The 144179-nt window shown below is 41.9% G+C and overlaps 2 protein-coding genes, 1 long non-coding RNA gene and 1 pseudogene across 32 annotated transcripts; 1 reads left to right on the top strand and 3 right to left on the bottom strand.

Moving 5' to 3' along the window:
* Positions 1-17595, bottom strand: part of LOC100447190 (MHC class I polypeptide-related sequence B-like) — a 23415-nt pseudogene extending 5820 nt beyond the window's left edge.
* Positions 17596-68306: 50711 nt separating this feature from the next.
* On the bottom strand, positions 68307-70391 carry RPP21 (ribonuclease P/MRP subunit p21). 4 transcript variants are annotated; one of them, XM_009241615.4, is made up of 5 exons: positions 69930-70391; positions 69760-69860; positions 69585-69667; positions 68600-68732; positions 68307-68451 (listed from the first exon to the last, which is right to left on the bottom strand). In XM_009241615.4, exons 1-5 carry the CDS (start codon positions 69984-69986, stop codon positions 68391-68393), a joined length of 435 nt encoding a protein of 144 aa, XP_009239890.3. In that variant the 5' UTR covers positions 69987-70391; the 3' UTR covers positions 68307-68390. The 4 variants fall into 4 exon arrangements, with proteins under 4 accessions (XP_009239890.3, XP_009239887.3, XP_063581242.1 ...); XM_009241612.4 differs by having other exon boundaries at positions 68607-68732; positions 69930-70088; XM_063725172.1 differs by having other exon boundaries at positions 69760-70039.
* Positions 70392-71430: 1039 nt separating this feature from the next.
* TRIM39 (tripartite motif containing 39) lies at positions 71431-88817 on the bottom strand. Of its 16 annotated transcripts, none has more exons than XM_054556736.2 (10): positions 88227-88365; positions 87527-87576; positions 86167-86320; positions 85445-85904; positions 84329-84424; positions 79194-79424; positions 75233-75255; positions 74804-74893; positions 74545-74660; positions 71431-73451 (listed from the first exon to the last, which is right to left on the bottom strand). In XM_054556736.2, the coding sequence occupies exons 4-10, from the start codon at positions 85895-85897 to the stop codon at positions 72904-72906; spliced, it is 1557 nt and encodes a 518-aa protein (XP_054412711.2). In that variant the 5' UTR covers positions 85898-85904; positions 86167-86320; positions 87527-87576; positions 88227-88365; the 3' UTR covers positions 71431-72903.
* Positions 86855-143196, top strand: LOC112133794 (uncharacterized). Of its 12 annotated transcripts, none has more exons than XR_010140468.1 (5): positions 88329-88871; positions 100747-100960; positions 124406-124511; positions 125682-129093; positions 131117-143196. It is a non-coding gene; the product is annotated as an uncharacterized LOC112133794 (long non-coding RNA). The 12 variants fall into 12 exon arrangements; XR_002915402.3 differs by lacking the exon at positions 131117-143196 and adding an exon at positions 124089-124253 and having other exon boundaries at positions 88733-88871; positions 125682-129081; XR_008526705.2 differs by lacking the exons at positions 88329-88871; positions 131117-143196 and adding exons at positions 88942-89074; positions 124089-124253 and having other exon boundaries at positions 125682-129081.
* The last annotated feature ends 983 nt before the right edge of the window (positions 143197-144179 follow it).

Below are 144179 nucleotides of genomic sequence, written 5' to 3'. Positions count from 1 at the left end.
CTCTGCCAGGTTTTGGTATCAGGATGATGATGGCCTCATAGAATGAGTTGGGGAGGAGTTCCTCCCTTTCAATTTTTTGGAATAGTTTCAGTAGGAATGGTACCAGCTCTTCTTCACCCATCTGGTAGAATTCAGCTGTGAATCCATCAGGTTGAGGGCTTTTTTTGTTGGTAGGCTATGTATTACAGATTTAATTTTAGAGCTCATTATTAGTCCTTTCAAGGAATCAATTTCTTCCTGGTTCAGTCTTGGGAGGGTGTATGTTTCCAGGAATTTATCTATCTCTTCTAGGTTTTCTAGTTTGTGTGCATACAGGTGTTCATAGTAGCTTTTGATAGTTATTTTTACTTCTGCAGAGTCAGTGGTGACATCTGTTTTGTCATTTCTAATTATGCTTATTGGGATCACCTCTCTTTTCTTCCTTATTAGTCTAGCTATCAGCCTATCTATCCTATTAATTTTTTCAAAAAATCATCTCCTGAATTTGTTGATCTATTGAATTTTTTTTGTGTCTTGATTTCCTTCAGAACTTAACTCATTCTTAACATTTCACAGCCCATCTTCAGTTAATAATGTACTAGTTCACATAAATATAGAAATCTTGCAACCATTTATCCTCTATACAATGTCCATCTTTTATGCTATAGATATTATATGTAATATATCTACATACGTTATAAGCCCCATCAGAAAGCCTTCTTATTTTACCTTTAAACAATTCTATGTATATAAAGTAAGATTAAAGCGAGGGGAGGGAGCAAGATAGCCTTTCACACTTAATATTTACCACTTCTCACAATCTTCATCTTTTCTGATAATCTCATTTTCCACCTGGTATCATTTGCTTTTAGCTTGAAATATTTTCTTTACCAATTTTTATTGTACAGATCTGCTGGTGACAAATTCTCTTAATTTTCTTTTACCTGAAATATCTCCTTATTTTGCCTTTATCTTGAAGGACATGTGTACTGGATATAGAATTCTTCGTTGACCTTTTTTTCTTCCAGAACTTTAAAGATGTTATTCTAATTTATTTTGTTTCTCTGGTTTCTGATGAGAAATCATTGGTCAGGAAAAGAGGAACAGAGGAAGAAAAACTGAGAAAATAACATGACAGACCTAAAATCTATTATATCAATAATGACAAAAACCTATATAAATCAACACTTCAATTAAGGGCAGAGATTCTGTGACTGGATTAAAAAAACAACCCAACCATATGCTCTTTTCAAGACATGAACTTTATTTTTTTTAATTTAACTTTTATTTTTAGTTCAGGGTACATGTGCAGGTTTTTGTGTAGGTAAATTTGTACCATGAGAGTTTGTCATATGTAGGGTCCAGCCCTACAGGGCCTGTGGGTTTTTCTCTTTGTGTGTGGAGATGAGAGATCGTAGAAATAAAGACAAAAGACAAAGAGATAGAAGAAAAGACAGTTGGTCCCGGGGGACCACTACCACGAAGGCACGGAGACTGGTAGTGGCCCCGAATGCCAGGCTGCGCTGTTATTCATTGGATACAAGACAAGGGGGCAGGGTAAGGAGTGTGAGCCATCTCCAATGATAGGTAAGGTCACGTGAGTCACGTGTCTACCAGACAGGGGGCCCTTCCCTGTTTGGTAGCCGAGGCGGAGAGAGAGAGGGGACAGTTTACGTCATTATTTCTTCTATGTATTTCAAAGACTTTAGTACTTTCATTAATTTTGCTACTGCTATTTAGAAGGCTGAGCCAGGTGTACAGGGTGGAAAATGAAAGTGAAACAGGAGCGTGACCACTGAAGCACAGTGTCATAGGGAGATGTTTAGGCCTCCAGATGGCTGTGGGCGGGCTTGACTGATGTCGGGCCTTCCACAAGAGGTGGTGGAGCAGAGGCTTCTCTAACTCCCCCGGGCAAAGGGAGACTCCCTTTCCGGATCTGCTAAGTAATGGGTGCCTTCTCAGGCACTGGCGTTACCGCTAGACCAAGGAGCCCTCTAGTGGCCCTGTCCGGGCATGACAGAGGGCTCACACTTGTCTTCTGGTCACTTCTCACGGTGTCCCTTCAGCTCCTATCTCTCTGTATGGCCTGGTTTTTTCTAGGTTATAATTGTAGAACAAAGATTATTATAATATTGGAATAAAGAGTAATGTTATAAAATAATGATTAGTAATATTTATACATAATCATATCTATATTTTATGTCTAATATAACTATTTTTATTTTAAGTATTTTCTTTATTATACTGGAAGAGCTTGTGCCTTCAGTCTCTTGCCTCGGCACCTGGGTGGCTTGCTGCCCACAGTCATATAGTTTCTGTACCTATTAGTACCCACCCAGGTATTAAGCCTAGCACCCATTCATTATTTTTCTTGATCCTCTCCCTCCTTCCACCCTTCACCTTCAAGTAGGCCCCGGTGTGTGTTGTTCGCTTCTATATGTCCATATGTTCTCATCGTTTAGCTCCCACTCATAAGTGAGAACATGTGACAATTGGTTTTCTTTTCCTGCATTAGTTAGCAAAGGATAATGGCCTCTAGCTCCATCCATGTTCCTGTAAAGTACATGATCTCGTTCTTTTTTATGGCTGCATAATATTCCATGGTGCATATGTGCCACATTTTCTTTATCCAGTTCACCATTGATGGGCATTTAGGTTGATTCCATGTCTTTGCTATTGTGACAAGTGCTGCAATAAACATACATCTGCATGTAAAACATGCAATTTCAATATGAAGGCACACATAAATAAAAATTGATGAAAAAAGCAATGCCATACAAACAGTAAGCACAGGGAATTGAAATGGTTATGTTACTGCCAGTAAAAGATTTTCAAATAATATATATTACCAGAGAGAAAAAGAGGCGCTTCATAATAATAAAAGGGTAAATTCAACAGAAAGGCGTGCAACCAGAAATGGATCCAATAGCAAGTCTTCAGAGTTCGTGAAGAAAAATTGACAAAATTACAGAAAGAAGTAGAGAATTCTACAAACATCGTTAGACATTTTAAAGCTTTCTTTCAGCTATTAATACAAAAACTAAGAAAAATTTAGCAAAGATATAGAAAATTGAAAAGCATTATCAAGCACCCAGGCTTAATTTATTTATATGCATATGCACATCAATGAAAAATACAAATTATATCAAGTATGAATGATACATTTACCAGGAGAAACCATATTTCAGGCCATAAAACAATAAATTTCAAAACATTGAAATCATACAGAATATATTTTCTGGCCATAATGGAAATACATTAGAAATCTGTAACAATAAGATGATCCCGTGGGACTGAATGTTTTTGTCATCCTTAAACTCATAATTGAAACCTAATCTCTAACGTGATGGTGTTTGGAGGTGGTGCCATTAGAAAGTGATCATGCAATGAAGGCAAAATCCTCATTAATAAAATGAATGCCCTTATAAAAGGGACTCCAGATTGCTTGCCCCTTCCACCATGTGAGGACACCAAGAAAAGGTAACATCCATGAATCAGGAAGCAGCCCTCACCATACACTGACTCTTCCCAGGCCTTGATCTTTGACTTGTCAGCCTCCAGAACTGTGAGAAATAGATTTCTGTTGTATGCAAGCCACATAGACTGTGGAATTCTTTTATAACTGCCCAGATTGACTAAGACGGACGATCATGAAAATACCAAGGATTGGAAATTAAACATCAAAATTCTGAATGACAACTTATTCAAAGAGGAAATCACAAGAGAAATTAGAAAGTCTTCTGTTGTCTGAAGGATACTGAAACACAACATATCAAATATATGGGATGCAGTTGAAGTAGTGTTAGATATAAAAAGAGTTCCTCTTCAAAGGGTTAACTTGCTCAGCATCCTGGCTCTTTGTTCCCTGCTTTCAAGGCCAGACTTCCTTACTCTCTGTACCCCCTGCCCTGGTAAACAAACTTCCCGCCAGTCCTTATCTATGGAGACCACATCCCACATCTGCTACTCACTCTATAGATTAACCCTCCTGTTGCAACAGCTCCTCCCGCCAAGACTGCACTCACCGCTGGCATAACCACATTCCTGCACTTTTCAAGTTAGCCAACCGGGTTCAGCTTATATTGTGCAGTCCAACTCCAGCCAATGGAGACAAGACACAATTACAGGGACAAGCTGTGTTGAGAGATTATAAAAAACCCCTGCTCTCCTTTGTTCAGGTGTGCGCTCGCCATTGCTCCATCATGCACCCTTTCTGCAGAAGTCAATTGCCTTGCTGAGAGATCCTTTGTCTCAATGCTGATCTTTCTTTACAACACTGAGCATTTGTTCCCAACAAGTAGTACTGAAGAAAAAACTGAAATCCTTAAATGCCTATATTAAGAAAGAAGGTAGGTCTCAAATTAGTAAATTAGTTTCTCCTGTAAGAAACAAAGAAGAACAAATTAAACAAAAGCATGCAGAAGGAAGGCAATAATAATAAAATAAAAAACTGAAGCAGAAAATTAATGAATCCAAATACTGGTTCTATAGGGAAAAATCAGTACACTCTATAAATTTCTAGCCAGACTGATCAAGACAAAAACATACACATTAACAATGTCAGGAATAAAAGAGAGAACATCAGTACACACTCTAGATCTCAAAAAGAAATATTGATAATCTCATGTCAATAAGTTTGACAAGCAAATGAACTGAACAATTTCCTTGAGAGGGAAAACTTATGAAAACTGACCAGAGAAGAGATAGAAAATGTGGTCAGCCATATATTGATTGTAGAAATTGAATTTGTAATCAAAATCCTTCTCATATAGGAAACTCCATGTCCAGAAGGTTTCACTGATGAATTGTATCAAACATATAATTTAGAAATTACATCAATTTTACACATACATTTTAGAAATTAAAGGAGGCAGTTTTTTTCAATTCAATCTATGAAGCCAGCTGTATTAGTCCGTTTTCACACTGCCAATAAAGACATACTCAAGACTGGGAAGAAAAAGAAGTTTAATTGGACTTATAATTCCACATGGCTGGGATGGCCTCAGAATCATGGCAGGAGGTGATTTTTTTTACATGGCAGTGGCAAGAGAAAATGAGTAAGATACAAAAGCGGAAACCCCTGATAAAATCATCAGGTCTTGTGAGCCTTATTCAATACCACAAGAACAGTATGGGGGAAACTGCCTCCATGATTCAAATTATCTCCCACTGGGTCCCTCCTACAACATGTAAGAATTATGGGAGTATAATTCAAGATGAGATTTGGGTGGGGACACAGAGCCAAACCATATCATTCTGCCACTGGCCCCTCCAAATCTCATGTCCTCACATTTCAAAACCAATCATGCCTTCCCAACAATCCCCCAAAGTCTTTCCTCATTTCAGCATTAACCCAGAAATCCACAGTCCAAAGTCTCATCTGAGACAAGGCAAGTCCCTTCCACCTATTAGCCTGTAAAATCAAAACCAAGCTAGTTACTTACTAGATACAATGGGGGTATGGGTATTGGGTAAATACAGCCATTCCAAATGGGAGAAATTGGCCAAAATGAAGGAGTTACAGGGCCCATGCAAGTCCTAAATCCAGTGGGGCAGTCAAATTCTAAAGCACCAAGATAATCTCCTTTGACTCCATGTCTCACATCCAGGTCATGCTGATGCAAGAGGTAAGTCCCCATATCTTGGGCAGCTCTGCCCCTGTGGCTTTGCAGGGCGTATGTTCCATCCTGGCTGCTTTCACAGTCTGGTGTTGAGTGTCTGTGGCTTTTCCAGATGCACAGTGCAAGCTGTTGGTGGATCTACCATTTTGGGGTCTGGAACACAGTGGCCCTCTTCTCACAGCTCCACTAGGCAGTGCTCCAGTAGGGACTCTGTGTGGGGGCTCCAGCCCCACGTTTCCCTTCCACACTGCCCTAGCAGAGGTTCTCCATGAGGGCCCTGCCCCTGCAGCAAACTTTTGCCTGGGCATCCTAGCATTTCCATACATCTTCTGAAATCTAGGTGGAGGTTCCCAAACCTCCATTCTTGACTTCTGTGCACCTGCAGGCTCAAAACCACGTGGAGGCTGTCAAGTCTTAAAGCTTGCACCCTCTGGAGCCATGGGCCAAGCTGTACCTTGGCCCCTTTTAGCAACAGTGGGAGCATCTGGGATGCAGGGCACCAAGTCCCTAGGCTGTACATAGCATGGGGACCCTGGGCCCAGCCCATGAAACCATTTTTTCCTCCTATGCTTCTGGGTCTGTGATGGGAGGGGCTGCCATGAAGACCTATGGCATGCCCTGGAGATATTTTACCCCTTGTCTTGGGGATCAACACTTGGCTTGTTGTTACTTATGCAAATTTCTGCAGCCAGCTTGAGTTTCTCCTCAAAAAATGGGTTTTTCTTTTCTACTGCATGGTCAGGCTGTAAATTTTCTGAACTTTTATATTCTGTTTCCCTTTTAAAATGGAATGCTTTTAAGAGCACCCAAGTCACTCTTTGAATGCTTTGCTGCTTAGAAATTTTATCTGCCAGATACCCTAAATCATTTTAAGGAAAGGCTAGGATGGGGAAGAAGAAGAGAGAAGAGAAGAGCTCCCTGCTTCTAGTGAGCAAAGGCTGCCACCCAAGCTTCTCAGCCCTTCATATTTATTGGGTAATAAGAGCAAGGAGGAGGAAGTAACGATTGGTCAGCTGCTTAATTGGTCACAGGTTCATATTGTTACTGGCAGGCTTCAATTGTGGCAAATCATAAGAAACATTCGTGCGGCCTCCAACATCTACTCCTTTTTGTTTTAAAATTAATTGAGCAAGGCAATTGCAGGCTGTGCAGCTCTTAATTGCCGGTTGGTGATCCAGCTTCATTTTTCTTAGCCCTTATTCAAAATGGAGTCGCTGTGGTTTGAATGCTTCTTACATATTTCCCCCTTCCCTTTTTATAAGAGGACCCTTAATCCTAAGGGTTGCAGAATGATGAAGGTCTGTCTTCTGCAACTTCTTCATGCTGAATAAGGGCAATGATATTCCTGCCTAACTATTAGGGTCTCTTGTATTCAGGGTAGAGAGGAGCTGAGTCAGAAAGCATTGGTCCATTAAACATCGATTGTACTTCTGAGTTCCAGCAAAAGGTGACACCCTGGCACTCCAGCAGTTTCTCAGCTTCCTGTGTGGTTTTCTTGATCAGTCCCCATGTTATGGGGGTTGATGTCAGCATGACTCCGGTCAGTCGTCGTTCCACCTTCGCATTCAGATTCAACTGGCTCATGGCTTGTACTGGGGGAACCAGGTCCAGGGTTGGGATCCATGGGTCTCTCCAGTCTCCCATTCCAAGATGCACCTTGGAAAAAGAGACAAAAATCACTGGCATCTGTGGCCTACACTTTTTCCCAAAAGGGATTTTTTTTTTTTTAAAGTATTTATTGATCATTCTTGGGTGTTTCTCGGAGAGGGGGATATGGCAGGGTCATAGGATAATAGTGGAGAGAAGGTCAGTAGATAAACACATGAACAAAGGTCTCTGGTTTTCCTAGGCAGAGGTCCCTGTGGCCTTCCGCAGTGTTTGTGTCCCTAGGTACTTGAGATTAGGGAGTGGTGATGACTCTTAACGAGCATGCTGCCTTCAAGCATCTGTTTAACAAAGCACATCTTGCACCGCCCTTAATCCATTTAACCCTGAGTTGACACAGCACATGTTTCAGAGAGCACGGGGCTGGCGGCAAGGCCATAGATCAACAGCATCCCAAGGCAGAAGAATTTCTCCTCCCAGACGGGGCGGCCAGGCAGAGGCGCTCCTCACTTCCTCCCAGACGGGGTGGCGGCCGGGCAGAGGCGCTCCTCGCTTCCTCCCAGACGGGGTGGCGGCCGGGCAGAGGTGCTCCTCACCTCCTAGATGGGGCGGCCGGGCAGAGGCACTCCTCACTTCCCAGACGAGGCGGCCAGGTAGAGGTGCTCCTCACTTCCCAGACGGGGCGGCCGGGTAGAGGCGCTCCTCACTTCCCAGAAGGGGCGGCTGGGCAGAGGCGCTCCTCACTTCCTCCCAGACGGGGTGGCAGCCGGGTAGAGGCGCTCCTCACCTCCCAGTCGGGGCAGCCGGCAGAGGCGCTCCTCACTTCCCAGACGGGGCGGCCGGGTGGAGGTGCTCCTCACTTCCCAGACGGGGCGGCCGGGCAGAGGCGCTCCTCACTTCCCAGACGGGGCGGCCAGGTAGAGGCGCTCCTCACTTCCTCCCAGACGGGGTGGCTGGGCCTAGGCGCTCCTCACTTTCCAGACGGGGCGGCCGGGCAGAGGCACTCCTCACATCCCAGACGATAGGCGGCCGGGCAGAGACGCTCCTCACTTCTTATACGGGATGGCGGCCGGGCAGAGGTGCTCCTCACTTCCCAGACGGGGCGGCCGGGCAGAGGGGCTCCTCACATCCCAGACGATGGGCAGCCAGGCAGAGACGCTCCTCACTTCCTAGACGGGGTGGCGGCAGGGCAGAGGCTGTAATCTTAGCACTTTGGGAGGCCAAGGCAGGCAGCTGGGAGGTGGAGGTTGTAGCAAGCCGAGATCACGCCGCTGCACTCCAGCCTGGGCAACATTGAGCATTGAGTGAGCAAGACACCATCTGCAATCCCAGCACCTCGGGAGGCCGAGGCGGGCAGATCACTCGAGGCCAGGAGCTGGAGACCAGCCCGGTCAACACGGCGAAACCCAGGGAGGCCACCTGGGGAGATATGTGGTCCTCTATCTTTGCAGGTATTTGTTTAGGAACAAAAGAAAGGCAATTTTTCCATGACTCAGTTCCCAAACTTAACTTTTCTCTTTGGTATTGTGAGTTTGGGGTCCCAAGATTTTATCTTTGTTTCACACTCAGTATTGCAGTTTATTATTGTCATAGCTTAAATCAGTGGTAATCATAGCTTACCTCAACCTATTTGGCACCAAGGACTGGTTTCATGGAATAAAATTTTTCCACTGACCAGGGCAGGTGGCACAGGTGGGCGGGGATTGGTTTCGGGATGAAACTGTTCCACCTCAGATGATCAGGCATTAGAGTCTTATAAAGGAGCGTGCAGCCTAGATCCCTCGCATGCAGTTTACAATAGGGTTCGTGCTCCCATGAGAATCTAATGCCACCACTGATCTGACCAGAGGCGGAGCTCAGGCGGTCATGCTCATGCTTTCTCGCCCACCCCTCACCTCCTGCTGTGTGGTCTGGTTCCTAACAGGCCACAAACCTGTACCGGTCCACGGCAGGGGAGTTAGGGACCCCTGGTTTAAATTATGCCACTATAACAGAACACCTGAGGCTGGATAACTAACAATGAACACAAATTTAATTGGCTCGTGGTTGTCGAGGATGGGAATTCCAAAATCAAGGGACTGTATCTGGCAGAAGGGAGAAGCGCAAGAGAGGGTGAGAGCTAGAGGGAGTAAGAGGTCGAACTCACAGGCTCAGGTCCTTTATGATCAGCATTAATGAGGGCAACCTTAATCAGGTTATTAATGAAGGCAGAGCTCTGATAGTCCAATCACCTCTCAAAGGTCCCATCTCTTAACATTGTTGCACTGGGGATTAAGTTTCCAACAGATGCTTTTCTGGGGAAACATTCAAACAATAGCAGTTATAAAGGATACAAATGAGCAGCCAGATGAAGTGCAGGAGACGACGTCTGGAAGCACTCTGAGCACAGGACCCTCTGTCCCCATGGAGATGGGGTGCACCATCATTGTCAAGAGACAATATCATCTCTTGCTTATACCTCTTTTTTTTAGGAGTTCATGTAACATTGGATTTTCCTTATTACACAACCCATTTATTCATTCATTTACCCTCAGCTACTATTCCTCCTTCTCTTCATTTATACCAAACATTAATAGTTTTGGAAGAAACATTAAGTTCTGCTACAGTGCTGGCCTAGACTGAAGGGAGCAATACTGTTCTAGCAAGTGTCTCTCGTTGGTCCATTCCAGTTCATAGAGGGTAGGGTTATGCAGGTAGAGAACTAGTTGGCTATCTGACCCCAGGCAATACAGCAGCATTCAGTGTTAGCCCCAACTTTGCCAGATGCAGTGAAGGCACAACCTACTTCTCCAGGCCCTTAGGAATTCTTGCATAATGGTTTTAAAATATATTTACAGTTTCTTGCTTAGGAATAATTCCTGTTTTGGCACTTTTATATGCATTCCTTGTCCTAAGACCACTGAATCAGGTATGAGAAAGGTGAGTTGAGGTGAAGTCTAGTCATCATTCCAGTGTCCTCTTGTCATGGAAAAAATCGTATGTAGAGTCATACCAGCACCCTTCCCTGATCCAGCAGGAAAAAAGAGGACACTCTCTAGTGGGGACACTCCTTTGTCCACACTCATGTCAGGTGTGAGCACACTCATGAACGTGTGTAAGCCCGCCCTTCATGCTTATGTCTCCCCACTCCTGCTTTATACAAGTAATGTGTCATTTGACTATTTTTATTCTCTATGAAACTATTCCTCTGAGCAAAATATTTTTCTGAACATTGTTGGACATTTTGGGCAAATGTGTTTCCTGGTGTGAAGAAATGTGACTCAGTGATGCAAATGGTTGCAATATCTCCCGTCCAGGTTCTATTATAGTACTCTAAGCATTTGCATCTGAGATGAAGTAGGGATTTCTCTTAGAAGCCTGCCAGACCTCCCTAACATGGAAATAAAAGAAAATGTTGAGTTCCTTCAAGAGAAATTCCAGGCACCTAGCCAACCTTGAAAAGCAAGTGAGTGATCTTATAAGCAAGCAGGTAAAAATAGCTTAAAACAATAGCCAAGGAAGTTAGAGTCCCAAGATGTTTGATTCTCTATAGAAACTAAAGAGAACGTCTTAACGTATGTCCTTGAGTAGTTTTTCAGGAACCCAGACTCTCACCAAACAGAGCCACTGATAGGGAGACCTCAGATAAGGGGAAAATGAGGACTCAATGCTGACTGTGATTCTTTGTTCTAAATTTTTTCCTGAGGGGCCTGGAAAGAGTCACATCCACAGACCAGACCTGAACATTCCTCCCTACTGCCCCCAAGTGTGTAGACAAAGCTTTGGCTCCTTATCCAATCACAAATCAGAGAATCTTTCAATCCACCTATGACCTGTACGATCCCTCATCAGGATGTCCCACCTTTTTAGGCCAAACCAGTGTGTAATTTCTATGCATTGATTTTTGATGTTGCCTGCAACTCTGCTTTGCTGAAATTTACTCCTGCCTTAAAAACTCTTGCTTGTAAGCCATTGGGGAGGTTAGGTCTTAAGTGTGAGCTTCCCGATTCTCCTTGCTTGGTACCTTGCAAATAAATGCCTTCCTTTTTCTCCCACTACAAAACCTCAGTGTGGATGTTTGCCCTTATTGCACCAGGTGAGTGGACCCCAGTTCAGTTTGATAACACATCTACCACCAGCTAAGCAATGCTCACTCCAGGGTCAGTATCTATTCCTGCCAAGACCCATTTGCTGTCTCCTAGGGATACTGGTATCAGTCTAATTTGCCAGCTATCTATTTTCAAGGCCTTCCCATGAGAGAATCTGCCACATAGCCATATGCTGTCTCTGTCTCTTCTTAAACAGAACAGTCCTTATGGGTATTTCGTGCCTGTGAGGTGGAGGATGTAAAAGAAATATATCTTGATTTAGCCCATCTCTGCACTGCTGCAGCCCTCAGTGTCTACTTATCTCATGGGCCCAGGTGATCACCACAAGCAAACGCGGATTTTTTTGAGATGTGGTATTGATATTTTCCCCTGGACTCAAAAGTTGCTCAGGCAAAACTAAAACTCCTGGGCTCAAGAGATCCTTCTGCCTCAGCTCTTCTTGTAGCTGGAATTACAGGTACACCTGGAAAGCACTTAGAAATAAATGCTTGTTGATTTCAATCACCTTCCAAACCTGGAGGAGAGTTATTCTGAGGGGCATTGAACTAATTGAACTATGCTGAGGGGACGGTACTAAACGATTCATGAGAAGCTACCCCCATGATCAACTCACCTCCCTCTAGGCCTCACCTCCAACACTGGGGATTATATCTCAACATGAAATTTGGGTGGGGACAACACCCAATTTATATCAGACATCAACATATCTTACATTAATGCACCCCTCAAATTACCATAGTGATTTCCATAGGACTGTGTCCTATATGGGTATTCTTTTCATAGGCCAGTTTTTCATTGCTCTCTTAATTATATGGCCAGGCCATCAGTCACTGCCCATAAGTCAGTAAAAACTAAAACATAGGCACTTTTGTCATTGTTCAATTCTTTCATCACTTCTCAGAAAACATCATGCAATTCAACCAAAAAAAAAAAAAAACTGTCCTGTTTTTAACTTCTTTGATCAAAGGGGTAGACTTCCAAACAGGATGTTGTCCACTCATCTTGCAAATGCTGCACACAAACCAACCAGCTCTTTGTGGGTCAGTTGGCTGATATTGCAGTTCAAATCCCAGGACGTCTGCTGCAGAATTCTATCTTGTTTGGGGAGGGTTACATTATAAAGGTCAATCTACTTTACTCAAAGCCTAGCAATTATCGGGTTCAAGCAATTCTCTTGCCTTAGTCTCCTGAGTAGCTGGGATTACAGGCACCTGTCATCACACCCAGCTAATTTTTTTTGTATTTTTAGTAGAGATGAGGTTTCACCATGTTGGCCAGGCTGGTCTTGAACTCCTGACCTCAGGGTGACCTGCCCATCTCGGCCTCCCAAGGTGCTGGGATTACAGGCATGAGCCACCGCGCCTGGCCACTCTTCATTATATAAAATATAAGACACGCTGTCCTCCATGTCTGTGTGTTCCACATCTGTGAATTCAACTACCTGAGGATTGGAAATGTTATGTTGCTGCTGATGTATACTATGTAGTTAGGCCTACTGACAGTGGTTACATCTGTACTGAAGATGTACAGACATTTTCTTGTTGTTATTTCCTAAACAATATAGTATAACTACTGTTTACAATCATGTACATTGCACTAGGTATTGTAAGTAATCTAGAGATGATTTAAAGTATATGGGATGATGTACATAGGTAGTAGGAAAATAGTAGGCCATTTTATACTTGGGACCAGAGCATCCATAGATTTTGGTATCCACAGGGGTCCTAGAACCCATCCCAAAAGGATACCAAGGAATGACTATATAAAACTGACATTCCTTTTTTAAGTTTTTGAAAGAATTGACAGGGAAAGAAATGTGGTCAAGAAGTTTTTTTGGTGGGAAGGAATTTAATTAGAATTCAATTTCTTAATGGATAGAGGACTATTTATATTTTCTATTTAGTTTTCTGTTGGCTTTGTTCAACTGTGTTTTTCAAGAACTCATTTCATTGCACCTAAATTTTAAAAGGTATTGTCATGAAGTTGTGTCTAATATTCTCTTATTTTCGTTTTAATAAAATCTGTGGTTTTATAAGTTGTCCCTTCTCACAGTGTTCATTCGTGTTTTCTCTCTTTTTATGATTGATCTTTCTGGAGATTGTGAAATAGTTTGCCCATCATTTCCTCTATTATCCTTAACATATTAATCATAAATATTTTGAAGAATGTCCTTGCTCGCTGGCTTCAGTATCCAGATCGTCTGAGTCAGCTTCTGTTGATAATTTTATCTCCACTTGTTGCATTTTTTCTGCTGCTTGGCATGCCACATATTCTGGGTGATGTGTTTCAGAGGTTCTGGATTTTGCTATCTTCCTCCTAAGACTGCTAACTGCTTGACAGTTCATTAATTATCATAAAAATCAGACCCACTTTGATTCTGCTTAGGCTTGATTTTATCCTTTGTAAACATGAGTCTAGTTCAGGGTGGTCCTTACTCCAAGGCAAAGGTCCTCACTCATAGTGCTTCACCACCCTGTTGGCTCAACCCAGGTTTGGCTGGGCTAAAATTCCAGTATCTCCTCATACTCTGAAGCCTTTGGCATTTCTACTTAGCATGCAATCTCCAAGCAGCTGTTCTCTGGTGGGCTCCTTAGAGTATCACCTGAAGCATATGCAGCTTAGGAGTGCAGATTTTGGGGGTTTCTTCTCTGTAGTGACATTGTAGGTGACATTGTACATCATAGTACAATGCATTAATGATATGTTTGTGGTGATGCTGGTGTAAACAAACCTACTGCACTGTCAATCCTATAAAAGTCCAGCACATACAGTTATGTACAATATATAATCCTTGATAGTGATAATAAATGACTGTTACTTGTTTATGTATTTACTATACTTTTTATTGTTATTTTAGCGTGTGCTACTTCTAATTATTAAAAAAAGTTGAAACAGCCTCAGCCAGGTCCTTTAGGAGGTATTCCAGAAGAAGGCATTGTTATCACAGGAGATGGCAGCTCCATGCATGTTATTACACCTGAAAATCTTCCAGTGGGACAAGATGTGAGGGCTAAAGATAGTGATATTGTTGATCCTGACCCTGTGTCAGCCTAGGCTAATGTATGTCTTTGTTTTTAACAGAAAAGATTTAAAAGTAAAAAAAATTAAGTAGAAATAAGTTTCTAGAATGAAAATATAAGGAACAATATTTTTGTACAGCTTTGTAACATGTTGGTCTTTTAAGCTAAGTGCTATTACAAAAGCTGAAAAGTTTTAAAAATTAAAGTTTATAAAGTTTAAAAAGTTACATTAAGCTAAGGTTAATTTATTATTAAAGAAAGAAAATTATTTTTTAAAATCAATTTAGTGTAGCCTAAGTGTACAGCATTTATAAAATCTACAGTAGTGCACAGTAACGGCCTAGGCCTTCAGTTCACTCAACACTCACTTGCTGACTCACCCAGAGCAACTTCCAGTCCTGTAATCTCCATTCATGGTGAGTAACCTATATAGGTGTGCCATTTTAAAAATCTTTTTACCACATTTTTACTGAATTTTTTCTGTTTACATATGTTTAGATCCACAAATACCTACCATTGTGTTACAGTTCCCTACAGTACTCAGTACAGTAATGTGCTATCCAAGTTTGTAGCCTAGGAGCAATAGGCTTTATGATATAGCATAGGTGTGCAGTAGGCTATACCGTCTAGCTTTGTGTATGGACACTCTATGATGTTCATGTAAGACCAAATCGCCTAAGGACACATTTCTCAGAACCTATCTCATCATTAAGAAAGAATGATTATATATGTAATGTAAGTCCTTTGAAGTTTAAGCATTTTCAATTTCATATATTTGTCTCATTTAAGAAATATTTTCCATTCAAGCAGGTGTAGCTAAAAAGAAAGAAAGAAAGAAAGAAAAGTTTTCTTACTCAAATGATTTAAGGATATCCTCCTAATAATGCTGGTAGTAGTTTTATTTTTTCATATTTGTCTTTACTGCTTATATAATCTTTTGTTTATCTCAAGGTGTAGAGATATAATTTAATCATGGGGTGTTTAGTAGAATATCAATGCTGGGAAAGGGCTTAGGAGATAATAATGAATCAAAACACAGCATAGAGGCCAGGTACTGTGGCTCACTCCTGTAATCCCAGCACTTTGGGAGGCCGAGGAGGGTGAACCACTTGAGCCCAGAGGTTTTAGACCAGCCTGGGAAACATACTGAGACCTTGTCTCTACAAACACGTCAATCAATGCAGCATAATAGAGAATCTGGAAATAAATCCATATATTTACAGCCAACTGATTCTTGACAAAGGTGCCAAGGACATACATTTGGGGAAAGGACACCCTCTTCAATAAATGGTGCTGGGGAAATTGGATATTCATATGCAGAAGAATGAAATTAGATCCCTATCTCTCACCCTATATAAATATCAACTCAAGATGGATTAAATACTTAGATGTAAGACCCAAAACTATAAAACAACTGGAAGAAAACATATGAGAAACATTCTAGGACATTGGTCTGGGTAAAGATTTTATGGCTAAGACTTCAAAAGCACAGACAACCCAAATAAAATTGACAAATGGGACTATAATAAACTAAAACGCTTCTGCACAGCAAAGAAAACCACCAAAAGAGTAGAGAGACAACCTGTTGAATGGGAGAAAATATTTTCAAACAATTTATCTGACAAGAGACTAATATCCAGAATATGTAAGGAACTCAAGAGCTAAAAAAAAAACCCAAAAAATTCTATTAAAAAGTGGACAAATGACATGAATAGACATTTCTCAAAAGAAGACATACAAATGGCCAACAGGTACATGAAAAATGCTCAACATCACTAATCATCAGGGAAATGCAAATCAAAACCACAATGAGATATCATCTTACCCCAGACAGAATGGGTACAACTAAAAAGAAAGAAAAATAACAGATGTTTGTGAGGATGTGGAGAAAAGGGCACTCTTACACACAGTGTGTAAAGTTAGTACAGCAACTATAGAAAACAGTATAGAGAGTTTTCAAAACACTGAAAATAGAATCACTATTTTATCTAGCAATTTGGGAGTGGGGCTGCAGGGTCCTGGAGTTCAGGTTGGCAGAGAGCAGGGCCTGGAAGTTCTTGGGTAGCCAGAGGAGAAGGAAAGAGGCAGATGCCTAGGTCCCAGGGTATCGAAGTGGGGAGTGTCTGGGGCAGGAGGTAAATGGGCGAGTTCTTGAGATCCATTGGGAATCCATGGTCAGCCCTTGAGATCCAAAGAAAGGGGTCAGAAGCTTGGGCCAGGCTCACTGCTGAGCTCTTTGTAACCCATGACCACCTTCAGACTCGCAGCTAAGTAAGTCTTTGACGCACCCTGCAAGAACAACATCTCCTTGGCTGCCAGCAGAGGGACCTGCTCTCTGCCCATGACCCCAGGACCCCTGGGCATGGCATGGCAGCTCCTGCTGTCAAAGGCAAAGAAGAGGCAGCCGTCCAGCTAGCCCAGTGCTATGACTGCAGGCTTCCTGGGGTGGACTCTGATAGGGCCTTAAGATCCTAGCTCAGAAAGTGGGACCCTGAAACTCCCAGGGCTGGGCCCCTTGGCACCTGGATAGCAGCTCTCTTTTCCTCAGAACCCTAGAAACTCTCTCCTGCTCTACACACACCTGCACACACACACATCAACACACACACACACATTCCTAACAGGATGTTTTCCATTTTTCTCTCCTCCCTGGCTCCTTTCACTCTCTTCCTTCCCTCTGCCCCCTTCTCTTATGATCCATTTCTTCTCTCTTCTGCTCTCTGGAGGCTCCCTCCTTCCTGGACCGAGGCACTAGGAGCTGCTGTCCCCGGACTCCAGGGTTGGAGGCTCACAGGCTGATTCCTGGGATGAGCAGCCTCTACCTGCAGGAAGAGCAGCAGGAACAAAGGAGGGGACAGGAAGCCAAGGCCCCATCTGGAGGCTGAGGGACTGGGTCATGTGGCAGCAAGGGTTTGGGGGTGAGTCATCCCCAGATCTGATCCCACTGTTTTGCCCTGGAGGCCTCTCTCTGCTCTGAGGCAAAAGCCCAGTCACTCACTGGTGAGAGGAAATGTCATTGTCAGCATGGATTTTGGGAAGCTGAATGGACTCAGGGCCTGACTTGAGACCCGGAGGCCCCTTGAGTGCAGAGCCCTGTCCAAGTGCTGGGAGCAGAGGGAGAGCCTTGGAGGTCCTGGCTGGTGAGAAAGGGGAGAGGGGTCCTCTGTCCTCGGCCCTGTGACCACACGGGGGCGCCGCCGGGCTGCTCTCGGATTCTGATTGAGCGCTCTCGGGCACTGGGTGAGGGCTGAGTGGGGCAGAAGGGGCGGAGCCTGAGGTCATCCACGCGCGAATGGAAGTTCCTCCTAAGCAGCCCTGGAATCTACAGACTCAGGATAGATTTGCTTGTCTTGCAACGTGAGGCAATTGTGGAGCAGCAAGATCTGGCTCTAGAATTCTCACCGCGAATACGGTTCTCATAGAATCCAACCTGAATGAGAGTCCAGGGCCTAGTTGACTGCCCTGGGCACACCTGGCTTTGACGGGGTTGCCAAAATGTAACTGGCACTTACAGAAATTTCAATGATTGCTAAAAAGTCCATATAATTATATACAATTTCATTTCTAATGTCTCTGGCTGTGCCTTTGAAAGGGCAGAAAAGCCATGGAAAGAGGCTGAAAGGCTCCTCTGGGAATTTTGAAATCCCTTTTCATAGCAGTAACTCGGACTAGCTCAGTGCTATGACTGCAGGCTTCCTGGACTCTGATAGGGCCTTAAGGTCCTAACTAAGAAAGTGGGACCCTGGAACTCTCAGGGCTGGGCCCTGAAGAACACAGGGAGAAGGATCTGGAGGCGCAGCCCTCCCTTCTGATCAGCACGGGCACGGCTGTCTGAGTGTGTTTCCCCTCTGTGTTCAGCAGGATCGACTTTGCAGTGAGGCGCAGCCCCTGTCTCCCTGGGGGCCTCAGGTCCACACATCCTTCCACTGCCCCATGTCAGAAGCATCTGTTTCCCTTCTTTTGTTTTCCACAGACTTCTTTCTTTTTTCTGTCCTTGACCACTAATACAACACAGGCAAGATCCTATAAGACCAGGCAAAAGATGTTACTGATAATAGTGAAGGCATGATTGTGAAGGGACAATGGCAGATACAGACAGAGCCAGAGACAAAACAGAAAGGCAGAACAGAGATAGAAACACACACAGAAAGTGAACATCCATCCATCCACCCATCCATCCATCTATCCATCCATCCATCCATCCATCCATGCATTCATCCATGCATGCATCTGTCTGCTCTCTACCTTTCTATCTCCTTACAAGGGAGGTACATCAACACTTTTACATTCATCCCCCAACAAAAATCACAAGATTTTCCTTGTCAGCTCACACCTGCCCTCCTTCATCCAGCCAACTGATGTGTTTGCTGAGATCTTGCCACGTGCCACACTGGGTGCTGAGCTTTGGGGTCTGAACAGTAACAGACCTCTGTGATGCACTCACATGGGGCCCTTTACTGTCCCTTCCCTGGCTATGAGACATCCTCATGTCCCTGAAGCTCTTCTTTCTGCTTCTTGGATAAAGTCCCTGGCCACCTCCCTACTGACACCTAGGAGACTCTGACATCCTGGAACACCAGTATCTTTCATCAAACACTGACTTACAGCATTTATCCTGTGTCCATCACTCATTAAATACCTTTTTGATGATTTTCTCATTTAGAAATTGTTTAAAAAGGATGTGATTATCCTTTTTTTATTACAGACAAGTGTAATAGAATCGTAAAAATAAGGAACTCTGTGAAAAGGGCTTTTTCTGCTTTCTCCCAGAACATCTCATTTGCATCTGTGTTTGGCTGGATGAAAAGTGGCTTCCATATCTCCTGACATAATGCAACAAGCAGAAACATGTGCTCAGTAAACAAGTACTTCGGAAAATGCAGGGTCTTGAACACTGCCCTCAGGGCTCCACACATCAGAAGGACATATGTATCTTTCCTTCAACCCCAGAGATGCCCAGGGGCTGCATGTTGGCTCCTCACTGGCCTTACTCATGTCCTACTGGAAGAGGATGGTGCTTCCCTGGAAATGTCAGAGTGGTGTGGGACAGCCAGTTCCTCTGTGTGCCCTGCAGGAAAACAGACAATTCAGCTTTTCAATCCCACTCAGTATCTGAAAATAAACTGGGTTTTCAATGTACTCCCCTCCAGAGAGTAAATTGCAGAGGAAACATGTTCAAATGCACGCTTAATTATTTTCCGAGTCAAGAATGTAAGTGTGAGGCCCTTTAAGACGAGTTAAGAGAAGTTCCTGACCTCAAATTTCAAGTGGAAGTTGTAAGATGGAGCTGGCAGCATCTGTCCTTACCTCTGGGTATACAGTTGGGACCCCGCGGGAGGCAGTCAGCCACAGTTAGGGCACCAAGAAAACCCTCAGGAAGGACTTGGTCCACGCAGGAGCCTCCCTAAGCAGCTTCTCCCTGAAGAAACCCTGAAATCTTAGACATACACAAAGAACAAAGATATTCATGTCTCTGATAAAGAATATGAAATGCCAGCAATCCAGCACCAAGAAGGGAAGCTACGAGACCACATTTTCTGCATGTGGAGAAGACATGTCTAATGGAGAAGTGGGAACTTGTCTCAAAAGTGTTGGGCCGCAGTGAGAGGGTGTGGTCGTCACTGCCACCACCCGCTGCTCACTGAGTGGCCTCTCCCCATTGTAACTGACGGGACAGTGAAGAGAAACACTTTTCACCTTCCTCTACTGCAATAAGGCTATTAAAATAAATCATCTCCTCTGGCTGATTTTTCACTTAGGGAAAAAATAACTGGGGTAATGTGTGCCTGTAGACCAGGTTGTAAAGAAGTTCTCAGAAAACCCTGAGACAGACTCCAGAAGGCTGACCCAGCGGGAACAAGGCCTTGCACTTCTGCCATCCTGTGTGTCACCGTGATGGAGTTTGCCCAGCTAGGAGTGGCGAGAGGCCAAGTCATCACAGGTGATCTGCAGGCCTGGTGAGGAAGGACAATGACAGACGGGAAGGAGGAAATGCACACACACGACCAGACTTCCTGCCATTCCTTTGTCCATCGGTCTTGCTCTGTCTCCATTCTCTGAAATTTCATTGTCATGAGTCTTGGTGTGGGTCCGTTTCCATCTCCTGTATTAAGAACTTTGTTGTAGCCATTCACACTATAAATTTTTGTCAGTAGCCTTCAAAACATTTTCTTGAATTACTTTAATTACATTCTATGGTTTTTGGAGCTTATATTATGAGACTGCTGGAATTCCTTAATTGATAGTATAATATTCTTAAAGTTCTATTGTGCTTGGCATCACGTTTTTATTTTGTACTACCTTGCAGCACACAACTTTCATTCCAGTTCATTTTTAAAATTCTTTATTTCAATGATCATATTTTAAAATTCCAGAGCTCTTTCTAGTTCTCTGCATGAAATTGTTTATAAATTTGTTCAAATCTCATAAATGTTGTTTTCTTACATCTTCCACACATAATTGGTAATAGTGGTAGAGACCCATTAGGTCTCCTTGTTACCTGCTTTCATGATATCACAAACTTTTCCCTTATAGCTCATTAGCAATTTCACAATCTTGGGGTAATTTTTGCTAAATATTTATCTTCTTTACAATATTGCAAGCTCCCCATCTCCAAGATTTTACTCTTGCTCTTTATTACATCCTCAAGTGCTTAGTAGATCTCCTGATCACTGGAAATACACTCTGAATGAACAGACTTCTGTGTGAATTTGGCAGTTAAGTCATTGCCCTTCTTGTCTTCTTGAGCTCTGAGCCAGTGGCCTCCTGTCCATAGAACATTCTGGGACATTGAAACAGTTCACTTGTGTGAGGTGCAGATGAAGAGAGAATCAATGGAAGACAAGTCAACAAAGCCTCTGAGAGGAAATCTCCAGGGTTCAACCCTAGCCCCACCACCTTCTTTACCTCTCTCCTTCTCTGTCTGTACAAAGGATCACATATTGAGTTCCCCATGGGTTTGCATTGAGGATTAAATCTGACTCTCTATGTAAAGCCATGGCATTATTTTCTGAGTAGTACTAAATGCTCCATTATTCATGACTATCATCACTATATTGATTACAATCCTTGGGTTATTTCCATTATTTTGCTTTTATAAACCACAATTCAAGGAACATTCTTATAGATGCATTTTTTTTTTTTTTTTTGAGACAGAGTCTCGACCTGTCACCCAGGCTGAAGTGCAGTGACATGATCGCGACTCACTGCAACCTCCACCTCCCGGGTTCAAGCGATTCTTCTGCCTCAGCCTCCCGAGTAGCCGGAACCACAGGTGCCTGCCATCACGCTCGGCTAATTTTTGTAGTTTTTAGTAGAGACGGGGTTTCGCCATGTTGGTCAGGCTGATCTTGAACTCCTGACCTCGTGATCCACCCACCTCGGCCTCCCAAAGTGCTGGGATTACAGGCATGAGCCACCGCGCCCGGCCTATATATGCATTTTTAGAAAGATACGTAATTATTTCCTTAGGATAAATTCCTAAAAGAGAAATTTTCATGTCAAAATGTCAGAACATTTAGGCTGGGCACAGTCCCTCACCCCTGTAATCCCAGCACTTTGGGAGACCAAGGCAGGTGGATCACTTGAGGTCAGGGATTCGAGACGAGCCTGGCCAACATGGTGAAACCCCATCTCTACTAAAATTACAAAAATTAGCTGGGCATGGTGGCACGCACCTGTAGTCCCAGCTACTTGGGAGGCTGAGGCAGGAGAATCGCTTGAACCCAGGAGGTGGAGGCTTCAATAAGTCAAGATCGTGCCACTGCACTCCAGCCTGGGCAACAGAGCAAGACTCCATCTCAAAAAAAAAAAAAAAAAGTCAGAACATTTAAATTGCTGAGACATTTTGCAAAAATGCCTTTTAGAAGTTTTGTACACTTTTCAATGCCATCAATCTTCATGACAGTCCATTTTCCCTGTACTCTGATCAATACTACCATCATTTACTTTTGTCTTGGCTAAGCTGATTCATTTTAATTCTAGTTCCCATTTTGTAGTCTAGATTCTATTTTTCACGTATATTTATTAGTAATATAACTATCTGACATTTCTTAATCATCTCTCAAATGTAATGCAGATATTTTTAAATATTGAATTTAATCAAGAAAAAGCAGCCCCTAATATCTGGGAACTCGTCTGGCACAGCTGGGCATCAGTGTTGCCAGAAGCAGGTCTGGTCTTCACTACTGGGCCATGTTAGTCCCTCTGGGACATAAATTATATTACAAAACACCAACACCACACTGGGTCACTCTCAGCCCATGATAAAGTGAGGCAAAACAAAAGTACTTCATAATTTTGTCTAAACCCTCTCCCGGCTAACATGAGTGGCTGATGCTTCTCTACGGATTAAGCTTTATCTGCACTCTAGTCCACCCTCCCTAAAGGTAAGATTTATTGAAATACCCAATTATAGAATCGCCCCTGCTTACTGACAGTACTCAATCTAGAGCAATAAAATAAAATAGAATTCCTCAACTGTATTATCTGTATTTTCTTTTTTTCCTTATTCTCATGCTCTGGCATCTGAATCCTCACTGATTGTGGGGATACTGTCCCTCCCAGGACTAGCCTATTCCTACAGATACTAAAGGGCTTGACCGCAAATGCGTCTTTCTTATGCAAACTAACCAAACCAGAGCCCAAACTCAGAAGGAGCTCTTTTTTCTGGCTCTCACATGGCCCCAATACTCCCAGTCAATATTCTCCTGTCTTAATCATCTGAGAAACGGGTATCAGACAACTAGAGACAATCCCTATGCCCCAGAGCCGCCAAGATTATTCAGACTCATCAATCCTGAACATGTCTACACTGCTTACCCTGCCTTGCGATTCATTCCCCTGAAAACCATATTAGAGGCTCTCGCCCATGCCTTCCCCTCCCATTGCCACTTGACCAGCCTTGGTGCTGCCTGTTGTGTTGTGCTTCCTATGTCGGTGGGTAATAAATTCTTTTTTCAGTGGCATTGACCTCCCTGTGTCATCATTCAGTCATAACTATTAATTAATTAAATCCCAGGGACACTTGAAACACCAACTGAAGGCCAAATATTATAATAGGCTCTTTCTAACAGGCACTTACCAAGATACTTGGTAGTTGTCCAAGGTGTGCATTCTCCCTCCCACTGCAGTGAGTAATAAACCCAACTTCTTCACCCACAGATGTGCTCCAGGTGGCCTTGGGCTGAAGGGTATTAACACATTATTACTATTTTGTCTATCAACTGTTTACATGTCTTGGAGGTTGATTATGGGAAAGTGTTTGTACATTTCTGTGTTTGTGGATGCCAAAGAGATTTTTTTAAATTTTTAAGTAGTCAAAATGATTATCATCATTCTTCATCACTTTTCACATTTTGGTCATGCTTAGAACATCAGCACTCCAGAGTTGTAAAAACTTCATACATATTTGACCTAGGAAGAGACAATGAGGAAAGGGGTCTGAGAGTTGAAGGACATAGAATTGTTTCAAGTTGTGGAAAAGTAAAGATTACTAATGCGATGGGATTGTAAGATTTAATTATCTTATTTTATAATTTTAGAAATGTGTCTACTGGGTCTGTAGGGTACTTAATATATGTGGTATCCAATAAATACAACTTAGGATGAGTACTCAAGACTTATTTGCCTTCTTACGTTCACCAAAGTAAAGAAAATATTATGCCAGATTTCCAATAAAATATAGACATGGATTGGCAACAGTGATGTGCATTTATGAAGACTTGATACTATGAACTGATAATTCATATTTTGGTTGATGTCTATACACTGTAGTTGTTCAAATACACATTAATTAAACTTTCTTGGGCATGCTATATTTTAATGATATGTCTGAGACCCATATAGACAAATTCATGGCTTCCATATGAACTTTGATATATTCAATCTATGAGTCACACAGTATACTTTTGGGGAGATTAAAAACTAAGATACTTTGGTATGCACTGTCAAATTTCATTGGAGATGTGGTTACTTGAGCTGCGGTGGCTACACTTGTGATGTAGAGGAAGAAGAGCTCTGGTATGTAAGGACCGGGATCTGCATTGTCGTGTTCCATTCTGCCTTGATAACAAAATGTACCACACATACCCTGCCCCCCACCACACACACAGACACACACACACACACACCACAAACACTCGTGCTTATCCAGTCACAGTCCCTGTTTGCTAAACTTTAGCACTTGTGAAAATAAAGGACCAGTCATCATCTTGATAATTCTAGAGATGGGGACCCAATTCCCAGAAGTCATAGGTCAGAGGGGAAAGACTGCTGAAGACAGACCTCCCATCATCCAAGAGGGAAGATGGTCCAGCCCCTGCACATCTCCTGTTCTTGTTTTCCTGATCCTGCCCTGGGTATGGTTATAGAGTCGAATAGATAAATTGAACTCCATCAAACCAAAACTTTTGCACATCAAAGAACACTATCAATACAGCGAAAAGACAACTCATACAATGGCAGAAAATATTTGCCTATTACATATCTCATATGGGTCAAGTATTCAGATACATAAAGAACTCTTTATACATCAATAACAAAGGACAAATAATCCCATTACAAAATGGGTAAAGGAATTGAATAAACGTTTCTTCAAAGAAGGTACATAAACAGCCAATATACACAGGAAAAGATACTCAACATCATTAGCCATTAAAGAAATGCAAATTAAACCACAGTAATATGGATATAATAATACTTTTTTAAAAAAATGAAAATAAATGTTGGCAAAGATAAACAGAAATTAGAACCCTCATACCACTACATTTTATGGAAATATAAAATGGTCAGCTGAGGTTCTTATTTGGTGGAAGCATTTCTCTCCTGGGAAATCCACTAAGCCTAAGGTTGCAGGGATGTGAAGCAGAAATTTTAAAAGTAATTAATAGGTGTAATTGTACAAGCATATTTATTAACATAATACATTATCTCAGCTTTTTTAGTCAAAATAATTCCTATAACTTTGTTCATCTTTTTAAAAATTCCTTAAGCTGTACTGACTATGATAACATGCCTATAGTCTCAGCTACTCAAAAGACTGAGATGGGAGGACATCTTGAGCCCAGGAGTTCAAGGCTAACCTGGACAACACAGCAAAATCTGTCTTAAAAAAATGAAAAATTAGCTGCACATGGTAGTGCATGACTGTAGTCTCAGCTACCGGGGGGCTGAGGTGGATGGATCCCTTGAGCCCAGAAGTTAGAGGCCAACCTGGGGCAATATAGGAAGACTCTTTCTCTAAAATTTTTAAAAAATAAATTGCATGAGTTATTCTAGATCTTTTATGTTTTCATATAAATTTGTAAATCAGCTCATAAATTTCTATCGAAAAGCCTCCTAGAATTTTGTCAGTTTTTTTAAATCTCTGAATCAATTTGGGGAGTGTTGCATTTTAACAATGTTAAATCTTGCTCCCCATGAACCGGGGATATATTTATTTAGGTCTTCTATGTGTTCTTTCCACAGTGTCTCTTGATTTCTAATGTCTTGGATTTCAGAGATCTTAAATGTTTTTTTGTATGATTTATTTATTTTCTTTGTTGTTGTTTTGTTGTTGTTGTTTTTGTTGTTGTTTGCCCTATGAAGTTTTATTTTATTTCAATAGTTTTTGGGGTACCGGTGGGTTTTGGTTTAATGGATGAGTTCTTTAGTGGTGAATTCTGAGATTTTAGTGCACCTGTCACCCAAGCAATATATACTGTACCCACTCAATATGTAGTCTTTTATCTCTCACTCGCCTCTCAGCCTGCCCCTTGGGTCCCCAAAGTCCATTATATCACTCTATATGTCTTTGCATCCTCATAGCTTAGCTCCCACTTATAAGTGAGAACATACAGTATTTGGTTTTCCATTCCTGAGTTACCTCACTTAGAATAATGGCCTCCATCTCCATCCAAGTTGTTGCAAAAGACATTATTTTGTTCCTTGTTATGGCTAAGTAATACTCCATGGTGTACACATACCACATTTTCTTTGTCCACTTGTTGGTCGATGGACACTTACTTTGGTTTCATGTCATTGCAATCGTGAAGTGTGCTGCTGTAAACATGCACGTGCATGTGTCGTTTTCATATAATGACTTCTTTTCCTTTGGGTAGATATCCAGCAGTGGGATTGCTGGATTGAATGGTAGATCTACTTTTAGCTCTTTAAAGAATGTCCATACGGCTTTCCAAAGTGGTTTTACTAATTTACATTCCCACCAGCGGTGCAAAAGTGTCCCCTTTTCACCACATTCACACCAACATCTACTGTGTTTTTTTTTTTTTTAATTATGGCAATGTTTGCAGGAGTAAAGTGGTATCTTGTACTTATAATTTGTGTTTCCCTGATGATTAGTTATCTTGAGCAATTTTTCCTGATTGTTGGCTGTTTGTATATCCTCTTTTGAGAACTGCCAATTCATGTCATTTGCCCACTTTTTGATGGGATTATTTGTTTTTTCTCCCTGATTTCTTTGCATTCCTTGTAGATTCTGGATATTAGTCCTTTGTTGGATGTACAGTCTGTGAATATTTTCCCCTACTGTGTGGGTTGTCTGTTTATTCTGCTGATTATTTCTTTTGCCACACAGAAGCTTTATCGTTCAACCAGGTCTCATTTATTTATTTTTATTTTTGTTGTGTTTGTTTTCGGGGTCTTAGTCATGAATTCTTTGTCTAAGTCAATGTCCAGAAGAGTTTTTTAATGTTATCTTCTAGGATTTTTATGGTTTTAGGTCTTAGGTTTAAGTCTTTGATCCATTTTGAGTTGACACTTACACAAAGTGAGAGATGGAGATACAGTTTCATTCTACATGTGGCTTGCCAGTTTTCCCAGAACCATCTATTGAATAGGATGTGTTTTTCCCAATTTATGTTTTTGTATGCTTTGTCAAAGATCTGTTAGCTGTTAGCATCTGGCTTTATTTCTGGATTGTCTATTCCATTCCATTGGTCTAAGTGCCTATTTTTTATTTTATTTTATTTTATTTTGAGATGGAGTTTCACTCTTGTTGCCCAAACTGGAGTGCAATGGCATGATCTCAGCTCACTGCAACCTCTGCCTCCCAGGTTCAAGTGATTCTCCTGCCTCAGCCTCCCGGATAGCTGGGATTACAGGCACCCACCACCACACCCAGCTAATTTTTTGTATTTTTAGTAGAGATGGTGTTTCATCATGTTGGCCAGGCTAGTCTCGAACTCTTGACCTCAGGAGATTTGTCCGCCTCTACCTCTCAAAGTGCTGGGATTACAGGTGTGAGCCACCGTGCCCAGTTGAAGTGCCTACTTTATACCAGTATGATGCTGTTTTGGTAATGATAGCCTTGTAGTGTAACTCGAAGTCCGTTAATGTGACGCTTCCAGATTTGTTATTTTCGCTTAGTATTGCTTTGGATACGTGGGCTTTTTTGGTTCCAAATGAATTTTGGGGTTGTTTGTTCCAGTTCTGTGAAGAATGACGGTGGTATTTTGATGAAAATTGCACTGAATCTATAGATTGCTTTGGCCAGTATGGTCATTTTCACAATTGATTCTATTCATCTATGAGCATGGGATGTGTTTCCATGTGTTTGTGTCATCTATGATTTCTTTCAGCAGTGTTTTTTAGTTTTCCTTGTAGGGATCTTTCACCTCCTTGGTTAAGTATATTCCTAGGTTTTGGGGGATGTTGTTTTTTTGGAGGTTTTGTTGTTGTTATTGTTGTTTGTTTTTGCAGCTGTTGTAAAAGGGATTGAGTTCTTGACTTGATTCTCACTTGGTTGTTGGTGTATAGCAATGCTCCTGATTTGTGTACATTGATTTTGTAACCTGAGACTTTACTAAATTTGTTTATCAGATCTAGGGGCCTTTTGGATGAGTCTTAGTATTTTCTAGGTATACGATCATGTCATCAGTGAACAGGGACAGTTTGACTTCCTCTTTTCTAATTTGGATGCCCATTATTTCTTTCTCTTGCCTGATTGTTCTGGCTAGGACTTTCAATACTATGTTGAATAGAAGTGGTGCACGTGGGCATCCTTGCCTTGTTTCAGTCTTCGGAGAAATGCTTTCAACTTTTCCCCACTCACTATGATGTTGGCTGTGAGTTAGTCATATATGACTTTCATGACTTTGAGGTAAGTCCCTTTTACGCCTATTTTGTTGAAGGTTTTTTATCATAAAGCAATGCTGGATTTTATCAAATGCTTTTTCTGCATCTATTGAGATAATCATATGATTTTTGTTTTTAATTCTGTTTATGTGGTGTATAAAATTTATTGACTTGCATATGTTAAACCATCCCTGCATCCCTGGGATGAAACCCACTTCATCATGGTGTATTATTTTTTTTGATAGGCTACTGGATTTGGTTAGCTAGTATTTTGTTGAACATTTTTGCATGTATGTTCACTGGGGATATTGGTCTGTATTTTTCTTTTTTTGTTATGTCCTTTCCTACTTTTGGTATTAGGGTGATACTGGCTTCATAGAATGATTTAGGGAGGATTCTCTTTTTCTCTATCTTTTGGAATAGTTTCAGTAGGATTGGTACCTTTTTTTTAATGTGTAATGGAATTTGTCTGGGAACCCATCTGGTTCTAGGCTTTTTTTTTGTTGACAATTTTTTTTATTACTGTTTCAGTCTCACTGCTTGTTATTGGTCTGTTCATGATTTCTATTTCTTCCTGATTTAGTCTAGGAGGGTTGTATGTTTCCAGGAATTTATCAATTTTTAGATTTTCTAGCTGGTGTGTGTAAAGGTGTTCATAGTAGCCTTGAATTAACTTTTGTGTTTCTGTGGTATTAGTTGTAATATCTCCAGTTTCTTTTCTAATTGAGCTTATTTGGATCTTCTCTCCTTTTCTTGGTTAACCTCACCAATGGTCTATCAATTTTGTTTACATTTTCAAAGACCCAGCTTTTTGTTTCACTTATCTCTTGTATTATTTTTGTTTCAGTTTTATTTAGTTCTGCTCTGATATTTGTTATTTCTTTTTTATGCTGGCTTTGGGTTTCATTTGTTCTTATTTCTCCAGTTCCTTGAGGTGTGACATTAGGTTTTCAATTTGTGCTCATTCAGATTTTTTTTTTTTTTTTCTAGATGAAGTCTCGCTCTGTTGTCCAGGCTGGAGTGCAGTGGCGCAATCTTGGCTCACTGCAACCTCCGCCTCCCGGATTCAAGCGATTCTCTTGCCTCAGCCTCCTGAGTAGCTGGGATTAAAGGCACGTGCCACCACGCTGGGCTAATTTTTGTATTTTTAGTAGAGACAAGGTTTCACCATGTTGGTCAGGCTGGTCTCGAACCCCTGACCTTAAGTGATCCACCTGCCTCAGCCTTCCAAAGTGCTGGGATTACAGGCATAAGTCACCATGCCCGGCCTCTTTCAGGCTTTTTATGTCAGCACTTATTGCTATGAACTTTCTTATTTTCACTGCTTTGGCTATATCCCAGAGATTTTGATTACTTGTGCCACTATTATCGTTCATTTCAGAGAATTTTTAAATTTCCATCTTGATTTCATTGCTAACTGAAAAATCATCCAAGAATAGATTATTTAATTTCCATGTACTCATATAGTTTTTTAAGTTTCCTTTTGGTATTGATTTCCAGTTTTATTCCACTCTGGTCTGTGAAGATACTTGATAGGATTTCAGTTTTCTTAAATTTATCGAGACTTGTGTTGAGGCCTATCATATGGTCTATTTTGGAGACTGTTCCATGTGCTGATGAGAAGAATGTATATTCTACAGTTATTGGGAAGAAATGTTCTGTAAATATCTGTTAAGTCCATTTGTTATAGGATATGGTTTAAGATCATTGTTTCTTTGTTGACTTTGTGTCTTGATGATCTGTCTAGAGCTATCAGTGGAGTATTGATGTCCCCTGCTATTATTGTCTTGCTGTCTATCTCATTTCTTAAGTCTAGTAGTAACTGTTTTATAAAGCTGGGAGCTCCACTGTTAGGGGCATATAAACTTAGGACTGTGATATCTTCTTGTTGGAATGATCATTCTATCATTATATAATGTCCTTCTTTGCCTTTTTTTTTTTTTTTTTACTGTTGTTGCTTTAAAGTCTGTTTTTGTTTTGTATAAGAATAGCTACTCCTGCTCTCTTTTAAGAAAATGTAGTGCATATACATCATGGAATACTATGTGGCCATAAAAAAGAAGGAGATCGTGTCCTTTGCAGGAACATGGATGGAGCTGGAGGCCATTATCCTTAGCAAATTAATGCAGGAAGAGAAAACCAAATACCACATGTTCTCACTTATAAGTGGGAGCTAAATGATGAGAACACATGGACACATAGAGGGGAACTGCACACACTGGGGTCTACCAGAGAGTGGAGGCTGGGAGGAGGCAGAGGATCAGGAAAAGTAACTAATAGGTACTAGGCTTAATGCCTGGGTAACAAAATAATCTGTACAGCAAACCCCATGATACAAGTTTACCTGTATAATAAACCTGCACATGTATGCCTGAACTCAAAATATAAGTTAAATCAATTAAAAATTATTTTAAAATGATCGGTGGTCCCACCTGCCCAAAGGCTATGCTGGGAGCTTTCTGGTCCCACCAGGCACTGGCACCCTGCACCACGCCACATGCAGCAGGGCTAGCGACACACCCTCAGGCCAGGCCAAGGCCATGGCCACTCTACCTGTAATTTTCTATGTGGGTATTCTGCTTTGATGAGTGTCTTACATCTGTAAGCTAAAATTCTTCATCAAATTTGGGAATCTTTCAGCCACAGATTTTTTGAATATTTTTTTCTGATCCTGTGTCTTCTTTTGGGACTCCAATTGTTCACCTGTTTACCTGCTTTATATTTTCTGAGGGTTTGTGAAGTTTTCTTCATTTTTCTTTAATCTTATTTCACTCTTTGTTATTTTTAGATTAGATAATTTCTATTGATTTACATTCAAGGACACTGACTGATTCTTTATTCTGCCATCTCAAAACTTCTGTTGACCTCATCCAGGGCACTGCCATTATTTTTCTATCCAGTTTGAGAATTTCCACTTAGTACCTTCTATAGATTTCATTTCTCTGCTGCAAATACCTCTCTTCACTCTTTAGAAATGATGTTTCCTTCAAAATATTTCCTTCATTTCATTCCATATATTTTTCAAAGCTGTCTTAAAGAGTTTGCTGATAATTTCAATATCTGGGCCCATTGAAACCCATTTATTTTTAATTTCATCCTTATTATAGTCACACATTTCTTTCTTTTTTTTCTATGTCTGATCCTATTTGACTAAGTGGACATTATATGTTTTGTTTTAGAGAGTCTGGAATCTACAACAATCTCTCTAAAGATGGCAATTCTCCCACCACCACCACCCCTGCCCCTCAGTGAACGCGGTTAACTTTCCCGGCACCGGTAACTGTGAAATATGTTACCCCTGCAGTTGGCTACAGCTGATGTCTCTGCTCTGTTTACCGATATCCAGTTGCTGCATTTTCAGCAGGGGGCTCTGGGTGTCTACTCTGCCTCTGTGTAATTTGGTGGTTGGCTGACATGGTTTGGATATTTGTCCCTGCCAAATCTCATGTTGAAATGTAATCCCCAATGCTGCAGGTGGGGCCAAGTGGCAGCTGTTTGGGTCATGGGGGTAGATCCCTCATGAATGGCTTGGTGCCCTCCCCACAGTCATGAGTAAGTTCTCGCTTTATTATTATTATTATTATTATTTTGTGATGGAGTCTCGCTCTGTTGCCCAGGCTGGAGTGCAGTGGCGCGATCTTCGCTCACTGCAACCTCCACCTCCTGGGTTCAAGTTATTCTTCTGCCTCAGCTTCCTGAGTAGCTGGGACTACAGGCACATGCCACAATGCCCAGCTAATTTTTGTATTTTTAGTAAGGATGGGGTTTCACCATATTGGCCAGGCTGGTCTTGAACTCCTGACCTCATGATCCACCCTCGGCCTCCCAAAGTGCTGGGATTACAGGCTTGAGCCATCACATCCCTGCTCTATTATTTTGAAGGAGAGTTGGTTGTTTAGAAGAAGCTGGCTCCTCCTGCCCTGTTCCTCTTTTGCCATGTGACATGCCTGGTCCACCTTCCCCTTCCACCAGGAGTAAAAGGCTCCTGAGGTCTCACCAGAAGCTGAAGAGATGCTGGTGCCATGTTTGTACAACCTATATAGCCATGAGCCAAATAAACCTCTTTTCTTTATAAATTACCCACTCTCAGGTATTTATAGCAACACAACATGGACTAACAAGTATTGGGGCTATTTCTGCTAAGATTTTGGAATTCAGCTTCCCTGTGTTTTCTTTGTCTCTGGAATCCCCTCTAAATTGCCCTACATCCTGCCTTTTCACTCCTCAGTCCAGTAAGATTTTTGCTTTCTTCTGCCTGTGTTGTATACAGGTTGACAAATGCAAGCAGCCCATGTTACTGCAGACTTTCAGATCTTGCCAGGATTATTTCACTCTTTCAAGGGTAGACCGCACTCTGGGTTCTTTTTGATTTTTCCCCAGGTTCCCCTGAGTGTCCCACACCCATGGGGAGTTTAGTGTTCGACCAGGGATGTGAGCATAGTTTGTATTCAGATTTTGAATCTGAATTCTTCAGCAGATCTCTTTCAAAATTGCCTTTTACATTTTTAGCTTATTTGGGCTTTTAACTCTATAAAATGCCCTGTTGAGCTGTTAGGGCTGCAGTTACCTGCTGGGAGTTTGGAGCAAACTCATAGGTAAGGAGGAAAGGCCACCAACTTGGAGCTTTTACCCAATAAAGCAGTCTCTCAAGATCAAAGCGCTATTATATTTCTGCTTCTTGCCTATTTGTTTTCCAGTGACTTCAAATATTTATTTTTAGTATTTTGTCCAGTTTTCATATTGCTGTTTAGAGGAAGACTTGCTGATCTATCTCTTCATGTTGCCATTACCAGATGTTCTGTCCTAAAAGAGACTTTTGGGAGAAAATGTCACAGCTCACAATTCAATTTTGTGAGACAAATAAGGATCCAGGCACCAGAGATTCCTTGTTCAGGTTTTTCAAATTGAAGTAAGTTGAGGCCTTGTGTTTGTAACCCCAAATTTCTAAAAGAATTGCTGACTTTGTATGACCTCCAATGATAAAGAAGGACACTCTACGTACATTGGCCTCACTACTATTTAAGATAGCACATTCCATACCTGAGAAATTTCTGACTCTGTAAATCACGTTACCAACACTGCAGTGAAATTTGAATGGAGGCCAAGGAAGTAGTTCAGTTAAGTGTGAAACAAGCTCTGCCCATGTCCCCTACCCTCTCTTAAAACCATGCAATCACATGTGTCTTCATTCAATCCTACAGCAGATTGGAAGCTGCTGGAAATGAGACTCCCCCATTATTCAGGCCCTGGGCTTTTCAACTCAAGGAATTCCTCCAAGATTGGAGTACAAGCTCTTTGAAAAATAACTGCACTGGTGTTATTAAACGTTAATGAAGATAAATAATTTCAACAAAGAAAAAATGTGATTTCTTATCTTGTGAGGGGATTTCTCTGGACCAAAATCCGGTAAGTTAGTACAAGTGCAAAATGTTCCATAAGAAATGGAAATGTCATTCTCATCCAGGCAGGCATCAAACATATCTGCCATTTGGCCTAAATGCTTCCTTGGATATTTGTGTGTGTGTGTGTGTGTGTGTGTGAAACAGGCATAGGAGCTCACTGCTCAAGTTCCAGGGCTTTGAAGAAAAGCTTTATTATTTATTCTTCCACTAAATAACAGTTCCTGGCTTGCTACTGGGCCCTGGTAGATTCTGAATGCCATGATCATGATACAGCAAGTGACCAAGTGACTTGAGGTGTCCATCATGACCTGGATTTTATTTATTCACTTATGGTCACCAGCACTCAGTCATCAAGAGGAAGTGGATATATATACTGTATATACATACAGTATCAGACCTGAGCTGGTCCTTAGCAAGGCCAGCTAGGTTGCCTCATAATGTGTACTATATTCCTAGTATTCTTATTGCCACTGGTAAATCCACTCTTCCTTGTCTCATCCTTTGGGTCTTGAGGAGTTCCCTAAGGACTGTTGACTATAGAAGAAGAAATTTGAATATGCTTTGAATACCCAAAAGTGTACTTTGCAGCATTACAGCACTTTTCAGGAATTGTCATAAAAAAGAGTGGGAAGGAAAGTACCTCCAGCAGGGAGATTTTCAATCAGACCATCTGAAAGTTCATTTTGCCTAAAGAAATATCTTATTGTTAGATCCTTATCAATGCATGGGTATTGACTAATAGTTTGCTCAGGTATTCAATGACTTCAAAGGAACAAGATGGGAAGGTTTGTGATAAGGAGCTTTAAGGATAAGGTGTGAACCACTAATGTGGCATATTAGGTATCCACACCTACTGTCATGCTAACAGAAAATGGGTTATCAAAAGATAAAATACATCATAAAAGCACTGAGACGCTTTCACGTCAGTGAAAACTGTCTAATAAATATCAGAGAGCTCTGAATCTACTTTTGTTCTGAGCTCATTTGCTCGATGTAGACAAGTTAAGCTTTAGTTTCCATGGCCTCATAAGGTATTTGGAATAGGAGGCAAAGCTCAAGTAGCGCTGAAAGTGGGAAATCTCCTAGGATGATCTCCTCCATTTTGCTGGGACCCCTAAGGTCAGTTCCTCGGTGTAAGGAAAATGCCCCATGCTCAAAGGACTGCAGGGACAGCTGCCTTGGTGCTGAGTGGAACTGGGAGTAAACACAATGGCCCCATACATGTATTTGCAGCCCAAGTTCTCACTACCTGGATTGTCTGACAATCATCACGTTGTGAATTCAGTTTATAGTGGGCCAGGCTCCAAGGAACCCGTCAAAAAACAAGCACAAATAACACGCAAAACAAACACAAATCCTCTCTGGAGGAAGATGCCATCATCCACGCTTTTAAAATTTCCTAAAATTATTCCATAAGCAAAATGAGCACTTACTAGGAAAACAACAACAAAACTGCTCACAAGATACAAATCACCATGAAAGATCAAGCAGAGACACCATACAGCAGAATAATAATAGGATATAAAATAGCCCTGCTTACTGTGATTAAAAAACAGGCTTTAAAAGACTTCCAGTTAATCAGAAACTACAAATAATGTTCAGGAAAATTTGAAAAGACAAATATACAACATTTAGAAATGAAATATATAATAATATAAAAATCAAGTCTCAATGGATTTTTTCCAAACAAAGACAATTTGACACAAACACGCCTTTACTGAAGGGAGTTCTAAAGAATATGCTTCAGGCAAAAGGTGAAATCCTGGTTGGAAGATACAAGATAAAAGAAAACATAAATACAAAATAAACAAAAAACAAAAATGAAAGTAAATGTGTGGTTAAATTTAAATTAAGGTGAGGTTGAAAAGGACAGCATATGAGTTTTGAGGGAATATATAGTTAGTTAAAATCTATATCCATTCTCTCTTGTCCATACAATAATGCTGGATTTCTTTTCTTTACATTCTGATCTAAAATTTCAAGATAAACTTCTAAATCATAATGTCTAATTTGATTTTGCTTTGTACATTTTAGTATAGGGCATATAAAGGGAATATTCTGTGGGCCTTTCTGTGTCATCTTTCCAACGATTGCTGAATCCTTTAAGTGATGCATGTACAAAGTCATACGTAGAGTTTTCACTAGTGCAGTTTTCCACAGTAAGAATGCCATTTGTGAAGGTGGTGGGACCTGCTAGTTTGTCTTTCAGAACCATGGACAGTTCTACACGTCCTGGGACGTAGGGAGCCAGATCCTCTTTCACCTGGATACCATGAAACATCAGGGAGAAAAGTTTAAGAGAAACCTTAATAGTCATGAAATTGTGATTTTAAATATAGTCAGTAACCATAGTCTCAAATATTGCATTCTTCTCGCCCTTCTTCCTACCCCTAATACTTTATTAGCCATGTATTTCATGGTCATTGCCATAGAAGGGCCTGTTTGAACAGAAGACACGACTTTAGGCCAGTCTTGGCATGACACTATAGTGGCTGAAGAGCAATAGATCTAGAACAAAACTGGCTGGAACTGAATTCTGGCCTCAAATCTTCATAATTGTGTTACCCTGGGCAAGTTACTTAACCTTTCTGAACCTAATTTTCTTGAGCAAGTTACCTATACTTTCTAGACTTTCTTTCTTCTTTGTCTTTCTTTTCTTTTCTTTTCTTTCTTTCTTTCTTTCTTTCTTTCTTTCTCTCTTTCTTTCTTTCTTTCTTTCTTCTTTCTTTCTTTCTTTTTCTTTCTTTCTTTCTTTCCTTCTCTCTCTCTCTCTCTTTCTTTCTTTCTTTCTTTGTTTCCTTTCTTTCTTGTTTCTTTCAGAGTTTTGCTCTTTTTGCCCAGAATGGAGTGCAATGGCACGATCTCAGCTCACCGCAACCTCCACCTCCCGGGTTCCAGTGATTCTCCCGCCTCAGCCTCCCGAGTAGCTGGAATTACAGGTGTGTGCTACCACGCCTGCCTAATTTTGTATTTTTAGTAGAGACGGGGTTTCACCATGTTGGCCAGGCTTGTCTCGAACTCCTGACCTCAGGTGATCTGCCCTTCTCAACCTCCCAAAGTGCTGGGATTACATGTGTGAGCCACCACACCTGGCCTAAACTTCATTTCTTTATTGTGGATAAGAACATTCTTTTCATACGGTTGTGATAAATACTGAACAAAATAACCTATGTAGGTACTTAAGCCAATGCCTGGAATATAGCAAGTGCCCTTTAAATGCAGCCACTATTATTATTATAGTTGTTGCTATTGTTATTTTCCATGTAATACATTGAGGAGTTTCTTTTTCATAGGTTCCCATGAAGGCTCTCCAAGGACTTGTTGAATGAGCAAGATTTGTTAAGATCGTGAAAATTCTCTAGGCATAGCCTTACTAAAATTTTTCAGAAGTTCCCAATATCTTATCCACAGGTTTCCTTTGATGATGTCAGAATATTAGTTTTGGTTAGGGGCATCTTCTGGAGTTTTAGTGTAGTCCTGGTATTTTGGGAAAAGAATTATTTCAATAATAATAAGGCTCAATAATGTTAAAACTGAGAGTTTCAAAATGTTTAATCTCTGAAGCAAGGGTAGAGCAGATACTTCCTCAATGGGAAGAGGAGAATGTGCCAATTGCAAGGCAGCTAAAGAAATATGTGTTTGCTTATTGTCAGTGTTAATAACAGTGCTTTTATTAGTCAAATGCCTCAAGTAGTACATTCTTCCCAATAAATATCTTTAAAGGCCTATGCAAGAAAGGATCTCTGGCCAGCACCATTCTCCAAGTCAAATGGGAAGAATCAATTAAGCAGAGGATACACCAATCAGTTCATGAAAAGTTCAAGCCTCAAGTTTTACAGAATTAAGTCCAATAATGAGAAGCGAATTGGACATAGAATTCAGCATATATCTTGAACATAGAAGGTGACATTTTAGCTTTATAGGTCCCTGAGAATGTTTTACACTTTGCTTCGATGAGATGTGGTGAGCACACATTTGATGCGTTAGGTACTTTCGCAAAAGTATCTCATAGATATCTTTTCATAGGTACTCTGAGATTTCCTTCAATAAAGATAAGTTATAAACTCATTTTCTAGAAGTCTAAGTTCAAAATTTAGTGGCATAAGCAAGTAAACATTTCAAAGAAATACTGGCTACCTTTTGCCATCCAGTGGAAAGATTGGACAACTGCACTGGGGTAGCCTCGATTTTTTGCCCTGAATGGAATCCTTAGAACTCATCATACTCAGATATGCTCATTTTAAAATGAAATGAAAAACAAATAACTCAAACTTTGTGACATCCTGCACTAATATTTTTCAATATATATTTCTACCATTTGTTATTTCAAAATGTGGTTTCTAATTTTACATACAGTCTATTGCAATTACGTTTGATATATAATATTCATGGTGCTTTATACACATGAACACACTTGTTCCTTACAATCCTGTACACTTGTCAGAGAGTAATTATTCTATTTTTGCTAATAAATAAATAAAGCCTAAAAATATTAAATAAAACCCCAAAGGTGAGAGCTGTGAGTTCCTGCACATACCAATCCCTTGACTTTCCAAACTGTTCTCCTTCCTCTCCTTTAAAAATATGGGGGAAAAATCAGATTGATGGTATCTTCTTATCCTAATAATTAATTGAATGAACAGAAAGATAGACTGAAACAATGCGGTGGATAACAATATCAGAATTTTAAAACTTTATTCTGTCTCCCTGATGCAGTGGTTTTTTTATACATAGAAGAATATGAAAGACAATGTTTGGGGAAATTGAATCGTACCACCTAATACAATTCCTGCAATTAGTAAGCTGTAAATACTTTTTAAATAAATGTATATACGAAGGTTAAAATTTGGAAGGGATGGAAGGAATCATAAGTAAGAACATAAATACAAAGCTTCTTTATCCCTTAGACGAAATGATAAAAGGTCCATAAGTGAGGGGAGACCAGCGGGGCTAAGAACGTGGAGGAATGTTTGGGAAAACTGCCAGAACGTAGTGCCTGACCTCTCACAGAGAAGAGGGTTGGAAGCAAGGTAGCTCGCAGATTAACTGGCTGAAGAGAGCAGAAGCTAGGAGGACTGGAATGTGGTATTGTGGACACCAACCCCAGATCCATTGACTAGTTGCCCACAATCCCCCAAGAATTTTTAAAAGAGTGAGGTGTTCTGCTTCTGGAGATTGATTTCGTAGGCCTAGGAGGGGGCCAAAAATAGTTCCTAATAAAAGGTTCTCCATGGGATTTGGCATGACTCTGCATTCTAGACTTTAGAGTGTAATATCCAGGCCAACTTGGGGACCACAAAAAGGAGGATTCTACCTATAGAATGCCCTAGAGAGGTTGAAGGCAATAAGATTAAGGAAAGCCCACTCTGTTGCAACTAGAGGTGGCTGCTGATGCTTGAGAATTGACAAGGTCAGAATGAGCAAATGTGCAGAAGCAAAGACAACGATGGATAATCATTGGGCAGTGAGGAGATTGGCCTGGCAGGAGCATGTTCTCAAAATGGGAGGGACTTTGGAGCTGTAGGGTCAGAGGTGGCCAAGTGAGAGGCTTGGCATTTATAAGTAAGCTTGTTAAATTAAATATTTGAATAGGACTGAGGTATGAAAAGAGCTATGATGTGCTCAGTGGCTAAATGACTAAAGTCAAGATGTTTTCAACTCAACCTCACTGAGCTACATGGAAAATTTGATAACTAGATATGAAGGGAATGGAGATAAATCCCTTACGTACCTTCTCCAGATGATATTTACTTTTTTTTTTTTTTTCCTGATGGAGTTTCACTCTTATCGCCCAGGCTGGAGTGCAATGGCACGGTCTCGGCTCACTGCAATCTCTGCTTCCCGGGTTCAAGCGATTCTCCTGCCTCAGCCTCCTGAGTAGCTGGGATTACAGGCACCCGCCACCACGTCTGGCTAATTTTTTTTTTTTTTTTTTTTTTTTTTTTTTTAGTAGAGCCGGGGTTTCACCATGTTGACCAGGCTGATTTCGAACTGCTGACTTGTGATCCACCTGCCTCAGCCTCCCAAAGTTCTGGGATTACAGGCATGAGCCACTGCACCCAGCCTCAGATGATACTTTCTACCAGTTTGCAAGTGGTAGAGCCAGGACTGTCAGGCTAGAATAGCTCTTGGGCTGGAGTACAAGGGTGGTTTCAGGGACAGAGAAATTTAGAGGCAGAGAGGGAACCTATCAGACTGGGAAAGACTAAGTATGGCTGTGCCTGGAGAAGCTGAGTTCCAAATGTAGTTACTGACTTTATACACAGCAGCAACGGGGTTGTCAGTCAGTCAGTCAGTCAGTCTGCTTGGTTAGTCAGTCAGATCATCAGATTAACCACTATCATCTAGTGCTATGGGAAATCAGAAAACTTTGGGATGGCTGTAAGGATGTGTGTGTAAAGATGTCTGTGCATTGGACATTCAGTGTAGTGACAAAGGAAATCACCTAAATACTTACACTAGAGAAGCAGTTGTACACAAAATACTATGGAATAGGATTTAAAATGATGAGTTCAAGCTTTTTCTATGAAATTGATGAGATGTTCACAATATAAATAAAAACTTCAAGTAACAGGGCATTATACATAGATTAATTGAATTTTTTGCTACAATGAACAAGAAAATAAAGGAAAACTCATCTGAATTGAAAAGAAAGAAATAAAACTACCTTCATTGCAGATGATATGATCTTATACATAGAAATCCAAAAGAATTTACTTTAAAAAAAAGCATTACAACTAAAGAATCTTATCACATTGGCAGGACACAAGATCAAAATATAAAAATTAATTGTGTTTCTATAGAATATCAATGAAAGAAAAATTTTATTTAAAAAGTCAAATTTATAATATCATCAAAAAGAATAAAACTGAGAGTCTAGTAATACCCTTCACATTTATGGTCAATTAATTTTTGAAAATGTTGCTAACCCAATTCAAAGGGGGAAAAGAATAGCTTTCTCATCAAATGGTGCTAGGACAACTGGATATCCACAGGCAAAAAAAAAAAAAAAAAAAAAGAATTTGGACCCCTACTTCACACTGTATATAAAAAGTGGCTCAAAAAGTATCAAAGACATAAGTGTAAGAGTTAACACTAGAAAACGCTTAGAAGAAAACAGGCCAGGCACAATGGCTCATGCCTGTAATCCCAGCATTTTGGGAGGCTGAGGTGGGTGGATCGCTTGGGCCCAGGAGTTCATAGACCAACCTGGGCAGCATGGCAAAACCCTGTCTCTTCAAAAAATACAAAAATTAGCTGGGCATGGTGGCATGCGCCTGTAGTTTCACCTACTTAGGAGGCTGAGGTGGGAGGATCACTTGAGCCTGAGTAAGTTGAGGCTGCAATGAGCCATGATTGCACCATTGCACTCCAGCCTGGGTGACAAAGTGAGACCCTGTCTCAAGAAAAAAAGGAAAGGAAGGAAGGAAGGAAGGAAGGAAGGAAGAGAGAGGGAGGGAAAGAGAAACAAAGAAAGAGAAAAAAGAAAGAAGGAAAGAAAGAAAGAAGAAAGAAAAAGAAAGAAAGAAGGAAGAAAAAAAGAAAGAAAGAAAAAAGAAAGAAAGAAAGAAAATAAAACATAGGCATACATCTTCATGGCTTTGGATTAAGTAAAGACACATAATCTTAAATGTGACACCAAAAGCATAAGCAAAAAAAGGAGAAAAAGAGACACTGGATATCATCACATTTAAAAACTTTTGTGTGTTTACAGATGCCATCAAGAAAGTGAAAAAAAAAAAACCCACAGAATGGGAGAAAATTTTTGCAAATCATACATATGGTAAAAGAGAAACTTCTGTCTATAATATATAAAACTGGTTATAACTCAATAATAAAAAGGCAAATAATCAAATTTTAAAATAAAGGATTTGGATTTACAGTTCTCCAATGAAGATATACAAAAGGCCAATAAGCACATGGAAACATGTTCAACATCATTAACCATCAGGGAAATGCAAAGCAACCCTACAATGAGATAGTATTTCACACTGTGAGACAAAGAAGTAAATGTCAGAAGCTGATTTTTACTTGCTGGCATAATTTCACAAAGTCCCTGACTGTGAGGATGTGCAACTCTCTGGAAAGATGCTTTGAGGACAAAACAGGATAGAGCACACAGCCCCCAACGCCTCTTGCCTAAGCCACTATATATTCCTTAAAAGATGAATGCCTTGCCTTTCCCTGCACATAAGATAATGTCTGATGGGCATAGTGATCATGCTTCTGTAATCTACACTGGATGCATTCCTGCTTCCAGACTTTGATGTGATTCTGCCTTAATCTAACTTCTCACCAAGTGTGATGTGATGTTGCAATACAGAACACCTATAATAAAAGCAGTGGGCTGAAATACTGAGCTGGTACAGTCTGATAGAGCCTCTCTAAAGGGCTGCTCTTGGGTCGTAGGCCTCAGCCTGTAGTCCTCAGTAAGATTTCCAAATAAAACTAAGTTAATTCTTTAAAGTTTGATTTTTTTCCTTAATTGTAACCACCCACTAGAATGGCTACAATAAAAAGATAATAATGAACACTGGTGAGGGTGCAGAGAAACTGGAACCTTCATACACTGCTGGTGGGAATATAAAGAGGTGTAGTCCCTTTAGAAAACAGGCCAGCAGTTCCTCAAAATGTCAAACACTAAGTTAGCATATGACCCAGCAATCCCCTCCTAGGTGTACAGCATACCCAAGAGAAACAAAAACATCTGTCCACACAAACACCTATATACAAATGCTTACAGCTGCATTATTAATAATAGTACAAAATAGAAAGAACCCAAATGTCCATCAACTAATAAATGAATAGGCAAATTGTGATATATCCATACAATGAAATATTATTCAGTAATAAAAAAGACGCAAAGTACTGCCACATGCTACGACCCAGATGAACCTTGAAAATGTTACGGTAAGTGAAAGAAGCCAGACACAAAAGTTGACAAATTGTATAATTTCACTTACATGAAATTTCCAGAATAGGCAAATCTGTAGATATGGAACACAGGTTAGTGGCTGCCTAGGGCTGGGGGAGTTGAGAGGAAATGAGGAGTGACTGCCAACGGGTATGGGGTTTTTTGTGGGGTGATGAAAATGTTCTGGGATTGATTATGGTAATGCTGGCACAACTCTGTGAATATACTAAAAACCACTGACTTGTATATAATGAATATGTGAATTTTATGGTATGTAAATTATATCTCAAGTTGTTGTCAAATGACTAAACTACAAATAAAATTTGAGGACTTTCGCTAAAAAAAAGCTACAAGGTAAAAACACTCAACACTCAATATAGGTGCCTATGTTTGTATGAAAATGGAGAAAGTAGACACATAGAGAGTAGATTGATAACATAAATTACCTTAGTAAAGTGGGCATAGATTTAGAGATAGAAGGTATTTTAAAATATATTTATACATATTGTGATGATTTCATTTCCAACTCTGAGCATGTATTATTTTTACACTAAAATTTTAAAAATAGAAAGTTAAGAATCTTGAAAGCTCTTCAGCCAAATAAAAAATAGTAACAAACAAACAAGCAATAAAGAGCCATCTGGAATTTCTTCTTGGAGAATTGGCTTAAGCATACACAAGGTAAAAAGAGGACAATGGCTGAAGAATCAAGGCGGGACTACAGCAGTAGGTGAGAAGAAAATGTAAGCGCGGAGCTATAAGACAAGGTAGAGAGAAGATGACAGAGCCAAGAAGTGGACATGAATCCTATAAAAAAACTTTTGGAGACTCAGAAATGACTGGGTTTATGTAGGAGAGAAACTGCAGCCTAGAGTCCAAGATGGCCAGACACCAGGGACAGGGCATGGAATCAGAAGTGCTTTCCAGTCATTTCTTTTTGTCTCCCTCCATCACCCCTGCAAAGTTGTTGCTTAAATTACAGCCATTGCATCTTGAGATGGTGGTACCATTTGGAGACTTTAAGATAATAGAAAGGTAGGCCGGGCGCGGTGGCTCACGCCTGTAATCCCAGCACTTTAGGAGGCCGAGGCAGGCGGATCACGAGGTCAGGAGATGGAGACCATCCTGGCTAACACGGTGAAACCCCGTCTCTACCAAAAATACAAAAAAGAAAAAAAAAAAATTATCCAGGCGTGGTGGCGGGCGCCTGTAGTCCCAGCTACTCGGGAGGCTGAGGCAGGAGAATGGAGTGAACCCAGGAGGTGGAGCTCACAGTGACCCGAGATCGCGCCGCTGCACTCCAGCCTGGGCAACAGAGCGAGACTCCGTCTAAAAAAAAAAAAAGATAATAGAAAGGTAAGTTTTGAGCTCTTCTGAGGTAAGGAACTGTGTTAGTGTAGCTTTTTCCAGGAAAACCACCATACTCTAGTATAATATTTTAGGAATAACGTGTTCAATATAGGAATTAAAGCCTATACTAATGTTTCGAAATCTAGGAGAGCAAATATTGGTGAAGTCATGTTGTAGGCAAAATAAAGGTCTCCCAAGATATCTATGTCCTAACCCCTGGAACCTGTGAAAATGTCACCTAATATGACAAAAGGAAGTTTTCAGATGTGATTAAGTTGAGGCTCATGAGATGGGAAGATTATCCTGGATTATTCGGGCAGGTCCAATACAATCACAATGGTCCTTATAAGTGAAAGAGGTAGCAGCAGAGTGAGAATTAGAGAGGGAGATGTGATAACAGAATCAGAGGTCAAAGTGATGGGACTGCTGACTTTAGAAAATGCAGGAAGGAACCACGAGCCGAAGAATGCAGGCAGCCTTAAGAAGTGGAGAAGGGGAGGAAACAGATTTTCCCTCAGAGCTGCCATAGGAATGCAGCCCTGATGACCCCTTATTTTAGGCCAGAGAGACCCATATCAGACTTCTGACCTCCAGAACTGTAAGATAATAAATTTGTGTTGTTTTAAGCCACTTCATAGTGGTAATTTGTTACAGCAGAAACAGAATACTAATACTAGTCACCACTGTAGCTCTTGGAAGCTGCAGCTGGGAGGTCAGGGAAGCATGTGCTGAAGACCTCAGCCTGAAGCACAGGTGGGAGGTTCCCAGAACCCTGCTGGGAGATTGCTGTCATTCTCCAGAACCTCTGAGAAAGCTCCCACCATTCATCTCGGTCCGCACAGGCAAAGCAGATGGGTCTTCGGCCTAGCACAGAAGCCACTGAGAACGTCATGTCTGCCTACTCCTCTGCCTGCAGCCACGACTGATGGGTAGAGGCCTGCCTCTTGGTCTCTTCTAGGCACCATATCTCATGCAAGTTTCTCTGATTGGAAAATGTGAACCGGAGCTATACAGGGAAGGGGATTCTAGGAGACATACTCCTTGCTTCTCTGTAGAAAAGGAGGCTGCTGATTTGATAAGACACAATCCTGCACATTAGTTAATGATGGCAAGTGTAGATGGGCTGTTTGACCCCTGATTGACAAAGCAAAGATTCCACAGCTGATGTAAACTAGTGATGTATTTAAGAGACTTGTTTAAACTCAACAAATATTAAGTATGATGTGTCATGGATTATAAAGAGTAAACTCATGGTTGTGCTATTTACTTCAGTATTAGTGAAGAAGGATCCTCGAAGCCCACTGATCCAGCTAGAACTTTGTTTTTTTAACTTTTGTTGTAAGTTCAGGGGTCCATGTGCAGGTTTGTTATATAGGTAAACTTGTATCATGGGGATTTATTGTATACATTATTTCATCACTCAGGTATTAAGCCTAGTACCCATTAGTTATTTTTCCTAATCCTTGCCCTCCTCCCAGTCTCCAACAGGCCCCAATGTCTGTTGTTCCCCTCTTTGTGTCCATGTGTTCTCATAATCTAACTTCCACTTATAAGTGAGAATATGTGGTATTTGGTTTTCTATTCTTGCCTTAGTTTTCTAAGGATAATGACCTCCAGCTCCATTCATGTTCCTGCAAAGGACATGATCTTGTTCTTTTTTATGGCTGCATAATATTCCATGATGTATATGTACCACATTTTCCTTATCTAGTTTACCATTGATGGGCATTTAGGTTGATTCCATGTCTTTGCTGTTGTGAATACTGCTGCAATGAACATACACAAGTATGTGTCTTTATAACAGAATGCTTTATACTCCTTTGGGTATATACCCAATAATGGGATTGCTGGGCTGAATGGTATTTCTGTTTTTAGGTCTTTGAGGAATTGCCACACTGTTTTCCACAATGGTTGAACTAATTTACACTCCCACCAACAGTGTATAAGTGTTCCTTTTTCTCAGCAACCTGGCCAGCACCTGTTATTTTTTTGACTTTTTATAATAGCCATTATGACTAGTGTGAGATGGTATTTCATTGTGGTTTTGATTTGCATTTCTATAAGAATCAGTCATGTTGAGCTTTTTTCATATGATTGTTGGTTGTATGTATTTCTTCTTTTGAGAAGTGTCTGTTCATTTCCTTTGCCCACTTGTTAATAGGGTTGTTTCTTGTAAATTTCTTTAAGTTCCTTATAGATGCTGGATATTAGATCTCTGTCAGATGCATAGTTTGTAAAACTTTTCTCCCATTGTGTAGGTTATCTATTTACTCTGTTGCTAGTTTTCTTTGCTGTGCAGAAGCTCTTTAGATTAACTAGATCTCACTTGTCAATTTTTGCTTTTGTTGTAATTGCTTTTGGTGTCTTCATCATGAAATCTTTTCCCATTCCTATGTCCTGAATGGTATTGCCTACATTGTCTTCTAGGGTTTTTATAGTTTTGGATTTTACATTTAAGGCTTTAATCTATCTTGAGTTAATTTTTGTATATGGTGTAAGGATGGGGGCCCTGTGTCAGTCTTTTGCATATGACTAGCCAGTTATCCCAGCACCATTTATTGAATAAGGAATCCTTTCCCCATTGCTTGTTTTTGTCAAGTTTGTCAAACATCAGATAGCTGTAGGTGTGCAGCCTCATTTCTGAGTTCTCTCTTCTGTTCCATTGGTCTATATGTCGGTTTATGTACCAGTACCATGCTGTTTTGGTTATTGTAGCCCTGCAGTATAGTTTGAAGTCAGATAGCATAATTCCTCCAGCTTTGTTCTTTTTGCTTAGGATGGCCTTAGCTATTCAGGCTCTTTTTTGGTTCCATATGAATTTTAAAATAGTTTTTTTCTTTTTATTTATTATTATTATTATTATTATTTTAGATGGAGTCTTGCTCTGTCACCAGGCTGGAGTGCAGTGGCACGATCTGGGCTTACTGTAAACTCTGCCTCCCAGGTTCAAGCAATTCCTATGCCTCAGCCTCCCAAGTAGCTGAGGTTACAGGCATGTGCCACCACACCTGGCTAGTTTTATTTTTATTTTTTGTATTTTTAGTAGAGACGGGGTTTCACCATGTTGGCCAGGCTGGTCTTGACCTCCTGACCTCAAGTGATCTGCCTGTCTTGGCCTCCCAAAGTGTTGGGATTACAGACATGAGCCACCAAGCCTGACCTTAAAATAGTTTTTTCTAGAACTACATATTTAAATTGGAAAAGACGTGTTGTATTCTCTGAATCCTAGTGGCTCATATGAGCTGTCTAGAATAGCCTGACTATAGCAATTCCTAGTTAAGCCAGAAGTTTGAAATGAGTTCAAAATGTAGGGATAAAATTCCAGTGACAGGCAGAAAACTGGAAAGTTAATGCTTTTCCATGTTAATCAAGCAAGTCCATAAATTGTTTATATGTGTTGCTTTCTCTCTTAATTTGAATAATTTCTTAGAGATGAGTATGACTATGAAGTGTGGGGTGGCTATGAAAGTATAAGATTGCTTCTAGCAACTCACATAGTCACCCATGGATGCTCAGCCCAAGACCCTGATAGCCACTGTTCCACTCCAAGGGAAAAGAGGCCATCTGAAGAGCAAACAGAACTCTATCACAAGATGAGTGCAGAAAACACCCCAAACACAGTCCCTAAGGTCGATGCAGAAACAGCATAAGAAGAAAGTGTCCAGATATCCAGAATCCTATGAGGTAGGGATTCGGAACTCTCAAAGGCCACCCTCTTACATCTGTCAATAGGTCAAGGTTTCTGTGGATGTGTGTGGCTGTGGCTGACGGGGACCCCAGTGATCCCTATGAGGTTAGACATAGCTTGAGAGAGTAAGGGGCGTGCATGTGCACGCACGTGCACACACACACACACACACACACACACACACACACACACACAGAGTCAAGGGCAGTCCTTCAAAGCTTCCCATCATCATCCTCTGTCCATATTTAATTCTCCATCAACTCCCTTTCCATTTTTTCCTTTTTAAGCAATAACAAATTAGTTATATGATGCTGGCTGGCATGGTGACTTACATTTGTAATCCTAGCATTTTGGAAGGCAGAGGTATGGAAATGGCTTAAGCCCGAGAGTTTGACAGCTGTGTGATTCTGGACAGAGTCCTTCACTTCTCTGTGTCTCCATTTTCTCAACCATTTTATGTGAATCACTATTTCAACAAACAGGGATCAAACGTAGACTGTTTGAGGGAAAAGTAAGTAAGCCAGTGTAGCTGTCCTCATTGATCCTGGTGTCCAGTAGGGGAGATGGACACCTTTGTTAGTGTCATACCTAATGTTACACATTTTATAAGTAAATTTTTCTTTTAATTTTTATGGGTTGTCTCTTGAACTCCCACTATGGAGAGACACTCTCAGTGTGCATTGTCACTGTAAGAATCCCTATTTTTCATCTATCCAACAAACACAGCTTGAAGGCCCAGAATATGCCAGCTTCTGTGCTCCTCCTTGAAAATAGAACAGTGAGGAGCATAAACGCAGGCATTTAGGTTCTGAAGTTACAGTGTAGTGAGAAAGAAATACACGAGCCAGGTGAATAGAAGCTACTACAATAAGTGCTTTGAGAAGGAAGGAAAGGATCTGTGAGAAAAGAAAGGAGGAAGAGCAAAGCCAGTTTCAGGAAAGCAGGCTAAACTTCCAACAGGAGTCCAAGTATAATAATAAAAAAAAAATGAGCAGGAATTAGGCAGACCCAAGCAAACGGAACACCTAGTCCAGACCAAAAAAGAAAGGCTTTGCAGCATGTTTGTGAAACTGTAAGTAGAATCACTGGCTAGCGCAAGAGGAGAGAGAGAAAATTGGAAAAGTGTGCAAGGTCCTGTTCATACAGGGTTGCGAAAATTGGTTAAGAATTTTGGTGTTATCCTAAGGTTAATAGTGAATCATTAAAATATTTTAAGTAGGAAAGAAGCAAAAGTGGATTTTTGTTTCAGCAGGATTCCTGCAATTGTAGGGCTCTGACCCAAGCAAGACTTGGGTCAGAGCAAGACTGGAGGCAATAAAATGAGTTGGGAGATTTTGAAGAACTCTGAACAACAGAAAGAGTGACAAGATCTAGGGCTGTGGAGACTACGCTGGGATCCAGGAGGACAGGCACTAGAGATGGTGCAGCTACGAAGGCTCAGGGGCAGGGTCGGGAAAGCCTGAGGCTCCCACTTGTGGAGCAGAGGAGAGGTCTAACATCTGCACACCCCAGTGAAGGGGCAGAATGGGAGTGAACAAGGGAGCCCCTGGGCTGGGATTTTCCATGTTTCTGGCACTAGGACGGGGTGGGCAACACAGTGTGGAGCCCAGAGTAGAGTAGAATTGCAGGTTGTCACTCAACAAGATGTGCAGCAGCTAAAGGTTGTGGGAGTTATGTGGGGGAAGGTAAATCCAAAGTAGCTAAAAGATGCACAAGAAGATAACCCGTGGCTCAGAACCTCTGCACACTTGAAGGCATTTGGTCTACTCTGTAATTGATTTGCCATTGGGAACCTGCTAGCTCCCCCACTCCTTTCTCATGATCCTTTCTATGATCTGGCTCTTTGGTCCTCCTGTTGAACTGCCCCCCTATGCACAGCTCCTGGATGACGTCTCTTGGTGCCTCCATAATTGCTCACTAATGTGTGGTGCCCTTTCATTCCCAGGCCAGAAGGGCCTAAATATGAAAAAAAAAAATCCTGAAGAGACCACGCTCATTTCTTCCATCCCTTCTCCTTAGGAAAGCAGGAGGAGATGAGACACTTCAAAATCCTGGAGGTACAACCACTGGGACATGTGATGTGATCCCAGAAACTTGAGAGAAAGGAAGGGGTCTCAGGACGGGGTGTGTGTGTATGTGTGTATGTGAGTGTGATACTAGAGTGTTTGGGACAGGACTATGTCCTCTGTGCAGAAACAGCTGAAAACCTGGAGTTGAGAATTTCTACTGAAGGTCCCAGAAACAGCCTGAGAAGAACAGGAAAATGGGAAGAGACAATCATAGTGACTGGCAAGTGAAGGATAAATAGCCAGGAGACCTTTTTTTAGGTTTCCATAATTTAGTCTACAAAATCATTGATAATGCATCACTGATAGATCCAAAAATATTTATTTAATTTCCCCTAGAGACAGTGATAGACTGTGACAATATAATGCTCAAAGAGACTTGATTTAATTATAATCCAATTCTAATTGGGATTGTGACCACAGAGAGCCTGGAAGCAGTCTGTACTGGACCACATATACTGATTTATAATTCAGCTTTATGCTGGTTTCCACAGTCCTCACCGCAGCTGCCATTGTGTTCCTCAATACTGAAGGGCATGTCCTGGCCAGGTTTTTCTGGCATTGAACAGGTACTGGCTACTTCTGGGTTCCCCTCACTTGCCTGCCATCTCCTGGTCTCCCTGAGTCACTGACAACTATGCCCTGTAGATGCCACTCTGTGGAGCCCAAGATCAAAAAACACTGTGAAGACTACAAAAGGGAAAAGGCCAGCACTATGGGAGGGTGAGGAAGGCAGATCACGAGGTCAGGAGATCGAGACCATCCTGGCCAGCATGGTGAAACCCCATCTCTACTAAAAATACAAAATTAGCTGGGCTACTCAAGAGGCTGAGGCAGGAGAATCACTTGAACCTGGGAGGTGGAGGTTGCAGTGAGCCAAGATCGCGCCACTGCACTCCAGCCTGGCAACAGAGCAAGACTCCACCTAAAAAAAAAAAAAAAAAAAAAAAAGAGAGAGAGAGAGAGAAAAGCAAGCTCATGTTGCCTGAACTAGCTCCATCCAGCAGTGCAAGGGAAAGGGAAAGATACCATGTTGACCAAATTGGGCTGCTGATTTTCTGAATCTTGAGTGAGGATGGATCCACAGTGGAGTCACAGTGGATTCTTCCTATCACCCAAACCAAAAGAGAAAATGACTTCATGATCAGTTACTTCAGTAAACGCAGACCCTGGAAAGTCATGGTTTCTCATACACCATCATTTCTTTGTAGCAACTTCACATCTGGTTCTATCAAGAGGAATTCTTGCGGGTTAGGTGTCTTTGGAAAGATCTTTGTGTACTTCAGAGGATGGGAAATCTATTTTAAAGTACACTTCAAAGTCCTGACTTTATAAGGTTCTTAAGTATTGGTGGTTCCCAAACATTGCCAGTTGATACATAGAAATCTAGATATTAGATTCAGCTTTATACTCTGGATATAATATGACAATTGTTAAAACTTTTCTCGCATCCAACAATGATGCATAAAATGATGACGTACCAAAGCAAAGCCTTGAGCAATCCTGAGAGGATCCCAGGGGCATATTTTACTCTGTTGAACATGTAGTCTGACATTGAGGGACCAATGTTGAGTGCCGTTCAAGAAAGTTTGGTGGGGATCCATCCGTTTCCTTAGTGAGCTATGTTTCCTCAGTTGAACGTGATCAGTTTTCCTATGTAGAAACTAGAGAACATTACCTAATCCCTGGTTTCCATAACAACCATTGAGCACCAACAGCACTGGGGGTGACACTGACAGGTCCTCACAGGACAAGTACTGTTGCCCCAAGTAAGGGCCTGCAGTGGAAGGGATGCAGAGCTTTAGCAGCAGGAACCTGAAACCTGAAACCTCACCACCAGGCACAGCATATAATCTGCCACTTCATGAGAAGTTTAACTTAATCATTGATCCACAATTGTGATACACTTTAAACCAAAGCCTAAAGGGAAATGAAGGCCTCATTACAGGTTCAACACAGTTTACAAACATCAGCCACAAAGACTCAGACTTATCTTAGGGATTGCTTTTGGCCTGGCGGGATTGGAGATGGGGATGCATTGGAGCTCTGCAGAGAACAACATGATCCTCTGTCACCCTGGAGGAAACAGAAGTTCCAGACCAGGCATCACAGAATCTGATTTTGTCCACACATACTGCAGGCTCCTGAAGGAGAAGGTTCTCACCGGTACAAACTCTAAAAGTTAGTTTTCAGAAACAAATAGATCTGTTTACTACAGTGAAATTTTTGAATCAAAAAGCAAATTTATAATGTCTAATAACAACATAAGTGGGTAGCAGGATCTTTGGAAGTTTTGGAATACTGTAGCACAGCAATGTTTCTGTTTTTTAAAAACAAAGTTATTTAATTTGCATAATGTTTCACAAATACTAAAAATAATACAAAATTACATTTTGAGCTTTGCATTGTCAACATATGGTGATGCAGATAGAACACAATTTATACTTTTAGATACAAATAATTGACTTTGCATTCAAGGAACTTGTTTGAATCAAGTACTTCTTTGGCATTTAATGAGATTCTTGCAAACAGGTATCAACTTTTAAATTTGAGATACATAATTTTGCCTTACAACCATCCAATTAATTGCTTTTTAAACATTAGATTGTGATAGTTGTATTAGTTTCCTGTGGTTGCTGCAACAAATTGCCACAAACTTGATGGTTTAAAACAACAGAAATCTATCTTCTCACAACCTTGGAGGCCAGGAGCCCCAAATCAAGATCTCAGTAGGGCTATGCTCTTTCCAGAGGATCTAGGGGAGAATCAGTTCCTTGCATCTGTCAGATTCTGGTGGCTGCAGGCATTCCTTGGCTTGTGGCTGCATCACTCCAATCTCTGCCTCTGTCTTCACATCACCTTCTCCTCTGTGTGTCTGTGAACCTCAAACTCCCTATGGGTACTGGGCTTAATACTTGGGTGATGAAATAATTTGTACAACAAACCCCTGTGACACAGGTTCACCTATGTAACAAACCTTCAACGTGTACCCTCAAACCTAAAATAAATGTATTTAAAAACTCCCTCTGCTTGTCTTTTATAAAAATATATGTCATTGCATTTAGGGCTCACCCAGATACTCCAGGCTAGCTCATCCTCTCAATATTCTTAAATTAATCATATCTTTTGCCATACAAAGTAATATTCACTCTTTTGTCATATAAAGTAATAGTTACATGTTCCAAGGATTTGACATGGATATCCTTGGAAGGGCTGTCTTCCAGACTACCAAAGTAGTATATTAGTTTCCTTTGGCTGTTATAACAAATTACCACAAATTTGGTGACTTAATATAAAACATATGTATTCACTTACCACTCTTGAAATCAGCAAATTAAAATAATTTTGAGTGGACTTCAGTTCACTCAAAATTACTTTCAGTGGACTAAAATCAAGATGTCAGATGGGCCGGTTCCTTCTGTAGGCTCTAGGGGAGAATATTCCCTAATCCTGTCCAGCTTCTAAGACTGTTTATGTTAGTTGGCTTGTAAGCCCTTCCTCCACCTTCAAAATGAATCACTTCAGTCTCTCCTGGCATCATCACATCCCCTTCTCCTCTGACTCTGACACTTCCTGCCTCGTCTGATAAGGACCACTGTGATTATATTGGGCCCACCCAGCAAATCCAAGATAATCTCTCTCAAGATTCTTAATCACATTTACAAAGTCCTTTTTCCCAAATAAGGCAACACTCATAGTTTCTGGGGATTAGGATGAGATTAGGCACCATTAAGGAGATTACTCAGGTAGTAATTTGTGAGTAAAATTATTATAGAGAGGCAAATTATTTATATCTTATAGTTTGCAGAGCAATGTTGTTTACTGTGACTTTGGCAGGTATTTTTAGCAATTAAAATGCTTTAAGGATTTATACCACATATTGATGGCTTTTGATTCTTTTGTATTCAAGACTATGCACATTTGGGGCTGTGTTTTCTAGAAACGTACACAGTAACAGAGTATCTGAGCAGAACTTAGAAATACAGTATTACTATGAGAAAGTACATTTTGTTACTCTAACACACATTATGATTTATATTTGGCTCACAAGTTGATATGCCTTCTCAGATTTTTTCAGCTGTTTCCTTCTTTCTCTTTCTAAGTTGGTGCTCTACCTGGACTGCGTCAACTTGCCTCTTTAAGACTAGAAGAAACACCATGTTGCAAGGCATGGTATAGAAATACAACTGACTGCTACATGTAGATTTTGTATCCTTCAACTTTGCTGAATTTGTTTATTAGCGCTCTCGCTCTCTCTCTCTCTCTCTCTCTGTGTGTGTGTGTGTGTAATCCTTAGGGTTTTCTGCATATATGATCATGCTGTCTGCTAACAAAGATAATTCTACTTCTTCCTTTCCATTTTGGATGTTTTACTTTATTTTCCTTGCCTAGTTACTCTGACTAGAACTTCCAATACTAAGTTGAACAGATGTGGTGAGTAGGTATATTTGTCTTGTTTCTGATGGTAGAGAAAAAGCCTTCCTCATTCTTTCTCCTTGAATATTATGTTAGTGATGGGCTTCTTATATATGGCCTTTATTGTGTTGAGGTAGTTTCCTTCTATTCCCAGGTTGTTGAATGTTTTTATCAGAAAGGGTATTGGATTCTGTTAAATGCTTTTCTGTGTCAATCGAGATGATTATGTGGACCATGAAAGTTTTGAAGTAGGGGAGAGACAGATGACATTTTCCTTTACAAAGATCTCTCCGGTTGCAGGCAGTCTTCGGAGGAGAACAAGATTGAAGGCAAATAAATGTGTTGGGAAATTTTGGCAGAAATCCCAGGGACAGGCAATGATGATCTGAGCTAGGGAAGTGGCCACACACTGTGATTCGCACCCCAGACCAGAGCAGAAGCCTGAGATGGAGTAGCTCCATAGGCCTAGGTGGGAGAGAAGGCTGAACCAGAGACCAGGCGGGCGCTGAGCTGAGTACTAAGCCCACTGCTGCAGGTCAGTTAGAGGTCCAGAGGGAAAGGAATGTGGGTCTCCCAGCTTGGGGCACTGTCACGCAAACTAGGTTTGCAGGGATTAAGCTCTAAGTATTCGTGCACTTGGAAGGAGTGACAGCAGATGGGGAGCGCTGAGCGAGGACAGGGATGTGCAGTCTGCAGAGAGAACAGGAGCCGCCCTGCCCTCAGTCGGCTAGAGGACTGCAGTGCAGTGCCAAAGGAGGGACTCTGGGAGAGCAAAGCTGAGATCTGCGGTGAAAGTGACAGCAGAAGAACTTGAGGAAAAATACATTCCTCTGCTTTTTCGACTGTACTTGGTCTCTGTTTTCTAGCACTGGAGCCCATCTTCCTCTCTTCTTCCTTCTGGCCCTTTCTTCAATTGGACTGTGTTTTCCTCCTATTAAAAAAACCCTCCTATTGTGATGCTGCAAACCTCCAATAAATTGCCAGTACTGTCCCTTGAGTCTCCAGAGTGTCCCACTCTTTCCAGACACGCTGGTGGTTATTCATCTGCTTCATCTGCCTCCTTCCTGAGATATGGCTCCAGGTGGAAGTGGTCAGCCTTCCTACATAGAACCTAGACACACATTACCCAATCCATGGCCCACAGCAAACTTCCAGAGCTCAGCAGCAGCAGCTGGGTAGGAGGCCCCCCCCCAACACCCAGCACCAGCAGCCCCCACTAGAGTTTTACTGCACCATATAAAGGACATGGAGTGAGAAGAGTAAACAACATCTTGCAATAGGTAACTGAAACCTCACAGATTACCCACAATGTGTAGCCCCTGCTCCACAAGAGCCACGATGAACTGAAAGTAGAGAATCCTGAATTTGGGGCACAGTTGCAGAATTCCGATATTCTCTCAGCCTTGACACACTTTAGTGGATTTCACTGCCCTTAGCCACAGGAGCCTTTAAGCTCATCTTAGGGTTTACTTCTGGTCAGAGATTAGGTGGGAGTGAGGGGTGGATTGGGAAGCAGTGAAGGCTCTGCAGGGTGACGTATCTAGGTACGCAATTGCCAAAAGCATAAGTCTCTCATCAGGCACCACAGAAACAGTTTTTTCAGCCAATGCTACAGACTCCTGCTAGACAGGGTGAATCCACATCACCTACAAAATTCACGAGTCAGTTTTGCACACTGGGCCGTTGAACTCTGAAGCAAACTAGGAAGTTTTAAAAGCAATAGGAATTGGGGTTACTTAGTAATTAAGATATAGCAACTTATTCCTGGAAAAAAAGTATTTTCTATAATAGTTCTTAAATCATTAAAATGTCTGCTAAATTTTGAGTTTTGATACATTCCGTGCTTAAAGCGAACAAAATAAATTCTAAACTGAAGTGCAGTAAGTGGGGTTTTTGTTTTGTTGTATGGTGAGAAGAAATACTGTTTTACTCGAGGTGGTTGTTTCAATGATGCACTTCTCTCCTGCATTAATTAAAAAAAAACTACAAACAAATCTCAAACTTCACATAAGGATAAATAGGGTTTCTTCTACAACTCTCCAGTTTGTTTTTAAATATAATATTTTAAGTATGTAATTTATCAGAGTAAAATTTATTAGAATAATTCATTAGAAGCCAGTTGTTTAGCTCCATATTTGTTCAGCAATGTTGCATATTGGGACATTGGAATATTTTTTGTGTAAGCAAAAATCCTTTATATTTATACCTGTATCGACAGCTTCCGCTTTATTTGTGTACTACATAGCATGTGTTTTTGTGACTCTGCTTTGTAGAAAAACACATTTCAACAGAATATCTCCCGCTGATTTTACAGTTTCTTACAGCATTTTTGAAAAATATCACTCTGCAAACCTCCTGCCTCGGTACTATCCTTGAAAACAGTCGAAAATCTTAATTTGGTTTTTTTTTTTCAATTATACTGAAAACTCGCATTGTATTATGTCTCAGCACTCCCAGATTTACTCAGTGTTTGCTGAAGGAGGTTTGCATCCTGCTGGGAAGACGCATTTGGCAAGGCTTTTCCTCTTGTTCAGGAGATCGGCTAAGATGCAGTTTGATTTGCAATTCGGTACTATTGCTTTCACGGAAAGTGTCACGCAAGCTTCATTTCCTTTTATGGCCTATATATATGCAGAACTGCGCTGAGTGTATCAGTTGTTCTCCTTACATGGATAGTAAATAAATTTTAAATTGGAAAAGATAAAGGTTGAGACTGGAATAGCGCTTGATAAGCTTTGGCACACCCTGTGGGGGCGGTCAACTTTGGGGATCCCAGGACACGTAGCACTGAGGACCGCTCCAAGCGACAGAGGGGCGTCCAGCCGTCGGGGGCGGGCGGAAAGGAAGGCACAGCGGAGTGGAACAGCGGAGTGGAACCGCGCAGCGCACGCCACAAGCACCAGGATTTCATTTCACTGGGGCGGCGCGTGGGGTCCCGACGGGAGGGATGCGGGGTCAGCGATTCTGCCTAGATATGCGACGCGGGGACCTCGGGGAGACAGGTCTGTGATAACTCGACCCTGGACCACACCCTATGGCGGATTTGGTAGGTAGCCTCGGTGAAGGGCGGAGTCTTCCAAAGAATGAATGGAGGAGCGGCAGAACAGAGAGGAAGGCGGAGGGGCGAGGAGGAGGTTTCTTTCTGGGGCTCTATTTGGCAGGTTGATTGGTTTTCTCTGGGCTGCAGCCCCCTCTAGCGTTTCTTATGCGTTGGGACTTCTGCCTTCTTTCATAGGTCAGTAAGGGTTTTTTTCTATTTCTAATATTTGTGGAAATTTTTCACCACTGGACTCATCCTTCTTTACAATTTGGATTTCAGTTCCGCTAATAACGTTTTAACAATATCGTAAGAGGCAAGGAGGAAAGATTTTGTGCCCCGTTGGCCACCCTGAAGCCAGAGGCGTCCGTCATGGTCTTTTTCTCTTTTTTCTTGAGAAAGGGTCTCGCTCTGCCACCCAGGCTGTAGTGCAGTGGCGCCATCTCGGCTCACTGCAACCTCTGCCTCCCGGGTTCAAGCGATTCTCCCACCTCAGCCTCTCAGGTAACTGGGACTACAGGTATGAGCCACCACGCCCGGCTGATTTTTGTGTTTTTAGTAGAGACGGGGTTTCATCATGTTGGCCAGGCAGTCTTGAACTCCTGACCTCAAGTGATCCGCCCTCCTTGGCCTTCCAAAGTGCTGGGATTACAGGCGCAAACCACCGCACCCGGCCACTCATAGTCTTTTAGTAGGAGTATATTTAAGGGGCAGTCTTTGCATAATAATAGGAGAATTGAACTTTTAAAGTCAGATAAGTTGTGTGAGAGTCTCAACTAGTCCGCTGTCCAGTCATGAGATCTTGGACACGTCATGTAAATTATCTAAGCATTAATTAACTTATGTATAAAATGGATGTAATCATGTTGCCATCCACACTGGGGTTTTAGGAAGGACCGATGTAATAAAGGGAGGGCTTTATTAATAACCTTCTTTTTATCTCACCAATCATTGCTAATTTCTGCTGTTTCCTAGGTGTCTCAAAACTAAACTCATGCCTCTGGCAGTCATTTATGGAGCAAATATTATGTGCCAGGCAATGTTCAAGTGCTGAGAAAAATATAAGGCATAAAACACATAGTTACAAAACATAGCTATCAGACAGAGCCCCCGCTTTCCAGGAACCCACAATTGTAAAGAGGAGACGATAAATGCAATGACCTTGCAGTGTGATAGGAGCTAACACAGCAATTTATGCAGGTGTTGTGGGTATTACAGGGGAGGAAGCCTGCCTGGAGCATCAGGCTCAGAGGATCTGGGTAGAGCAGGGATTCTCAACCTCAGCATTATAGTGAGTACTTGATGTTTCAGGCCAGATAACTCTTTATTGTGGAGGTTGTCCTGTAAATTGTAGGATGTTTAGCAACATTCCTAGCCTCTACCCACAAGATGCCTGTAACACCAACACCTTCCTGATTGTGACAACCCCAAAATATATCCAGACATTGCCACATGTCCTGAGGGAAGGGGGTTCACTTGAGAACTGATGTGTAGAAGATAGCTGAGACATCACTCAGAGTTGGATTTCCCAGAGGCATCTTTATTTGGCAGAATGACAGATTAGTTTTTCTTATTTTTAAAGACAGGATTTCACTCTGTTGCCCAGGCTGGAGTGCAGTGGCGAGATCATAGCTCACTGTAACGTGGAACTCCTGGGCTCAAGTGATCCTCCTGCCTCAGCCTCCCAAGCAGCTGGGACTATGCACGTCACCAGGCCCGGCCGATTTTTTTTTTTTAAATTTTTATAGAGATAACACCTCAATATGTTGCCCAGATTGGTTCTAAACTCCTGGCCTCAAGCGATTCTTTTGCCTCAGCCCCCCAAAGTGCTAGGATTATAGACACACATGGCCCAAGTTAGTTTTTAATTTAGTTTTTTGTTTATATTAATATGTAATTGGTTCCTTAGTTATTTTAATGTATTAGAAAAATACTAGTTTTAAATTGAAAGTAGAAATACAATTCTTTTCTTTAAATATATTTGGGCAAAAGTGATAGTGCAGAAAATAGTGAATGAAAGAAAATAAAAACAATAGCGTCCAACCACATACAAGTCCTAACAATTTTGTAACTATCATGCTGTTTCACTCTCCACTGCAAACTCAGCCTCCTGTTGTACTTGTTTGGATTAGGACCTGGAGAGTGCAGAGTTTGGGGCAAGGTGCAGGCAGAGCAGTTCGAGGCAAACCTCCCCTCCAGGGCAGGGCCCCCTACTCCTGCTTAGAAATACCCAGCATTCCAAAGAGAATGTTCCCCTTCTTCTCCCTAGGCCTTGATCTCTCCTTGGGTTTCAGGAGAGATGAGGATTTCAAGACTGAGGAATTCTTACAAGTTTTCCTTAGGCTGCACTGCCCCTGAGTTCCGAAGTAAAATTACCTTTGATGCCCAAGAACATAGGAGGTCAGAGTGAAGGGAAGAGGTGGGTGCAGCTGCTTTTACCAGAGAGTTGGCAGTGTTAAAAGCCTGAGCTGGGGAGCTCGCTGCCATCTCTGCCTAGGAGTCCTCTGTCTCAGGAGCTTTAATCTTCCTAAAACATGCTTGCCTCACTCACTGCACACATTTTCAGTCCATCTGTCCCCGATCCACACCCTTGCCTAGGGTCCCCTTGAAGCACAGCAAGGACAATTTGGGTCAGAGAAGTTAAGCCTCGTTTATTTTAGGAAATGAAAAAATAGACATATCAGGATGGGTCAATCCATTTGTTAAGTAGAGATGGGACAGTTTGGGATACAATACCCATAAATCACATTTGTGCAGTTCTTGATTTTTTTTTTTTTTTTTTACGTTAGGCTGGAATAAGACTACAAAATTTCTCTATTTTTTTATAAAGGTGTTTCCCACCCACTGGAGCCTGACCACCTGAAAGAGTTACTTCTGTACACATTTACACAAATCATTATTAGGGCCCTATAACAGAAACACACACACACACACACACACACACAGAAACTGTTATTTATCAGGTGATCAAAACCCAAAGATTTGATGACGCCTTATTGTGCTGGTGAAGGTAAGGTAATCAAACACTATTTTGTGTCTTGTTTTGTATGGGGAGCAAATTGATGTAATTTCTGTGAAAGGCAACTGGTATTTTCCATCAAAATTTAACTGCAAAAGTATTTGATCTGGCAACTTAACCTTTAGAAATTTATCATGTGGATACAGACCCAGGTATAAAATAAAATGTGAGTAAAAATATTAAGCATAGTACTCTTTTCACTTCACTTTAAAGTTGTTTTTATCGTGAACAATAACATGACATAAATGCAAAAAAGTATAGCTAAATGAAGTATACATGCAATGTACCTACTATCTTGAGAAATTAAACGTTGCTGGCAGCCCAGGTGCCTCTATTCCAGCAATCACATCCCCTCCCAGTTGGCTACTACCCTGAATTTTCAGGCGATGTTTTCTTGCTTTATTTTCAAAGTTTTCCCACCTAAGAAGAGATCCCTAAATAGTAAATTGTATGTCTGTATGTATATTCATATTTTATTGTTTTTGAACAGTACATAAATGGAATCACATAATATGTGTTCTTCTGTATTTGGAGTTTTGCTGAATAGTATGTTTTTTTTTTCTTTTTTTTTTTTTGAGACAGAGTTTCGCTCTTGTTGCCCCAGGCTGGAGAGCAATGGTGTGATCTCGGCTCACTGCAACCTCTGCCTCCCAGGTTCAAGTGATTCTCCTGCCTCAGCCTCCTGAGTAGCTAGGATTACCGGCATGTGCCACCACGGCTGGCTAATTTTGTATTTTTAGTAGAGATAGGTTTCTCCATGTTGGTCAGGTGGGTCTCGAACTCCTGACCTCAGGTGATCCACCAGCCTCACCTTCCCAAAGTGTTGGAATTACAGGCGTGAGCCACTATACCCAGCCACTGAATAGTATGTTTTGAAGACTCATCTATACTGGATGTATAGCCATACCTAAGCTTTACATATTGTTTATAAGCAGAACATTTGAAAGAATGTAAATACTCAACAGGGAGCAGACTAAATAAATTATGGTATATCCACATAATAGAATATTATACAGTGATGAAAAAAATGAAGCTGATGTTAGATACTAAAGTGGTAAGAGCACTAAGTTTTTTTGCTAAATAAAAAGCAGTATATGACCCATATAATAGTATTCTACCATTTGTATGAAAGAAAAATTTAAATCAATACCAACTTGTTTATATATATTTACAAAAATATCCAGAATGTTTTTACAGTATTCTCCTCTGGGAGATAAAATGGGTAGCTGGAAAATTAATTTCCCTATCTATTTGCATACTTTCTGAATTTCCTACTACTTGCATGTATTACCTATTGAAAATGAGGCTAGAGAGTGAAACAAAATATTGCCCAGTCACACAGCCAGCCAATGTCAGAGGCTGGACTCAGCCCGTCCCAGTTATAGGGATTTTAGGCCAGATCTCTTTCTACAACTGTAAAGCCAAGAAGGAATGAATCAACAATTAGCTTTATACTCCATAATCTGGGAACGCCTAAAAGCATACTCCAACTGAGCCTGAATGTTGGTTTGTTCATTCTCCCCACAGTTCCTCTTCAAGAGACAGTTTCAATCCCACAGTTCTGGTTAAATTCCACTGGGCTGAAACGGGTAATTACAGAATGACCCACCACAAAGCAGGACACATCCCTAAATGACAGGCTTTGGTCAGGATGGCACAATAAGTTCAAGCTTGGGTAAAGACTCTCTGCCCCAAATTACATGGCAATAAGAAAAATGTAAAAAGAGAAAGTTATAGTTGAGTTAAGGACAAGAGAAACACCACTCTCCAAGAAGAATGGGTCATTAACAGAAAGCAAAGGCAGTGGGAAGGGCTGATGCTTCTAGCATGCTGTTTGTCAGGAAACTGGCTGAAGGCAGGCTTTCTCCTGAAAGAAATTGCCACTGACCACTGCTTGCAGCTGAGGCTTCATAAGAAGCTCCAGGCCCAGGCAGATGGGAGGACTCAAGTGCAGCTTGGAGAGGAGGCATTCACTGAAGCCTTAGTGAACCAGCAGATTACTTCACACAATCTGTAGAAATCAACTCAAAATGTATTAAAGGCACAAATGTGCCAGGTAAAACTCTAAAGGAATTATTTTCCATTACAGGAAAAACAACAACCACCACCACCAAAACCTTAGGTCTTAGTCAGCCATGGCTGCTATAACAAATACCACAGACTGGGTGGCTTATACAACAGACATTTATCTCTCACAGTTTTGGAGGTGACAGCAGATTCAGTTCCAGTGAGGACCCTCTTCCTGGCATTCAGATGACTGCCTTCTTTCGGTGTCCTCACAAGGTAGGGAAAGACAGCTCCAATCTCCCTCTTCTTAAAAGAGCACTAATCCCATCATGGAGGCCCCACCCTCCTGACCTCATCTAAACTTAATTACCTCCCCAGGGTCCCACCTCCAGATACCACCACACTGGGGGTTACGGCTTCAACATATGAATTTTGGGGGAACACAAACATTTAGCCCATAACACCCTTCAAAGCAAAAAGAAAAGAACACCATGAAATCTAGTGGAAAAATAGGGGAAAACATTTGAATAGGCAGTTCAAAGAAAGAGGAAAATGAATGATGATGACTTATTTGAAGCTACACAGTATCACTGGCAATAAGAGAAACCAAGTTACAACAATAAAGGGAAACAGTTGATACTGATTAGATTGTGACAAAGATTAAGAAGTCAGTTAAAATCAACTGAGCATGTAAAGAAAGATGAACTTGGCATATTGCTGGGGAGTGTAGACTGTGGAAGCTGAAGGAAAGTTTGTCTTTCCTCAGGTAATTTCCATACACAAAAACCTAGAATCCAATTTGTAATTGTGGCTAAGTACTCCAGAGGCCCACTCTCATAGGTCCACAGTCTAGAATTCTACTACAGAGATATATATGGTAACATATAGTTGGAAGCAAACTAGTTGACTATCCATAAGAAAAGGGATAAACAAAATGTTTTAAAAGCATAATCTATAGCAGTCTGAAACACTGAATTAGATGTATATATAGTACACAGAGTTTAAAAAACGTTGTTGGCTGGGGGCGGTGGCTCACGCCTATAATCCCAGCACTTTGGGAGGCCGAGGTGGGCGGATCACAAAGTCAGGAGATTGAGACCATCCTGGTTAACACGGTGAAACCCTGTCTCTACTAAAAATATAAAAAATTAGCCGGGCGTGGTGGCAGGCGCCTGTAGTTCCAGCTACTCGGGAGGCTGAGGCAGGACAATGGCGTCAACCTGGGAGGCAGAGCTTGCAGTGAGCCAAGATCGTGCCACTGCACTCCAGCCTGGGTGACAATGTGAGACTCCATCTCGAAAAAAAAAAAAAAAAAAGTTGTCCAAAAGATAAAATGGTCTCTGCAAGCTCCACGTCCTAGGTATAGTCCTCCCTATCCTGCTGCCAGATCAGTGTGATCTCTGCAGGGTGGAAGCCCAGGGCCCAGCACCTCAGGGTGATATTACAGTCAGAGATGGGGTCATAGTGGGTGCTGGTGGGGAGTACCTTTGGGGGCCTGAAGAAAAGGGTCAGAGGAAATTTAAAACATTCATTTCCCTTCCATAGGCCATTCAACAGGGCTCATTGATCGCCCTAAGAAGGAAAGGATTTTAGGAAGAGAAAGTCAGATACCCACATCTACTCTAAGAGTCCAGGGGGAACACTTTCCTGTTTCAAAGCAGAGTAAGGCAGGATATAGTTGGGGGCACCAGGTCTGAAAGGAGGTGAGGGGGTCCTAATTAAGTAGTGAGGGCCAGGCTTAGAACAAGCTCCAAAAAGAATCAGGATGGAGGCAGAAGATAAGGTCTGAGAGAGACAGTTCGGTTCTTCAGGAAGTAGCTGCAAGATCATGAAAATTAAAAACTTTTATACATCAAAATATACTATCAAGAGAGTACAAAGACAATCCACGGAATGAAAGAAAATGTTTGCAAATCATATATCTGATAAGGGTCTAGTATTCAGAATATATAAAGAATTCTTAAAACTCAAAACATAAAGGCAACCTATTTTTTTTTCAAATGGGCAAAGGTCTTGAAAGGACCTTTTTCCAAAGAAAATATACAAATAGCCAACAAACACATGAAAAAATGCTCAACATCATTAGTCATTAGAGAACTGTATATCAAAACCACAAAGAGGTTTTGTGGTTTTTGTCTAGTGTTTTGGACTGACTTCTAGTGGTTTTATACCCATTAGAATGTATTATAGGATGGCTATGATAAACAACAAAACAAACTGAAAGTAAGTGTAGATGAGGATGGAGAGAAATAAGAACCATGTGCACTGCTGGTGGGAGTGCAAAATGGGGCAGCAGCCATGAAGAGCAGTTTGGTAGTTCCTCAAAAAGTTAAAACATAAAACTATCAAATGAACCACACCTATATCCTCCAACAAAAAAATTAAAAACAGATACTGAAACAGAACCTTGTACACAAATGTTCATAGCAGCACTGTTCACAATAGCCAAAAAGCAGAAATAACTGAAGTGTCCATTGATGGCTGAATGGATAAACAAAATGTGGTATATCCATATAATCAGCTACTATTCAGCCATAGAAAGGAATGAAATACTGATATTTGCTACAGCATGGATAAACCCTGAAAACATTATGCTAAGTGAAAGAAATCAGACACAATAAGCCACAAATTGTATGATTCCATTTATATGAAATATACAGAATAGACAAATCCGTAAAGGCAGAAAACAGATGAGTGGTTGCTAAGGGCTGGAATAGGGAAAAATTGGAAGTGACTGTTTAATGGAAACAGGTTTCTGTTTGGGATGATGAAAAAGATCTGGAACTAGATAGTGGTGGTGATTGTATAATACTGCAAATGTACTTAATGCCACTGAATTGTACACTTTAAAATGGCTAAAATGATACATTTTAAGTTAAGTATATTTTACCACAATAAAAAGAGGAACCACTGTGGGGCACTGGGTGAGGATGTAGGAGACATTTCAGTATGCTCTTTGCAGCTTCCAGTGAATCTATAATATTTCAAAATAGTTTTGAAAATTTATTAAGCAGTTACTAAGCATAGGCACTATCTTCATAGTGATATAATTGTTTTCAATTAGAGATACACACTGATTTATTATGGTGACAATAACTCAGATTCCTCAATGTCGAAGACCTGTCTTTTCTAACGTTTTTGCTACTTGAATTCAGAATAACAGTCTCTCAATCCTTCTCCCTTTTGCCTCCTGACAATAATGATACTCGTTTTTACTAGTTTTGAAAGTGCTAAATGAACTTAATGTTCAGGGAGTGACTAAGGCGTAGTTTCTATGGTTACTGGAAGATCTCATGTCTTGATTCGATTTGAATACCCTAAATTTCTTCTCTCTCCTTTAATTTTATTTAGAGTCCTAAAAGGGCATAAATTTTGAGTTATTGAACTGCTAGAAACACTTGAGAAAACTACTGCATTCCAGGGATTGTTTATTTTCATCTTTCATCTAGGAAATCCATTTTTGCATATAATATGCCACTATCACATTATATATCTTTATGATGTATCTGTATTAATACATAGAATCATATATCAATGTATAGAATATAAATGTTACATATGTAATCATATATTTATAATTAAACATGAAAAAGGACAGTTTTGGAAAGAGGAAGAGGGCTGTGATCTTTAGAGTTATATACTGATGGAAACCCACAACAAATAAAGAAACCACAAAGACTCACAAGTGAACCAGATTCCAGATCCTGTTTTGTTTGCCTCTCATCCTAACTGGGACCCGATTCCCATGATCTTCCACATGAGAGGAATCACTTAGTGACCGAGCCATGAAATCAAAACTCAGTTTCCCCACTGCTATCCCACTGTAGACATGTTCAGTCATGTGCAATCATAGCACACTCAAGACAAACTTAGCCAAAGATCAGATTAAGTGTGCAAGAGTCAACGAGCTCAGTCATCCCAAATTAAACTTACTGGAGGAGCCATGGAAGGTGAGCTGAGGATGCAAAGGGCCCAGGTATGCACGAGGTGTTACTTTCAGGCTACACATTTTTGTTGGACTGAAAGTTGACCCAGGTAGGCACTATTTCCAGAAATAAATTGTCAAAGGATAACTCAGAAATATTTACTTACATGTACACTGTTTAGTATTTTCTACGCAAATAATTTACTGACGTGAAGGAGGTAGTGGAGAGACCAAGTCAGGGACAAAGGCAAAACAAGGATGTGGTAGATCAGTGATCCCCAACCTTTTTGGCACTAGGGACAAGTTAACCAGGGACTGGTTTCGTGAAAGGCAATTTTTCCATGGAGCAGGAAGGGTATGGTTTCGGGATGAAACTATTTCACCCCAGATCATCAGCAATTAGATTCTCACAAGGAGCATGCAACCTAGATCCCTTGCATGTGCAGTTCACAGTAGGGTTCGTGCTCCTATGTGCATCTAATGCTGTCACTGATTCGACAGGAGGCAGAGCTCAGGCAGTAATGCTGGCCCATCCCTCCCTTCCACCCCTGCTCACCTCCTACTGGGCAGCCTGGTTCCTGACAGGACACAGCCCAGTACCAGTCCACAGGGCCTGGGGGTTGGGGACCCCTGTGGTAGATTGTTACATCGGTGATCCCCAGGGAACTAATGAACCTCCCAGCATTCAAACTCCAGTGTACCCCTTCCACATTGAATCTGGCACTGGCTCTGTGCCTTGCTTTGGCCAAGGGAATATTAGCAAGTGTGACCCCAACAGAGGCTTGATAAGCACTTGCTTTTTTTTTTTTTTTTTTGAGACAGAGTCTCACTCTGTCACACAGGCCGGAATGCAGCGGTGCGATCTTGGCCCACTGCAACTCTGCCTCCTGGGTTCAAGTGATTCTCCTGCCTCAGCCTCTCGAGTAGCTGGAATTACAGGTGCCTGCTACCACGCCCTGCTAATTTTTTTGTATTTTTAGTACAGACAGGGTTCCACCATGTTGTCCGGGCTGGTCTCAAACTCCTGAACTCAAGTGATCCGCCTGCCTCGGCCTCACAAAGTGCTGGGATCACAGGTGTGAGCCACAGCATCCAGCCAGACACTTACATATTGGGATGCTTTTGTAGAAGCCAGAGGGGATGTAAGAAATACAACTACCCTGAGACAGCCATGCTGTGAGAACATCAAAGCTAGCGAGGGTGCAAGGCTACTTGGAGAAGCAATGAGGTGCTAAACATGTGAGTGAAATTTCTTGGGTCTTCCAGACCACCTACGAGCTAAATGCAGCTATGTAAGCTGATTTCATATGGAACAGAAGAACCACCCAGCCAAAGTCTTTCAGAATTCCTAGTTCACAGAACTAATAATAAATCATTATATTTTAAGCTCCAACTTGATGAAGTGATTTTTTTATACAGCAATCAATAAGCAAACACAGGGTCTATAAGAGAAATAAAAGAAAACTGCATTCTGGAAGTAGTAAATTTTGTTTGTATGCTTTTAGCATAACCTTATTAGCTGGCATTTGGCAAAAAGGTCAGTCTAGGAATTCTGTACTTCAGTAGGCTTTCTAGGGATATCAAAGAAAACATTTTAGTTGTTTATTCTTAAGAAAACTCTGAGAGTTTACCTATGGGACATAATTGCAAAAAGTCTGTCGGTGTCCTTTGTTAGCATCTTTGACTTTGTTAGTTCAGGTTTGCACCATTTCCTTTATCAGAATTTTATTAAAGACAACTTTGAGATTGGGAAAAGACCTGAGTCTTTTCTGACTATGAGTGGGCCTAGAGGATACAAACACTCTCTGCTGCCCCATATTTTTCCCCTTGTTTAAAAACAGCAGCAGTGGCATCATTCTCTCCAGCTCTTCAGTCAGCAACTATGGCTGCCCAAACATGGAATGCCCTAAGGTGGCTCAGGACATTGATAGGGAACTGGGGCCATGGCCTTGGAAATGCGAGCTGCTGAGTGAGGCCAAGTGGTCTATGGAAATCATGATCTCCCTGCATGGTGGGATTACAAAGGTGACCAAGAAACACAGACAGAAACAGAAGAAAATGGAATTAAGAGTTGAAATACCCACAGAACAGAATCATGGAATGTAAAACAAGTAAACTTTATTTGGGAGATGGAGTGAATCCATCACCGGTTACTGGAACCCTGAGTCTGCATTTTCTCCTCAGGAAGGTGGTCTGAAATGGAGTGGGCTGTGTTTGGCAAGGGTTGTAGTGGTTTGGAATCTGAGTAAATGAGCAGAATCAGAGAAGCAGAATTAGTTTTCTGACTGTGGTACCTCTCACACCAACCCAGAACCTGTCCATGTGTCCTCTTCACTCTACGTTCTCCATTGTCCCTATCCTCTGGGGTGTCCTCCATTTTCTCCCTCACCTCTCACCTGCTTGGCTCCCGAGCTGGGCCTCAGGCCTGTCTCCCCACAGTAAATGCCCGGGATCATTGAGGAAGCGTTGGCTGCGCTGGCATGTTAGGCAGGTCTGTACGGTCCAGCGCTGTCCCCTGCAGCCTATTGTGAACATGGGAAAAAGAGTGTCCACGTTTAGAAGTAACGGTCTCTTGCTGCCAGTTTTGCCTCCAGTGTCTTTCAGTAGGTATCCCCACTCCCCCACCACACCCCCAATTTGAATGCACATTTGATGGTGTCAGGCCTCGGCATAAGCTCCATCGATTTCCTGGCACTCTTTAAGATAAAGTTCAAACTCCTTAACAAGACTTCAAGAACTGGCCTGTTTCCCTCTCCAGTCTCATGGCTTGCCTTCCTACCTCAAACTCCAGCCTTCTGAACTCTCATTTCCTTGACAGCACCACAAGCTCTCTTGTCTCAGCGTCTTCACATATGCCTAGAATTTCCATCTCTCACTCCCTTTGCTTATCATGAACTTTGCCACCACTGGCATGAGTAAGTGAGCTTCTACTCCCCAGTTAATCTTTTTCTACACCATTTTGTTTCTTAGTTTGTCCCATCAGACCGTAATTTCAATGAGAATAATGAATCTAGCACAGTACCTGACACATTTTAGAAAATAAGTATTTGCTTAATAAATGAATGTGATGGGAATCATGACCTCCACAAAGCCGAATAACATCTATTATTGTGCATGGGTGGGGTTGCCTCTTAAAAGTTATTCTTTATTGTCCACACTGGAAGAAAAAAAAAAAAGCCGAGCCCAAACCCTAGTTTGTGCAAGTGGCGTTAGCAACTTAATCCAAACCCGAAGAAGGAAGACTCCTGCGAATCCCACACCCAACATCCATCTAAAGTGAGAAAGGCGCTGTTGGCCTCCCAGTGCCCGCCCCCCACCCCGCCCCCCCGCGCCCCCAATGCTCTGCAATCTTCCACCTCGGTTGGAGCACTCACGTCTCTGGCGCTGGGTGCAGGTGAGGCCCGGGACGAGGAGGGAAGAGCAGCCTCGACAGAGAGTCCTCTTCACCGAGGGGTCCCTGGGGGCGGAGAAGGATAGTGGTCCGGCGCCCGCGCTCCCTCTCGCGTTCCTCCCGCGTCCCGCCCGCCGCCGGCCCAGTGGCTGTCTCACCGCCGCAAGACGAGCCGCTTCGCAATGGTCCTCTCAGTGTAGCAGTAAAACCTCGCCAGCGCCTGGTTCTCGGGGTCCTGGGCAAGGACACAATAGGCGGCCTGCGGGAGGGGAGCGGTCACTCTGGGACGCCGAGCACCGTCCCCGTGGGGCCCTTGTCGCAGACTCACCTGGTACAGGAAGTTGAGCCTCTGGAAAGCCTCGCGGTCCTTCACCGGCCCCGCCATCAGCGCCGCGCTCCAGGGCCGCCCGCAGCCCCACCCCTCGCACAGCCCCGCCCGGGCGTCCGCGCGAGGCCTCCTGGGAAGCGTAGTCTCCGCGCCCTCGGGCGCCTCCCGGAGGCCTCACAGACTCATCTGTTTCTAAACCCAACCCCAGCAATCCATGCCCAGGGTCCCTTTATGAATTTTCAGTGCTTTTGTCTTCCTCAAGCTCATGACCAATTATATCACGTAGAGACCTAGTGGAGCAGGTGAGGATCTTAAATCGGCCAGACATTTTCAGGACAGAAGCCTGGTCTCTTTACGTAGCTAGGTTGGGGAGATGGTTATGTGCAATTTATACCCAGCTAGAGCTTCTGCCCTACTCTCCTGAGGTCCGAGGCAGATGCCTGTAAGATCTACAGACGGAAGGCACAGAGGTAATACATTTAAAAAAAGCACTGGTGCCAGTGGGGGTGAAAGTGGGAAGGATCATGAGGGTGCTGTAGGGAGGGAAAAGGACTCCCGGTCCTCAGAAAGCAGAGTTTACTCCTACTATTCCACCTACCAAAGAAACACACTTCCTGTTATGCAGTGCTGGACACACAGTGGGTGATCCTTACTTTCTGAGTGAACGGTTTCTAACTCCTAGGCTTAGGTACAGCACAGAAATCTGTCAACAGCATCCCCTGCCCCTGAAACTTCACCCCACTCCCCACAATGACATTCACCTCACACCCCTCCCTCTGACCTCTTCTATCTTCCATTTCTTCTGTCTGGCGTCCTGTGACTCATAGTGACTATCAGTTACTGAAGTCAGAAGCAGAGGGACATGAATTGGAGGGGTAGATTAATGAACCCTGAGATGGGGGGGCAGCATAAGTCAGGAGAGGATAAGACTTCTCTCCACTTTCAGACCCAGTGCCAGGCACGGGGAGACAAGCAGGGCTGCAGCTGGGAGGAAGGACATGGCTCAAACCTCCTCTGGAACTAGTTTCACAAGGGTCCTCAGACTCAAATGAGAGAGGTGTGTTTAAAATGTAAGATGTAAGCTGGGCGCGGTGGCTCATACCTGTAATCCTAGCATTTTGGGTGGCTGAGGGAGGTAGATTACTTCAGTTCAGGAGTTTGAGACCGGCCTGTCCAACATGGCAAAACCCTGTCTCTACTAAAATTAGCCAGGTGTGGTGGTGCATGGCTATAGACCCAGCTACTCTGGAGGCTGAGGCAGGAGAATCGCTTGAACCTGGGAGGCGGAGGTTGCAGTGAGCTGAGATCACCACTGTACTGCAGCCTGGGTGACAGAGCGAGACTCTGTCTCATAAATAAATAAATGAAATGTAGATGTCCAGGCCCACCCCAGACCTTGACTAACTACTAAGGGTGAGACCCAGGAACATGCATGTTTAACACCCAGTGATTCTTACACATCAGTACAAGGCTGTCACCAAATTACCACACAACACAGAGATCACTTCAGTGGATCCTTTGTTCCATATTATTTTAACCAACCAACGTATCTTGCCACAAAGAACCACAGTCAAGGCACAAAGGTAAGAGGAGGAGAGTCTGGACAAAGTCCTGTTGAGGTGGTAGGAGGAACTGAAATGCCCTCAGTAAACTGCAGATTCTTCTCTCAGTCATTTCTGTGAAGATTACCCGAACAGCAGATAATCCAAATTGGTTTAGTTTGGTTTGGCATGCATCACTTTTACCTTTTATGACAACATATGTACCCTATAAGTTGTTTATTTTGGCCTAACATGAAAATCATTTACATTCTCTGAAAAGGGAAATGGCAAAGGGTGAGGGATGGCAACAAACAAGCAAAAGCCTGGCTTAACATCAGTTCCAGGCCAGATGCACACAGGCCAAAGGAAGTTGCCTATCTGGCCCTTCCCTATATACCACCCTCTTCCACCCTGTCCTTAGGGTGAGAAAGACTCTATAACTTTTCTTCCTTTCTGGCTTGGACACCTTGGCCAGGTAAGAAGGCTGACAATTTGGGAGTAGCTACTTAGTAACATTCTTTAAGGCCAGGGCTTTGGATACAAATACCCTTCTCTTTCCTCTAATACCTGACTCTCCGTTCCAAGTTCCCTGGGAACACCGTGAAAGGATAGATGTGTCTTGCAGGATCTCTTCCACCTTGCCTCTGGAGAGGAGCAAGGTGACTGACTTATTGGTATAAAGAGGCAGGCAATAAGCCAACTCTGCTGAAGGCTGAGGCAGGGACCTAGGGGTTCTCCTCTGCTTTCTTTTCAGCCTCTCCTTCTCCCCACATTCCTACCTCTGGCCAATCCAACCCATAATGGCAACCTTACCCTTGGAATAGAAGACTAAAGAAACCTCCCTCCCCTTCATTAGTCTCTAGGAATCTGTTCCTTTAGCCCACTTCCCCGACCCTTCTAGCCTTGTTGATGTCCAATCTCTGCCCTCAGAAAAACTCCTCAATATCTAGACCCATGAGAGCATCTGTCATTCATCTCTCTTGAATTTAGAGGTACACAGACCCCTGTGATCTACCTCAAGAAGCAAGACTATCCTGGGTCAAAGAACCCCCTAAAAAGATGTGCAGGGGTTTCTTTTTCCTCCTCTGGTTTGAGCAAGTCAGACCCTCACAGATTTTTTGTTTCTGGAAAAGCCTCTCCTTCCTTCCCAACCCGTCCTTGTGCAACAGAAAACCTGATGGACTTCAGGGTAGACAATCCTCTGGGAACCAGCTCCCTACCCTGACAGTCAGGAGGAAGTCCCAGCTGTGCTCTCTCATCCAGCCCAGTCCTACCTCCCCCTCCGCACAAAACCATCCTAGAAACCGAGGTGTTTCTCCAAGATGATTCAGGACTGGAACCAGGTGGACACGAAGACGTTCCAGCAGGACACAGGAAGGAGGCCCGTAGCACTTGACCCTGCCTCACCCCAGTCATTCCCACATCCCAACCTGTCACTCCCAATCTGTTGGGGGCCTGATGGTAAGTGGTGCAGCATTCTTCCGTCCAGCCCGGATGCCTGGGTAGAAGAGGGGCCAAAGTTTCTCAGTAAAAGTATCAGTGAAGGTGTAGATATGAGAGCGGTCTGTGACATTGTAGAAAGACAGTGTGCCGGCCTCATAGTCTAGGAAGATGCCTACCCGCTTGGGTTTCACCTTGATGTGCAAAGGGGTAAAAGGTGTGGTGGTGGCTGCATATTTGTCCCCATTCCATAGCCGCACCCGCCAGTAGCCAGTCTCAGGGAGTGGAGTCAACTCGCCCTTTCGGCTCACGGAGTCCCGGCATACACCCACTGCCCAGTGGGTCTTGTCGCCCACCTCCACCTCCCAGTAGTGTCGACCTGAGGTGAAACCCTCAGTAGCCAGGACGCAAGGGTAGAAGGTGAAACGCCTTGGTGTGTCAGGGAGATCCCGTAGTCTTGTCTCCACGAACTTGACACTCTTACGATCCTCTGACAGGACTAGGTTAGGATGAGCTGTCTCAGGGTCCAGGGTCACATCCGCTGGCGGGAGAAGCCAGAGTGGGGAGCTAGATGAGGATGGGAATAGCTAAATGCCCCTGCCTCACTCTTCCAGCCTGCCTTTACAGAGCCTGGTCCCTTAAAGGTCCCCAGAACAACCTGGTTTGGTTAACTTTCTCAATCCATGGTGTCACCTAAGGGAGGGGAGAAAGCAATGGCTCACTTCTCACACTGATCCTAAATAAACAGATAATAATCTCTTGAGTCTGCAGTGGCTGGTAATCTAGGTTCCCACCTGGTCCTCTCTTCATCTCCCTCTGACATTATCATTTATCTCACTATGTAGAGAAGTACAAGGTGTAGTCTGAGGGGCAGAAAAAATGGAAAGTGTTAAGAAGGATGCAGAGCAAGACAGCATATGGTCTAGGGATAGGGTGACCATGTGTCTGTTTTCCAGGAACTGGCCTGGTTTATGACTATTTTTCCCTGCATATTCACATTAATATAATGACACTCCCTTTCAGTTACTTTCTTTTTTCTTTTTTTTTGAGATGGAATCTCACTCTGTCCCCCAGGCTGGAGTGCAGTGGTGCGATCTCAGCTCACTGCAACCTCCGCTTCCCGGGTTCAAGCAGTTCTCCTGCCTCAGCCTCCAGAGGAGCTGGGATTACAGGCGCCCACCACCACATCTGGCTAATTTTTATATTTTTAGTAGAGATGGGGTTTCATCATGTTGGCCAGGCTGATCTCGAACTCCTGACCTCAAGTGATCCGCCAGCTCTGGCCTCCCAAAGCGCTAGGATTACAGATGTGAGCCACCGCACCCGGCCTTTCAAGGCTATGCAAGTTTACATGGTAAATTATATAACCACTCTACCCGATGACTTTGGCAAATTATTTAACCTTTCTGGGTCTCTATTTAGAAAAGAATGGACCTAAGAGTAGATAACACTTAAGGCTTCCTCTCACTCCAAGTTCTGTGACTCAGGGTGAGACTAAAAGCCAGATAGAGGGGTAGGTGTGTGTGGGAGTAAGAAAAGTGAGACATGGGATAACTGAAACCCATATAAGGTAGGACCTAAAAGCTTTCTTCTCTCTAGTGGTTCCTTCTAGTTTCCTTTTGGGAACAACTTACCAATTAGCTGTTTAAGGATTTTCCTTAGGGCAAAGTACTGTCGGGGGAAATTGCTGAAGTTCTTTTCCAGCTCTATGGATACTGAAGTCACCTCCATGGTCTTCACCTTTTCACATCTAGGAGGGATAGGGAGATAGGGGAAGAAAGGGCAGGGTTAGGGGGAAGCTCCAGGCAAGTGACTATTCAGATGTTAACATCTTTAGGGAAAAATTAAAATTCTCCATCTTCCCATTTTCTTCCTTCTCCCCGAAGAGCTCACCTGTTGCTTTCTTTTACTAATCCAAGGAGAGCCTTATGATCCCGTGGACAGATCCTTGAGAGTGAGCCTCCGAACTTTCTAGGAATATTCCTATGTTTCATGCAAATTGATGATTGTCCTCCCTGCTCTCCCAACCCCTTCCTCCTGCCATCTTGTTTGGACACAATTCTACCCATTGGCACAAGTAGAATCTGATTCTACCTTATCATTCTCCTTCTCAAGAAGTCCTGATGTTCAAAGGGGAAAAGGGATTATTATTCCCAATAATTTGTTCTCTACCTGGCTTCAAGGGCACAATGAACATTCTCCCATACCCTGCCCAGACACTATATGACTTTCCCAACCTTACCCCCAACCCAAACTCCTGACTGTACCCCTCCTCTCTAAGCCAAGACCTAACTCACTCAGAGAGATACAACAATCACTTACTTTTCCAGGGTACTTTTGACATCCTAGAAGGAGGGAGAAAAGAAAGCAATATTGGTCCTGGTATTCAATGGTCCTGAAGGCAAAAGGTTCCCCCTCCTCCCCAAAGTTCCACAGCTATAAAATAGGGCTAGGATAAACTGAGGGTCACACAGTGCAAGAAGAGCTCCAGAGGGACCTGAGTGCACTTCTCCCAACCTAATCCCTACTTTCAACTTCTGGTCATCATGAAGCTTGGTCATTTATATCACTTCCCAATGATTTCTTTTATGCTTGTCTTTGCTCCTCAAGGATGCTGGGAGCTCCCTATAAGGGACAGGGATTGTGTCAATTCTTTCCTCTGTCCCCCAAGTACCAACCACATATCTCACTCTCCTTGAGGATCAGTACAGAGAGTTCCAGACTGGTAGCATAGGAACAAATCACACATTTCTGTTACGGTTTGGTATCCCCTGTCTTGCATTAGTTAATAAACATTAATAACTGGCTGGGCACAGTAGCTCACGCCTGTAATCTGAGCGCTTTGGGAGGCCAAGGCGGGTGGATCACTTGAGGTCAGGAGTTCAAGACCAGCCTAGCCAACATGATGAAACCCTGTCTTTACTAAAAATACAAAAATTAGCCAGGTGTGGTGGCGTGCGCCTGTAATCCCAGCTACTCAGGAGGCTGAGGCAGCAGAATCGCTTGAACCCGGGAGGCAAAGGTTGCAGTGAGCCGAGATCATGCCACTGCACTCCAGCCTGGGCGACAGAGCAAGACTCTGTCTCAAAAAGAAAAAAAAGGAAGAATAAACACATTAATAACTGTGTGCTAACACTGATTTGTGAATACTTGGGGTCCAGAAGACAAAGAAGACAAATCTCTGTCCCACAAGGATTTCCCAGTTTAATGTGGAAGGCAGAACACACATACATGAAAGGCCATAGGAACAAATACCAAGCAATATGTAACATAAAAATAAATGTGCAATGAAGCCTCACCGATTCAAATGCAGGTAATCTAATCTCTAAGATAAAAAATAGGTTCCCTAGTTTTGCTAACAGCATTCATTTACTTAAGAGAACAAAGTATTTCAAACACTTTAGAGGTATTATTAATATATACATATCAAAAGCAACATATTATTTAAACATAATTTCAGGTATACCTCATTTTATTGCACTCCGCTTTATTGTGTTTTCTTGACATTGTGTGTTTTTCAGCTAGATGGTTTGTAGCAACCTGTGTTGAGCAAGCCTACTGGCACCATGTTTTCCAACAGCATGTGTTCACTTCATGTCTCTCTGTCACATTTTGGTAATTCTCACAATATTTCACACTTTTTCATTATTATATCTAGTATGATCTGTGATCAGTGATCTTTGATGTTACTATTGTAATCGTTCTGGGGGCACTGTGAACTGCATCCATGTAAGACGAACAACTTAATCGATAAATATGATATTTTTGTGTGTTCTAACTGATCCACTACCAGCCATTCCCTCATCTTTCTCCATCTCCTCTGGCCTCCCTATTCCCTGAGACACAACGATATTAAAATTATATCAATTAATAATCCTGCAATGGCCTCTAAGTGTTCAAGTGAAAGAAGAATCACATGTCTCTCACTTTAAATCAAAACCTAGAAATGTTTAAGCTTAGTGAGAAAGGCACATTGAAAGCCAACATGGGCTGAAAGCTAGGCCTCTTGTACCAAACACCAAGCCAGGCTGTGAATGCTAAGGAAAAGTTATTGAAGAAAATTAAAAGTGCTACTCCAGTGAACACATGAATGATAAGAAAGTGAAACAGCTTTATTGCTGAGATGGAGAAAATTTTAGTGATCTGGATAAAAGATCACATGATTCCCTTAAGCCAAAGCCCAATCCAGAGCAAGGCTCTAACTCCTTCATTTCTATTAAAGCTGAGAGAGGTAAGGAAGCTGCAGAAGAAAAGTTTAAAGTTAGGTAGGTTGTTTTAAGAAAAGAAGCCATCTCTGTAACAAAAATGTGCAAGGAGAAGCAGCAATTGCTGATGCAGAAGCTGCAGCAAGTTATCCAGAATATCTTGCCAAGATTATTGATGAAGGTGGCTACACTAAACAACACATTTTCAATGTAAACAAAACAGCCTTCTATTGAAGAAGGTGCTATCCAGGGCTTTCACAGTTAGAGAGAAGTCAATGCCTGGCTTTAAAGCTTCAAAGGACAGGATGACTCTCTTATTAGAAACAAGGGCAGCTGGTGACTTTAAGTTGAAACCAATGCTCACTTACCATTTCAAAAATCCTAGGGCTCTTAAGAATTATGCTAAATCTACTTTCCCTGTGCTCTAGAAATGGAATAACAAAGCCTACATGACAGCACACCTGTTTACAGCATGGTATACTGAACGTTTTTAATTTAAAAAAATTACTTTTTGTAGAGATGGGGTCCCGCTATATTGCCCAGACTGGTCTCAAATTCCTGGCCTTAAGCAATCCTCCTGGCTCGACCTCCCAGAGTGCTGGGATTACAGATGTGAGCCACTGTGCCTAGCCTTTACTGAAATTTTTTTGGGGGGGATGGAGTTTCACTCTTGTCACCCAGGCAGGAGTGCAACTGCATGATCTCGGCTCACTGCAATCTCTGCCTCTCGGGTTCAAGCGATTCTCCTGCCTCAGCCTCCCGAGTAGCTGGGATTACAGGTGCCCGCCACCATGCCCAGCTAATTTTTGTATTTTTGGTAGAGATGGGGTTTCACCATGTTGGCCGGGCTGGTCTCAAACTCCTGACTTCAGGTGATCCACCTGCCTCAGCCTCCCAAAGTGCTAGGATTGCAGGCGTAAGCCACTGTGCCCAACCCTTTACTGAAAATTTTAAGTTGAGACCTACTGCTCAGAAAAAAGATTCCTTTCAAAATATTACTGCTCATTGACAATGCACTTGATCACCCAAAAGTTCTTATAGAGATGTAAAATGAGATTCATGTTGTTTTCATGTCTGCTAACACAACATCCAATCGGCAGCCCATGGATCAAGAAGTAATTTTGACTTTCAAGTCTTAATAAATGTATTTCATAAAGCTGCTATAAATAGTGATTTTTCTGATAGATCTGGGCAAAGTAAATTGAAGGCTTTCTGGTAAGGATTCACCATTCTAGATGCCATTAAGAACATTTGTGATTTGTGAAAGGAAGCCAAAATATCAATATTAACAGGCATTTAGAAGAAGTCTATTCCAACCCTTATGGATGACTTTTAGGGGTTCAAGACTCCAGTGTTGTAAGTAACTGCAAATGTGGGTTTTCAAAGATTTTCAAAGAAGTTCTACTGTAAGTAAAATGCTATTAAACAGCATCACATACTCAGAGATATCGTTCATAAAAGGAAGAGTTGAAAGTAAACTTCGTCGTTGTCTTATTTTAAGAAATTACCAGTCAACCCAATCTTCAGCAACCACCACCTTGATCAGTCAATATTGACACAAGACCCTCCACCAGCAAAAAGATTATGATTCCACTAGGAAACCCAACAAATTAATGTGACTTGCTTTATCAAGATACTCGCTTTATTGAAGTGGTATGGAACTGAACCCACAATATCTCTGAGGTATGCCTGTATCCTTTAAACTATGTTCCTGTTCTTTTTCAGCACTACATAAATCAAATTTTAGGACTTAAAAGTAATGGTAACTGCATTTACAAAATTTTTAATGCATAGTTTTTCACTAACTCAGGCTAGACTTCCCTCCTTTCAAAAAAATGAAACTTTTCTTTGGAACAGATTAAGCACATAATTGCTGACAAGAAATAAGAACACAAAAATGATTAGAAGGGGATGGGAGAAATCGCTTTTCCATAGCAAAGACCCTTTGAGTACACCTGGCAGAAAGAACGGGATTTAGAGAAGCAGGCAGAAGAATGAGTATCCCAGGTTGACAAAACAGCCTATGCAAAGCTACACTGCACTCGGCCTGAGGGGCTATGCAGGGGCAAAGGTCGAACCTTAAGCATCTCGAAGCCCGACTGTAAGCACTTGCCCTCCACCTCAGCAGCCAAGTGGGCCAGGTCCCGGCGCTTGTCCCCAAGGTGAGCAGCATTTTCTCGGAGTCGCTGCAGAATGTCCTGTTCCTCTTCTTCCAGTCGTGAAAGCAACACCTGCTGCTCTTCATCCAGCCGCCTATGAAGCTCTTCAAACTCCCTTAAGATCTGCTGTCGGCGACTTTCCACTAGTCTCTGAGAAGAGAGGGAAGATGTTGTATCAGCAGGGTCAGTGTGGTATAAGGAAGCCTTTCTCTCACCCACCATATGTATGAATTAACACAGACTTCCAGTTTCATTGAAAATGGTTTAACAAAGGCTGGGTGTGGTGACACATGACTGTAATCCCAGGACTTTGGGAGGCCGAGGGAGGTGGATTGCTTGGGATGAGAAGTTTGAGACCAGTCTAGGTAACATGGTGAAACCCCAACTCTACAAAAAATACAAAAAAATTAGCTGAGTGTGGTGGTGCATGCCTGTAGTCCCAGCTACTGGAGAGGCTGAGGTGGGATGATGGCTTGAGCAAAGAAGACAGAGGTTGGAGTAAGCTGAAATTGTTGCACCATTGCACTCCAGCTTGGGCAACAGATCGAGATGAAAGACAGAAAGACAGGAAAGAAAGACAGAAAGACAAAGACAAAAAGGAAAGAAAAGAAAAGAAAGAAAGAAAGAAAATGAGAGAAAATGGTTTAACAGAACACTCATTTTTGATTCCATTGGAATTTCCTTCTGTAAAGAATGGCTCCATCACTATCACCTCCCTACTGATGACTTGGTAGTAAAGACCACTGGGGATATATATATTTGTTTTAATTTAAGATAAAGAACTCAATAATATGATGACATTCACTATTACAGATATCAGAGATATCTGTGTTATTATCAACTGTAAAGTTCTAGTTAATTCAATCTGTCGAGAAAAGGAAAATACAGGCTGAGCATGGTGGCTCATGCCTATAAACTTAGTGCTTAGGAGGCCCAGGTGAGAGGATCACTTGAGGCCAAGAGTCCAAGACCAACCTAGGAAACATAGTGAGACCTTGTTTCAACTAAAAAGAAAAAAAAATTAGCTGGGCATGGCAATGCACATCTGAAGTCCTAGCTACTCAAAAAGAGACAAAAAGATGGATGGCTTGAACCCTGGAGCTTGAGTTAGTGTGCCGTGATCACTACTGCACTCCAGCCTAGGTGAGTGAGATTGTGTCTCAAAACAAACACACAAAAAACAACGAAACGAAAAGTACAAATAATAAAAAGTTAAAAATAAGATTGTCATCCTTTGCATATTGCAACACATGCACCAGATAAAAAGTGGAGAACTGGGAAAGTGTAAGAATCAGTAAGAGTTATATGGGTTATTATAAAATATACATATGTAGACTTCAGGGCTGAACTTGTTAAATTGTTTCAAGTCACTTCAGAGAACTGGCAATTCCTACCCCAGGAACAGGTTACAGAAGTTTGTTAGTAATTTAGTTTCTTGAAATTTGAAACATGCTTTCTTTAAGCCAGCACACAGACTTAAGCCTCTAACATTCCTGAAATTTGATAATATAGGACTCAAATACCAGCCATAACACTTTCTAAGAATTATCAGCACATCCTCTCTTCTGCATCTACACTACAGAAGCAATCTTCTGTAAATAACAATCTCCCTAAAGAAAGAATTCCCCAAGCATCATGTGACTGATGATGAAGCACAGTGAAAAGCAGACACTGGGACTCTAGAAGGAAGTGGATAGGGAACGAAAGGCAGGCTTGAGGGTGGCGAGAGAGTGGGGATGCAAAGCCAGGATGGGCCTGACAAGCGTGGCATTTGTGGATTCAAGCTAGTTCCTGGCAGAGGCTGACTAGCTCTTCTAGTTTAGGACCACTTTCTGCTTCACTTTCCATCACTGCCTTCTCAGTGTACATCTGAACAAAATATATTCTCACATTTGCCCTCAATAAAACACAGCCTTTGTGTGTGTGTGTGTGCACGCACACGCATATGTGTGTGCATGCATGTGTGTTTGTTTAGGTATGGGTGTAAGTTTAACATTCATGACTGTGATAAATAGGAAGCAAAAAGGCTCTTCCTCTTATAAACTGGTAATCTCTTCTCTTTTTTTCACTCTATATTTTAGGGCAGTGGTTCTTGATAAAGGTGTTATCACCCTCTAAGGATATTTTGGAAATAGGCACATCTTCTTGTTTTCCATGGTTGGGGAAGTTCCTGACAATGACGCAAGCACTCCTCCAACGTGTGAGGCAATCCGGCATAGTGAACTGACCTGCAACATTTTCTAACGTTCTGCTGGATAGTCAAAAAACATAGGCCTGGGTGGCCCGGTGCGGTGGCTCACGCCTGTAATCCCAGCACTTTGGGAGGCCGAGGTGGGCAGATCACGAGGTCAGGAGATCGAGACCATTCTGGATAACACGGTGAAACCCTGTCTCTATTAAAAATACAAAAAAAATTAGCTGGGCCTGGTGGTGGGTGCCTGTAGTTCCAGCTACTCGGGACGCTGAGGCAGGAGAATAGCGTGAACCTGGGAGGTGGAGCTTGCAGTGAGCTGAGATGGCACCACTGCACTCCAGCTTGGATGACAGAGTGAGACTCCGTCTCAAAAAAGAAAAAAAAAACAAAAAACAAAAACATAGGCCTGGGCTTGAATGCCATTTTATATAGTATAAACACAGAGTATACATGGTTTTACTCTATGTGAATTTTTCAGCAATAGCTGAATAAAACCCAAGATTATATTCCGTTATACTTAGAACTTTACCAAAAGTTATTATTATGAAAAATCGTATCACCAAGAGCTAAGCTACATTTATGGTGTTTCAATCATATTGGCACACATCCATCTCAGTCTGAATTTGTATTTATTGCATTGCTGATATATTACACATATAGGTGTAAGCATATAACCAGCTACACTGTAAAATCTTTCAGGGTAGTCATGCCCAAATATTACATACCACATTTTATCATCAATTATGTTTCATTATATTATATTTGGACATGATAACTCTTTAAAATTTAAAATTATGCACGTAGGTTATTTTACCTGTAATTTTCAGTTCAGCATAATTACAAATTATTTTTTAAAGGGGCATTGAGTCTGATGAGGGAGAAGGAGGGAGAATTCAAATGGTCACAAGAGGAATGTTGGTGGTAGTTTTGGAGACCACTGAAATGACAATTTACAATTTAAAAAACAGGACAGTTCTGTTCAAGCATTTAGAAGGTTTTAAAAAGGTATATTTCTCTCTCTATCCTTTACCTCCAAGAAGGTGATCAACATGAAGAAGAAAGTTAATGGCTAGCAATAAGCACCATTTTCATATTTTTAGGTTTCTTGGAAGGCCCCTAAAAGAACAAAAACTTTAAAAGTTTACATTTCTAACCAAAACTGGTTCAAATTTTAAAATTTCAAATGCTTTGCTAAAATGTATAAGGCACTAAGGTAATAATACTTGCTTTCTGATGAAATGTTGTCATTCATTTAAAAATTCGGGTTTCTATGAATCAAAACTTGTATTTAGCTTCTGGTGATCTCTACATGTCAACTCTTAAAAACTCATTACTTCTTTGGGAAACCTTTAATGAGGCCAAATTTCTATGCTGTCTTCTTATGAACTTGCAGCTGTGCATTCTGTGCCATTACTTATTTTCTCCACTTAACTTTAAGCTCAAGGAGGGCAGGAACTGTGTTTTTGCTCATCACTGTTCCCCAGTGTCAAATACCGGGTTTGGCCTAAACCAGGAGCTTAACAAATATTTACTGATTCACGAAGAACTAGAATTCCTGGTTTTGCCACTTACTGGCTTTATGACCTTGGACTAGTCACTTACCCAAGGTCCATTTCCTTCTGTGCAAGCTGAAGGTAATAATACCTACCTTAAAGAATATCTAAGTTTACCCCTACATCTTACTAAAGATGGCCTCAGGATTTCCTTCTGTCTCTTTCTCGTAGCTTTTCTATGTCTCATTTATCCCAATTTGGCTTGAACTCTAAGACCCTAACAACCCTATAAATCTGGAATGTTATGGATACCTAATGAATTGATGCATAGGACTCAATTCTAGTTATTTTTGCTACAAATGATAATTGTTCACTGTTCAGTGGAAGACAGACACCAAAATACCACGCTACAAATAAGGCAATGCTATAAAAGAGGTGCAAAATTGTATCAAAATTAAGAACGTTAATTTCTGAAGGGTCAGGAAAGGCTGCATAGGAAGTGGCTTTCATCCCGCCTGAGAGATGAATAAGAGCCTATGGTGGAGGATGGGGAGGGGAAGAACATTCTAGGACCAACATCATCTAGCATACTTAAGCTTACTTGAGCTTTAAGAATGTGGTCCTAATGTCATTGGATAGTTCTTCTGAGACTCTTGGTCAGCTCCTTTTCCCTTTCTCCCCAGTGAATCTTCCACATTCTCCTTTCTTCAAGTCCTCTAAGAAACTCCCATCCCTGCCTTCTCAGCAGAAAACCTCCTTTGCTGCTTTAACAAAAAAAGGAGACCAAGAGGCACGAACTCTCTCAGCTCACCAGATGTAAGGTATTCTGTCTGTTCTTCATCTCTTAAATCCCTCTTAATACTTAATTCATGACAAGTAATTTAAGTACAATGTTTAATGACAATCAAGCCTAATAAAATGCCATCATTTTTGAGAGAACTACATTGTTCTTTTTTTGTTGTTGTTTTTTTGTTTGAGACAGAGCCTTGCTCTGTTGCCCAGGCTGGAGTACAACGGTGTGATCTTGGCTCACTGCAACCTCCGCCTCCCAGGTTCAAGCAATTCTCCTGCCTCAGCCGCCCAAGTTGCTGGGACTACAGGCACGTGCCACCATGCCCAGCTAATTTTTTGTCTTTAGTAAAGACAGGGTTTCACCATGTTGCCCAGGGTGATCTCAAACTCCTGAGCTCAAGCAATCTGCCCACCTTGGCCTCCAGAATTGCTGGGATTACAGGTGTGAGCCACCATGCCTGGCAAGAACTGCATTTTTCTAATGAACCAGAACTGGTGGATTAAATAGTGTACAGTTAATTCCCTCATAGGCAAATACCCTTCAGAGCAGCCTACATGGGATTGCCTGCCTTTACCTTGAGCTCACCAGGCTTCTTCTCCTCAGAGGACTTGCAGCGAGTGATCTCCTGCAGCTTCTGTTCCAGGGGCTCCAGACACTTCTGCAGTTTTTCCTGAGGGGTAGGGAGGAAGTGGGAGAGGTGACATTTGGGGTTGACTGGTACACCTGCCATTCAGAGATTAAACCATTTGTTTTAAACCATTTATTTGTTTCCTAGCCATCTTACTGCCTCTTGATCTGACTTCCTTCCTTGCCTGTCATTTGGGATGTCAACTTCCTACAGTCCCTCCTCCTGCCACTAGCCTGTCCACATCACCTTCTCTGCTCACCCAACTGTCCTTTTGCTGAATCTGAGATAGCTGTCACCAATTCTGTGTCCTTTCTCAACTCTCCATTTGCTTACTGAGACAACTGCCTATTACCATCAAAGCAACCTTCTGTACCCTAACATCTTTCTTTAAACCTGTCCTCCCATCCACCTCCATTCACCTAAAATAAAAACATGGTTATTATACTGTAAGTTACCTGAAATCTTGTTTTCAAGAGTAACATAATTAAGCAAAGTATATGATAAAATGCTAACACATTAATATCTCTGTTCCCTTTATTCAAACATTTTCCTTTGTCTCAGCAGTAAGTTAAATGATATGCCATGTTACCCATTACCTGGAGAAGCTGCAAACAATAGAATGGTTCAGCTTAGTCTGGTAGGTATCAGTCTCAAGCGGTATTACCTATGCCCAATAACCAATGTGAAAACAAGGAGCATTCTGAGCAGGCAGGCAGAATGAAGAAACCAGACTACTTTTCAGTTCTTCCTAAGTTTAATCTTTTCCATGTGGTTTCATTCATTTATGAAAAACATGATACCTTCCAAGACCACACATACCAATATTCACCCATAAGACTCATATGTATTGCAAAAGTCAGAGAGAAATTTTAGGACACTTCTCACCATTGTTCTTTTTCAGGCTAGAGGACAACTGATCACACATACTGTGTGCCCCTGCATATGCAGCTCTGAGAATACAAAGTGAGTAGTAGGAGTTTACGATCTCTACGTAGGAAGTATCTCATCCTCTGCCGCTCCTCCCTTTTTACCCACACTGATATCATGTGTCTGCTTCCCCACCTTGTACTCCTGTGTAGCGTCGTCCAGCGGCACAACGGTGTGGGCCCGGTGGGTGTGGGAAATTGCACATATCAAGCATACAGCCTCCTGGTCCTCATAACAGAAAAGGCTGAGGGCCTCATGGTGTTGGGGGCAAAGGCTCTCATCCCGGATCTTCCGCTTGACGGCCTGGAGCTGCTTGGCAATTTCCACCATACTGCCTAGTTGCCGATTAGGTCGGAGACTGCGGTAGCGGGATGTCTTTCGACAGACAGGACAAGGGAAGTCCCTCTCTAGGTCCTCCCACCAGCGGGTGATGCAAGCTTTGCAGAAGTTGTGCCCACACTCAATGATGACAGGTTCCTTCAGATACTCCAGGCACACAGAGCAGCTCGCCTCCACCTGTAAGTTCTCCAAAGCTGCAGCTGTAGAGGCTGCAGAGGCCCCAGCCTCTAACAGACTTGTCTCTGCCATAATTTAACTTGGGAGTGGGGAAGAGGACAGAGAAAATAAAAATATTAATTGGAGGTTTTTTTTTTTTTTGAATCCCTGACCCGACATTTATCCCTATGTTAAGTCCTAACTCCAGATTTGCCCCTTCTTGTTATTCTCCATCTTCTCTTCCAATCAATTCAACCTCTTTGTTTCTCCATTTCCAAAACTTGTGACTCCCAGCCATCAATCTTTTTTTTCTTGTTAGTAAACTGACACACAACCCCCAATTGATCTATCTTGTCTGTTACCTCTGCTTTCTCTTGTTAGAAAGAGAAGCTTCCTTCAACTCTAGCTCAGCATACTTCTCCTGATCCAGGCTCATTCCACTTGTATCTTAGAACCAGTAGTTCCAGACCACTGTATCCTTGTTTGACATACGTTTCTAATAGGTAAGAAAGGAATCTAAGAAGTAAAAAAAGTCATAAAAATATTAACATTTCTTAAATTAACCATATTTTAAAGTTTAATGTTATAAGAGCTTTATGATGAATCCACTGGAGTCTAAGCTTGATTCTCTGACACTGTTCTCTCATTCTTCTAAATCACAATATCCAACCTTTTGGCTTCCCTGGGCCCACTGGAAGAAGAAGTGTCTTGGGCCAGACATAAAATACATTGACACTAATGACAGCTGATAAGCTTAAAAAAAAAAAAAAAAGTCCATGCATAACTTTTGTTCTATCACAACCACACAAGGTCCATGCATAATTTTTGTTTTATCAGCCACCACAGATAAGCAAAGAGAGTCCTCATATTGAAAGGGTTAGATACCACTGTTCTAAAGGCTAACAAATGGAATGAATGAGGCAACGGTAACCTCCTCTTTTCAGGAAAATCTGAAATTATTCTTCCTTTTATCCATCAGACTAGCCTAAAGGAAGTCTGCTCTCTTCTTGGAATGACATTTCATGCAACATTCCATTTCTATTGTGTTCATTTGGACACTCAGAACTGCTGAAAACTGATAAATTATGGCAACTATATTAAATATTACTGAGCTCAGGCCAACAACTTCTTGAAAAGAGAGCAACAAGTCTATTTGTAGTGACTGGAATCTTTCAATATAGCTATTGATAACTAACACCCTGGGCATACTGTGTCTCCAACTAATAGGTTCTGGAGTGGTTGGGAATTAAGAGACACAAAAGAGGCAAAGAGATCTCCCTCAAGTGCAGCCTCAGAAGAATTGGAAATGCATAGGAGAGATTTATAAAACACAAGGCTGGCCCCCCACTCCATCCTTAAAACGTCCATACTTTTAGCCATGGGTAAGTTGATTTAACTATCCCCATAACCCTTTCTCCTCCCGACCTCCATCCTTCTCCAGGGACCTACTGGAAGAAAGGAAATTTGGTAGATCTATGTGCTGAGACAGAAGTGGCCATGTAATGAGGTAGGTTAACAACAATTGTTCCTGTATATATTGGCACACACAAATGTGTTTGATTTGGAGTAGGAACTGATAACTTCTTTGGATTTGAATTTCTTCTGTCAGCAACAGGAGAGACGTTCAGTCAGATGATTTCTCTCTACCTGTGGGAATCCAGCTTTGACTTGGGGTGACCCTACCCCTTCCTCAGTCTTTTACAAATTAAGTGGCCTCCTCACCTGAGACAAGTAGAACTGTATGCACAGTAAGGCACCAGGACGGATCTAGACTGGCAAAGAAATGGTGAGAGAAATGGGGAAAGGGTTAGGGAAGAATGGACAGGACTCTCAACTACGGTCATAGTGAGACCTTGAGTGCCTCTGGGTTAGTCGTTCCTCTCCCTCTACTCCTTGTGTCTCAGCTGAAGGGCAAACTTCAGGGACAATCTCATTTTGTTTCTACCACTGTTCAGGGTCCCACCTTGCGACCCTCTCCTGAGAGGTTGTCCACAACTCTGTCCCACCCCCGTCTCCATCTTCTTCCGCCAGATCTGGGGCAGGGGGATTGGAGAGGGGAAAGAGGAAACGTCGTGGCTAGCAGGGTAGGAAGGGATGCGTGTCCAGGTGAGAAAGAGGTGTGACGTGAAGATGGGATGCCCGCCGCTATGACGCAGCCGAGACCCGCGGTGACTGCGTCAGAGTTTCACCCGGGGAGGTGAGCAGCAGCGGGACGGGGGATCGGCGGGGTAGCCAAGCAACGCCGGACGCGCTGACGTCGCCGGGGCGGCAAAACGTCCGCCCGGGCCCGAGGCGGGCGGAGGCAGCTGTGGTTACGTGCGGGGGGTCGGTGACGCAGTCGCGGGGCGCTGGGACGCGGCTTGCGGAGCCGGCCGGCGGGGGCAGGCCCCAGGCTCCGGCGCGGCGGCGGGACAGCACCTACCTTCCCGGCTTCGGGTCCGGGAGTGCGGGGCGCGGAGCCGCCGGAGCGCTGCCTCCCTCCTTCCTCCTCCCCTTGCCCCCGCCCCGCGGCGCGACACACAATACTCGCCGGAAGCGGAAGCCTCGCCGAGGCTAGTGTCAGTGGAAGCTGGGGTGTCGGCGGGCGGCCGCGGCCGGGTCTAGCGGTGCCTGCGGAAGGAGGAGGAGGAGGAGGGCTGGCGATGAGAACCAGCAGGAGGAATCAAGGGCAAGAAGGGACCCAGAGGGGCAGGTGGCTGAGATGCTGGTGTCCAGGTGACCCGAGGAATCCTCTGGAGATAGAGGCCCGCGCATGCGCGTGCTCGAGCGCTGAAGCCCATTGCCCGCAGGGCGCTGGACTGGCGCCCCGGCCGGCGAGGCTGTCTAGTCCAGGCTCCAGGCCCCGGCTCTGACCAGGCGCCACCGCCTCCCGGTGCAGCTGAAAGTCGACGAAGAGGGCGGGGCGAGGGCGGCTTGTGGACTTCCACACTTTTCCTCTCTTCGGGCCAGTCCGGGGAGAGGGTGGCTAGCTGTGGCGGCGGCCAATTACGTGGCGGACCTGCGGGGCTAAGCTGGCACGTCACTTCCGACTAGTGGAGTTTTTAGCCTTTTAACATTCAAGGATTAGGTAAGTTCTCCCCGCGGTAGACTTAAAATACTCTTTGTCCTGCCCCTGCTTGGCGAAATTTACCGAAATTATCTACCTATCCCGCTGGAGTGGGAGCCGGGAGAGAGCTGGAACCGCGTCTCTGCTGCTCACCTTTGTGTCCTTAGCTCCTTCGCATGGGGTCCGACCGCAACACGTGCGCTGGATAAACGCTTGTTAACTAGGTGAGAGCCAAGGCCTGTTCTTTCCACTTCTGGGGCTGTAACTTGAGTTTCTCCGCAGGAGCAGATAGTGTTTGTGTAGGGACTGCGGACTTTTGCATTACAGTCTCCCTGCTTTGCTCGCCTGCTGCTGGAAGCTTAGCAGGTCTGTGATTTTGGAGGAAGTGGGTGAGGTGATGAGGCTGGGGAAGAGTATGCAGGGTGAGGTATGAGGGGCCCGGGAAGAGGTGATGGGGCTGGGGAGGGGCTAGTAGTGGGTAGAGGTGTGAAGAGGCTGAGGAGGAGGGGTTAGTGCTAGGAGGGGTGTGACAAGGCTGGTAGAAAAGATAGCTTGCTCCGCCTCCCCGCCGCCAGCACTAGTCATGGAGAATATTGATTGAAAGAGAAGAGCAGATTTTGCTGTACTCTCCTCGGTGAGAAAGGGCCCTAATTTCCGGTGTAAGTTGTGCTGCTGTTTACAAACACCCTGCATTATTTAACCTCTCATCTTGGGAGACAGAAACTATTTACTTGCAGAAAATATAATCCAATATCTAAGGTATAAAGATTTGGGATCACACATGCTAATTACAGTTGTCTACCTTTACTGTTCTTTTTTTTGTGCCAAGAATTGAAGAAGATTAAATTTGAGAAAATTACATTTGATACCTTTTTTCACATTACTATGTGGCCGTTAGGGATTTTAGCAGCAGCACTTGTTCTAATTCACAATATGTTTTACTTGTAAGGGTAGTTTGAAAGCCACTAACTGGGCAGTGAGCCTCCTTAGCCGTGGCTTCGGAGGGAGAGAGAGATTTGGTTTTGATTTGTTAATTTGTGGCGCTTAAGATGTTGATAGCCCTCCTTTCTGGCTTTCTGTTTGTAAATAACCAGGAAGAATGTGATTAGACTAAGGAAATTAACAAGAGGAGGTCCAATTCTAAGGACTATGAAGAATGTGCTTGCCTAGAGACTGATATTAAGGGGATTTTATGCTGAATATGGAAGAAAAAAAGGGAGACTGTCTAGGTAAAACTATAAAATTATGAAGCTCAAGTAGTATGACATATAACAGGGCTTGGCAAATCTTTGCTGTAGAGAGCCAGAGAGGACATCTTTTTGGCTTTGTGGTCCATACTCAGCTTTCTCCTTGCAGTATGAAAACATCATTAGACAATACTACATGAAAGCTGGGCGCGGTGGCTCACGCCTGTAATCCTAGCACTTTGGGAGGCCGAGGCGGGTGGATCACCTGAGGTCAGGAGTTTGAGACCAGCCTGGCCAACATAGCGAAACCCTGTCTCTACTAAAAATACAAAAATTAGCCGGGCGTGTGGCGCGCACCTGTAATCCCAGCTACCTGGAAGGCTGAGGCAGGAGAATGGCTTGAAAGCAGGAGGCAGAGGTTGCAGTGAGCCGAGATCTCACCACTGCACTCCAGCCTGGGCGACAGAGCGAGACTCTGTCTCCAAAGACAAACAAAAGCTAAATGAGCATGGCTGTGTTCCAATAAAACTTCATTATGGATGCTAAAATTTGAATTTAATAACATTTTCAAATGTCATGAAATACTCCCCTTGGATTCTGGCCGTCCCTCCCCAATCATTTAAAAATGTAAAAACCATTCTTAGCTTTTGACTCACACCAACACAGATAGTAGACCGTAGTTTGCCGACTCCCGACAGGATAATAATGAAATATCCGGTATTTTTCAAGCGATAGTAATTGGGAGAGAGTGAAAACAAGCTCTAATCTCTTAATTTCATCTGTCTGTTTACCACAATAATAAAGGGGATCTGAATTCTTAACACAAATTTGTTATGGCCTTTGAAAGTTGCCAAGATTTATGAATGTACTTACATTCTCTAAACAAGAAAAGGTATATCCTTTGTTTAAAAAGGATTACAGTTCAAGAAAAGTGGAATAACACCGAGTTTTGATGTTGATTTATACCAAAGGATTTTCAACACAGGAATATGCAAAAAAATGAACTGTAATAATAGGATGTAATTAAACAAATTTTAAATGTACATTTTTAATATTTTTATATCAATAAGGGAAAACAGAAGCAATCTTGAAATGACTGAGTCATATAGAGCAAATGGGCATATAAGCAGTGTAGGTAGGAAACTGGTTGAGGTCAGATATGATGAGATGGGAGGGATGAAGGCGGGGTTTAATTGTCCAAGACTTGTGAGATTCTTACTCATGAAAAGGCAATATATCTAATCCCCCTCCATTTTTTTTCATTTTTTATTATGAAAAATTTCAAACATAGAGACAGTCTTCAGCTTGCTTTTTATACTTTATAGTGGCTATCTTTTATTGTTCCAGTTTGGTGACATAGAGCTACCTCACTCTTTTTCAAGTCTGCGTTATTCATTTTGTAGACATGTGATTTATTCAACAATTTTGAGTAGACATTTAAGGTTCTTTCCACGTCTTATTAAATAAAGGCTGTCGAGAACATCCTTGTACATATCTCTTTAGATCGTCGTGCCATTATATTAGTAGGATAAATTCCTGGAAGTTTGGCTGCTGGGTTGGAAGGCACAGAAATTTAAAATTCTATTAGATTCTTCCAATTATCTTTCTGTAAGTGCCTGGCAAGGTGTCAGAGCCCTGGCACCGGGAAGTGGTCAACTCGCAGGTTGGTAAAATGAATTTACCATACCTACAAACAATATAGGTTTGAAAAAAGGAAAGTTTATTAGAAAGGAAGAACTGAAACAGCCTTTGCAAAATGATGACTGAGACAGTGAAAGAGATCTAACGTAACCGACTCCATCTTGCTTCTAAGCTCCAAGCTGTTCTTGTTCATTCCTGGGCGTAGGCTGAACTAACTTTGGGAGAAACTTAGTTTATAAACAAAGAGGGTAACAGCCCTTTCCCAAAGCAGACTTTCTTCTTGTCTGAGGACTAGACTAACATTAGCCACAGGATTAGAATTTTTGGTTTAGGAGTCATGCAGCTGGAGGCTACAAAATTCTGACCCTCCCTAAACCGCTCCTGTGATCAGTGCTTGAGGTATTTTGCAGACCCTGTACTTGATGGGTCAGCTGGCACTACCCACATCAATAAACTGGCTCTTTTTTTTTTTTTTGGGAGATGAAGTCTTGCTCTTGTCGCCCAGGCTGGAGTGCAAATGGCACGATCTCGGCTCACTGCAACCTCTGCCTCCCGGGTTCAAGTGATTCTCCTGTCTCAGCCTCTCAAGTAGCTTGGGGTTACAGGCACCTGCCACCATGCCTGGCTATTTTTGTGTGTGTGTGTGTGTGTGTGTGTGTGTGTATTTTTAGTAGAGACAGGGTTTCATAATGTTGGCCAGGCTGGTCTCCAATTCCCGACCTCCTGTGATCCACTCACCTTGGCTGCCCAAAGTGGCTCATCTGATCATGTGGCCCCCATCCAGGAACTGACTCAGTGCAGGAAGACGGTTTTGATTCCCTACGATTTCATCCCTGACCAATCAGCACTCCTGGCTCACTGGCTTCCCCGCCACCCACCAAGTTATCTTTTAAAACTCTGCTCCCCCGTGCTTGGGGAGACTGATCTCCCACACAGCTGGTTCTGCGTGAATGACTCTTTCTCTGTCACAATTCCCCTGTCTCAATGAATTGACTCTGTCTAGGCAGGGGCAAGGTGAACCCCTTAGGCGGTAACAGAACACTGCAGAAGAGTGCAGTGGGGCGCCTCAGCAAGAGGACTGAGTGTGCTGCCATGGATTTTTCTTTAGAGGTATTTATGGACCTTAAGGCAGGAGCTTAGGATAGTAAAATTAGTTTCGGCATGGCATTTCAGAGATGTATAGAAATTTTAGTTACTTGTAAAAGTTGAAAGAGGCCTGGAACCAGACTTTAGATACTAGGAAAGTTTAATTACTTCTGAATTCCCAGAAAAGGAGTTTCACCTCCATCTGGCCCGTTTGGTGGTCACCAGGTGGTCTTTGTTCCCTTCAAAATTCCTCAGATAAGGAGCTTTTGTCTGTGGGGCCTATTCAATGGTCAACAGGTGATCAACCTCATGGTCAACCTCAGTAAGGTTGCACCTATTTTTATCCACACCAGCATATCATGAAATACAGTAGTCCTCCCCTTATCCTCGGTTTCATTTCTCAAGGTTTCATTACTCTTGGCAACCACAATCTGCATATTTTAAGTGGAAAATATCAGAAATAATTCCTAAGTTTTAAATTGGCACCTAAACAATTCCTGTTTTAAATTGGGTGCTGCACCATTCTGATGAACATGATGAAATCTCATGCCATACCACTCCATCCCCCCCAGGATTTGCATCATCCCTTTGCCCAGTATCCACACTGTATATGCAGCCTGCCTATTAGTCACTTAATAGCCTTCTTGGTTATCAATTTTACTGCCTAAGTATCACAGTGCTTATATTTATGGAACCCTTATTTTACATGACAATGGCCCCAAAGTGCAGGAGTACTAATGGTGGCAACTTGGATACACAAAAGAGAAGCCATAAAGTGCTGCTTTTAAGTGAAAAGGTAAAAGTTCTTGATTTAATAAGGAAGTTTTTTAAATGCTGAGTTTGCTAAGATCCATGGTCAGAACAAATCTTCTATCCCTGAAATTATAAAGAAGGAAAAATAAATTTTTGCTAGTTTTGCTGTCACACTTCAAAATGGAAAAGTTGCAGCCACAGTGCATGTTAAGCACTTAGTTAAGATAGAAAAGTTATTAAAATTGTGGGTGGGAAACATCACCAAAAAAAACTTCCTATTAACAGCAATCGGGTTCAGTACTATCAGTGGTTTCAGACATCCACTGGGGATCTTGGAACATATCTCCCAAGAATAAGAGGGAACTACTGTAGTCTGTTTTCCTACAGTGGTGCCATTCCTGATATTTTCATATTTTTAAAAATTTGCTAATATTTTTATTTATAATCCTTAATAATTCCATAACAGATCTTGTTTTGCAGGTAATGTTTTTAACCTTTTGTCAGTAGATAGGCATTTACTTCATTTCCTATTGATACTTAGTTTCCTCTTTTTTCCTGCTACACAGTATTACAATAATAATTTTCTGAACACATGTCATGTGCTGGTAGATTTTTGTGAGAAAGGTTTCTGGGTTGAAGGATATGGCATGTTTCTAATTTGATGGATGTTGCCATATTGCTTTCTCAGTAAGCTGTTAACCTTTACATTTCCTTACAACAATGTATGATCCTGCTGCCTTCCCACTTGCCCAGCAAAGATACATATTATTTATGTTTTTATTTTTTTCCCAGCCAATAAAGAGAAGTCTTAGTTACTTTTAATTATGTTTTCTCTTCCTTTAGTAGTTTTGATTATGTTACTGTTTGCCATTCAGATTGTTTTTCTGTGCATTTTTAGTTCTATCCTTTGCCCATTTTCCTGTTGGATTATCAGTCTGCATACATATGCACACATGCATGTGTGCTTGCCCTATCTGTGTGTCCATGTATGCAAACGCACACATACACACACACCCCTACCTGTCCTCATTAAGAAATCCATCCTGACCTCCAGATTCTAATTTGCTTTCTTTGGTTTCTTAACAATATTTTTTATTCCTTACATTTAAATATTTTTTAAAAATATCATATAAAAGGAGAATCTTAGTTTTTCTCCAGAGCAGTGCTGTCCAATAGAAATATAATGGAAGTGAGCCAGGTGCGGTGGCTCACATCTGTAATGCCAGTACTTTGGGAGGCCAAGGTAGGTTGATCACTTGAGGTCAGGGGTTTGAGACCAGCCTGGCCAACATGGCAAAACCTCATCTCTACTAAAAATACCAAAAAATTAGCCAGGCCTGGTGGCTCATGCCTGTAATTCATTCCAGCTACTTGGGAGGCTGAGGCAGGAGAATCGCTTGAACCCAGGAGGCAGAGGTTGCAATAAGCCCAGATCGCACGACTGTACTCCAAACTGGGTGACAGCAAGACTCTGTCTCAAAAAAGGAAATATAATGCAAGCTGCTTATATGATTTGAGGTTTTCTAATTATAGCTGCATTAAAAAAGGTAAAGAGAAACAGGTAAAATTAACTTTAATAATATATTTTATTTTACCAACCTAACCCATTATATTTAAAATATTATCATTTTAACATGTAATCAGTTTTAAACAATTACAAATAAGATATTTTATGTTCTTTTGTATACTAAGTCTTTGGAATCTAGTGTATATTTTATACATACATCACTAGGTCTATGGTTAAGTGCTTATGGCCATTGTGGGGCTCAGAGCTCATACCCGAAAATATGGTGCTGTGGCATAGTAAACTGAAGAAACCCAAAGTTCTCTGTGACCTCCCCATCCCCTACCTCCTCTCTCAAATAAATTGAAGTTTCTTTATCTGCCTAAGATCTACACCCATCAAAAAGAACTGTTGTTTTTTCTTGCCCTCCCTTGTAAGACCCAGAATGTACTCACACCTGAACAGACCCTTTCACTGTCAAAGAGAACTGTTTACATGTTAATCTCTGTTCCCAGATCCATTCATTCTCCCTAGTATCAGCTCACAGCAGCTCCACCAAGCAGTGCAGAGTCCCCCTTTCTTCACATTCTCTCAATACTTGGTATTTTCAGACTTTTGAATTTTGGCCATTTTTACTGAGTATTTTCCATGATTACAAATGAGATAGTATATATTGTCCTATGTTTATAAGCCATTTGGTATTCTCTATTCTGAAACATCTGTTCTGCTCACATTTTTCCATTGAGTCATCAGTCTTTTTCTTATGAAGGAGTTTTTTGTTTATTTTTTAGAAAAAAAAAAAATTCATTTCTGACAGTTCTGGAGGCTGGGAAGTCCAAGGTCAAGGGGACGCATCTGGTCAGAGCCTCCTTACTCATGGGAACTCTGCAGAATCCTGAGGTGGTATGGGGCATCACGTGGCAAAGGAGCAGACCTTGCTAGCTGAAGTCTCTTTTCCTCTTATAAAGCCGCTGGTCTAACTCTCATGATAACCCATTAATCCATGAACATCTCTTAAAGGCCCCACCTGTCAATACTGCCACATTGAAGGTTAAGTTTCAACATGAGTTTTGGAGGGGACAAACATTCAAACCATTGCATTCTGCCTGTGGTCCCCCAAACCTATGTTCTTCTCACATACAACTACATTTATTTAATCCCCATATCCCCAGGGTCCTAACTTGTTTCAGCATCAACTCAGAAGTCCAAAGTTCCATCTGTGAAATCAAAACAAGTTATCTACTTCTAAGGTACAATGGCAGGACGGGCATAGGATAGACATTCCCATTTGAAAAGGGAAAAGTAGGCCAAAAGAAAGTGTTAACAAGCCCCAAGCAAGTCCAAAGCCTAAGAGGGCAGACATTAAATCTTAAAGCTGGGGAATAATCACCCTTGACTCTACATCCAGCATCCCCCATACCTGGAGGAGTTCCTTTTTTTTTTCTTTCTGTTGTAGAGACAGAGTCTTACTGTGTTGCCCAGGCTGGTCTCAAACTCCTGGCCTCAAACACTCTTCCCACTAGAGCCCTCCCAGAGCCCTGGGATTACAGGCATGAGCCACTACGCCTGGATTGGAGGGGTTCTTTATACAGTCTGTGATATGGATTTGTGTCCCTTCCCAAATCTCATGTCGAATGAAAATCCCCAATGTTGGAAGTGGGGCCTGGTGGGAGGTGACTGAATCTTGGGGGTGGATTTCCCCCGGATGCTGTTCTTGTGATAGTGAGTTCTTGTGAGATCTGGTTGTTTAAATGTATAGCACCTCCCCGCTCTCTCTCTTGCTCCTACTCTTGTCATTTAAGATGTGTCTGTTTTCTGTTCATCTTCAGCCATGATTGTAAATTTCCTGAGGCCTCCTCAGAAGCAGAAGCCACTGTGCTTCCTGTACAGGCTGCAGAACCGTGAGCCAATTAAACCTCTTTACTTTATAAACTGAACTACTCAGTCTCAGGTATTTCTTTATAGCAGTGCGAAAACAGACACATACAGTCTGGATATAAGCTCTTTGTCCTTTGTATGTGAATCTGGATGTAGTAGTACAGGTGCATTTAGTTTTGCTTCATAAGCATTTATTATGATTCCTACATCTTCCTGTATATGCTTTACTTAAGTAAACAGATCTATAATAAAGTTCCTTAGAAGATTTTTTAAATCTTCCTTTCCCCAACTACTATAATAAACAGCTAGTTGCCTTAGAGACCACTGCAGGTTTTACTATTTTACAACCTGGCCTTTAGTACTGACATTAGGCAAACTCAATGTTGTTTAATAGCGTCAAAGAAAATACTGAATCGTCTCCTCATAATCACACCAGAGAGTTTCCAATTTGTACTGATAGTAGGGAGCTTCTGGTGATCTGGGCTAAGGAGTAAGATAATGAAAATAGAATTTAGAATGTTTTGCTTAGGAATAGATGTCCAAATGGATAAGACAAAAAAGGGACCAGAGACAAGAATATCAGAGAGGAAATGGATGCTTAATGTGAATTGAAGGAATGTCTGAACTAGACTAAAAACCAAAATTACAAATGAGAAGTACAGGGAAACCAGGTGTTAAGTGTGTGCTGAGCAGTAGCTAGAAGCTTGGTGTGGCTGTGACTGGGGTACCTGAAAGGGCCTGGGCTCTGCAGAGGTGTGTTGGAAGGTGGTGGGCTAGGAGGTACCCTCTTCCCTGCCCGCCTTCCGTCCTTCCATGAGGTAATTGCATGCATGGGGTAGGGGACTGGCAGACAGGTAAGGACTTTGTCTACTAGGAGAGAAGAGAGTGAATGGGAGGGTGGAAGTGGAACAGGAGGAGAAAATAATTTAGACATAAAAACCCTGCAAAGTAATATAGCTATATCATGATATACAAGGTTCTCCATGCTATAATTTTAAAAATAAGAGATTTTTGAAGTCAGACCATCAGAAGTTCAAGTCTAGAAGTTTAGTCCTTTACTAGTTATAACTTAATTCAATTTACTCTTAAGTTATAACTAGTAATTTACTAGTTATGTGACTTCAAACAAATTACCTTTTTAAACTTAAGTTTTTAATCTGTAAACAATATATAATACTAGAGTGTCATTAAGTGATTTTCTGTAAAGCAGTGGTTTAGTTAATGCCATATTTGTAATGTGAAAGTTATTTATAAATAGCTTGATAATACGTTTTACGATTAAAAAAATCACTGTCACTCATGATTAGTATATTTTACTTCATTTAGGCTAACTGCAGCATCCAAGATGCATGGTGATGAAATTACAATTGGATTGTGTCTGTATTTCTTCTGGAAAACAGGATTTGAATGCAAAGGCAGCACCAAGCAAATCTAGAGTGAAGAGTCTCAACAAGTAGCTTAACAAGATAGTTTCAGGCCAAAGATGATGTATTTAGTGGTATTTAGAAAATACCCCTTAATTTGAAGTTTTCCTATATTGTTGTGCTGGAAATGCTTCACTGTATTCAGTCAACTAGAGTGGGTACATGGAATTTTGATATTGCATCTGATTTTGTCCCATAGAACAATTTATTCCTCCAACACCTCACTCAGGTGAAAATTCAAGAATTTGCATGGGTAGTCATTCTGATGCATATCTCCAAGCTTGTATCTTCCGACCGCTGACAATGATTCATTACAGTCTCTGGCTCTATCTACATGTGATGTGTAAGATGTCTGACAAAAGTCAGAGAAGCCCGTTGTTGAGTTTTGTCTCCAAATCTAAGGATCGGTACTTTTGCCAGATTGGGCTGCTTCTGTTTGAAAAAGACAAGCGTGGGGGTGGGAGAGATTGCTGGTTATCTTCCAATACCTGTCTTCCTCTTCTTCCTGAATAAAAAATTTTAGCTGGGCACATGGCTGGCTGAATAAAAGTTACATTTTTCAGCATCTCATGCAACCAGGTATGGCCGTGTGACTGGCCAGTGAGGGTGAGCAGAGATGGTGTGTGCAGCTTCTGGTTCATGCCCCTTGCTTTGTCCCACTGTTTGGAGTGCAATGCAGGTATGGCAGTAAGCCCTCTCAGACCCTGTAGTAGGCCCAGTTCCTTAGGGTAGTCATCTCCAAACTTTGCTGCACATTAGAATTACCTGGGGAACTTTTAAAAATCCCGGTTCCCAGGTCACACCATGTGTACCAATCAAATGAGAATGTCTCAGGGTGGAAGCCAGACATCATTGTTTAAAAAAAACAAGTGATTCCAGTGTGCAGCAGAGTTTGGGAACCACTGCCTTGGGAGTTCCAGAGCAGGAACACTGAGGAAGTCTATGTTGCTGACAGCATTTTAGTCCAAGACTACCTACAACAAGACCATCACATGTCAGAGAAACAGACTTCTACTTTGCCAAGCTAGACACCATTTCAGTGTCTCATGGAGTGATCATCTCTAAATTCCTAAAAAGTCGTAAGATTTAGTGTTCAGTAGGCCCATGTGATATCATCTTTAGGATACAAGTTCTTGTTTTGATTTTGCTAAGTACTCCGTGGTGAAAATCAGTGGTGGATGCGGCAGCATTGTCAGTATCTTCGTGTTCCTAATTTGGTCTTAGTATCAAAAAGAGCCATCAGTTCCCAGTGCTTATCATAGGCCCCTTGGCCTTCGTCATTTCCCACTCCTTGCTAGTTAAATTCAGGGGCTCAATGGGTAGGTGATCCCAGTACTTGTGGCCACTTAGGCGACACAGATTGATTTATTCTTGACAACTTAGTGTGCTTTCTCCATTTTGGTCGATGTGGGTAGTCATCCAGGTAGATATCCTGTCCTGTTTACCAGTTGCGAGTTTCTCATTTCCTAATTGGTTTTCCTACCTTCAGTCCTGCCACACTTTGATCCACTTGTACATTACGGAAAGAAGTAGCTCTAAAACAAGACCCTGTAACTGCTGCTTAACAGCCTTCATTAACAGCTTTTTGTCTCAAAGTCCAAACACAAGGTCTTTCACCATTCAGATTTAAAGAGCCACCACTTTCCTTGCCATGGTGAGAGCCAACGTTACTATATTACATTCATTCCTGTTGAATGAGATGCAGCTTTAGATTTTTTTCATTTTACTGTATTCCAAGTTAGAGTTGGCTTGAAAGATGAAAGATGTCATGGTTTGGATTTACCAAGAAGCAGACTGTGAGATAAGAATGTGAGTATAAGTAGTTTATTTTAGAGGTGATCTTAAGAAATCTCGCAGTTACACTGTGGACACTTGCATCTCAATCCCACTGGAAAACTCAACACTAGAATAGTTCTCAGTTATACCATCCAAGGGGGGAAGAAGCTGGAGCATTTATCTACCAACTGCCATTTTGCTGTTGGTTGAGTGCTGCTTTCAGGGATATTAAGCTTTCCCTTGGTGCAAATTAAGCATCCAAATCAGCCAGAAAAAAGCTTACTGAAAGAGCAGTTAGTAGCCTTCACACAGAGGTGAACGCCTGAGGCAGGGCTAGCTTCATTGACATATACCTATGGAGTTGGTTTACTGGTCTGCTGCTGTCCTCTTGAAATTCTTGAACAAGGGACCCCACGTTTTTGTTTTGCACAGGGATTCACAAATTCTGTAGCTAGATCTTGGTCTAAGGGAATATAAATGGTACAGCAGTAGCTTCTGTTACAAAACCTATCTGTCATTCCTGTGAATTTCTAAGCAGGGACCATTTTTATGCCTGCTGTCTGGTACTATGCTTGCCACTGAATGTACTCAATGAATGTTTGTTTTAAATGATTGAATTTTCTTTTCTATTTTAATTTTTTTGACAGGTAAAAGTCTCGCAGTGAAAAACCCGAGGACCCTTACTGCAAGTGTCCTTTGCTCCCAGCTACTGATACTGGATTCCACTCGTGATTCTCCCTTTCTTAGCGCATTCATGATATAGACATCAGTCTCTGAGCTGGAAGAGGACAAAGGCAGCGGTCCTGTGAATTCTATGCTCTAGCTTGGGTTAAGGGATTTGGAATTGCACTTGTTCCAGAGGTATGTTAGAGGCAGGAAGAAATCACATAGCGGGTGTCTTGTAGGCAGGAAGAGTGCTTACTAGGACTTGAAGAGTGTGTTAAAGATTCTTACGTTAATTACCTATTGCCCTGTTTTTCTCCAAAGATTAATGGTTGAAAACAATAAACTTGTATTGTCTCACAGTTTGCGTGGTTAGGAATCTGGAAATGGCATAGCTGAGTGGCTCTGGCTGAGTCTAATGTGGTTCCAGTCGATATCAGCTGGGGCTGCAGTTCTGAAAGTGTGAGCAGGGCTGGAGGATCCTCTTCCAAGGTGGCTCACTCATGTGCCTGGCAGGGTGTGCGGGGTGTGCCTGAGGCAGAAGGTGTGTTTCCTGTCACATAAATCTCCTTTTAGAGGGTCTTCATGGCATGGCTGCTAGCATCCCCCAGAGCAAGTGATTTAAGAGCGAGAGCAGGGAGAAAGCTACAGTGTTTTTCATGACCTAATTTCAGAAGTCACATCTGTCACTTCTGTTTGTTAGAAGCAAGTCATCGAGCACTGACCACACTCAAAGGGAGGGGAATTAGGCTTTGCCTTTTGCAAAGGAAGCATATCACAGAACTTGTAGATGTATATAAAAACACCACAGGGTTTTTAAAGAGTCTCATATTATAGAGCCTTCAGAAGTAAATTCCCACGCCCTTTACCTTACCTGTGAAGTTGCTAATCTGATACTAATTGTTCATTCTCCTGCTGTTCTGCTCAGTGTCCCTTCCCGTGTGTTGATACAATAACTAGGGTTTATAACCATCCTCTGAGAAGATAAAAAAAGTTGGGCACATAGAAGGAAAATAGATGGAGTTGTGGTGGTATGCATTTATTTCCTAGGGCTGCTTTAACAAGCTGCCAAAAACTGGGTGGTTTAAAACAACAGAAATTTATTCGCTCAAAATTCTGGAGGCCAGAAGTCTGAAATCCAAGTGTCAGCCAGGTTGGTTCCTCCTGGAGGGTCTGAGGGAGCATCTGTTTCATGCCTCTCTCCTAGCTTTTGGCGTTTGCCGGCAATCTTTGGCATTCTTTGGCTGGTAGACTCGTCACTACAATCTCTCCCTCCATCATCACATCACATTCTCTATGGGTGTGTCTCTCTGCATCCAAGTTTCCCTCTTACAAGGAAACTAGTCATTGAATTAAGGGTCCACCTTTAATTCAGTATGACCTCATCTTAACTTGATTATATCTTCAAAGACCCTATTTCCAAATAAGATTACATTTTGAGGTTCTGGGTGGACATGAGTTTGGGGGACACTGTTCAAACCAGTACAGGGTATAGATATTAAAATTCATGGGTGTCTCTAGATACTCTTCACCAGAGAGGAGAGTTTCCATGACACTACAATAGCCAGATGTCCCTGATGCAGGCATGCAGTTGGGCATGAACTAGTCAGATTGTAGGACTGTGGCTGCTACTAGCTCATATGTATGTATCTAATTATAGGAAGCTAAGAAAATTAGTATTAAGTACAAGAGGTTGAAAATGGTAATAGCATGAAGATTATTCCTCAGAGCACTTTTCTGTGCCCTTATTGTCAAGTGGTCTTGGGAAATGGACTTTTATCAAGTCTGACTCTTATGTTACCGCCTTGCTTGAGTGCTCAATGCCATGAGATCGTCCCAGAGGTGATCCCTTGCATACCCTGGTCTTTAGGCAAAGCCTTGTTTGCAAGTCACACAAGTAAAAGATGTGCTGCACTAAGTGACATTTCAGTGGAAGAATCAGGATATTGATAGAGGAAGCACTTTCACCTCTTGACTGGTGTTTCATAGGCTAGGAAAGTACAGAACTTGATTTTCCTGTTTCTCAAACTGGCTTTATTTCTTCAGGAAGGGACCAAAAGGAGCTGCCCCTAGTATAGGGAGCAAACAGAGGTTTTCTATAAATGTTAAATTAAGGAATTTTTTTCTCATAGGGATAGCTGTTGGCATGATAGTAGCTAATGATTATCTATTGTGACTCATTGGACTTCCACAACATCAGTATATGATAGGTTTCATTACCCCATGTCTCTCCCCACCACCATTGCCATCCATCAAAACTAAATTATTGATGGTTTCCTAAATCTAATGCCCTGTTGCACCGCTTGATGCTTTTACTGTTTCTTCTTCCTGGATTTCCCTTTGCTTATATTGTGAAGCCCTCCTAATCTTGCTCTAAACGTCAGGTTATTAATGTTTTTCTCTGTACTACTTTTATATGTTTAACTAGTATTGTTGGATTATTGATATTTTCATATCTGAACTGTGCTATACTGGAGAGCTACTTTAGCATGGAGATTGATTTTGTTTTTCATTCCCTAACAGTGCCTGACACGTGGGGTGGGGGTGGGGGCTCAGTTCAAAGAAGGAACCCCAGGCTCAGCATGATTGAGTAATTTGCCAAAGGTCACACATCTGGCGTATGGCAGAGCTAGAAGAAGAATCCAGATCTTTAGCCACTTACCAACTATAAAGAGAAAAACACTGCACAGAAGTCAGGGTGTCCAAGGACTAATCCTGGGTCAACAGCTCTTGTGTTACTCTACTTTGATGAGATATTTTACCTTTGTGAAATTTTCTTTATCATTTGTAAGGCTATTTCTAGATCCGTGAACTGCAAGTTATATTTTTATGCATTTTTCCCCAAGGAATTTGAAAAAGTCTCAATATCAATATTCTATTCTATATATTCTTTTAAAAATCAATGTCTGAAGAGGGAAGTTGTAATGTAGGTGTAGAGAATGTCCTTCTCTGGCTCAGAGTATTAGGAAGTCGGACTAGGCATTCTGTAGGGCCCAGGGCTCCTCTTGACTGTTGTAGCCTGAGTCTTCATACCTCCCCTGAACACTCTCCATTGATGACTATATGGCCCTTTATTCATCCTTTCCCTCATCAGCATGTTAAGATGTCACATTTCCTCAGCAGTCTTGCTGGCGTGGGTGTCCTGTGTTGTGGGGAGGCGGGGCGGGGGGGTGGGGGAGGAGATCCTTTTCTGCTGTCCAAGGTCCTGAAGATGTGTTTCTGTGTTTCCTGAAAGTTTCTCGGTTTCCCAAATGCAAGTTCGAGATTTTATTTGTTTTTGAAGAAATTAAAGAGATGATAGGTGATCTGCTAATGACTTATTGGAAGTCATAGGAGAATGGAGGGAACTACCCAGGTGATGGTGACAGAGTTCGATTTTCTATTCTTTTTTTTTTTTTTTTTTGAGACAGAGCCTTGTTCTGTTGCCCAGACTTGAATGCAGTGGTGCAGTGGCGAATTCTCGGCTCACTGCAACCTCCACCGCCTCCTGCGTTCAAATAATTCTAATGCCTCAGCCTCCCAAGTCGCTAGGACTATAGGCATGCACCACCATGCCCATGCTATTTGCTGTTGGTATCCAGTATGCCGTTGCTTTCTTAATTAATGAGATACATTTTCCCTTCCTGTATGCCTATTTTAATGGTCAATTTCTGATATCTCTAAACATGTCTTTGTTGTCCCCTCCGTCCATTTCCACTTCCACTGTCCTATTTCAATTCTGGACTATAACAATTGCCTCCCTACCTTTATCTGAGCATTTGGTCTCACTCTCTTGCCACACTCCCAGTCTTTCCCCTGTATGGCCTCCTCAGTGATATTTCTAACAAAAAACTCTGACTATAGTATTCCCCTACTTAGCCATCTTTAATGATTCCCCTTCACCTCTTGAGTAAAATCTAAATCTTTTTGGAAGGGTGTTTGAGGTTCCTCATGGTCTTGTCCATTGGGCTGGACTAAGGTTATGGATGAGAGACTTGTGAGGAAGAAAAACCAGTTCTAGAGAAATAAAGGCATGGCATCTTTGCGCACTTACAAATGCAGGAAGAGAAGGTTTAAAACCATCTTTCTAGAATATGCCCTTTGGCTGGTGAAAAGAGCAAAGTTGATCCTTCTGTTTTGTTGACCTGAGACAGCACCTTTTTCAGAAACCCAGATCTTTACAAACTCCTCATGGAAATTACCCTATCTCTGCAATAGAGGAAGGGCGTGGAGCATTGAAGATACCCATTAAGCGTTCACTTTCCAAATATTGAAAGAATCCATAAAAAACAAGTTTTATTAAGGTTCTGTGTTAGACACTGTGCTAGTTCCCATGGATATAGGGTGATCAAGACCAACATGATCTCTTGTTACAGGAAGCTGAGCACAAATGATTCCAAAATATTTCTCTAGGAAAATAGCCTGTTCCACACCAACTATAGTCTTGATCATAACTCTTTTAAAGTTGAATATTTTCATATTCCTCTTTTTTCTTAAAATCATAAATCTCTCCTCGACTTCCTTCTCTTTTGCTTTCAAATCAGCATTTTTAAAAGCCATTTCTTGGCCTGGCACGATGGCTTATGTCTGTAATCCCAGCACTTTGGGAAGCCAAGGCGGGTGGATCACCTGAGGTCAGGAGTTCGATACAAGCCTGGCCAACATGGCGAAACACCCATCTCTACTAAAAATACAAAAATTAGCCGATGCGGTGGTGTATGCCTGTAGTCTCAGCTACTCAGGAGGCTGAGGCAGAATTGCTTGAACCTGGGAGGCAGAGATTGCAGTAAGCCGAGATCACACCGCTGCACTCCAGCCTGAGCAATAGAGCTAGACTCCATTAAAAAAAAAAAAAAGACAGGCCGGGTGCAGTAGCTCATGCCTGTAATCCCAGCACTTTGGGAGGCTGAGGTGGGAAGATCACGAGGTCAGGAGATTGAGACCATCCTAGCCAACGTGGCAAAACCCCATCTCTACTAAAAATACAAAAATTAGCCAGGCATGGTGGCACGTGCATGTAATCCCAGCTACTCGGGAGGCTGAGGCAGGAAACTTGAACCAGGGATTGCAGTGAACCGAGATCACGCCACTGCACTCCAACCTGGCGACAGAGTGAGACTCCGAATCAAAAAAAAAACAAACAACAGCAACAACAAAAAAGCAATTTCTTGATCCTGCTTATCTGTGTAACACCATCTTCTCTTTTGCTGAAGTGAAGTTGTCTGTGTTTATCTCTGTGTTTATCTTCGTTTCCTCAGTTCTCATCATTCTTGAACTTCTGCAGTCTTCCTTCCTCTTGCTACTCAATTTACACTATCCCCGTGGTCATCAGAGGTTTTTCGCTTGGTCTTCTTTCTGGCACCTGATACCACTCAAGCTACTACTTCCCCACATCTGCATTTGCTGTCTTTTGTCCCAGAAAATTATTGGATACAGTCTAGGATACGATTGCTCCCTTTGTCCCCACATATACCCCACACACCTTGCCTCTCCTACAAACCTATCCAGAATCTTCTTAATTCCCCTCACATTCTCAAAATGAGCTGAGCAGTCTTTGAAGTAAAAATTAAGCTATAGTTAAGTTTCACCTCCATTTCACTTGTGCATTTTGCTCCTCTTTTTATTTTTTTAAACCTCTTTCAAATGATCCTTGGGCTTCGAGTACCATGATCTACCCAGACTTGCATTCCCTGGGCTGTGTTCTAGTTCTGGTCATGTCAGCTTTTCCCTTCTGATGAATCCTTGTAATTACTTGAGTCTCATTCTGTCAGGCAATATCCACAGTGAAGAAGCCAGTGTGTGTTATGGCAAAGCCCAGGAAGACTTAGGTGTGAATTTTTGTTTTACCATTTCCTGTCTGTGTGACTTATGCCATGGGGCTTCACTGGTCTGGGCCCCAGTTTCTCATCTCTTAGATGACATCATTTTGTTGGGAGGATTACATGGAGTAATATGTATAGTATATCTGATAACTAAGTGGTTTCAGTTAGTGGTAGTTGTTTTTATTTGACATAGTCTTGATAAGTATTAATTTCTTCCTAAGCCCAGGGTATTTGTATTTTGACAACAAATAAGTTTTAAAGAAATCAATCTATAGATATTATGGAAATTTGGACCGCTATATCCTAGTTGAGGAAAGGTGTCTGGTACCCATTGCCACATAGGAGCCCCTGGGCTCCAGGACACCAGGGAAAAGAGGTTAAGTAGGTCCCACTCCTCTGACATGATACCTAGTGATTCAGTCAGGGTACAACTGGGAAAACAGAACCCATACCACATGGACTGGTTACAAAAGTCTTGAATAGCTAAACGCAAAACAGGGTGGGTAGGTTGCATTATGTAGACAACGGTGACTCAGGTGGGCAGGCCCTACCTCCTTGAAGTGTTATCTGTGGACAGATTTTTGTGTGATTGTGGCACAACCCTGGGTTTCTTTCTTCATGTGCCTGTTCTTAATGGGCCCAGGAGAGGTAATTCAAGGGAGCAAGAGACCTGTAGAATGATCATGTCCTCTTTTTTCTAGCCATAAGGTTATGAATCGTGTATCTCGGGGGTCTGATTCTAAGGGAAAGAAGTGTCTGCCATAGCAGGAGAATGGAAGGCAGACAGCTGTTCCTATTACTAGAGTTTTAGCAGCCCCCATAACTCAGCTAGCCCAGACTAGGATCTCAATATGGGGTGAGATGTATTTTCCAGTATTGAATAACAAATGATGTAACTTTGTCATCTTCATGCTGATGTTAAACATCTCTCCGATGAACAGTATAAGAAAACAAATGATCACTTAGAGGATTCTGTTTGGTAGTTAAAACCGTATTAAAATAGAGAGGGAAGAAATTAAGCCTCCTTGATGGTGAAGAGATTGGGAACCACCACTCCAGTGTTAGAAAATATCAAATGACAGAAGGTGGGCTATATTAAGTGGGAATTTCCAAACCTCACCCCCTGGAAGGAATGCTTGGTGACAGGCCTTAGAGGAGAGAGATGCTTGTCTAGCCCATTGCCTGTGTGCCCAGGAAGAGATGTGCACACCTTGAGACACAGAGAAGACTCTAGCGAGGAGAAGCCCCAGGCCAGCTTGTCAGCACAGGGCATTGGAGGCCCCCAACCAGCTCCAAGTTCTGAACGGCACACAGCCTTCAAAGGCTTGTACTGCTGCTCATACCCAGCAGAGGCCTTGCACCAGGCCTCCCCATGCAAATCAGTGTCCCTGCAGGGTAGGTAAAGGACCTCTAGCTGTGCTCCCTATGGGGGAACAAATATCCCGTGGGACACTGAGAGACTGGAAGATTGCCCAACATTTATTAACTGATCTGTGTTCACCACAGAGCCTAAGGTATTTATTGGTATTGTTTCAACCAGTACAAGTGATTCTTTCATTTAGTGGTCATCTCTGCAGTCCACCACAGACTTTTGGGAATTACAAGATGAAAAGGGCTGGATCCTCACCCTGGCATAGCTCAGAAAATTTGGTTGGGGAAGTAGGGACATAGACGTGATCACTACGCCATAATTTACTAAGCTGTGAGAACTGGAGGTGCATTAGTGACCAGAGTGCATTTGAGCCAGAGGTAGAAGGTACTGTAGACAAAAGGAACAGCATGCGCTCTAGGCTGTATCATTAGGTACAATTTTCTGTCCTTGGGGGAGTCTTTTTAACCCTAAGACAAAAATTATGAATATAGAAAGAGGCCACGGTTCATCTTTGCAATTCTTTCAGGAGAAAACTTGCTGCAACTCACTGTCTTAAGTTTTAAAAAAAAAAAAAAAGAGTAAATGATATGAATATCACCTGAAAGAATTTGAGGTCTCAAACTTGGGAGGATCTTTGAACAACAATCTTGGGGAATGCCTAACAGTTCATACTCATTTCTTGATGTCTACAGATGGAAACTCTACAGCCTTACATATATTTCTTTTTTCTTTCAACTACTTTATACTCACAGAAAATCAGTGTTCAGCACTTCTAATAGCAGGTCTAGTGGAAGCTTGAGATCAGAACAGAGTTCCATAGAGGGAAACTGAGGACACAAGGCAGAGCAGTACCCCCTTATCCATGGGGACCTGTCTGACTGGAGTTAAGGGAGATTCTACTCCACAGAGAATCAGGGAAGGTTAAAACTGTGTGTATTTGTGACACTTTTGCTCTCTTGGGCCCAGATACAGGCCGGAAATCCTTTGGATTCTGGTGACTCAAAGTGTGGCCAAAAGGACCAGCAGCTTCAGCTTCTCTGGGAGAACATATGAGTGCAGAATTTCAGGCCCGCACCAAGTTTTTAAAGGTCTGCATTTTAACAAGCTGCTCTTAATTTGCTTACATATTAAAATTTCCAGAAGCGCTGTTCTAGGGCCATCTTTAAGGGTTATCCAAAACATGTAAGATCTTTTTTCAAAGCAAATTCTCAAGCTCTACCCTAGAGGGATTGCTTCTGGTTCTCTGGGGTTGGTGCAGGAATCTACATTTTCGGCAAGTGCCTTAGATCCTTGTGCATGCTAGCATTTGAGGATTGCTGCCTTAGATGGTGAGAAATCTGAGAAGGGGAGGGCTGTGGGCTGAAAATGAAATGATGATGTTTAGGAACTGGCACAAGCATGCTTCTGCTCCTGGTGGGAAGCAGTGGGACAGATCCAGTTGATTGTAGAGAATGCAGACCTCATGTCATGTTCAAGTGTCACCTTAATGTGATGGCCAGAGACAGCCACATATGACCCTCTCATTGTCCAATCAGTAAGCTCAATCAATGATAGGAACCACTGACTCTGGTAATTAAAAACTTATTGCGGCCGGGCACAGTGGCTCACACCTGAAATCCCAGCACTTTGGGAAGCCAAGGTGGGCAGATCACCTGAGGTCAGGAGTTCAAAACCAGCCTGGCCAACATGGTGAAACCCCGTCTCTACTAAAAATACAAAATTAGCCGGGCGTGGTGGGGGCGCCTATAATTCCAGCTACTCAGGAGGCTAAGACAGGAGAATCACTTGAACCCAGGAGGTGGAGGTTGCAGTGAGCTGAGATCGCATCATTGCACTCCAGCCTGGGCAACAAGAGTGAAACTGTCTAAAAAACAAACAACAACAGCAAAAAAAAACACTTATTGCTGGGCAGGTTCTCATAAGAGGCCATGGGAAAGCCATGTCCGATCTCAGGGACACAGGGTCATCTGGGCCTCTGGCTAATAGAGGCCAAAGAATGGGACTGTTTTCCCTGTGAAATCCTGAAAACCAAAAATGGTGGTGTCTTTATCTGCATTAGTAGAGGTAATTTGCTCCTTCTTGGAATCCAAGGTCACTTCTACTGTCTGGGGATTTTGATCCAGGGTCAATGTGGTTTCTCCTTTACAGGAGAGCTGAGTCTCAGAAAGTTGAGGTGGTTTGTGTTGGTCATTGGCTACCTCAGATTTTAGAGTAGCTCTACCTTGATTGTGGGGTTGACCTTATTTTTTTTCCTGTTTTCTTTCTTCTCTGGATGAGGAAAGAGGACTTCCTGTATATCTCTATCCTTTTGTTTACATTACTCACTTTCTGTGGCTTCTGCTGCAGAAGCCACTGCTGACTGATGTGGATACCTCAACCTTTGGTTTACAAAAAGCCTAGGTGTCTTTTGGCCTCTCTCCAGGTCGATAGCCATGGCTCCTGAAAGAAAAGATGATCATCTTTCTAAAAAGTCTTAAGTCTGAATTATTAGTAACTTAACTGGAGAATCTCACTTTTCCTACTCTCGTATTTTAACCACAGTTGCTCTAACACAGACCTTTGAGGATCTTTTCATGACTTCATTCACAAATACCTATTTATGCTGTACAGATGCTACTAGGAAGGAAATAGGGCTGTCTGTTTTGACTGTGGAAATCAGCTTGGTCTCTTATCTTTGTGCATGCAACCCTGTCCTTGGGATAGCTTTCTTGAGCATATCTACTTATGTTCAAGAGGTAAATTGTCCTGAAACCCCCATTGCTATAAGTATTTATTTTATTACTCATAATACTTAATGCTCTTAAAAGTTGGGGTATTTTTTTTTTTTTTTTTGATACCTAAACTTCATTGAGATACTTTGAACTATTTATAGAGAAAACGGAACCTTCTAATACCTGGCTTCTATTTCTTAAAATGTTATGATCATACATGGCTTAGGGTTTTATGGCCAAATAACTTCACTGAACCCAGGAAAAAGAATAGATCCATCTGAAGCAGACCCGTAGCTTCCAGTGGCCTAAATTTTTGGCTCCATTTGTATCCTACATTTTCTGTGAGAAAAGAAGTGGAAGGATACAAATCTCAGCCCTTCCCCTGGCACCTTTCTTTACTCTTTATCCTTCCTCCTGGCATGGTGGAAAGTGCACTGGAGGAGGAGTGAAGGGTCCTAGGTTTGCATCCGTGTTCTGCCACTTGCCACCCTTAATGGCCCTTACAATTGATTTACCCTCATTATGAAATTTGGAATGATTTCTAAAGTCTTTCCTCACCCTGAATGTTAACATTTTCTGACAGTCAGGACTTTCTGTAGCTTCACTTTCCTTATTTAGTGTTATTTTTTTCTCAAGACTGAACAGAGAAGGAAGCTGTCAAAGTGTGCTGGGCACATACCCTGCAGCGGGGTGATGGCCAATTCTAATCTAAAGTTATTAGGCTGCAGTAGCATGATCACTGCTTCCTGTCTACCCCCAGAGGGTAGAGACAGCTGAGCTCCTGTAGTTGGGGTCAGGCCCAGCCACTCTGTGGGGACAGTGATTAGTGTTGTGTCACCAATTCAGGGAAGGAGCCACCTTGTCTTATTTTCCCTCTTGAATTATCTTGATATGACCCCATTATAAATTTCCTTTTGTAAACCTCTGTCTCCCAGTTTCTCCTTTTAGCTTACTTTCTATTGAAGTAGAAGAACAGAGAGTACAACTTCCATCCTCTTTCATCAGCCCTGAGAGCAGAACACAGGCCCCATTACTGGGAACTATATCCTTGGCTCCCTGGATGTGGCTATTAACTTCTGGCCTGCCACTCTATCACATACGCATATGGAGATGGTGTCATCCACGTCCCTTACCCCATATTTACAACTTCTATCACCCAACAATGCCAATGGCCCTGATGGTCCCTCTGGGAGGGAGAGAAGAGTAAGCTGGAGTCACCCCTTCCCTGTACTTCCCACCTCGCCAGGCCTGTTGGTGTTAGTGTCCCTTCTGATCTTGGCCTGATCCCTGTCCCCTGGGCACTGGGCTGCAGGTTGGAGAGGCACCATGATGGAATGGGGATAACACATACTCCAAAACCAAACAGAAGCCAGACCTGGGTTGGGTCCTGGCTAAACAGTCTAGAGGCTTGGTGACCTTAACCTCCTAATTAATCTTCCTAAGCATAAGTTTCCTTATCATAAGTTATGTATGATAAAATTTTCCTTGGATGCATTCATTTTAGCATGACTTGAAATTATGTGTGAAGGAACCTGGCCCACAGAAGTTGCCCTGTAAATTCAGATTCACTTTCCCTTGGACATATGGATGACATTAGCTCATTACAGTTATGACCTCCCTAAAACTCCTGAATATTCTTTAAGTTCTTCTCTTATTTTCCCTTTAGTTTGTTTGTAGTCATATTTCTTAGTTCTTATATTAGGTGGGATTCCCACATCTTCTAATTGGACAATATTGGAGAAGACACCACATTTTGACTGAGTTCCAGTGATATGACAGCCTTTCAATTCTCTAATCTCACAGAAGTTAGGAAAAAAAAGTAGATAATCAAAATCCGCAGAAAATACAGAAGATTCCATTAACTCTGAGAATGATTCTCAGGTATCCTTAGGACCTCAAGAAAGCTGTTCTCTCCTGGGCCTGTAGAGAGTTCAAGTGCTAGGAATCTACCACAAAGTAGGGGGGAAGTGTGGGGCGAGGGGAGGTGCGGGGCAGGGGGGGTGCGGTGAAGTGCTGAAGGGCTTCTCAGTCTTCCTTAGAGTGAGAAGAAAGAGCACCTCCTCATTTTAGAGTACAAGGTGTGAACTCACTCTCAGCTGCCAAATGAGCTTCACCTTGGGCTGTTCTGCATGCTTTCTCCTGGTGCTTTAAGCCACCCTGAGATGTACAGACCAATACTGGCCATCACAAAAATATACTCAAGTACATAGACCATTGACACTATAAAGCAAATAAACAATGACGTCTACATAACAACCAAATAACAACATGATAATAGGATCAAATCTGCACATATCAATATTAACCTTGAATGTAAATGAGCTATATGCCTCAATTAATAGGCAGAGAGTGGCAAGTTGGACAAAGAAGCAAGACCCAACTGTATGTCTTCAAGAGACCCATCTCACATGCAAGGACACCAATAGCCTCAAAGTAAGGGATGGAGAAAGATCTATCAAGCAAATGGAAAACAAAAAACAGCACTCTCTATCAACAAAAACAGAATATACATTCTTCTCAGCTGCACATGGTACATACTCTTAAAATTGACCACAATTGCTTTATTGGCCAGAAAGCAATTCTCAACAAATTCAAGAAACCTGAAATACTGGCCAGGTGTAGTGGCACACGCCTGTAATCCCAACACTTTGGAAGGCTGAGGTGGGCAAATCACTTGAGGTCAAGAGTTCAAGACCAGCCTGGCCAACATGGCAAAAACCCATCTCTACTAAAAAATATAAAAATTAGATGAGCTAATTTGAATTGTTTGAACCTGGGAGGAGGAGGCGTGCGCCTGTAATCCCAGCTACTTAGGAGGTTGAGTCACGAGAATTGTTTGAACCTGGGAGGAGGAGGTTGCAGTGAGCTGAGATCACGCCATTGCATTCCAGTCTGGTTGACAGAGTGAGACTCATCTCAAAAAACAAAACCTGAAATACCAACCATACTCTTGGACCACAGTGCTATGAAAATAAATACCAAGGAGGCTGGCAGCCAAGATGGCCAAATAGGAACAGCTCCGGTCTACAGCTCCCAGTGTGAGTGACGCAGAAGACGGGTGATTTCTGCATTTCCATCTGAGGTACCGGGTTCATCTCACTAGGGAGTGCCAGACAGTGGGCTCAGGGCAGTGGGTGCAGTGCACCGTGCACAAGCCGAAGCAGGGCGAGTCATTGCCTCACTCGGGAAGCGCAAGGGCTCAGGGAGTTCCCTTTCCTAGTCAAAGAAAGGGGTGACAGATGGCACCTGGAAAATTGGGTCACTCCCACCCTAATACTGTGCTTTTCCGACGGGCTTAAAAAACGGTGCACCAGGAGATTATATCCCGCACCTGGCTTAGAGGGTCCTACGCCCATGGAGTCTCGCTGATTGCTAGCACAGCAGTCTGAGATCAAACTGCAAGGCGGCAGCAAGGCTGGGGCCCACCACAGCTCATTTACATGGCGCCCACCATTGCCCAGGCTTGCTTCGGTAAACAAAGCAGCCGGGGAGCTCGAACTGGGTGGAGCCCACCACAGCTCAAGGAGGCCTGCTTGCCTCTGTAGGCTCCAACTCTGGGGGCAGGGCATAGACAAACAAAAAGACAGCAGTAACCTCTGCAGACTTAAATGTCCCTGTCTGACAGCTTTGAAGAGAGCAGTAGTTCTCCCAGCACGCAGCTGGAGATCTGAGAACGGGCAGACTGCCTCCTCAAGTGGGTCCCTGACCCCTGATCCCCGAGCAGCCTAACTGGGAGGCACCCCCCAGTAGGGGCAAACTGACACCTCACACGGCCAGGTACTCCTCTGAGACAAAACTTCCAGAGGAACGATCAGACAGCAGCATTCACGGTTCATGAAAATCCGCTGTTCTGCAGCCACTGCTGCTGATACCCAGGCAAACAGGGCCTGGAGTGGACCTCTAGCAAACTCCAACAGACCTGCAGCTGAGGGTCCTGTCTGTTAGAAGGAAAACTAACAAACAGAAAGGACGTCCACACCAAAAACCAATCTGTACATCACCATCATCAAAGACCAAAAGCAGATAAAACCACAAAGATGGGGAAAAAACAGAGCAGAAAAATTGGAAACTCTAAAAAGCAGAGTGCTTCTCCTCCTCCAAAGGAACGCAGTTCCTCACCAGCAATGGAACAAAGCTGGACGGAGAATGACTTTGACGAGTTGAGAGAAGAAGGCTTCAGATGATCAAAGTACTCCGAGCTACAGGAGGAAATTCAAACCAAAGGCAAAGAAGTTAAAAACTGAAAAAAATTTAGACGAATGTATAACTAGAATAACCAATACAGAGAAGTGCTTAAAGGAGCAGATGGAGCTGAAAGCCAAGGCTCGAGAACTATGTGAAGAATGCAGAAGCCTCAGGAGCCCATGCGATCAACTGGAAGAAAGGGTATCAGTGATGGAAGATGAAATGAATGAAATGAAGCGAGAAGGAAAGTTTAGAGAAAAAAGAATAAAAAGAAACGAACAAAGCCTCCAAGAAATATGGGACTATGTGAATAGACCAAATCTACGTCTGATTGGTGTACCTGAAAGTGATGGGGAGAATGGAACCAAGTTGGAAAACACTCTGCAGGATATTATTCCAGGAGAACTTCCCCAATCTAGCAAGGCAGGCCAACATTCAGACTCAGGAAATACAGAGAACGCCACAAAGATACTCCTCCAGAAGAGCAACTCCAAGACACATAATTGTCAGATTCACCAAAGTTGAAATGAAGGAAAAAATGTTAAGGGCAGCCAGAGAAAAAGGTCGGGTTACCCACAAAGGGAAGCCCATCAGACTAACAGCGGATCTCTCGGCAGAAACTCTACAAGCCAGAAGAGAGTGGGGGCCAATATTCAGCGTTCTTAAAGAAAAGAATTTTCAACCAAGAATTTCATATCCAGCCAAACTAAGCATCATAAGTGAAGGAGAAACAAAATACTTTACAGACAAGCAAATGCTGAGAGATTTTGTCACCACCAGGCCTGCCCTAAAAGAGCTCCTGAAGGAAGCACTAAACATGGAAAGGGACAACCGGTACCAGCCACTGCAAAATCATGCCAAATTGTAAAGACCATCAAAGCTAGGAAGAAACTGCGTCAACTAACGAGCAAAATAACCAGCTAACATCATAATGACAGGATCAAATTCACACATAACAATATTAACTTTAAATGTAAATGGACTAAATGCTCCAATTAAAAGACACAGACTGGCAAATTGGATAAAGACTCAAGACCCATCAGTGTGCTGTATTCAGGAAACCCATCTCACGTGCAGAGACACACATAGGCTCAAAATAAAAGGATGGAGGAAGATCTACCAAGCAAATGGAAAACAAAAAAAGGCAGGGGTTGCAATCCTAGTCTTTGATAAAACAGAATTTAAACCAACAAAGATGAAAAGAGACAAAGAAGGCCATTACATAATGGTAAAGGGATCAATTCAACAAGAAGAGCTAACTATCCTTATATGCACCCAATACAGGAGCACACAGATTCATAAAGCAAGTCCTGAGTGACCTACAAAGAGACTTAGACTCCCACACAATAATAATGGGAGACTTTAACACCCCACTGTCAACATTAGACAGATCAATGAGACAGAAAGTTAACAAGGATACCCAGGAATTGAACTCAGCTCTGCACCAAGTGGACCTAATAGACATCTACAGAACTCTTCACCCCAAATCAACAGAATATACATTCTTCTCAGCACCACACCACACCTATTCCAAAATTGACCACATAGTTGGAAGTAAAGTTCTCCTCAGCAAATGAGAAAGAACAGAAATTATAACAAACTGTCTCTCAGACCACAGTGCAATCAAACTAGAACTCAGGATCAAGAAATTCACTCAAAACCGCTCAACTACATGGAAACTGAACAACCTGCTCCTGAATGACTACTGGGTACATAATGAAATGAAGGCAGAAATAAAGATGTTCTTTGAAACCAACGAGAACAAAGACACAACATACCAGAATCTCTGGGACACATTCAAAGCAGTGTGTGGAGGGAAATTTATAGCACTAAATGCCCACAAGAGAAAGCAGGAAAGATCCAAAATTAACACCCTAACATCACAATTAAAAGAACTAGAAAAGCAAGAGCAAACACATTCAAAAGCTAGCAGAAGGCAAGAAATAACTAAAATCAGAGCAGAACTGAAAGACATAGAGACACAAAAAACCCTTCAAAAAATTAATGAATCCAGGAGCTGGTTTTTTGAAAGGATCAACAAAATTGATAGACCGCTAGCAAGATTAATAAAGAAGAAAAGAGAGAAGAATCAAACAGACACAATAAAAAATGATAAAGGGGATATCACCACCGATCCCACAGAAATACAAACTACCATCAGAGAATACTACAAACACCTCTACGCAAATAAACTAGAAAATCTACAAGAAATGGATAAATTCCTTGACACATACACGCTCCCAAGACTAAACCAGGAAGAAGTTGAATCTCTGAATAGACCAATAACAGGCTCTGAAATTGTAGCAATAATCAATAGCTTACCAACCAAAAAGAGTCCAGGACCAGATGGATTCACAGCCGAATTCTACCAGAGGTACAAGGAGGAACTGGTACCATTCCTTCTGAAACTATTCCAATCAATAGAAAAAGAGGGAGTCCTCCCTAACTCATTTTATGAGGCCAGCATCATCCTGATAGCAAAGCCTGGCAGAGACACAACCGAAAAAGAGAATTTTAGACCAATATCCTTGATGAACATTGATGCAAAAATCCTCAATAAAATACTGGCAAACCGAATCCAGCAGCACATCAAAAAGCTTATCCACCATGATCAAGTGGGTTTCATCCCTGGGATGCAAGGCTGGTTCAATATACACAAATCAATAAATGTAATCCAGCATATAAACAGAACCAAAGACAAAAACCACATGATTACCTCAATAGATGCAGAAAAGGCCTTTGACAAAATTCAACAACCCTTCATGCTAAAAACTCTCAATAAATTAGGTATTGATGGGACATATCTCAAAATTATAAGAGCTATCTATGACAAACCCACAGCCAATATCATACTGAATGGGCAAAAACTGGAAGCATTCCCTTTGAAAACTGGCACAAGACAGGGATGCCCTCTCTCACCACTCCTATTCAACATAGTGTTGGAAGTTCTGGCCAGGGCAATTAGGCCAGAGAAGGAAATAAAGGGTATTCAATTAGGAAAAGAGGAAGTCAAATTGTCCCTGTTTGCAGATGACATGATTGTATATCTAGAAAACCCCACTGTCTCAGCCCAAAATCTCCTTAAACTGATAAGCAACTTCAGCAAAGTCTCAGGATACAAAATCAATGTACAAAAATCACAAGCATTCTTATACACCAATAACAGACAAATAGAGAGCCAAATCATGAGTGAACTCCCATTCACAATTGCTTCAAAGAGAATAAAATACCTAGGAATCCAACTTAGAAGGGATGTGAAGGACTTCTTCAAGGAGAACTACAAACCACTGCTCAACAAAATAAAAGAGGATACAAAGAAATGGAAGAACATTCCATGCTCATGGGTAGGAAGAATCAATATCGTGAAAATGGCCATACTGCCCAAGGTAATTTATAGATTCAATGCTATCCCCATCAAGCTACCAATGACTTTCTTCACAGAATTGGAAAAAACTACTTTAAAGTTCATATGGAACCAAAAAAGAGCCCGCATCGCCAAGTCAATCCTAAGCCAAAAGAACAAAGCTGGAGGCATCACGCTACCTGACTTCAAACTATATTACAAGGCTACAGTATCCAAAACAGCATGGTGCTGGTACCAAAACAGAGATATAGATCAATGGAACAGAACAGAGCCCTCAGAAATAACCCCACATATCTACAACCATCTGATCTGTGACAAACCTGAGAAAAACAAGCAATGGGGAAAGGATTCCCTGTTTAATAAATGGTGCTGGGAAAACTGGCTAGCCATATGTAGAAAGCTGAAACTGGATCCCTTCCTTACAACTTATACAAAAATTAATTCAAGATGGATTAAAGACTTAAACATTAGACCTAAAACCATAAAAACCCTAGAAGAAAACCTAGGCATTACCATTCAGGACATAGGCATGGGCAAGGACTTCATGTCTAAAACACCAAAAGCAATGGCAACAAAAGCCAAAATTGACAAATGGGATCTAATTAAACGAAAGAGCTTCTGCACAGCAAAAGAAACTACCATCAGAGTGAACAGGCAACCTACAAAATGGGAGAAAATGTTCGCAACCTACTCATCTGACAAAGGGCTAATATCCAGAATCTACAATGAACTCAAACAAATTTACAAGAAAAAAACAAACAACCCCATCAAAAAATGGGCGAAGGACATGAACAGACACTTCTCAAAAGAAGACATTTATGCAGCCAAAAAACACATGAAAAAATGCTCACCATCACTGGCCATCAGAGAAACGCAAATCAAAACCACAATGAGATACCATCTCACACCAGTTAGAATGGCAATCATTAAAAAGTCAGGAAACAACAGGTGCTGGAGTGGATGTGGAGAAATAGGAACACTTTTACACTGTTGGTGGGACTGTAAACTAGTTCAACCATTGTGGAAGTCAGTGTGGCGATTCCTCAGGGATCTAGAACTAGAAATGCCATTTGACCCAGCCATCCCATTACTGGGTATATACCCAAAGGACTATAAATCATGCTGCTATAAAGACACATGCACACGTATGTTTATTGCGGGACTATTCACAATAGCAAAGACTTGGAACCAACCCAAATGTCCAACAATGATAGACTGGATTAAGAAAATGTGGCACATATACACTATGGATACTATGCAGCCATAAAAAATGATGAGTTCATGTCCTTTGTAGGAACATGGATGAAATTGGAAATCATCATTCTCAGTAAACTATCGCAAGAACAAAAAACCAAACACCGCATATTCTCATTCATAGGTGGGAATTGAACAATGAGAACACATGGACACAGGAAGGGGAACATCACACTCTGGGGACTGTTGTGGGGTCAGGGGACGGGGGAGGGATAGCATTAGGAGATATACCTAATGCTAAATGACGAGTTAATGGATGCAGCACAGCAGCATGGCACATGTATACATATGTAACTAATCTGCACATTGTACACATGTACCCTAAAACTTAAAGTGTAATAATAATTAATAGATACCAAGAAGATCTCTCAAAACCATATAATTAAGTGGAAATTAATCTACTCCTGAATGACTTGGGTAAACAAAGAGAAATTAAGGCAGAAATCAAGAAATTGTTTACAACTAATGAAAACAAAGATAAAAACATACCAGAATCTTTGGGACCCAGCTAAAGCAGTGTTAAGGGAAAACTATAGTGCTAAATGCCCACGTCAAAAAGATAGATCTCAACCTAACCACATCTAGAAGAAGTAAATAAACAAGAGCAAACCAACCCCAAAACTAGCAGAAGAGAACACCCAAAATCAGAGCTGAACTGAACAAAATGGAGACGAGAAAAACCGTAGAAAAATCAAAGAAAGCAAAAGTTGTTTCTTCGAAAGAATAAATAAGGTTGATAGGCACTAACTAGACTAATTAAAAAAAGGAGGGGGGAGAAAATCTAAATAAACACTATCAGGAATGACAAAGGGGACGTTGTCACTGACCACACAAAAATACAAAAACCGCTTGGAGAGTATTATGAACACCTCTGCACACAAACTAGAAAACCTAGAAGAATGGATAAATTCCTGGGAACATACAGCCTCCCAAGATTGAACCAAAAATTGAAACCCCAAACAGACCAATAACAAGTTCCAAAATTGAATCAGTAATAAAAAGCCTACTAACCAGAAAACGTCCTGGACCAGATGGATTCACAGCCAAATTCTACCAGACATATAAAGAAGAGCTGGTATCATTCCTACCGAAACTATTCCAAAAAATTGAGAAAGCGGGACGCCTCCCTAACTCCATCTATGAGACCAGCATCATTCTGATACCAGAACCTGGCAGAGACACAACAGAAAAAAAGAACTTCAGGCCAATATCCCTGATGAACATATATGCAAAAATCCTGGACAAAATACTACCAAATGAAATCCAGCAGCACACCAAAAAGCTAATCCATCATGATCAAGTAGGCTTTATCCCTGGAGTGCAGAGTTGGCTCAACATACCCAAATCAATAAATGTGATTCATCACAGAAAGAGAACTAAAAACAAAAACCACATGATACCTTAATAGATGCAGAAAAGGCTTTTGGTAAAATTCAACATTCATTCATGTGAAAAACCCTCAACAAACTAGGTTTGAAGTTATAGTCCTCAAAATAATAAGAGCCACTGAATTAGCAAAAGCTAGAAGTATTCTATTTAGGAACTGGAACAAGACAAGGATGCCCACTCTCACTACTCCTATTCAACATAGTACTGGAAGTTCTACTTGGAGCACTCAGGTGAGAGAAAGAAATAAAAGGCATCCAAATAGGAAGAGAGGAAGTTAAATTATCTCTCTTCATAGACAATGATTCTATACCTAGAAAACTCCATGGTCTCTTCCCGAGGGCTTCTAGATCTGAAAAAGAACTTCAGCAGAGTTTCAGGATACAAAATCAGTTTACAAAAATCAGTAGCATTTCTGTACACCAATAACATCTAAACCGAGAACCAAGTGAAGAATGCAGTTTCATTCACAGTAGCCTCCAAAAGAATAAAATACCTAGGAATACAGCTAACCAAAGAGGTGAACAATCTCTACAATGAGAATTTTACAAGACATTGCACAAAGAAATCAGATTACACAAATGGGAAAACATTCCATGCTCCTGGATAGGAAATATTAATATCATTAAAACTGCCATACTAGTCAAAACAATTTACAGATTCAGTGTCAAACTACCAATGACGTTTTTCACAGAGTTAGGAAAAAACATTCAAAAATTCATATGGAACCAAGAAGGAGCCCAAATAGCCAAAGCAATCCTAAGCAAAAAGAACAAAGCTGGAGGCATCACACTACCTGTCTTCAAATTATGAGTTACAATAACTAAGACAGCATGGCACTGGTACAAAAATAGACACATAGACTAATGGAACAGGTTAGAGAACTCAGAAATAAAGCCACATACCTAAAACCATCTGATCTTCAACAAAATTGACAATAACAAGCAATGGGGAAAAACTCCCTATTCAATAAATGGTGCTGGGATAACTGGATAGCCATATGCAGAAGAATGAAACTGAACCCCTATCTTTCACCATATATAAAAATCAAAGTGGATTAAAGACTTAAATGTAAAACCTAAAACTGAAAATACTAGAAGAAAACCTAGGAAATACCATTTTGAGCATCAGCCCTGGCAAAGACTTCATGATGAAGACTCCAAAAGCAACTGCAACAAAACCAAAAATTGCCAAGTAAGCCTTAATTAAACTAAAGAACTTCTGCACAGAAAATGAAACTGTCAACAGAGTAAACAGCCTACAGAATGGGAGAAAATATCTGCAAACTGCACATCTGACAAAGGTTTAATAACCAGAATCTATAAGGAACTTAGTAAGCAAAAAAGAACCCCATTAAAAAATGGGCAAAGGACATGAACACTTTTCAAAAGAAACAGAAAAAAATGCTTAATATCACTAATTAGGGGAATGCAAATCAAAACCACAATGAGATACCATCTCACACCAGTCAGAAAGGCTATTATTAAAAAAGTCAAAAACTAACTGATGCTGATGAGGTTGCAGAAAAAGAACGCTTATACACTGCAAATGGGAATGTAAATTAGTTCAGCCATTGTGGAAAGCAGTCTGGAAATTTCTCAGAGAACTTAAAACTACCGTTTAACCCAGCAATCCCTTTACTGGGTATATACCCAAAGGAATATAAATAGTTCTACCTAAAGACACACGCACATGTATGTTCACTGCGGCACTATTCACAATGGCAAAGATATGGAATCAACCTAGATGCCCAGGTTTGGTGGCTCACGCCTGTAATCCTAGCACTTTGGGAGACCGATGCAGGTGGAGTTCGGCGAGGTCAGGAGTTTGAGACCAGCCTGGCCAACATGGTGAAACCTTGTCTCTACTAAAAATACAAAAATTAGCTGGGCATGGTGGCGGGTGCCTGTAATCCCAGCTACTCAAGGCAGGAGAATTGTTTGAACCTGGGAAGCAGAGGTTGCAGTGAGCCGAGATCGCGCCATTGCACTCCAGCCTAGGCGACAGGGCGAGACTCCGTCTCAGAAAAAAAAAAAAAGAAAATGTATATATACACCATGGAATAGAATACTACACAACCATAAAGAATGAGATAATGTCCTTTGCAGCAAAATGGATGGAACTGGAGGCCATTACCTTAAGACAATTAATGCAGGAACAGAAAACCAAATACTGTATGTTGTCACTTTTAAATGGGAGCTAAACATTGAGTACACATGGACACAAGGGAGCAACAGACACCAGGACCTACTTGAGGGTGGAGGGTGAAAGGAGGGTGAAGACTGAAAAACTACCTTTTGGGTATTATGCTGATTACCTGGGTGACAAAATTATCTGTATACAAAACCCCCACGACATTGTAATTTACCCATATAATGAACCTACACATGTACCCCTTGAACCTAAAATAGAAGTTGAATAGTGAAAAAAAATGAAAAAAAAAAATTTTTAATGAGGGAGAAGGGGACTGGGCGTTGTGGCTTATACCTATAATCCCAGCACTTCAGGAGATTGAGGCAGGAGGATTGCTTGAGGCCAGGAATTTGAGACCATCTTAGGGAACATAGTGAGACCCCATCCTTACAAAAAATTTTAAACATTAGCAGGTGTGGTGGCATGCACCCATAGTCCCAGCTACTCGGGAAGATAAGGAGGGAGGATCACTTGAGCCAGGAGTTTGAGGCTGCAGTGAGCTGTGACCATGCCACTGCAGTCCAGCCTGGATGATAGAGCAAAATCGTGTCGAATGAAAAAGAGGGAGAGGGGGCAAAAAATTTTGCCTTGAGCTGGCCCTGCCATTAGATGAACCCATTAAGAGCAATTTCTGTTTGGTAGACTCAAAGTTCACTGATGGATGCTGTTGTTGTTAGATCACTTTAAAAACTGTACAGTGTGGTCCAGCACAGAGCACAATCTTTCAAATGAAAGAAAGCTGGATTTAAATTCTGACTCTGCCTCCTAGGGTGTAGCCTTGAACCAAGGACATTCCTTCAACTCTTGCTTTGATCATAAGTAAAATGAAGGATAATCAATAATGTGAGTATACTGAAAAAAATGAAAGCACTGAGCATGGTGCTGGCATCCAAGAGAGGCTCAATAACTTTATTTTTATTTCATAGAATTCCTGACCTCAAAGAACATATCTATGAGTGATTTCTGATAGGGAAACATGTTGACCTTGCCCCAAATACCTAGTGCTTTCAAAAAGTAGTCACATGTCTAACAGTCTATACAAATTCTTCTCTCTTGTCAGGTAGAAGTGAGAGCAAGAGTCTAACAGCAAACAAACACCCTTCTGACCTCTGAAATGCTTCAAACTTTTGATTACAAAGATTCTGTTGTCACGGACGGGGACACAGCTCGGGGTGTTGGAAACCACACCCACTTCTGCCTGAGGGAAAGACAGGATAGTAACGAGGTGACCACTAGATACTGTCTCTCAGAGTTGAAGGGTCCTTAAGCCTGAGATGTCATTATTGTCATCATCTGTGCCCTGTAATGAGGTGTTAGTAGGGGTGATGTGTATTTCTTCTGGACTGGGAATTTAACTGCTGGTTTATGTTCTTCCAGAGCTCCCTCTTTGCCCACTAGCAGGGCATTAGCTGGTGCTGAAGACAGTGGCTGCTTGGCGAGCCTGGATCTCCAAGTGACCCCCTCAGCAACTCCTGATGAACAGGTAGCATGAAAAAGAAACCTTTTTGGTTTATACCAGTGAGATATGGGAGTTGTATATCATTGCAGCATAATCTAGGCTATAGATGATGCAATACTGCTACATTAGGGTCTGATTTCTAGTCAGGCCCTATGCCTAGGATAGCTTACTGCTGGCACACTCTTCAGCCAGTCTCTCAGCTCTGCACAGCACCAGATATGCCAGGATTTTGGCCTTTGATTCAGAGCTCTTTTCTGGAATTTTCTTCATGACCAGAGAATAACTCTGTCTTGCTTTGCTGACAAGAGGTATTAATCTAGAAATGGCTATAGTTCATACAGGAAATGTGTTGCAAAAAATTGAGCTAATCTAGAGAAGAGAAAATAAAAGATGGGAAGTCTTAGTTGCATTCAAATCCCTGGTTCCAGTTGTACCTGAGGTGCAGTTACATTATTGTTCCTTTAGTTTGCTAAATAAGATAATGAATCCCCATGTTGACAAGGTTAAGTTCAATTTCTATAATTTTTCTAGGAATAACATAGTGTTTTTATTTGCCCAGATGTTATAGCTCACCTAAAAAAGCCTTATCTATCCAGGGCTTTTGTTGCCTTTTTTTTTTTTTTTTTTTTGAGACAGAGTCTCGCTCTGTTGCTCAGGCTGGAGTGCAGTGGTGTGATCTCAGCTTACCACAACCTCAGCCTCTGGGGTTCAAGTGATTCTCCTGCCTCAGCCTCCCTGGTAGCTGGGTCTACAGGCATGCACCACCACACCTGGCTAATTTTTGTATTTTTAGTAGAAATGGGGTTTCACCGTGTTGGCCAGGCTAGTCTCAAACTCCTGACCTCAGGTAATCTACCCGCCTCAGCCTCTCAAAGTGCTGGGATTACAGGCATGAACCACCATGCCTGACCTATTGCCATTTTCAGTGTTGTGTCCAGTGATGTTTCCTTCACACCAAGAAGTCTTCAGGGGATTCGTATATGGATTGTGAAATCCTCTAGTGACATGGAAGTTTCTATGTCATGCAGGTAGAGAAATTGTGATGCCTGGATGCCTGAGGTTTTTTGGAGTGAGGTACTATGCATTTGCAAGTAATTGTAAACTGTATAATCCAGGATTAAAAGATAAACTATTGCATTTAGAACTGTGTTTAGAATACAATAATTTGTTGTTGTTGTTGTTGTTTTGTAATAGGACTGAAGCCAATATTAAAGCAAGTCAACCAAAGGTTCTCTGGTGTAGACAAGACAGCAAAAGGACAGACTACCTTGTGGAACCTAGCATTGTTCTCCTTCTGCAGCACTAAGTAACGTTTGTGCTCCGTAAGATCTTTGCAAACCACACACAAGAATTGCTGGTCATCCTGTCAATAGATGCTGCTCACAGAACCAAATTTACTGTGCTGGATTGTCACTCATGGGCTTGAGAGTAGGAGACTGGAGACCAAGGTGGCTAGAATCCAGTTGGGCCTGACGTCTCCCTGTTGAAAAGGCTCCTTGTGGAATGAACAGCACATGGCTCCCGTGGTGGATCAGATAGTGGCACAGCACCAAATGATGCAGGCCTGCCAGGGGCCAGGGCCACAGAAGATGCTCCCAGGGTCCCCCGTGTACTCCAGACACACTACAGGCCACCTCTCCCAGCAGGTTCCCAGTCATGGGCCCCATTGTCATGACTTTAAAGCACACCTTAACACCTGAGCACATCTCTTCCTTAACACCTGTGACTTTCTGACAGGTGGAGGATGTGGTCAGGAATGGGAAAAGGATTTGAGATGGGAAGAGGGAGGGGTTCAGGATGAAGAGAGATAATCTGTGTCACAGATGCCGGCCCTGCAGTTAGCTCCCACCTAGTCCGTGCACACACATTCTAATGCCCTCCCATTCTTCTACATGCTGCGGCCAGAGAGGCCTTTCTCAAAGTGGAAGTCTCATCCTCGCTTCTCTGGTTACAGTGCTGGGCCATGGATGACTTACAAGGCTTAGCAGGAACTGTCTGCGCACTCCCCCTTCCTGCCCACTACCTTGTTTCCCTCCAGTCACGAGAGCAAACGTTGGGCATTAACTGTGTGCCAGGCTTGTCCTAATCCTTCACATGTATTCACTCAAACAATCCTCACAACATTCCTATCACATCTCCCGTTTCACAGTGATGGTTCTAAAGCACGCAGTGGGTGAGGAACTTGTCCAGGGTGACACAACTAAGTGGGGGTGGAGAAACATCAAATCTAGGTGGTCCAGGTGGTGGCCAGAACCCATCAGCACCTCACTACAGCTGCCTCCAGTTTCTCCCTGTAGGAAATACTCTTCTCTGTCAACTCGTGTTGCCCTCTGGGCTCGGTTGACATGTCATCTCCGCATGACATCCTGAGATGCTCCCCAACTAGGGTGGGCACCCACTTCCACACTCCAAATGCCTGTCTATTTGACCTGTGTATTGCTGCATCCCCATTGCCAGGCAGATAGCAGGCCCCTAATAAATATGATTTGAGCAAATAAATATAGTTCTTCAAAAAATAGGGAGGACTTCTTGCTTCTGATAATGGTGGGCTAGGACATTTGGACCAACCCTCATGCAGAAAATAGTCATTTATTTTGATGCAATATGCCTGGCTATGACTATAGAGATTTCAGATATTTGGAGGGCTATTATGTGAAGAATTATACTTACTCTTTGTGACATAGAGGTCAGAAATTGGTCGTTTCCATAGAGTATGAGAGACACAGAATTGTGCTCATCATAAGTATCTTTTTTAAAAACTAGACCTAATAAGATGGGCTGCCTTGGTAGGTGGTGAGTTCTCTGTCACGAAAGAGATTCAGCCACTTGCTCTGAGAAAGCATGGAGAATATCAGCATTGTAAGGGTCAACCACCTCATCTCTGAGGCCCCCTCCTCACTTAGGTTGCCATTGCAGGTGGAACACTGGGCTGAGTGTCAAAGAACCTGGGTTCCACAAGCTGTGCAATCATGGCTGGTTGTTTTTGGATCTCATTCCTAATACCTGTTAGTTAAGCTGACCCATCAATACTGACCCACTTCACAGAGTTATGAAGGGATTAAATTAGGTATTACATATAAATCTTTGTTTTGTTTGCTTTTTGTTGTTTTTTGTTTTGCTTTTTTCTTTGCATTATGAAATCCCAAGTCAACTTTTTCCATTCTTTTATTTCTTAAAAAATTGACATCATCATTACAACAACAAAATAATTTTTAAAATGAAAAAAAAAAACTCACAACCCCACAACCTAATACAATAATCATACTTTTTCCCTTTATTCTCCTTTATTGTGACCAAGGATGACTTTGGGCATTGCTGTAAGGAACTATTTCGTTTAACACCCCACTACCTGAACATGATGCATACTCAGCCTTTCACCACCCTCCAAGTAGCTACACATGATAGGATAATAGTATTGGTGGTGGTTTTAGAGAGTTGGAGAGAAAACTGAAGTTGGATTTGGGTAAAAGAAAAAAGCCTGGGAATTATTTTTTCTCCATTCTAAAGCCCATAGAGCAGTGTTAATTGTTCCCACCCCTCTGCTATTCTGTCTCCTCAGGTACTGTGTGCAGAAATGTGATTGAGATTCAAGTCAGGGCCTCTGCCCTTTTCCCTCCAGAAACAAAACCAAGATAATTTATCCTGAACACACACGGTGAAAAAAGGAAGGGAAGGGGGAGAAAAAGTCCAGGTCTTACCTGGGATTCTCTGTCTCCTGCAACATGAAGGATTTAGCCTGGGAGGAGGTGGTGAGAACTCTGGGAGAGAAAAAAGAAGGAAAGAATAGTTTTACCCATGCTGAAGTTAAACCTTCACCTAGAGAAGCAAAAACAAACCACACTTTTCCATTTTGTGCCTCCCTTCCTAGAGTTTTAGCCAAAGGTGTAACTAAGTAATTGGTTTTACCAGGGCACTCACTCCTCCTATCCCGAGTCTGTTTGACTTCCTCCCCATCATCCTCCTCACCTCTTTTCAGGCAGGGTGGGGATAGCAGCAGGAGATTTTGGGAGCCTGGCAACTCCTGCAAGGACCGCAGGACAGCACCTCTGTGGGGATGCGTGGTGCCCCATCTGCCACCCTTCTGAAGAATGCACTGCCTTCACTTTACTGTGTTAGAGTCCATCCAGACTGTTCTATCCAAAGAATAATTTCTTTTTCCCCCACAGGCAATCAGGAAATGATTCCTTTCCCGACTGCTTCTGTCTAGTGCCTGGGAATCTTGAGTCAATCCCTCAGTAAGTCAGTGACTAGGGGAATCTCCCCTCTCTGAGCCTCCCAGTTCATGTTGCTTAGGGAACCTGATATTTTCGTGAAACCTGCCTACACATGGGCAGCCCAACAGCAGAGCAAATGGTGGTGAACAAAGAATTATAGTTGTGCCAGCTTCCTGGTTGCCCATGTGGACAAGTCAGCAGGATCAGGACACGAGGAAGAGTAAATGTGAGACAGTCACGTGACTTCTGCGATAAACAGATTTTTAAGCCCCGAAGTTTTGCTAAAATTTTGGTGAAACCTGAACTTTCTTCGTTGCATATACTGGCACTATCTGTACCATCATACAACTATCTCACATTAAAGCTATTTTTCTTGAGCACTGATGAGTAAGGTTGGTATGTTTGAGTTCCTCAGATCAACAAAAACCCATTTTCCTATAAGTCTTACATTTAGTATTTAAGGAACTAAAACAAATACATTTTGTGAAATGGTTGACACTTCATTGATAATGATTTATTGCTTGGATTAATAAATTTTCCAAAAGTTGTCTTATGTAGAATATGGTTTGCAACCAGCAGAACCATTAATCTATACTGCAATGATATGCACTATGTATAATTGTTTAAAAGCCTCTACTTAATGATGTAAAATGCTCTATTACACATTTGGGTAAACTGTATACTAACATCTGATGGCATTTTTCCACTGTTTGTTGCTTTTTTCAGATACTTTATTGTACAAAGCTGTTCTTAATATTTTTCAAGTTTTTTTCTTTGAATTTTGCTAATGTTTTCCTTGAATTATGAGCATTGACAGAATGTGCTTAGCACTTTTGGCTATTCACACAGCTTTTGAGCATGATTTGCATCCAGTATTTACATTGCTAGCAATAATAAGCCATCTGTGAGTTTTGTCAAAAGTTATTGGGGATTTTTTAAATTTTAGAAGTGCAAATTATTGTTTCTTTGAACTAACTCTTAGTTGCAAAGGCATTTCCAGTTGTTATATTTTTTGTACAATGTCAGGTGTTCCAGATTATGATTCATTATTAATATTGCTTCCTTGTTCCCTCTGAGGTCCAGAAGATTTCATGTTTACAATATTTAGAAACAATGTTAAAAAGATATCCAAAGTTTGTCACTTTATTATTAGTTTGTTCTTAATATTCTGTTTAAGTTTTTGAATTCATAGATATCAAAACACTGCACAATTATGATTTTCACAGGAATAACAACACACCAACAACAAAAAGCAAATAGGCTATCTACAAGTTTTGACAATATTAGAATAATGATAAACTGACAGTTTTTCTAAATCTCACAGTAAAGAATGTGCAGCAACCCAGCAACACTGCTACCTGTGGCCTCAGGCTGCAGTGTCAGTTCTTCCCTGGGTCTCCAGCCTGCCAATCTAAGCTGAAAATTATGTACTTGCCAGCCCCCACAGTCACGTGAGTGAACTGACCCAGGCTGGTCACCAGGGTCAGTTTCTCTATGTGACATTAGTTCATTCAATGTTTAGCAGTCTCTTTGGAGCTGAGATGTACCTATCATCTGCCTTTTGGGTGCTCAGGGTGGAGAACCAGAAAAGTGTAACCTAGTGTGTATCCTCAAAGAGCTAACAATATGGGGTGGTATCTGTAGGTCTGGGAACACTTTACTGACTCTGTGAGGCATACCAAGAGATGTCAGAGACCAGTCCCTCCTCAAATGCCAGATGAGATGCAGAGAAATAGTTTGCTAAAGTTCATAGGCCGGATATCCCAGTGGTCAGGGAGTTTCATGAATGAGATGGAAGTTTCCATGGAACCCGAGGGATGTGTATGATTTGAGTGGATGAAGAAAATGAAAGACTTTATAAGCAGCTAGACGTTAGGGAGCAGCAAGATGTGTGGTGGGATTGAGCACAGTGGGTTCAGAGGATAGATTGCAGTTTAATAATTTTTAGTAAATATCTCCCAACTGGCACTATTGGAGCAAGTTCTTGAATGCTAAATGAAGGCATAAATCAGTAAGAGGCATAATAAAAGCTGAGCAGTGCTTGGCTTTTTACGAGCTGATCTTGATAGGAGCAGCTATTCAACAAAGTTGCCAGGTCATTGTTACATAGTCCCTGCCTTCTAGGGGCTCACTGCCTACTGGGAGAGACAGTCTGAAAGTTGGTGCAGCATGTAACTGTTGGATCAGGAGTTTGAGCCTGTGGACTTTGGGACCCCCGAGGAGGGTGTGACTACTCTAGGCAGAACAATCCCACAGTTTATTTATATTTAACCTTGAAATTCATTAGAGGATTTTTCAGCAGAGGTTTGGTGCTTATTAATGTTAAGGTTTGCATTCTCTAGAACCTCAAGGAAAGCTGTTCTGTGCATAATGTACCCTCTTATGTTAATGTTGTGTACTGTGATCCTGTTTCAGGGACTTGCACTTAGAATCTGTTACCGTGAGCACAGAAGCAGACCTGTGGGCTCATAGTCTTCACCCCCCCACCCATATATACAAGATGAACAGAGTGGAGGTTAAACAACTTGACCAAACAACACAGTTCACAGTAAAGCCCAAGACTGCACCTGCCCATCCAGTGCTTTTTCAATGTATCCTGGCACTGAGCATAGACCTCTTCCCAGGCAGAGCTGACAGCAAGTAAAGGAGATCATAATCAGGGGACCAAACAACTTTGTCTAAAGTGTGAATGTCACCTAAGGAGAAGCTGTGAGATCAGAAGGGTGGAGCAGAGGAGCAGACACCATGAGGGAGAGTCCTTGGGGGTGCGTCTGCCAGACTGACACTGTCTGGCCTGGGCAGTGGAGGGGCTGGCAGGAACCACAGGTACTGGTGGTGTGACTACTACTGCCTGTGCTTGGATATGGACCCTCTGCAATATGCGGCAGTCTCATTCATTGCCCCCTACATCCTACACCAAGTAGAAATGGAAGGCGATTGGATACTTCACAGAGAGACAAGATCTAAGTGGAGAAGGAATGCGTCCTGTGGCTGTGGATATCCTTGGAGCTTGGAGGGGAGAGCTTGAGCCCCACTGGTGATGACCTCCCACAACTCGCCAACTCAGCCCTCCCTAAGTCCCCATCGGGGGCCAATTCTCTCTCTGGGGTTGGGGGGACTCCCCCATAGCTCATCCATCATAGGGATGTTGGTATCTACTGTGGGTTGGGTAGGGCCGATGTGCTGAGGATGGCTCCCCCACAAGCAAGAGATGTGGATTTGGGGAGCTTCCCGTCTTGTGTTGAAGGAACATAACTCAGAATAATAAGCGCCAACTATAACAAACCCACAGCCAACATCATACTGAATGGGCAAAAGCTGCAAGCATTCCCCTTGAAAAGTGGCACAAGATAAGGAAGCTCTTTCTCACCACTGCTATTCAATATAGTGTTGAAAGTCCTGATCACAGCAGTCAGGCAACAGAAATAATAAAGGGCATCCAAATAGGAAGAGAGAAAGCCAAACTATCCTTTTTTGCAGACAATATGATTCTATATCTAGAAAACCCCATAGCCTCAGCCCAAAAGGTCCTTCATCTGATAAACAATTTCAGCAAAGTTTCAGGAGACAAAATCAATGTACAAAAATCACTAACATTCCTATACACAATAGCCAAGCCAAGAGCCAAATCAGGAGCACAATCCCATTCATAATTGCCACAAAAAGAATAAAATACCTAGGAATGCAGCTAACCAAGGAAGTAAAGGATCTCTACAATGAGAATCACAAACTCTGCTCAAAGAAATCAGAGATGACACAAACAAATGGAAAAACTTTCCATGCTCATGGCTAGGAAGAATCAATATCATTAAAGTGGCCATACCACCCAAAGCAATTTATAGATTCAATGCTATTCCTATCAAACTATCAATTACATTTTTCACAGAACTAGAAAAAAACTTAAAATTCATATGGAACCAAAAAGCCTGAGTAGTCAAGGCAATCCTAAGCAAAAAGAACAAAGGTGGAGGCATCACATTACCTAACTTCAAACTACAGGGCTACCATGACCAAAACAGCATGGTACTGGTACAAAAGCAGACACACAGACCAGTGGGACAGAATAGAGAGCCCAGAAATAAGGCCACAAACCTACAGCCATCTGATTTTCAACAAAGTTGACAAAAACAAGCAATGGGGAAAGGTCTCCCTATTCAATAAATGGTGCTGGGCTAACTGGCTGGCCATATGCAGAAGATCGTAACTGGACCCCTTTTACTATGTACAAAAATTAAGATGGTTTAAAGAGTTAAAACCCAAAATTATAAAAATCCTGAAGATAACTTAGGCAATACCATTCTGGACATAGGAACTGGCAAAGATTTCATGATGAAGACACCAAAAGCAATCGTAACAAAAGCAAAAATTGACAAATCGGATTTAAGGGCTTCTTCACAGCAAAAGAAACAACAGGGCAGACAATCTACAGAATAACAAAATTTTTGCAAACTATGCATCTGACAAGGGGCTAATATCCAGCATCTATAAGGAATTTAAACACAGTTACAGGAAAAAAAAAAACCCACTCCATTAAAAAATGGGTAAAGGACACGAACAGACACTTTTCAAAAAAGACATACATACAGCCAACTAGCATGTTAAAGAAAACCTCAATGATCACTCATCATTAGAGAAATGAAAAATCAAAACCACAATGAGATATCATCTCATGCCAGTCAGGATGGCTACTTTTTTAATAGATGTTGGTGAGGTTATGGAGAAAAGGAACACTTATACACTTGTTAGGAGTGTAAATTAGTTCAACCACTGTGGACAGCAGTGTGGCGATTCCTCAGAGAGCTAAAAGCAGAACTACCATTTGACCCACCAATCCCATTACTGGGTATTTACCTAAAGGAATATAAATCATTCCCCCATAAAGACACATGCAAGTGTATGTTCATTGCAGCACTACTAACAATAACAAAGCCAGGCGCAGTGGCTCACCTCACGACTGTAATCCCAGCAATTTGGGAGGCTGAGGTAGGCAGATCACCTGAGGTCAGCAGTTCGAGACCAGCCTGACCAACATGGAGAAATCCCATCTCTACTAAAAATACAAAATTAGCCAGGTGTGGTGGCTCATGCCTGTAATCCCAGCTACTTGGGAGGCCAAGGCAGGAGAATTGCTTGAACCCAGGAGGGAGAGGTTGCGGTGAGCCGAGATCACACCATTGCACTCCAGCCTGGTGAAGGAGCAAGACTCCATCTCAAAAAAAAAAAAAAAAAAAAAAAAAAGGAGAAGGGAAAAATACACATTCAGAGGAGACAAAAAATAAAAAACAATGATGCATGCCTACAGTATCTAGAAAATAGCTTCTTAAGGGCAAATCTAGGAGTTATTGGCCTTAAAGAAGAGATAGAGAAAGAGATAGGAATAGAAAGTTTATTGAAAGGGATAATAACATAGAAGTTCCTAAACCTACAGAAAGATATTTATATCCAAGTACAAGAAGGTTATAGAACACCAGGCCAATTTAACCCAAAGATTACCTCAAGGCATTTAATAATCAAACTCCTGCAGGACAAGGTTAAAGAAAGGATCCTAAAAGCAGCAAGAGAAAAGAAACAGATAGCATACAATGGAGCTCCAATACATCTGGTAGTATATTTTTCAGTGGAAACTTTACAGTCCAGGAGAGAGTGACATGACATATGTTAAAGTGCTGAAGGGAAAAACCCTTTTATCCTAGAATAATATATCCAGCAAAAATATCCTTCAAACATGAAGAATAAACAAAGACTTCCCCAGACAAACAAAAGCTGAGGGATTTCATCAACACTAGACTGGTCCCATAAGAAACACTTAAGGGAGTACTTTGGTCAGAAAGAAATGGACATTAATGAGCAACAAAGAATCCTCTAAAGGTACAAAACTCACTGTTAAGAGTAAGTACACAGAAAAACCCAAAGTATGATAACATTGTAACTGTGGTGTGTAAGTAGAAAGAATAAATGATAAACCAATCAAAAATAGTAACTACAACAACTTTTCAAGACACAGTCAGAAAAATAAGATAAAATTAGAAACAACAAAAAGTTAAAAAGTGGGGGGATGAAGTTAAGATGTAGAGTTTTTATTAGTTTTCTTTTTGTTTGCTAATGCAGTGTTACCAGGTTAAAATAATGGGTTATAAAATAGTATTTGTAATCCTTATGGTAACCTCAAACCTAAAAACATACACTGGATACATAAAAAATAAAAAGCAAAAACCTAAATCATATCACCAGAGAAGATTACTTTCCCTAAAGGAAGACAGGAAGAAAAGAAAGAGGAAAACCACAAAACAACCAGAAAACAAATAAATAACAAGGCAGGAGTAAGTCTTTACTTATCAATAATACATTGAGTGGAAATGGACTAAACTCTCCAATCAAAAGACATAGACTGGCTGAATGAATGGAGTAAACAAGACCCATTGATCTGTTGCCTACAAGAAACACACTTAACCTATAAAGACACACATAGACTGAAAGTAAAGAGTTGGAAAAAGTTATTCCATGCCAATGGAAACCAGAAAAAAGAGGAGTATTGATTTTGATACAAAAACTATAAGAGACAAATAAAGTCACTATACAATGATAAAGGGGTTAATATGGTTTCCATTTCTGTGTCCCCACCCAAATTTTGTGTTCTCTTGTAATCCTCAATGTTGGAGGTGGGGCCTGGTGGGACGTGATTGGATCATGGAGGTGGATCTTTCATGAAAATTCAGCACCATCTTCTTAGTGCTGTTCTCATGATAGTGAGTTCTTCTGAAATCTGGTTGCTTAAAAGTGTATAGCACCTCTCCACACCACCCACTTGCCTTGGTCTACTCCTGCTATGTAGATGCTTGCTCCCACTTTGCATTATTCCATGAGTAAAAGCTCCCTCAGGCCTTCCCAGAATCAGATGCCGCTATGCTTCCTGAACAGCCTGTGGAACTATGAGCCAATTCAACCTCTTTTCTTCATAAATTAACAAGTCTTGGGTATTTCTTTAGAGCAGTGTGAGAACAATAATACAGAAAATTGGTAAAGAGGAGTGAGGCATTGCTAGAAAGATACCTGAAAATGTGGAAACAGGGTAATAGACAGAGGTTGGAAGAGTGTGGAGGGCTCTGAAGATAGGAAGATGAGGGGAAGTTTGGAATTTCTTAGAGATTTGTTAAATTGTTTTGACCAAAATACTGATAGTGATATGGACAATGAAGTCCAGGCTGAGGAGGTCTCAGATGGGATGGGGGACTTATTGGGACCTGGAGTGAAGGTCACTTTTGTTAGGACATTGTGGTTGGAGACATTGTGCCCCTGCCCTAGGAATCTGTGGAACTTTGAACTTGAGAGCAAAGATTTAGGGTATCTGGCAGAAGAAATTTCTAAGCAGCAAAGTGTTCAAGATGTGGCCTGGCTGCTTCTGGTAGTCTGTGCTCATATTTGTGAGCAAAGACATGACAAGAAACTGAAACTTATATTTAAAAAGGAAGCAGAGTGTAAAAGTTTGGAGAATTTGCAGCCTGGCCATGTTGTAGAAAAGAAAAAACCCATTTTGTGGAGAGGAATTCAAGCTAGCTGCAGAAAATTGCAAGTAACAAGGAGCAAAATGTTGATAGCCAAGATAGTGGGAAAAACACCTTGAAGGCATTTCAGATACTTTGGGGGCAGCCTCTCCCATCACAGGCCCAAAGGCCTAGGAGGGAAAGATGGTTTCCTGGGCCAGGCTCAGGGTCCTGCTGCCCTGCACAGCCTCAGGAAACTGCTCTCCAAATTCCAGCTGCTCCAGCTCCAGCTTCAGCTCAAAGGGCCCCAGGTACAGCTCAGGCTGCTGCTCCAAAGGATGCAAGTTGTAAGCCTTAGTGGCTCCCATGTGGTGTTAAATTAAGCCTGTAGGTGCACAGAGTGCAAGAATTGAGGCTTGGGAGCCTCCACCTAGATTTCAGAGTATGTGTGGGAAAGCCTGGATGTCCAGGCAGAAGCCAGCTGCAGGGACAGAGCCCTCATGGAGAACCTCTACTAGGGTAGTGTGGAGGTGAAATTTGGGGTTGGAGTTCCCACACAGCTTCCCCTCTGGTGTACTGCCTAGTGGAGCTGTGAGAAGAGAGCCACTGTCCTCCAGATTCCAGGATGGTAGATCTGTCAATGACAGCTTGCACTGTACACCTGGAAAAGCCACAGGCAGTCAATGCCAGCCCATGAAAGCAGCGACAGTGGCTTACCCTGCAAAGTCCCAGGGGCTGAGCTGCCCAAGGCCTTGGGAGCCCACCCCTTGCACCAATGTGCCCTGGATGTGAGATATGGAGTCAAAGGAGACTATTTTGGAGCTTTAAGATTTAATGACTACCTGCTGGGTTTCAGACTTGCATGGGTCCAGTAGCCCCTTTCTTTTGGCCAATTTCTCACTTTTGGAATGGGAGTATTTACCCAATTCCTGTACCCCCACTGTATGTTGGAAGTAACTAACTGTTTTTTTATTTTGTAAGCTCACAGGTGGGAGAGACTTGCCTTGTCTCAGGTGAGACTCTGGACTTTGGACTTTTGAATTAATGCTAGAATGAGTTAAGACTTTCACGGACTGTTGGGAAGATATAACTGTATTTTGCAGTATGAGAAGGACATGAGATTTGGGAGACACCAGAGGTGGAATAGTATGGTTTGGATCTGCATCCCCACCAAAATCTCATGTTCAATTGTAATCCTAAATTTTGGATGTGGAGCCTGGTGGAAAAGGATTGGATAATGGGGGTGGTTTCTCATGGTTTAACACCATCCCCCTGGGTGCTGTTCTCATGATAGTGAGTGACTTATTGTGAGATCTGATTGTTTAAAAGTGTGTGCCACCTCCTCCCACTTTCCTCCTGCTCCAGCCATGTAAGACAGGCTTGCCTCCCCTTCACCTTCTGTCATGATTGTAAGTGTTCTGAGGCCTCCCCAGCCATGCTTCCTGTACAGCCTGCAGAACTGTGAGCCAATTAAACCTCTTTTCTCTATATATTACCCAGTCTCAGGTATTTCTTTATAGCAGTGCAAGAATAGACTAATACAGGGTTCAATTCAGCAAGAGGATATAACAAATATAAATATATATGCACTCAACAATGCAGCACCCAGATATATAAAGCAAATATGATTAGAGCTAGAGAGAGAGAGTGACCCCAATACAATAATAGCTGGAGACTTCAACATCACATTTTTAGCACTGGACAGGTCTTCCAGACAGAAAATGAAACATCAGACTTAATCTGCACTGTAGATCAAATGGATCTAATACATACCTGCAGAACATTTTATCCAATGGCTGCAGAATACACATTCTTTTTTAGCACATGTATCATTCTCAAGGATAGACCATATGTTAGGTCACAAGTCTTAAAACATTAAAAAAATGGAATACTATCAAGCATCTTCTCTGACCACAGTGGAATACAACTAGAAACTAATAACAAGAGGAATTTTTGAAACTATACAAATACATGAAAATTAAACAATATGCTGCTGAATGACCATCGAGTCAATGAAGAAATTAAGAAGGAAATTGAACAATTTCTTGAAACAAATGATAAAGGAAACACAACATACCAAAACCTATGGGATACGGCAAAAGCAGTACTAAGAGGCAAATTTATAGCTATTAAGTGCCTACATGAAAGAAGAGGAAAAACTTCAAATAAGCAACTTAACAATGAACCTTAAAGAACCAGAAAAGCAAGAGCAAAACAAACACAAAATTAGAAGCAAAGAAATAATAAAAATCAGAGCATAAATAAATAAAATTGAAATAAAAATCAATGCAAAAGAACAATGAAACAAAAAGTTGCTTTTTTTCAAAAGTTAAACAAAACTGACAAGCCTTTAGAAAGACTGAGAAAAAAGAGACAAGGTACAAATAAATAAAATCAGAAATGAAAAAGACATTACAACTGACACTGCAGAAATTCAAAGGATCATTAGGGGCTACTATGAGCAACTATATGCCAATAAATTGGAAAATCTAGAAGAAATTGACAATTTCTGGACACATACAACCTACTGAACCAGGAAGAAATCCAAAACCTGAACAGACTAATAACAAGTAACAAGGTTGAAGCCATAATAAAAAGTCTCCCACTAAAGAAAAACAAGGACCCAATGGCTTCACTGTTGAATTCTACCAAACATTTAAAGAAGAACTAATACTAATCCCACTCAAGCTATTGAAAAATAGAGGAGGAGTGAATATTTCCAAAGTCATTCTAGGAGACCAGTATCACCCTGATACCAAAACCAGACAAAGACACATCAAAAAAAGAAAACTGCAGGCCAATTTCTCTGATGAATATTGATTCCAGAATCCTCAGCAAAATATTAGCAAACTAAATTCAACAATACATTAAAAAGATCATTCATCAGGGTCAGGTGCAGTGGCTTAAGCCTCTAATCCCAGCACTTTGGAAGGCCGAGGTGGGCAGATCACCTGAGGTCAGGAGTTCGAGACCAGCTTGACCAACATGGTGAAACCTCATCTCTACTGAAAATACAAAATTAGCTGAGTGTGGTGGTGCATGCCTGTAATCCCAGCTACTCCGGAGACTGAGGCAGGAGAATCGCTTGAACCCAGGAGGCGGAGGTTGCAGTGAGCTGAGATTGTGGCACTGCACTGCAGCCTGGGTGACCGAGTAAGACTCCATTAAAAAAAAAATCGTTTATCACAACCAAGTGGGATTTATCCCTGGAATGCAAGGATGGTTCAACACATGCAAATCAATCAATGTAATACATCATATCAAAAAGAATGATTAAAACCATATGATTATTTCTATTGATGCTGAAAAAGTATTTTATAAAATCCAACATCCCTTCATGATAAAAACCCTCAGAAAACTGTGTATAAAATAAATATACCTCAACATAATAGCCAGATATGACAGACCCACAGCTAGTATCATACTGAATGGGGAAAAAGTGAAAGCCTTTCCTATAAGATCTGGAACACAACAGGGATGTTCACTGTCACCACTGTTATTCAACAAAGTACTGGATGTTCTAGCTAGAGCGATCAGACAAGAGAAGATATAAAGGCCATCCAAACTGGAAAGGGAGAAGTTAAATTAGCCTAGTTTGCAGATGATATGAACTTATATTTGGAAAAAACCTAAAGGCTCCACAGGAAAACTATTAGAATCAATAAATTCAGTAAAGTTGCAGGACACAAAATCAACATATAAAAACCAGTAGCATTTCTATATGCCAACAGTGAACAATTTGAAAAATTTTAAATTTAAAAAGGTAATTTCATTTACAATAGCCACACATAAAATTAAATACCTAGGAATTAACCAAAAATGTGCAAGCTATCTATGAGGAGAATTATAAAACATTGATGAAAGAAATTGAAGAGGACACAAAAAAAAAAATTGGAAAAAATTCCATCTTTATGGATTGGAAGAATCAATATTGTTAAAATGTCCATACTACCCAAAGCAATCTACAGATTCAATGCAATCCCTATCAAAATACCAATAATAGTCTTCAGATAAATAGAAAAAAAATCCCAAAATTTATATGAAAACACAGAATGCCCAGAATAGCCAAAATTGTCTCAAGCAAAAAGATCAAAACTGGAGGAATCACATTACCTGACTTCAAATTATGCTACAGAGCTATAATCACCAAAACAGCACAGTACTGACATAAAAACAGACACATAGTCCAACAGAACAGAATAGAGAACCTAGAAACAAATCCACACACTCACAGGGAACTCATTTTTGACAAAGTTGCCAAGTACTTATACTGGAGGAAAGAAAAGACAGTCTCTTAAATGAAATGGTGCTGGGAAAACTGGATATCCATATGCAGAAGAATGAAACTAGAACCCTACCTCTCACTGTAGACAAAAGTCAAATCAAGGCTAGGCATGGTGGCTTACACCTGTAATCTCAGCACTTTGGGAGGGTGAGGCAGGCGTATCACGAGGTCAAGAGATCGAGACCATCCTGACCAACATGGTGAAACCCACCCCCGCCTACTAAAAATACAAAAATTAGTTGGGCATGATGGCACGTGCCTGCAGTCCTAGCTACTCAGGAGGCTGAGGCAGGAGAATCGCTTGAACCCAGGAGGTAGAGGTTCCAGTGAGCTGAGATCATGCCACTGCACTCCAGCCTGGGGACAGAGCAAGACTCCGTCTCAAAAAATAAAAAATAAAAAATAAATTCAAAATGTAATAAAGACTTAAATCTAAGACCTCAAACTATGAAACTACTATAAGAAAACATTGGGGAAAACCTCCAGGACAGTAGTCTGGCCAAAAATTTCTTGAGCAATACCCCACAAGCACAGGCAACCAAAATAAAACTGGACAAGTAGTATCACATCAAGTTTAAAAGCTTCTACAAAGCAAAGGATACAATCAATAAAGAGACAACCCACAGAATGGGAGAAAATATTTGCAAACTACCCGTCTGACAAAGAAATAATAACCAGAGTATATAAGAAGCTCAAACAACTCTATAGTAAAAAAAAAAAAAAAAAAAATTCTGAAAGTCTAAGTAAAAAATGGGCAAAAGATTTGAATAGACATTTCTCAAAAGAAGACATACAGGCCATGCGTGGTGGCTCATGCCTGTAATCCCAGCACTTTGGGAGGCCCAGGCGGGTGGATCACTTGAGGTCAGGAGTTTGAGACCAGCCTGACCAACATTGTGAAACTCAGTTTCTACTAACAATACAGAAATAAGCCAGGCGTGGTGGTGCACACCTGTAATCCCAGCTACTCAGGAGGCTGAGGCAGGAGAATCGCTTGAACCTGGGAGGCAGAGGTTGCAGTGAGCCGAGATCACACTACTGCACTCCAGCCTGGGCAACAAAGTGAGACTCCATCTCAAAAAAAAAAAAAAAAAAAAAAAAAAAAAAAGAAAAGAAAAAGGAAGAAGACATACAAAGCCAGGTACAGTGGCTTATGCCTGTAATCCTAGCACTTTAGGAGGCCAAGGCAGGTGGAATTGAGCCCAGAAGTTTGAGACCAGACTGAGCAATATGGTCAAACCCCATTTCTGCAAAATACAAAAATAAAAAATAGCTGGGAGTGGTGATGCACACCTGTAGTCCCAGCTACTTAGGAAGCTGAGATGGGAGGATCTCTTGAACCTGGGGAGGTTGAGGCTGCAGTGAATCATAATTGCATCAATGCACTCCAGCCTGGGCAACAGAGTGAGAGACACTGTCTCAAAAAAAAAAAAAAACAAAAAAGAAAGAAAGAAAGAAAGAAAGAAAAGAAAGGACATAAAAATGGCAAACAGGCATATGAAAAGGTGCTGATGATTACTGATCATCAGAGAAATGCAAATCAAAATTACAATGAGATATAATCTCACCCCAGTTAAAATGGCTTATATCCAAAAGACAGGCAATAACAAATGCTGGTGAGGATGTGAAAAAAAGGGAACCCTCGTACACTGTTGATGGGAATGTAAATTCGTACAACCACTATAGGTAACAGTTTAGAGGTTCCTCAGAAAACTAAAAATTGAGTTGCGATATGATGCAACAATCCTACTGCTGGGTATATACCCCACAAAAGAGAAAACCAGGGTTTTGCATGGTGGCTCACACCTGTAATCCCAGCACTATGCGAGGCCAAGGAGGGCAGATCACTTGAGCCCAGAAGTTCAAGACCAGCCCGAGCAACATGGCAAATCCTGATTTCTACAAAATACAAAAAAAAAATTAGGCAAGTGTAGTGGTGCACACCTATAGTCCTAGCTACTGTGGAGGCTGAGGTAGGATCACTTGAACCTAGGAGGTGGAGGTTGCAGTGAGCCAAGATCATGCCACTGCACTCCAGCCTGGGTGACAAAGCGTGACCCTGTCTCAAAAAAGAAAAGAAAATCAGTATATGGAAGAGATATCTGCACTCCTATGTTTGTTACAGCACTGTTTACAATAGTTAAGATTTGGAAGCAACCTACATGTCCAACAGCAGATGAATGGATAAGGAAAATTTGGTATGTATACACAATGAAGTACTATTCAGCCATAAAAAGGAATGAGATCCAGTCATTTGCAACAGCATGGATGGAAGTGGAGATCATTATGTTAAATGAAATAAGCCAGGCACAGAAAGGCAAACATGGCATGTTCTCACTTATTTGTGGGACATAAATTAAAAACAATTGAACTAATGGACATACAGAGTAGAAGAATGGTTACCAGAGGCTAGGAATGGTAGTAGGGGGCTGAAGGGAAGGTGGGGATGTTTAATGGGTAAAAAAAATTTTAGAGGACTAAGACCTACTATTTGATAGCACAGCAGGGGGACTATAGTCAATAATAATTGCACATTTAAAAATAGTGTAATTGAATTGTTTGTAACTCAAAGGATAAATGCTTGAGGGAATGGATACCCCATTCTCCATGATGTGCTTATTTCACATTGCATACCTGTATCAAAACATCTCATGTACCCCATAAATATATGCAGCTATTATGTACCCACAAAAATTGAAAATCAAAAATAAAATATTTTAAAAAATGTATTATTATTTGTCCTCTGTGAATAAAACTCGCTTCTGGCCCTCCTTTTTATAGGTATTTAAAAAAATGCATTTAGGCAGATCAATGGTATTATATAATATACAAAAACAATAAATCTGCTTTTCTTTTTAAACATATCACATTCAGCACAGCTGCTGAAGTTGGGGCTAATTATAGGTTACGTTTTCATTAATCCACTGTCATCTGTTATCATCCATCCAATTTTTTCTAGAACTGGAGTGGTGAATTCAATAGTTGATGATGAAACCACAACCCCTGCATCTTTTATGTCCTTGAGTGACAGTTTATTTCATTGCCCCTCAAATACTACATTGTTTTAAAATTTCTATCTTGGTCGATATTAGAAGCTCTCTTAGGGGCATCCACTTGGCCTTTCTTACTGCAAATCCTTTACTCCACAGGTGAAATGACTAATGTGTGAGTGAAATAACTAATGTACAAAATAAATCCATCAATTACATATTTGGAAACCAGAAAAATAACCACCAAGCGGATGTGTGGACACAGAGAATCCACTGAGATAGGGGTGGACCTGAGACAGGAAATTATTTTCAGTTCCCCATGTGCCTCTCCTCTAATGGAAGTCCATGAGGGTGCTTTGGTTCCCCAGGTATCAGTGTGAAATTGGACCCTGTATCCAATAGACCTAAAAATATCTGGGCATTCCCCTTTATCAGTGTCTTGATATCTGAGTAAATGGCCATTGATCCCTTTAGGGAAGGGTGTAGAGAGTGTCTACTGTACACACTTATGGTGTTGCAGATACTTCATCAGGGGACGTGACTCCTTCAATGAATGGATTCTGGATCTAAGAACTGGCTCAGGTCTGGAAACTGGACAAGGGATTTTAAACTTCTATTGGAGAAATTAATCTCAGACTTCAGCTCATCTATTTTTCATCTATTGATTCTAATATTAAACAACAGTCTTATAGGCTGCCTAACTAGAAACACCATAGTCTTAG

Source organism: Pongo abelii, chromosome 5 (genome assembly GCF_028885655.2).
Source record: "Pongo abelii isolate AG06213 chromosome 5, NHGRI_mPonAbe1-v2.0_pri, whole genome shotgun sequence".
Lineage (NCBI taxonomy): Eukaryota > Metazoa > Chordata > Mammalia > Primates > Hominidae > Pongo > Pongo abelii.
This window is presented reverse-complemented; position numbering and strand designations above follow the sequence as displayed.

Coding starts and splice junctions, on each gene's coding strand:
- TRIM39 (XM_054556736.2), bottom strand. CDS start 85,897: ATGGCAGAGACAAGTCTGTTAGAGGCTGGGGCCTCTGCAGCCTCTACA. Junction 75,256..79,193: donor CGGGCTTCGAGATGCTTAAG/GTTCGACCTTTG, acceptor CCCTCCTTCTAG/GATGTCAAAAGTACCCTGGA. Junction 74,661..74,803: donor TTAGTAAAAGAAAGCAACAG/GTGAGCTCTTCG, acceptor TATCCCTCCTAG/ATGTGAAAAGGTGAAGACCA.
- RPP21 (XM_009241611.4), bottom strand. CDS start 69,986: ATGGCGGGGCCGGTGAAGGACCGCGAGGCTTTCCAGAGGCTCAACTTC. Junction 69,668..69,759: donor AAGCGGCTCGTCTTGCGGCG/GTGAGACAGCCA, acceptor CTCCGCCCCCAG/GGACCCCTCGGTGAAGAGGA. Junction 68,452..68,606: donor CCAGCTCGGGAGCCAAGCAG/GTGAGAGGTGAG, acceptor TCATTTACTCAG/ATTCCAAACCACTACAACCC.